The sequence below is a fragment of the Juglans microcarpa x Juglans regia genome, chromosome 7D (genome assembly GCF_004785595.1).
Source record: "Juglans microcarpa x Juglans regia isolate MS1-56 chromosome 7D, Jm3101_v1.0, whole genome shotgun sequence".
NCBI lineage: Eukaryota > Viridiplantae > Streptophyta > Magnoliopsida > Fagales > Juglandaceae > Juglans > Juglans microcarpa x Juglans regia.
The window spans coordinates 23,379,265-23,517,035 of NC_054606.1; the positions used below are offsets into that span (position 1 = coordinate 23,379,265).

At 36.0% G+C, this 137,771-nt stretch overlaps 11 protein-coding genes and 1 pseudogene across 16 annotated transcripts; 5 read left to right on the top strand and 7 right to left on the bottom strand.

Moving 5' to 3' along the window:
- Positions 1-9,200: 9,200 nt before the first annotated feature.
- On the bottom strand, positions 9,201-9,605 carry LOC121238221 (cyclin-dependent protein kinase inhibitor SMR9-like). The gene has a single exon (XM_041135052.1). It carries the CDS (start codon positions 9,603-9,605, stop codon positions 9,201-9,203), a length of 405 nt encoding a protein of 134 aa, XP_040990986.1.
- Positions 9,606-17,636: 8,031 nt separating this feature from the next.
- LOC121238840 (putative pentatricopeptide repeat-containing protein At5g59200, chloroplastic) lies at positions 17,637-21,188 on the top strand. Its single transcript, XM_041135893.1, has one exon. The coding sequence runs from the start codon at positions 17,985-17,987 to the stop codon at positions 20,562-20,564; it is 2,580 nt and encodes an 859-aa protein (XP_040991827.1). The 5' UTR covers positions 17,637-17,984; the 3' UTR covers positions 20,565-21,188.
- Positions 21,189-21,250: 62 nt separating this feature from the next.
- LOC121238841 (armadillo repeat-containing protein 8) lies at positions 21,251-34,637 on the top strand. Of its 2 annotated transcripts, none has more exons than XM_041135895.1 (9): positions 21,251-21,383; positions 27,199-27,915; positions 28,841-28,936; positions 29,019-29,102; positions 31,623-31,857; positions 31,973-32,133; positions 33,202-33,480; positions 33,580-33,762; positions 34,103-34,637. In XM_041135895.1, exons 2-8 carry the CDS (start codon positions 27,229-27,231, stop codon positions 33,634-33,636), a joined length of 1,599 nt encoding a protein of 532 aa, XP_040991829.1. In that variant the 5' UTR covers positions 21,251-21,383; positions 27,199-27,228; the 3' UTR covers positions 33,637-33,762; positions 34,103-34,637. The 2 variants fall into 2 exon arrangements, with proteins under 2 accessions (XP_040991829.1, XP_040991828.1); XM_041135894.1 differs by lacking the exon at positions 21,251-21,383 and adding an exon at positions 22,184-22,698.
- A 1,067-nt stretch (positions 34,638-35,704) lies between these two features.
- On the bottom strand, positions 35,705-39,553 carry LOC121239841 (chaperonin-like RbcX protein 2, chloroplastic). 2 transcript variants are annotated; one of them, XM_041137181.1, is made up of 6 exons: positions 39,320-39,552; positions 38,844-39,214; positions 37,120-37,211; positions 36,520-36,577; positions 36,120-36,185; positions 35,705-35,984 (listed from the first exon to the last, which is right to left on the bottom strand). In XM_041137181.1, the coding sequence occupies exons 2-6, from the start codon at positions 39,180-39,182 to the stop codon at positions 35,862-35,864; spliced, it is 678 nt and encodes a 225-aa protein (XP_040993115.1). In that variant the 5' UTR covers positions 39,183-39,214; positions 39,320-39,552; the 3' UTR covers positions 35,705-35,861. The 2 variants fall into 2 exon arrangements, with proteins under 2 accessions (XP_040993115.1, XP_040993116.1); XM_041137182.1 differs by having other exon boundaries at positions 38,844-39,553.
- Positions 39,554-40,149: 596 nt separating this feature from the next.
- On the bottom strand, positions 40,150-46,993 carry LOC121239346 (protein DETOXIFICATION 42). 2 transcript variants are annotated; one of them, XM_041136582.1, is made up of 14 exons: positions 46,750-46,993; positions 46,086-46,255; positions 45,660-45,781; positions 44,482-44,691; positions 44,152-44,342; positions 43,864-43,999; positions 43,650-43,746; positions 43,454-43,554; positions 42,565-42,728; positions 41,875-41,946; positions 41,435-41,551; positions 41,249-41,344; positions 40,750-40,871; positions 40,150-40,564 (listed from the first exon to the last, which is right to left on the bottom strand). In XM_041136582.1, the coding sequence occupies exons 2-14, from the start codon at positions 46,160-46,162 to the stop codon at positions 40,522-40,524; spliced, it is 1,548 nt and encodes a 515-aa protein (XP_040992516.1). In that variant the 5' UTR covers positions 46,163-46,255; positions 46,750-46,993; the 3' UTR covers positions 40,150-40,521. The 2 variants fall into 2 exon arrangements, with proteins under 2 accessions (XP_040992516.1, XP_040992517.1); XM_041136583.1 differs by lacking the exon at positions 46,750-46,993 and adding an exon at positions 46,563-46,736 and having other exon boundaries at positions 46,086-46,258.
- A 5,229-nt stretch (positions 46,994-52,222) lies between these two features.
- On the bottom strand, positions 52,223-56,047 carry LOC121239345 (dicarboxylate transporter 1, chloroplastic). Its single transcript, XM_041136581.1, has 3 exons — positions 54,858-56,047; positions 53,585-53,806; positions 52,223-52,886 (listed from the first exon to the last, which is right to left on the bottom strand). The coding sequence occupies exons 1-3, from the start codon at positions 55,962-55,964 to the stop codon at positions 52,524-52,526; spliced, it is 1,692 nt and encodes a 563-aa protein (XP_040992515.1). The 5' UTR covers positions 55,965-56,047; the 3' UTR covers positions 52,223-52,523.
- Positions 56,048-58,728: 2,681 nt separating this feature from the next.
- LOC121239348 (transcription factor MYB46-like) lies at positions 58,729-61,531 on the bottom strand. Its single transcript, XM_041136584.1, has 2 exons — positions 61,055-61,531; positions 58,729-59,968 (listed from the first exon to the last, which is right to left on the bottom strand). Exons 1-2 carry the CDS (start codon positions 61,336-61,338, stop codon positions 59,269-59,271), a joined length of 984 nt encoding a protein of 327 aa, XP_040992518.1. The 5' UTR covers positions 61,339-61,531; the 3' UTR covers positions 58,729-59,268.
- Positions 61,532-68,310: 6,779 nt separating this feature from the next.
- LOC121238222 lies at positions 68,311-77,621 on the bottom strand (annotated as a pseudogene).
- A 1,338-nt stretch (positions 77,622-78,959) lies between these two features.
- On the top strand, positions 78,960-82,886 carry LOC121239344 (nucleolar GTP-binding protein 1-like). Its single transcript, XM_041136580.1, has 3 exons — positions 78,960-79,091; positions 80,056-82,110; positions 82,556-82,886. Exon 2 carries the CDS (start codon positions 80,076-80,078, stop codon positions 82,098-82,100), a length of 2,025 nt encoding a protein of 674 aa, XP_040992514.1. The 5' UTR covers positions 78,960-79,091; positions 80,056-80,075; the 3' UTR covers positions 82,101-82,110; positions 82,556-82,886.
- A 6,826-nt stretch (positions 82,887-89,712) lies between these two features.
- Positions 89,713-92,894, bottom strand: LOC121239558 (pentatricopeptide repeat-containing protein At1g08070, chloroplastic-like). The gene is made up of 3 exons (XM_041136823.1): positions 92,169-92,894; positions 91,870-91,929; positions 89,713-91,722 (listed from the first exon to the last, which is right to left on the bottom strand). The coding sequence occupies exon 3, from the start codon at positions 91,519-91,521 to the stop codon at positions 89,935-89,937; it is 1,587 nt and encodes a 528-aa protein (XP_040992757.1). The 5' UTR covers positions 91,522-91,722; positions 91,870-91,929; positions 92,169-92,894; the 3' UTR covers positions 89,713-89,934.
- A 7,492-nt stretch (positions 92,895-100,386) lies between these two features.
- LOC121239329 (GTPase Der) lies at positions 100,387-114,452 on the top strand. Of its 3 annotated transcripts, none has more exons than XM_041136553.1 (12): positions 100,387-100,868; positions 100,970-101,037; positions 101,340-101,423; positions 102,826-103,119; positions 103,965-104,104; positions 105,957-106,044; positions 106,400-106,579; positions 107,140-107,301; positions 109,174-109,367; positions 111,588-111,738; positions 112,280-112,445; positions 114,027-114,452. In XM_041136553.1, the coding sequence occupies exons 1-12, from the start codon at positions 100,478-100,480 to the stop codon at positions 114,092-114,094; spliced, it is 1,986 nt and encodes a 661-aa protein (XP_040992487.1). In that variant the 5' UTR covers positions 100,387-100,477; the 3' UTR covers positions 114,095-114,452. The 3 variants fall into 3 exon arrangements, with proteins under 3 accessions (XP_040992487.1, XP_040992488.1, XP_040992489.1); XM_041136555.1 differs by having other exon boundaries at positions 100,788-100,868; positions 101,340-101,391; XM_041136554.1 differs by lacking the exon at positions 101,340-101,423.
- A 4,143-nt stretch (positions 114,453-118,595) lies between these two features.
- LOC121239983 (aldehyde dehydrogenase family 3 member F1-like) lies at positions 118,596-122,551 on the top strand. The gene is made up of 10 exons (XM_041137404.1): positions 118,596-119,020; positions 119,285-119,353; positions 119,731-119,827; positions 119,918-120,124; positions 120,228-120,352; positions 120,735-120,839; positions 120,941-121,113; positions 121,330-121,420; positions 121,815-121,964; positions 122,109-122,551. Exons 1-10 carry the CDS (start codon positions 118,823-118,825, stop codon positions 122,349-122,351), a joined length of 1,458 nt encoding a protein of 485 aa, XP_040993338.1. The 5' UTR covers positions 118,596-118,822; the 3' UTR covers positions 122,352-122,551.
- The last annotated feature ends 15,220 nt before the right edge of the window (positions 122,552-137,771 follow it).

Consider the following 137,771-nt stretch of genomic DNA (forward strand, 5'->3'; position numbering starts at 1 on the left):
TAGATTGCTAGGATATATAACTTCATTTGTATTGCTAAAGTTTAGTAAAAGAAGGGACAATACTGCTTTAGTACTCTAATGGCTTTATCTGATTGATCCGTTAAATTTATTTTACAATAAAAAGAACTTTACAATCTTACGAATCATATCAAATTATGTCAGCTTGTGAGATTGTTTTGTGTAATCACTTTTTGGTTAGAGTATTTCCCTTTTACAAATGATCTTTGTCTACTTTTGGTCATTCATTCTTTGAGTTAGAAGAGAAACTCCATTTCATCAAATAAGAAAAGTTTCTTCGCCTACAAAAAATAATATTCCTGTTAACAATATATTCTAAGCTATATATAATTGCTATTCAATTGAATTCAAAGTTATACTAGTTTTTGCCATGTGGCTTTGAAATTAATTTCAACACCTATATAACCAGAAACCAAAAAAGCTAGCTCTGATCCGATTATGGGACCGGACCAATTATTTGATACAATTTTTAGACTTATTTTTATTTCTTACACTGTATTAACTACTTTGGAGTGATTTTTGAGGAACCTCACCAGTCTTTTTATTTATTAATGGAAAAAAATTAATAGAATTCAAGTTGGGTATGTAATATATTGAAGCACGGTAACACAGAGAGAGTAAGAAGATATTTGACAGAAGCTCTAAATGAAGAAATATTGAATTAAATCCTCATTTCAGTATTACTGATTTCCCGTATACAATTTAGAGAATATCTACACATATTTATAGCACAATGGCTCTACAATAGATACAAAATAATTGGTTCACATAGCATTCTGTTATGATCTTTTGTTCTCCATGAGTCTTGCTACAACTGAAGCATTTGTGTGAGTGAGTGCAGCCACCACTGATTCTTTGTGCTCGAGAGTACTAGAGGCAGGTCCCTTGTGTATTGTCTTAACATCCCCCATGATTTAAGTGACACTGGAGTGAGAGTGAGGCTTGAGCATAACTATGAAAAACGAGCTGAGGACAAAGGCTTAGTAAAAATGTCAACAAGTTGATCTTTACTAGAAATAAAAGAGACTTGTAGTGTTTTGGCAGCCACTCTATCTCTTACAAAATGATAATCAACTTTGATGTGTTTAGTACGAGTATGTAATACATGATTAATCGAGAGATAGGTGGCGCCTAAGTTATCACACCATAATGTTGGAGGTTCAATAAGAAAATTACCAAGCTCTTGTAACAAGTGTTGTAACCATAAAATTTCACAAGTGGCATTTGCCACAGCATTATACTCAGCTTCAGTAGATGACCGAGCTATAGTGGGTTGTTTTTTTTTTTTTAGCCCCAAGAAAATAAGATGAGAGCTAAAGTAAATGTAGTGACCTCCAGCAGACTTACGATCATCTGGGCATCCTGTCTAGTCGACATCAGAAATTGTAGACAGTTTAATAGGAGAAGAAGCATAGAAATGAAAGCCAAAATGTTTGGTGTGATTAAGATATCGAAGGATGCATTTTATGATTTGCCAGTAGGGCTGCCGTGGGTAATGCATGTATTGACAGACTTTGTTTACTGCAATTGAAATGTCAGGCCTAGTAAAAGCTAAATATTAGAGACTTCCAACAATACTCCTATAGAGATGAGAGTCCTAAAAAATAGGACTCATCATGAGCATTCAGTTTGACAGAAGCTGATAAAGGGGTTGAAACTGATATAAACTCATGCATATTTGTTTGAATAAGCAGGCCAGACACATATTTAGACTGGGAAAGATAGAGACCAGATGAGTTTTGAAAAACTTCCATGCATAGAAAATAACTAATAGTCCGAGATCTTTAACAGGGAAGTATGGTTTCAAGGCAGTAATAAATTCATATATCAAGGCAGATGTAGATCCAGTAACAATAATGTCAGATTGAATCGAACTTACAGAAATGGTTGGGAAGGTTTGGATTCACAAACCCCAGAGGCTGCTGCATGTACACATCTTCTTTAAGGTCCTCATGCAGAAATGCATTCTAGATGTCCAACTGATGCAGCGGCTAGTTACGAGTGACTGCAAGAGAAAGGATGAGTCGTATAGTTACTGGTTTGACAACCGGACTAAAAGTCTCAGAATAATCGAGGTCGGGCTGTTGATGGAAGTCCTTGGCAACAAGGCACGCCTTGGGGCGCTCAAGACTACCATCAGCCTGGTGCTTTGACTTCAAGACCTATTTAGCACCCAGAAGATTGAAAGAAGTGGAGAAGGGAACTAAGTCCCATGTATGGTTTTGTAAAAAGGCAGCAAATTCGGTGGCCATAGCAACCCTCCGTTGGGAAAAACGAGACGCCTCAGTGAATAAGGAAGGTTCTTCTGGAACATTTTGTGAGTAGAAAGTGAGAGAGGACGATGGTTTGGAAGGGGGCTAAGGAATTGTTCCATCAATTCGAATAAGGGGACAAAGGGATTGAGATTTGGTCCGAGTGAGCATCGGGTGAGAGGAAAAATTATGGTATTCGGTTGAAGAGGTGGGTTGTGATGAGAGAGTTGGTGATGAGTGAGGACGCAAGTGATGACCATCGAGTGAGATAGACTGTAAGTTTATGTGGGTTGATGGCGGCAAAGTGAAAGTAGCGATATTAGGGTTGATGTTTTGAGATGATGAAGGCCGGCGTGGGCTGGTAGGTGTATCGGGCTGAGGTGTGCGTTGACTGGGGTTGTGGGCCAAGTTTTCTATAGGAATTGGAGAGGTCGTTGGGCGTGGAACTGAAGGGGTAAAGCATGGACTAAGAGGCCTAGTAGTTGGACTACAGCATGTGTTGATTGGGGCCTAAGGAGAAGTGGACCATGCGGGAAAAATAGGAATTGGAAGAAGTAGGATGTTTGTTTGCAGAAGAGAGGACTGGGCCGTGTTTGGACTGGGCTGTGTAGAGAACGGAAAAACAGTTTCATCAAAAGTGACATGATGAGATATATATGTTCGGCCTGTAGGTAGAACATATAGTCCGGAATGGTGTGAAACAACATTTCAAAAGGTGATTTATTATTAAGAATGGGAGTTGGCATTCGATTAATTAAGAAAACAGAGGTTTGACAGGCTTTAGACCAATATTTAAAGGGGACTGAGGCATGAGCAATGAGAGACAAGCTAATCTCTACTATGTGATGCGCTCAATAGTGCCATTTTGAGTGTGCGAGTATGGACAGGTGAGGCAATGTGAAATACCACAAGATTGTAGTATTTTGTGAAGGGGCGAGATTCCCCTCTCCTCCCCCCCCCCCCTCGGCGCCCAGTCGAATTGAACGGATAAAATATTTGTAAAGAACGTGTTTTTAACACAACGCACAAACTCGACAAATATTTTAGAGACGTCAGATTTAGATTGAAGCGAAAACAACTAAATGTATTTAGAAAATTTGTCTACAATGGGAAAGTAAAAGAGACAAGCATTAGGGGAAAGCATTGGAGTGGGACCCCAAACATCAAGAAAAAGAAGCTGAAATGGTTTGTCTGATGTAGATGGAGATGGTGGATGAGGTAGAGCATGACCTTTAGCTTGAGAGCAAGCTGAACTTACTTGAGTAGTGGACTTATTTGTTACTAGTAGTTGAAACTGATGTAGAGTAAGTGAAGTAATATGAGGGGAGGGATGATTGAGGCGAGCATGCCATATTTGTGTGGAAGTGCGTTGGCCAATAAAGGCTTGAAGAGTGGAAGTGTTTGCTTGCAGTGGAAGGACATAGAGACCATCTCTAACGGGACCTAAAGAAGCATCTCATTGGTTTGTAAATCATTCACAAAGAAACAAGAGGAGTTAAATTCAAAGAAAACAGCATTATCCAAGCAAAATTGACGAACAAACAAGAGATTTTTTGTAATGGAGGCAACGTGCAAAAGTTTATGAAGAATATAATTGCCAGGAACAGTGTTGAGTTGACCCGAGCTAGTGTTTTGAATAGGAAGTGTCGAGCCATCGTCGATGCTAACGTGGTCAAGGCCAATATAAGACATAGAGTCTAAATTTAAATTTGCAAAATCAGAGGTAAAATGATTAGTCGCAGCAGTGTCGGAAACCAATAATTTGAAAGGGACCCACTAGAGGAAGAGAAGTAAAATTAGCTGCAAAGAAGGATGGAGGTGGAGACTGGTAGGTTTGATTGAAACGATTGTAACACTAGAGGGCCGTGTGACCCATCTTCTGACAGACCTGACAAGTGGGCCTAAAGTCTAAATGAGAGGAGACAAAGTTACTGGATTGGGCCATGTTTGGCCCACGCCCAGATCCTTTACCGCTTCTCCCCCATGAAAAGGAGCTCTACCTCTGTTAAGTTGACTAGCGGCCATGGGAGAATAGAATGATAGACTAGTGGCATTAACGAAGATGTATGACGCCGAGAGAAGAGATTGGTATTGATGGGCTAAGCAGGATTCGTGATTTAACAGGTAGCTGTAAGTCTAGGGAGCTTAGAGAGATTCGGGATGAGTGGTAATAGAAGAAATCACCAACTCATAATCCGAGCCCAAACCCGTAAGTAAATACACATCAAACTGGGATTGAGAAAGAGGATGTCCTATTGCCGACAAGGAGGCAGACAATGATTTGTCCTTATGGTAATACGCATTGATTGATTCAGCTCCTTTCTTTAACATAGCAAGCTGAAATTGGGTTTGGAGAATATGAGCCGTAGATTGAGCGGCATATAAGCAGTGCAACGTCGTCCAAATATCATGAGATGTGTTGCACTCAAGCACTTATGCAAGAACAGTCTCTGATAAGGATGAGTTAAGTGCAGACATAATCAACTAGTTATGTAGAACCCATTGTTTATGAGCTAGGTTCACAGTACCATTGATTTTAGATGGAGGAGATGGTAAGGAGCCATCAACATAGGGGTAGAGTTGATTTCCTTTAAGAAATTGAAGAATCTGAGCCTTCTAGAGAAGGTAATTGTCCATGGAGAGTTTGATAGTAATCAAATGATTAGCAGTGGTGATAATGGAGGAAGTAAAATGGGAAGGGGGAGGAATTACGAACGCTATGGAGGAGTCTAGAGATAAGAAGACACAGGCTAGAAAAAAAAAAGAATCAAAAAAAGAAAAGGGTAGGCGTTGGCCTTAGTAGCTCTTTGAAACCATATTGAAGCACGGTAACACAGAGAGAGGGAGAAGATATTTGACAGAAGTTCTGAATAAAGAAATATTAAATTAAATCCTCATTTCAGTATTACTGATTTTCCGTATACAATTTAGATAATATCTACACATATTTATAGCTCAGTGGCTCTACAATAGATACAAAATAATTGGTCTACATCAACATTCTATTATGCTCTTTTATAATATAACTAAGATTAATATTAATTTGCAAGTTTGGAGAAGATTAAAATAAATAAATAAATAAGAGAGAAAGAAACAAAGAAAAATGACAAAAGGAAGAATATCTTTTTTTATTGTGAATCTTTTAACGTACTAGTACCCTTCAAATTAGCAAAGCCAAGCCTGGGATTCTTTATCTTTAGGTGAAGTCTTTTAGGGCTAGTTTAGTTATATAAAATTAAACTATTTTATCTTATATAATTATTATAATTTTTTTAAATTTTTACATAAAATATAATAAAAAAATCCTAAAACAAAAATTTATATTAAAAAATTATATTATAACAATATTTTATTCAATTTTCAATAAAACATCTCATCTCATTTCATCTGAACTGCATAACCAAACGAGACATAATAAGAAATAACAGGAAAGAAGGGAAAAAAATAATAATAAAGAGACAATAATAGGAAATGAAAATGCAAATGTACGCTCCATTTTTTTGAAAGATTATTTATCTCAGTAAATTAATTTCTCATGTGGAATTTTAGTTCCACACAAGATTAATCACTAATAAAAGGGTAGCATGGTTTACTTTATAATAATATAATACATTTCAAATGATTTCATTCGTTTATCATTTGAATAAATAATAATTTAAATTTGAAAAAATAAAAAATATATTAAAAACAACATTCTACCGTATTTTTTTCTCCTTTTTACAATGAGTATCTAAAATAATATGAAATGTAAGGGAATAAATAAAAAAAAATTAAATTAAACAAAAAAAAAAATTAACCACATATATGTTTGTACAGAAAATGAAATGAAATAACCATGGAAAAAGACAAATTAGTCATGTTGCTGTAAGTAGTTTGACCCAAAAGCAAAAGAAGATGATATAGTAGTAGGCTTTGTGAAGGAAATGGAGGCAACCTCGGATTCTAGAAAAGTTATGAATGCTGATATTAATAAATTCACTTTAAGAAAAGTGGGTATTTGATGGATTAGATGTTACATCATTGGAATTGAAAAAGAAGCTCTTTAATTACTTTAGGAGAGACATCAATCCATATGCAATTTCCTATAGCAGTATTACTTAATTATTAATTCGACAGACATCATTCATTTTATCTCCCGCATTCCAATGTTCCCCTCCCATTATTGTCTCTCTCTCCCTCTATCTATCATATGTCCATACATACATACATGTAAACACACGAACATACATGTTATATGATGTATATATATGTTCTTCATGAGCTTCCAGCTCTTGATTTGAGAGGGATGCCATACATTTTAACATTTTTCTTGATAATATATATATATATATATATATAGTTTTAGAGTGCACAAATCGATCATATATATTATTTTAAAAAAAAGTGAGGTCTATTATGAAAAAATAGTTTTCTTATATGAATTTTAAATTTATCTATTTTTTTTTAAAAAGAATACGCAGAACTTATAAATCTATACGAAAGATATATGCTCATGAAATGCCAATGAATGAAATCCTAGCTAGTTTAAAGAAGCTAGCGAATGATATATGCAGACATATATATTATGATCATGCCTAAGAATTGAGGGGACCAGTACAATTAATAATATTGTGGAAAAGAATTATGTGATTAATTATAAGGGAAAGTGAACCCATCATGATCTAATATAATCAGAAGATCATGATCAGATGATCGATCAATATCATGTAATGAATGCAAATCGTGTTCACAATATTCTTAATTTCTGAAAATTAAACATTCCCAAAAAAGTTCCTGCATCCAGCTGATGAGATTGATATTCAAAGATGCAAGCAAGCCATTTGCTTTTAGCCACTAACATTCACCACTTTTAATTAGTCAATTCAGAATATGTTAATTAAGTACACTACAGTGATCATATGTTCCCACTAATGATGTCTCGCATGAATTAGTGCACTAGCTAATAGTACACTAGTTTGGCTAAAAATAAACAAAAGGTTGTTTTTTGCCTAAAAAAATGAGATGAAAACTATATTAATTAATTAAGAAGGAACAAAGCCTTATGTTGTTGTTAATTCTTAATTATATCAATTATATTAGAAAATAACTAACAATGATTCATTTCAATTCTAACTATATAATTGATCACATGATCGCATAAATTTTCACTTTCAAGAACGTACAAAAATAAATTTATAAATTGATATGAATTGAAGTAGATTTGAAATGGTATATTAAATAGTGAGTAATGTAATCTATATATAATCGTGGAGTGTGCAAGCACCACACAATCATTTTAAAAAAAATACGTTTACTATTAAAAAATTAATTTTTTTCATGTAGATCCTGTATATCTTTATTTTCTTCAAATAAATTACGCGGTATTTATACATTCTATGACTGTAAATATCATTTTATAAATTTATTTTTTATAATTCTTTTAGATCAAATCTTTCTTGAATAGAAAAAGAAAATCTAAGCGTCCACCCCAATAATAATGCACGAGTGCCCAAATCAAATTGAGTTCACCAGATTGGAAGGAAGTACATGGTACCAAAGTCAGTAAAAACTAAAAAAAAATGATGAGAAATTTCTCGAGATTCTCAAAGGTGAAAACAAGGATCATAACCCGCACGAGAGTTTGTTCATTGGATGCTCTTATAGATGCTGGGCTCAGCTCAGAGACCCAGGCACAGCAGATCTGACAGCATAATACAATCTGCATTTTTCAAAAAGAAAAGAAAAGAAAAATAAACACACAGTACCCTGCATGCCCTGCTACGATTAATCCCCCTCCCACACTTTTGCATGTGTACTACTCACTCCAAAAGCAAAAGTTGATCATATTCTATCTAAATCCGTCCTGCATGCAGATGTGTCTTTGATATTTGCACTCGAAACTTTGTCTGGTGGCCAAAATCCCAAGAAAATTTTATCTGAATTTAGCATTCCAATTTCCATCGCCATGGGGAAACAGAATATATACGGGGCACCGCGCTTATGCAGACCTTTTCTGGAAGTGATCTTTTTATGGGCAAGAGAACATTGTTTCACATCGTAATGCATGGGGAGGGACATGATTAGCTGTTTAGGGGGCCCTCTGTTTGAAATTTTAAGCCACTAATCGAGTGTAATTAATTCTCTTAAATAAACATTAATGGTCCTGCTGTATGATTACTGATTAGTGGGATTTTATTTATAGGCTGCTCGCTCGATTTTTCTAGACAAGCAGTGATTTAATATGATATCAAAGCAGATGTTATTATTTCGAACATGAACTCTATATTTTTATTTTGGAGAGTGTTAAATATAGAGATTGGGAGTCTTGGATCCTTATGAAAAATGTAAATTTACAATTATTTGTTGAGGAAGGATTATAGAGCAGGACATAATCATTTAGCCTAGCTACCAATTAGTGCAAAGAAGAAAGAATAATGATAGTACGTAAAAGAAGGGTTTACACATAAAAAGAAGGTCTATGCCTTAATTAAACTATATATTCCAGGTTGACTCATGATCAACAAACAAAAGCAGGTATTATTGCAAGCAAAACATGTCACTCACAAACCTCAGATCCACCCATTACATTGCAGTACTCACCAAACTCTCGACCATGTCAGAAAACATATAAAGAGGAATAAATAAACAAAAGGGAAAGTAGGTATAAAATGGCTAAATTTAGTTGGACTAAACCAGCTAAATTTAGTGATTAGTGTACCCTACAATTTGAAACCCAACTAAAACAGTATCAAAGTGGGGGGAAAGCTAACAAATGCTTCCTAAGATGATCATCACCCAAATCAAAATCCCAAGTTCTCACACTATACTTCAACGATCAGATGGAAAAAGCCACGATCGAATTAAAAACTAATATGATAGATGATCCAGATCAAGACCATTTCTTTAAATTAGTGAAATGATCTTTTTTTATATTCTATAAACACACATCGATCAAACCGAAATATCTTGGAGTGCAAAGAAAAAGAAGAGCTCTAAGTCTGGAGGAGCAAAGAATGGAATCGGGGATCTTTGCAAGGAGCAATTCGAAACTACAGCTCTTTGCTTCCTGGGTGCTGGTGGGCATGTTGACATCTCTGGTATTCTGAATCTCTGAGCTTTTGGAGTAGAGCAGCCGCTTGAGGGGACTTCATGATGAACGCCCTGATCAAAATGATCTATGTCGCCGATCTTTGAAAAATCATTGCAGCTTGTGGTCGAAGAGTTCGAAGGCAAACTTCTCGATGCTTCTTCTTGATTGCTCTTGGAGTACTGTACAAGCTGCCGCTTCTTGAAATGCTTTCTTCTTGTCTTTCTTGTTGGCCTTGTTCTTGTTCTTCCAGTTGGAGATGGAGCCATTTGAAACAGATAAAGGGTGATAAAAGCTTAATTCTCTCTCTACCGGATTTGGTAGTACTTGAAGAGCAGTGAAGTAGAACAAATCACAGTCACAGCATGTACTGAATCTGGCAGGAGTGATTAAGGCGCTACTGGAACCTTTTACCAAAGGTTAGATCAGAAGGAAGGTCTCCAAAACACAAACTAACACCAGAAAAAACCCTATTGGCCAGAGTACTTCAAAGCTACTAAATTTGACTGGAAAGTGATAGAAAAAGCTTAGTAACCAATTACAATCCTTTAGAAACTAACACTTTTTTTCTCGGCCTCAAACTACTCCAGGAAAAGAACCCACTAAATAGATAGAGTTACTGCACTTTTGAATTGCCAAAGCGCAGAAGGATCAGGTTTTCTAGTCTAGGAGGCCAGGAGAAGATGAACCCAGAAAAACTTTTATGAGCAATAGCATAACCTAAGAGCATCAGAAGAACTCTACATAAATTAACCTTGATAAAATCATGATCATGACTAGCAGCAATCTTTCCAGAAACCTAAAAAATTAAAGGGAAAAGAGCAACTTACCTCTAGCCTAAAGATTAACCTAAGAAGCAATGAACCTCTTCGATCAGTACAAGGCCTGGGAAACCCTAATTAAACCCTACAAAACTTGAGAACTAGTTATGTCTTATATTTATGAGGGATAATCTGGGCAGGTCTGCCCGCTGCCCTAAGCAATGCCCAGAGCACTGAGAGAGGGAGAGAGGCTAGTTCAAATTTCTATGGATCCTAGGGATTAGGAAGAATAATAATATTATTATAAGTGATTAGGAATAATAATATATTATTGTGGCCAGGGGCGCCTTGCCCGCTGCCCGTGCAAGAATTAGCAGTAATCAAGGTATTTTCCCAACTTTTTTAGCATAAATTCACGTACACTTTTGTGCTAGAACTTATGTATCGCTTAGGGATTGAAAATCCGGTCAGTCTGCCCGGCCTGCTGCCCTCAACAGAGAGAGAGAGATATTTTCTATTTTCTTTTCTTTTTAGGTTTTTTTCACTGCAAGCATATGTAGTACTATATTTGTATCAATAACTCACTCAGAGTGAAATGATTATAAGTGTAACTTTAGTTTATAATTTTAATCAAATAATAATGATTTTGTGACACTAAAATGATTATTTTCTTTTTTTTTTTTTTGGTTGTGGGGGAGGGGGTTAAAATTAGTACTTCACAGATCTTGTATTTTCTTTTCTTTTTTTCTTTTTCTTTTTTGTTGGGACGGAGTCAAGCCGAAAACCTCCATTTTAAAGATTTGAGTGTTATGCCATCAGGCCACACACACATATATATATATATATATATGTATGTTATGCTAAGGAAGTGGAACTACAATTTAATAAGTTATGCTACTTATAAGTTAATTTACAATACTTTTATAGTGTGCAGTTTCTGCATATTCAATTTGAAAAAAAGTTAAGAGTCACCATTAAAAAAATAAGGTACTGTACATTTATTATAAAATCACACTAGTTATAAAAAAAAATTATATATTTTCCGTTTGCTGATGTCATAAGTTTTTTCATTAATACAATGTTTGAATATAATAATAAGTAAGCCTGTGAGTAAAAAAATTTCTAACACAATGGGATCTACCATCACTAACAAACAAAATAAAGCAAAGTTTTAGAAGAAGATCAGAAAATGAATTAAACATTCTTGTGCATTATAGGATTGCATAGGTTAGGAATATTAGTAATTAGGGCAGGTCTGCTGCTGCCCGAGGAAGTGGTTGCCTATATATATATATATAATAATTTTACATACAACTGTAAAATGTGTAAATGCCGTAGAATCACTTTGAAAAAAAGTGAGATCTACTATTAAAAATTTAATTTTTTTCATGTGAATCCCATATTTTATTTATTTTTTTCAAAACGATTACGCAGTGGTTACACAATTTACAGTTACAAATATTTTTTTCATATATCTCCTATATCTTAAAAGCGTCTATCCTCATATGAACAGTATGATAAACAGTAATGAATAGTATTTTCTTTAGACACTTTTTATTCTGCATATACCCCTATGTAACTGACTATTATTACAATTGTGCCCTTTTAGGTCTTCAATTTTACAAAAAAGTATATAAATAGCTTACTATAATTACAAGAATTTCCATTAAAAATCATTTGCCATGTAGTATCTTCCAAGAGTAATTCTACATACAACTGTGAAGTGTGTAAACGTCGCGTAATCTCTTTGAAAAAGAGTGGGGTCTACTATTAAAAAATTAAATTTTTTATGTGGGTCCTATGTTTTATTCAATTTTTTCAAAAAGATTACGCGACGGTTGCACAATTCACAATTGTAAATATATTTTCTCATCTCCTAAAGGTTTTAAACTCTTTTAGTGTATTGACAAAAAATGACCCTGACAGGTTGGCGTGTGTGCAGTATGACATAGTCACATAAGCTCATACGTATATATATACTAGGCAGACACAATTGCTTTTGGAAAATATTAGTCTTCCTGCTGCCTCCCTTTGGATTTTTTTATTTGATAATTAAAGAAATATTTTTTAATGATGTTGTCTATTTTAAAAAAAAAATTTTGAAAAATGTTAAAAAAATGCATGTGAAAAAAAGCAAAAAAAAAAAAATGAAATACACTAGCAAGAGCTCTCAACAAAGTAGCGGTGGCTGTAGAGCCACTTTTTTTTTTTTTTTGAAAATTGCAGCTAGTGAATAGTATGTCATGTTAGGAATAATGCTAGCTATGTTATCATGTATATATTTATGGAGAATAGTCCAAATTAAATTAGAAAAAGCTAGCTAGCTAGCATGTAATTATGTATATCATGTGGTGACGATCAAATCATGCAACTAGCTAGCTAGCATACACGTACTTGGTGAGTGAAACCAAATTATTTATTTAATATTGCATTATTACTTGATCTCTATTTTATATACATTTCTATCATTTTTACCCTGCCCTGTAGATCGCCATTTGCAGCGTCGATTGGTTTATTAATCTGACCTATACTACACGACTCACTAATCTTATTTCTATCTGGCTCTTTTATTGAACAAACAAATTTAGATTTGTTAACTTTTAGTTACTACATACCGTACGACATTATACGCATGCTACCATGCATATATTGAACAATTATATTTGATTGTAACTTTAACATGCATTATTATTATTATTATTATGTTGCTTATAAACTTGATAATATTTATGTAAAAAATTGTGTTTATAAACTTAGTGATTTTAAATATGCAACTCTCATGAACTTGTTAATTGAATGATGATTTTGTATGTTGGCCCATTTATATAAATAATGATGTTTTTAATTAAGTGTTGTTTATAATCTACTTTTAAAGAACTTTGATTTAATTAATGGATTGTTATTATTCTATACTTTTGCAAAGAGATTTTTTTTTTGTATAGATTTTTTTTCCCTCCAACCGGACACTACGTACGAGCTAGCCTCCTTACTAGTATGTATGTATATATATATATATATATATATATGGTTAAGATTCTCATTTATTTATCAAGGATTTCATTTACTCAATAATTAATTATTATTAATATTGTTAATTGTTTGTGTCAGTCAGCCCTTTAATTTCCTGCCAAGAAAATAAAAAAGTTATCCCTATTTCTTAGCTTCGCCTGGTCAGACGTTTTTCTTTCATTTATGCATGCATGGTTTGGCGTGATGATCCCTTTGTTTTTCCACTCTGTCAACCTTTTGTTCCAAAATTGCAGACACTCTTCATGGGATTCCCAAAGGGTTCACTATTTTTGCACGTGGCTGATCTTTCATCGACCACAAGTTGACAAAATGTCACACCATGCATGTTGAAGTGTTTTGTGACTGTGTGATCAGCTTCGCTTGGATAAACATGGGTCAATGCTGTAGCTTCATCACCAAGTTCTTTTTTTTTTTTTTTTTTGTTCTTTTTAATTTGGTTCTTTTCATGTGATTTTTATTTCAAATCATGATCAGACAACAGTATCAGCTCAATAGACCTAAATTTAGATTATTTTTACTTTATTAATAATTTTTTTTAATGGGACTTAACTAGTGATATCGTTTTTGTTATCTAATTAGATAGCTCAATTCTAGATTAGAGGGATAGATCAGACAACATGTGAATGATCCTACAATATTTAATGCTGTATCTATAGAACTATCCAGAAATATTTAATATTGTATCTATCTCTCTTTAATTAAACCAATTATCAGGTTGGTCAAAAATTAAATTAGAGAGAAATATTTCAATTATAAATTTCAGTACCACCTTACTCATAATATATATCATGTGTATATACATAGACATAGAGGTATCCTCCATCGAGTTTTGCTATGTATAAATAAGTTTACATATCAATTTGCATATTAATATTGTTGCTTTTATATTCTAAATTTAAATTAGTACTATTTTCAATAAAATATACTTTATAACCAATCATATTGAATGGATGCGCGTATTAGTGCGTATAATCGCTTACAATTAGATTTTTCCTTCTCCAAAATGGCCTTTCTAGCTAGTCCTTTTGACACCTTCATGTTTTGCTTGTCTCATTGGTTACTTTATATGCCACACATTTATTTATGAAAAATTCTACTCATTCTACTCATCATTCTCATATCACACAAATTTTTCTTTTATTTTTTTCTCTTACCAAATGTATGGTATATGAATGATGAATAGAAGAACTCAATTAGTTTAGGAATAATAAAACAAAAAAATAAAAAAAATAGAAATTATAAATTTGATGTGTAGTGTATGGGGATGATGAGTAGCAAAACTCTTTATTTATTTATGTGTCTAGATCTACAAGACTATGACTTTTAGGACATGTTTAGAGAATGAGATGAGATGATAATTTTTTGAATAGTAGTAAGATGGTTTGTGAATAATAGTAAGATAGTTTGAGTTAAGTATTTTTTGAGTTTTAAGAAATGAGAGATAAAAAGTTGAATAAAAAATATTATAAAGTTAAAATATTGTAATAATATTATTTTTATTTTGAGATTTTAAAAAGTTGAATTATTTTTTATTTTTTATCTAAAAGTTTGAAAAAATTGTAATGATTAATTTAAAAATATTTATATTTAAGTGATGATTGAGTAAGAAATGAGACGGAATGGGAAGAGATGACAAATACATGCCCTTAAATGATGTACTCAGCAGCCCCTGTATATATGTTTGAATGACAAACTAATTACTAACTAGTCTGAGCAGGCTGAAATTGGCACTGAAAGGCTAGCACAAAGTTGACCTTTTAAAATAATGAGAAGCTGCTGCCAAGTACAGCTAGCTGATTTCAACAAAATGATTTTTGAATTGAGGAATATAATAAGTACAACAAAACAGATCTGCTAAACAGCTGAGTCATTTTAAATGAGGAATATTCATGTAAATCCAGCTATCCATAAAGGTCCCTATTCCTTTGAAGGGAAAAATCAACTTGGAGAGGATATATACCCAAAGAAAAAGAATACTTCCCAATTGAACTTGCCACTGGTATAGACAAAAAGAATATAAGCTATCATGTCCAAACAATGGAACTCACCCATCAGTTTCCATGCATTCAAATGGAAGACTGCAAAGTCAGACAATAGGGAAAGGTGGAGATGAGTTGACATAGGTAAAAGGAGTTGCATTGTAAATAAAACTTGAGGTCTAAGAGTATTAGTATTGGTTTCATCAAATTCATTTTTAAAATTTGATGAAAAGTACATGTTTTTCATAAATTCAAAACTTCTTTATCCATAACCACACATTGGATTAGCCATTAGATTCATCAAAATAATAATATAATATTATTTTTTAATAATAATATTTTTAATTTTTTTTCATATTTTACAATTACACTAACCATATATACATTAATATGACCAGAAAATAAAACCACCATACAGTAGTGTTAGTAAAAAAGGTACTCAAAAGAAAAGATGAAAGAATTATATTACACAAATTATATGAAATATAAGAAATATATTTTATAATAAAATAATAGGAATAGAGAATGAATAGTATGTCTTCAAATATAGAGATGAAGATGAAGGTAATGTAGCTCAAAGCTTGAGTTTTGATAGTATACTGAATCCAATGCCAGCATTTTTATCCTCAAATCACCAAATTTTGATAAAAACTCTCTTTTGATGAGACCGATGCTGGTGCTCTAAGCAACCATATGCTCAGGTGAATGGTGCCTCAGAACGATGCTTTTTTGTAAGTATATATCATTCTAAACCTTCACGGCCTAAGTTGATCTAGTAGTGAGGTTCAGTGCCTAGCTTGCTTATTTCTACTGTATTAATGTACTCGCCCTTTATGTTTTCACATTCTCCTGATATTGTCATCTCCCTCAATCATGAAATGCATCTTCAACATCTTATTGTTTTCAACAAGCTAACTAGGTTGAGAGGGGAGGAGTATAAACAAGAACAAAGCCTGCTTTAAAGTTTAACTCCCTGAAAATGCAGTCCATGCATCTATGATTATTGTGCACCCGAAACATAAGTTACGTACAGTACTGCACTAATATTTAGTAGGGGAAGAGTTGGTATTTATATACCTGAATTGGAAGTTAGGTCTGTCGTACGTAGATCTGTTGGCCAACAATATCAAGGAGGAAACAGAAGAGGTTATAGACTTCAGATTTAATTGGAAGAACATGAACATGATCATGGTAAAGAGTTTCTCAGGTTACTGGACCATACTATTGTTATAAATCAAAGAAAGATGGGAGTTATAATAACCAAAACCTGCCCAGAAATCATGACTTTCAGGGTGAAACAACAAAATATTTGAAAAATTATACTAAATCAAATCCATACCAATGAAATAACCTATCACAGTACACGACATTGCAATGCTCCACCGCATATTCTCATGTAGTTTTTTTTTTAGATGCCAAGAATATACAGATAACAATTCAATACTCCTGAACCATGGCGCCCCCTTTCTCTGATATTCTCTGAGAAAAGAAGAAAAAGGTTCCATTTGAGACACCTTAATCCTTTGTAGGATTACAACCTTAGATACGTTTCCACATAGTGCACCAATGTCAATGGGAAAAATACGTTTCCACATCTGGCTCCACTGTAAGTTACCATTTGGGTAGGATAATAGATTAAGAGAAAAGATATTTACAACCGTGAATTGTGCAACTACTACGTAATCACTTTAAAAAAAGTGAATAAAATATGAGATCCGTGTAATCGCCGTGAATTACGCAGTATTTACGTATTTCACGATTGTACGTAGAATTATTCATAGATTAATATAGTCCAATGTCTAACACTCTGCCATCTAGCAGGCTCTCTGGAATATTAGTATCGGTATCTAATACCATTAGGTCCATTAAATATGTAGCCACCAGCCTCACATTCTTTTGGCTCAAAAAATTATCTGCTTCCCCCTGAATTTGACTGGATTTTGTAATCTAAGTACGCAGAGAAGAACATCATCTTCATGTTTTAATTGGAGGAGAGGACCCCGAACATGTTGTCTGGTGCCTCTGGCTCTACCACCAAGGGTTCACTTCTTTTTAGTGTCGAAATCTTTAATAAATTGATCTCAGAACATTATCTTCCCCACAAGATCAATTGTGTCGCTCAACCATTCCTCTCCATTTCCAATCTTGGAAACAGGATAAAAAAAATTTATTCAACACTCAATCAGCACTCTTCATTAAAAAAAAAAAAAAAAAAAAAGAACCCCATCAATTCTGCTGCATCTACATGTTTTGCACCTCAACTTCTCACAACACCCACGAAATATCTATCCCAAATGAATTTAGCGACTGAGTTTGTTACAAAAGCATTCAAAAGTTCACCAATGGCCCAATTCTTCAAAATTCCTAGTTTGGAACAGATACCCTGAGAAGGGGAAAAAAAAAAAGTGTGCAGCAGATACTCACAGAGCAATTTCGTTCAAGAAAATAATAGTAATAGTAATAGTAATGATCCAAACAAATAAATCAGGCCCTGTGTGTACGAGTGAGAGAGTAGAGGGGGAGGAATCTGAACTTGAAGCTGAATCTAAATGCAAGAAAATGGAAGAAAATAATAAATGACGAGGAATTTGAACAAGATAGTGTCTTAATCTGTGTGTAACATGTGTTCGATAATATGCTCCACAGAGAGAACCCACTTGGATTTTTTTCCCTTAATCGCACTCCACAATCTGTGCGTCTTGAGAGCATGAAGAAAATGGGGAATTCCTTGTGCATAGATTGAGATGGGTATCTTGTTAAGGGTGTAGGGAAGGCGACGAGATAAACGATGTCGTTTCTTAATTATATTTTTCACTTTTATTGAAGGGTCGACGTGAGATCCAAACATAACGTGTTGGACTTCCCAATTGTCACACAAATGGAACTGCCTGTAACTCTGAGCCTCCGAGAAGTCCCTCTCACACCCAAACGAAACCACCCAAAGGAATGGAATTCAATCATTAAGCACCGCACGAAGCTGAAAGATGATCTTTCCATTCTCACTACTTATACCCAAATGGCATCTCTGGGCATAGCCGCCGACAGTGACACTTTACCTCTCGTTCTTAAGGCGTGTTCAAGGTTAAATGCCGTCGAGAGTGGCAAGAGCATACACTCCAGTATTCGGGGCACCATTTTGATCCGAGATGTCCGAGTCGGGACCGCTCTGGTTGATTTCTATTGCAAATGCGGGTTGATCGAAGAAGCTCGTAAAGTATTCGACGAAATGGGTGAGAAAGATGTGGTTTCGTGGAACGCGTTGATTTCTGGGTATGTGGGGTGTCGTTATCATGAGGAGGCGATTTTGTTGTTTAGAGAGATGGAAAGGGGGGGCTTCAGACCCAACTCACGTACTGTGGTAGCATTGCTTTTGGCGTGTGAGGAGGTTTTGGAATTGAGACTAGGACAAGAGATGCATGGTTATTGTTTGAGGAATGGACTGCTTGATTTGAATCCCCATGTGGGCACTGCTTTGATTGGGTTTTATCTTAGATTTGATGCTAGAATTTCGCGTCTTGTCTTTGATTTAATGGTTGTGAGGAGCATCGTGAGTTGGAATGCAATGATTAATGGGTATGTTGATGTTGGGGATTATTTGGAAGCTTTAAAGCTTTTCTTGTCGATGCTTATGGATGGAGTTCATTTTGATTCTGTTACAACGTTGGGTTGTATCCAAGCTTGTGCGGAACTTGGATATCTCGGATTGGGTATGCAGATTCACCAAATGGCTATTAAGTTGAAATATGCGAATGATTTGTATGTTATCAATGCACTGCTTACTATGTACAGTGAAAATGGAAGTTTAGATTCAGCCTACAAATTGTTTGGTGGTACCCCTGCTCGTGATGTTGCTTTGTGGAATTCTATGATCTCTGCATATATCAACTTTGGGGATTTTGAGGAAGCCCTAAGTTTGTTTAGCAGTATGAGAACTAAAGGCATTAAAGAAGATGAAAGAACAATTGTTACTATGCTTTCTTCTTGTTCAAAGTTAGCTGATGGCTTGCGAAAGGGTAAAAGTTTGCATGCTCATGCAACCAAGAGCGGGATGAAGATGGATGTTTCTCTAGGAAATGCGTTGCTAAGTATGTATACTGAGCTAAATTGCGTGGGAGCTGTTCAGAAGGTTTTTGCCAAGTTAAGTGATTCAGATATAATCTCATGGAACACATTGATCTTGGCATTGGCGCATAACAAAATGAGGAGTGAAGCATGGAAACTCTTTGGGTTGATGCGAGAATCAGAATTCAAACCTAATCCTTACACGATTATATCTATCCTTGCTACTTGTGATGATGAAACTTGTCTGAATATTGGGCGATCAATTCATGGCTTTGTGGTTAAACATGCTATTGAGATAAACTTATCTTTGAACACTGCTCTTACAGACATGTACATGAAATCTGGTGATGAAGCATCGGCTAGGACTTTATTTGACGGCTGTCCCAAACGAGACTTGATCTCATGGAATGCAATGATCACTGGTTATATTAATGACAACCAAGCTATCAAAGCTCTATACCTCTTTAATCATATGATTTCGGAAGTGGAACCAAACTCTCTTACGATTATGAGTGTTCTCTCATCATGTACAGACCTTGCCAATCTGCCTCAAGGCAAATGCTTGCATGCTTATGTAACTAGAAGGGACTCCTATTTTGGTTTCAATCTGTCTCTTGCAAATGCTTTTATAATGATGTATGCAAGATGTGGTAGCATGCAAAGTGCTAAATATATCTTCGAAACTTTACCAAGGAGAAATAGTATTGCATGGAATGCCATGATAAATGGATATCGTATGCATGGTCGTGGATATGATGCTATTCATTCCTTCTTGCAAATGCTAGAAGATGGTTATACCCCAAATGGAGCAACATTTTTGTCTGTTATATCTGCCTGCAGCCATTCAGGTTTTATAGAGAAGGGATTGGAGCTTTTTCATTCCATGGTGCAGGATTTTAAGATAGAACCTGAGCTTGTTCACTATGGTTGCGTGGTTGATCTGCTTGGTCGTGGAGGCCGCTTAGATGAAGCTAGAGAGTTTATTGAATCAATGCCCATCAAACCAGATGCATCGGTGTGGAGAGCTTTGCTCAGTGCTTGTCGAGTTAATTCTGATATTAAGCTAGCTGAAAACATTTTTGAAAAACTTATTGAGTTAGAACCCATGAATCCAGGGAATTATATTTTGCTATCTAATATCTATGCTGCAGTAGGTCGTTGGTCGGAGGTTAGACACATAAGAACATGGCTCAGAGAGAAGGGTTTAAATAAGCCTCCGGGATTTAGTTGGATTGTTGTTAGAAGTCAGCCCCACTATTTTACTGCCAGCGACGTCTCACACCCTCAATCAGAGAAAATTTATGAAAATTTAAATTCTTTATTGTCCTTGATCAAAGAAAATGGATATGTTCCGGATCTTTGTTTGATTTCACATGGTGAAGGCGAATATGGATGAGTTGTTTCTGCATTTCAGCTGATCAACTCGGGGGGTCCTACATCTACCCCTATTATGATCTCGAGAATCAAAAGGATTTTGATTACTCCTTATTTAGCTCATGTGGCTTTTGATGCAGTTGGGAATTCGGGAATGGAGCAATGTTAGGGACAAACCCTTTTTCATTTTCAGGGTACCCTCATGCAAGGAATATCACTAGAACAGGATAAAGAATGGACAAGAATCTTTTACAGGATTTCTGGTACTTCCTGCAATGTTGTTAAAACAGAAGAAAATCTTGCTAGACTGATATTCTTATTAGCATCAGCCTGGAACCAGGGGAAAGGAGTGAGAAGCAATCCAAGAGGTTGGCTATCCGCCCGTCTAAAATGTATTGGAACAACACTGCATATATGATGGAGCATTGATGGCATCAATTTTTTTCATGCTGTCATTCAACGGAGAACTCAGTAACAAGTGTCATTAGAGCGCTTCATCTCAGAGTTGCAACAAGAGACCAACAAAGGTGCTAAAAAATAAGCAACATGCGTTAATGACATTAGTATTCTGGATTACATGAATGTCATTAGTGATCTATATATATGTATATAATTGTCATACCAGGTTGAGAAGCTTTCAGATGAATCAGAATGGTCAAACGTGTTTTGCAGACTGCTCTATTTTTTCCGAGGCCTCCATTTTCTATAACAAAAAGTTGGTGAAATACAGGATATATAGCGCAAGGACTATACAATCTCGAGGAAAAGCATGGGGTTCCTAACCTTTCTCAAACTCTCTACTTTAAAGTCTCAAATCCATGGATTCTAAGACGATCAATTGGTGAGTGTGAAAGAAATAGCTGTAAGAATAATTTCAATGAGATGATCAAGTTGTTTGTTTGTGTTTCCAAGTTACCTTTATCATCTTTCAGTGCTATATGATAAGAAATTTCTTGTTCTTCATCAAATATATTTATTTAAGTAATCTCTTAATATGAAATGCCTCTAACTATAGCCTTTGTGACTCCCATCCCAACCTTCATACTGTGTTTGTTTAGAGGGAAAAAAAGAGCGAATTTAAGAGCCTCATTAGCATATATGGACTAAAATTGACCACTAACCTGTAAAGTTGTGTATATAACTTGAGCCTTTTTGGTTCTATTGAGCTTTGTCTTGACTTTTGAGCCCTTGATGTTGTGGATTGAAAAGAAGATTAATGAAATATTCAATATTTCTATGATAAAAGCAAATCCTATCTTGTCCCATGATCCCAACCTTTCACCTCAATGTCAATCAATACCTCCAAGCTAAACAGTCAACCCTTTTTCTTGAAAGTTTGAGGGGTATAGAATAATTTTATAAATTAATGTGATTTTATCTGATATATTAGATCTATTTTATAAAAAAATTAATTTTACAATCTGACGAACGACATCAAAGCACATCAAGTTGTGAGATTACTATATAATTTGTTCATGGCTAGAGTATTTTCCTTATTTATTAAACTTATATGCACAGGATCCTATTGGGCTAAAGAATTATCTCTCACATTTTAATACATGTACACTTTTAATTTTAAAACAATTAATAGTATATGAATTATCCAAAATTTTGAAGCCCCGAGAAGTGAGTTTCAGATTTTTATTCCTCCTTGGGCTAAAAGGGGTCCAAAAGTTCAAAAATAAAAATAAAATAAAAAACTCGAAACTCCATCGCTCCGCCTTCTCGCTTCAAATCAAACCTCAAATATCTCTCTCTCTCTCTCTCTCTCTCTCTCTCTCTCTCTCTGTAGCTCCCCTCCTGGGGCTCGCACCATGCCCGCCTCTGCATCGGTTTCGGCCTCGTCGAGCCACCACCGGGCCTCGCCGGACCTGTTGGTTCGGCTGGGCTCCACGGACCCCGAAGTCAAGCTGAGAGCGCTCAGGGAGGTCAAGAACCAGATCATCGGTAATCGCACCAAGAAGCTCTCCTTTCTCAAGCTCGGTGCAGTCCCCGCCGTTGCTGCCGCCCTAGACGCCGCGCAATCCGGACTCCTTATCCAGTCAGCCGCCGCCCTCGGAAGCTTCGCATGCGGATTCGACGCTGGCGTTCGAGCCGTTCTTGATGCCGGCGCCTTCCCCAATCTAATTTCCCTCCTCTCCTATCCCGATGAGAAGGTGATTCCAATTTATTTAATAGAATTTACTCTTCGTGTTTTGTCGGAAACAGATGAAACGGAAAATGCTAGAAAACTTTGGCTTATTTCACGCGATAAACAACGATTGTACGTTGCTTAGCTCGATTGAGGTTTGATTCAGAGGAAAATATCTTGAACTTTATTGTTTATGAGACCCTTTGGTCGCTGATGAAGTGTGAGATTATACTAGCAGATTTTATACTTCCTATTCATTACAATGCTCGTCACGGAAGAAGTTGTATTATGCTTTTAGTTGACAGCGGCCTCTATTTTCTAATCCGTGTCTCACAAGAAATTGGAGGATTCTCTTTCATTCTGACATCATTGTGAATGTGGTTTTATATCTCATGAATTGGGGTAGATATGGGAATGGTAGATGGGTGCGCTTCTGCCATGGTGGTTGGTTTGTCGAGAGACGTTTAAAACTGCATTCCTTGATTTGGTTTCGATTGCCTGTTGATGTGAATGCAGTGGTAGCTGATTGCATTGGGGTTGGTGTGTGGGGGGGGGGGGGGGGGGGGGGGGAGGTAATTTCCAAGGGAACCCTGTTTTTGTAGTAGGGAGCTAATAAATGATGGGAGCTTTATGTATTTAGTGGATTTTTAGCAAGAAATGCACAAGTGGTAAAATAGAAAAAGGTTTATTTATTTTTTTGATAAGTATTAAAATTTTATTTATCGAATGCAATAAGTGAAGTCCATGTACACAGGAAATATACAAAAGATACACCTAATTACATTCTAAGATTAGGAAATGAAAACAAAAACTCATGAATAGTCCCTCCATTAAGTAAAATAGCTGAAACCCATTGAAGCAAGGTAAACATAAAAAATTGCCAGATTTCCTCTGCAGTATGCTCCCTGTTATTAAAACACCGTCATTCATTTCCATCCAAATACACCACATAATGCACAAAGGAATTATCTTCCACGCAGCTGCCACTTGAGAACAACTATGAAGCCTATTCCAACATGCAAGTAGATCCACCACTGTTTTAGGCGTTATCCAAACCAGCCCTGCTCTACTAAACACACCATCCCATAACACCTTAGCCACCTCACAATGTAAGAGTAAATGATTCACCTATTCACCATATTTCTTACACATGAAACACCACTCCATAACAATCATGCCATGCGTTCTCAAATTATCAATTGTCTGAAGCTTCCCAAGAGATGCTGTCCAAATAAAAAATGCTACCTTTGATGGCACATGAGCCCTCCAAATACTCTTCCACGGAAAAGAGAAGTGATGCTGAACAGTCAACGACTTATAGTATGATCTAACAGAAAACTTTTTACACGCTGTAAGCTTCCATGACATTCGATTCCTCTCATTTCCTCCAATATCCAGAGAATACAACAAGCTGAAAAAATCTGCAACCTCTTCAACTTCCCAATCCTGGACAGCTCTAATAAAACTAACATCCCAATGCACAACTCCATTAGATCGGATCAACAAATCTGAAACAGAAGCCTGCTGATTAACAGCCAGTCTAAAAATTGCTGGAAAAACTCTAAAAAGAGCACACTCACCACACCAATCATTGAACCAGAAACCAATTCTTTAACCATCTCCAACCTCGAACTTAACTTGTTTCACAAAAATATCCCACCCCTTTCTAATAAATTTCTAAAGGCTCGCACCATAAGTCCCCTTACTCTCCTTAGAACACCAGCCCCCCCACTCATTCCCATACTTCCAATCAATAACCTCCCTCCACATCAATTCCTCTTCCATACCTCCACAACCACTTTCCCAATGATGCCTTATTAAAACTACTCAAATTACGAACCCCCAAACCTCCATTAACAATTGGACAGCAGAGTCTATTCCAAGTCACTAGATGAAACTTATTTTCCTCTCCCTTACCAGCCCACAAAATGCTCTAAATAACTTCTCAATATGATTTTCCACACCTACCGGTAATGGGAATAATGAAAGAAAGTAAGTGAGAAGATTGGAAATGGTACTTTTGATAAGGGTAATTCTAGCCCCTTTTGATAAGTATAGCCACTTCCAACCCACCATTCTTTTCTCAATCTTCTCTACCACCACATCCCAAATATTCTTGGCCTTGAACGACACCCCCAACAGGAGACCCAGATATTTCATAGGAAGAGAAGCAACTCTACACCCAAAAGTTCCGACAAGCTGTTAATATTATGCACATCCCCCACCGGAACCATCTCCAACTTACCCAAATTCATCTTAAGACCCGAGACAGCTTCAAAACATAAGAATACAGTCCACAAAGCTTGAATCTGATCACCATCAACATCACAAAAGATAAGAGTATCATTAGCAAAGAGTAAATGGGAAATTGAAATAAAACCATTATTTGCATTTCCCACTGAAAAACCGGAAAAAAAACCCCCTCCTACTGCAGCCTCCACCATACGGCTTAAAGCCTCCATAACAATAACAAATAAAAAAGGAGATAATGGATCCCCCTATCTCAAGTCTCTTGAACTCTGAAAGAAACCACTTCCACCCATTCTCAATATTTTTAAAAGACCATGCCACAGAAAAATAACCAACACATTCCTCCACTAACTCAACTACTCTCTTATCCCACATCAACAAAACACCTCCTGAAGCCCCTGAAGAAGCTAAATAGATCCAGCCTACAAAAGAACATCCCCACAAACTACAAATGATACTTCTATCAATAAAACTCAGCTTAGTTTCTTGAAGGCAAACAATATCAATTTTCTAGCTGCGAAGAAGAGATCTAATACGAAGACGCTTATTAACATCATTGGTCCCCCTTACATTCCATGAGAGAATCTTAGGCTTCATTTGATGAAGAAAATGCCCTCCCTTTCAATCTGTTCCTCCCCACACTTCCCTCCTTATTATCATAATTAATAGAACATTGCAGACGTTTTAACTCCCTCTCCTTCTTCACAGCTGACTTCATGGCTGAAGACTGTCCAGCTTCTATAGCAACAAGTAGAGCCTTAAATTGCTCTTCATACCCTTCACAAGATATCCCCATGCAGGCCTGTAACTCCTCCACTTTTTTTAAAACCCAATCTGAAGTTAAGCTGGAAGCAGGCTGAGGGGGAAGAGTACATAAAGGAGTCGGGCTGCCCATCTCTTCCTCAGCACAATCTTCTTCAATTACAACCATCTGTAGATTAGTATCCAACGATTCATTTTCAGACGAACTACCCAACTGTAATACACCAGCCAACTCTTTAGGAAAAATCCCAGGTTCTCTATCAGCCTCTACAACCAACTCCCGTTGACTAATCCCCTCGACTGACAGGAACTGCTTCAACAGACTAGGACACGATTCCATCAGATGAATATCATTACCCGAAGGTTCCAAAAACACTATCGTATTAGGGATTACTTCATTCAACACTTCACAACCAACATTATTCTAGATCATATCATGGATCATTTTCTAAATCTTGACATTCATCATGTTCTTACTTTTGGATTTTGTTTTCTCTTGTTTTGCTTTGTTTTTTTATATCGGTCTTCTGCTTACTTTTTGTGTTCTTGTGTTGCATCACCTTGTGTGGGGAATGTTAAATGGATGATACTAGTCTTTAATGACTGTATTTCATTATTTACTTATCAGTATAAAAAAAAAAAAAAAAAAAATCATTCGTGTATGGAATGTTATATTGACGAAATTTTATGAGCTGGATTTTAGCATGTGTGTGTGGGCGTTAGATTTGAGTGCCCCAACTTCTGATGGCAAGGACATTTGCTGTGAAATTTGTAAATAGTACAGATTTCCACAACATATCTACTGGTGTGTTGTGGAAGAAGCATCCCTCCCAGGATATCATAATTGACTTGGATGCTCCAATTGCCCGCATAATATTGTGCGTGGTTGTTATTTGCTCAAAGTTGGGGGATTTTGCTCTTACGAAGTTTCATGTTTATCAATGCCTAATTTGGCCTGCAACTGTTTTGAGAACATACCTTACACACCTGCATTGGCAATTTGTCTTAGCTCTTAAGGCTTGTACGTATATTCAATGGTGTTAAAGATGAAAGTTTAAAATTTTAAATTTGCTACACTAAAACTTTTTCCCTGCTTGGTTGGTTAGAAAGGAAAGGCAATTGTTGTCTTTGTTCTTCACAAAATCTTCATATTTGTTTAGGATGATTTTTAATCTCTGTCTCTACTCTCTGTTCTATTAGTTTAATATTACATACATAGAACTCTGGTTTTACTCTTGCTATTCTTGCCTTGATTATTTACAAAGTCTGGCCTTATTTTTATGTACCGTGTTTTTTGCAGTGATTGTTTTCCTGCCTGCTTCATTTGAATGTTATTCAGATAGCTTCTCTAAATATTTGTGTGATGTCCTTTCCTTTCCTTCTTGTGTCCTTAATCTTACTTTTCACTGCTTGAACCCTCTCTTTCTAGCTTTCAAATAACTACCTGCTTGACTGAATCTTTTTCCTTTCTGCTTGCTTACTGAACAACTCGAAAACTTTGCTTTGTCTTCAGGTGGTGGATGCTGGTGCGCGTTCCCTTAGAATGATTTATCAATCAAAACTGGCTCCAAAGTATGATTTCCTTCAAGTGGAAAACATGGAATTTTTGCTTTCTCTATTGAGTAGTGAGAATGAAACTGTTACAGGACTTGGTGCAAGTATCATCATACATTCTTGTCAGACAGACATAGAACAAAACACATTATGTCATGCTGGGGTTTTGAAGAAGCTTATTAACCTGCTTGAAGGTTCCTTAAGCCAGAGAGATGCTAGTTTGGAATCTCTAGCCACAATAATGAAGGACAATCCAGAAGCAGCCTCAAAATTTGTCTCTGAAAGTGGAAGAGCTCTGATCTCTGTAATTGACTTAACTAAAGATAGGTATCCACGGACAAGGTTACTGGCAAGCATGTGCTTAATTGTAATAAGGAACACGTCTCCTTGCCATCTGCAAGATATAGGCATTGAGACCAACTTGGTTGACCTTTTACTTGAGCTTCTTGATGATCCTGGTCAAGTTGGAGAGGAAGCTTCCTTTGTTTTTTCTAGTTTAATTACACAAAAGGAGGATCTACAGAAACTAGCCTTCAAGGCCAATGCTCTTGATAAACTTCACAATCAGTTGCTAAATTATTCATCGCATCCCAGGCGTTTCCAAGGAATATTGTTGGTATTGGCCGATCTATGCTCAAACTTGGAGAGCTGCAGGTCTAAATTCCTATCCCTGAAGGTCTGTTGTTCATAAAGGATACACAAACTGGCGCATTTAATTATTGCCAATGATGTTTCTACTCTTTTTTTTTTTTTTTAATTTATACTACTTATTCTTTTACCTGAATGTTGGTGCTTCTGGATTTAGCTTTCATTTTTCTTGGCTTCAGTAGATTTGATAGATTATGCTGTCCTTTTTATTGGCTTCAGGAAAATTTACTTGATTCCAGTTGGCATGAAAACTCAAGCCAATGGTTCAATCATTCTTTAGAAGTTCTTGCTACTGCATGAGCGATGCTTGACTGCCAGAATTGGGTGATAGCCACATTAACATCCTATAATAGTTTAATGTTAATATTGGATGATTTGGGTCTTGTTAACTTGTAATTTGTTTCTTCTATTAGGCTTGTATTCATCTTTTATTTGCTCAAAGTTGCCAATGAGTACATGAGTGCACGAATTGATAAAGACTTCTAACTCTCAGCTAAACAAGTGATGTTGAAGTTTATCTGTGGATGGCCTTTCTTGTTACTTTTCAGCTGCAAGATTTTCCACTAAAGCAACATCTGAGCTACATTTCTTTACCTATGCACTGAAGTGCGAAGAATGGTTTCATAGTATCAAATCGTCTGATGAACTCCCCTCTTTATTTTGGGTGTGGACAAAAACATTTGTTAGGAATGGGAAGAGCACCGATTTTGACCAGTAACAATAACACTTCTTTATTTGAGAAGTGAGTAACTAAAATGGTTGACAATGCTTTTGGAGGAAACTAGGACTTTCATTTATTTATTCGTGTGCGTGTGTTAGCCTCTACTTGGAGCTAATGATTATGTCCTTTTCAGTTTTGTTTCCCATTGTAAAAGGGTTAAAGATTGATTAAATGGGACATTTAGCCATATTAGAGATAATGTAACTGCACTAATATGTTCTCATGTATACAGGCATCGAAGTTGGTGACCAATGCACTAACTAATGATAATGCTGATGTACGTGCTGCAGCTTGCATTTGCTTAAGAAGTGTCTCTCGGTCAATCAAGGTTTGTGCTACTGGTGATAAGTTTATGATACCTAATTTCTGATGGTCACTGTATGGACGTATGCTAATAAAATATCATTCAGAATCTGAGTGCAGGTCATTTTACGAATGAAGTGATTGTTATTCCATTAGTTCGGCTTTTACATGATCCTTGTACTTCAGTTCAGGTATGCAAGCTTATTGCACTGAGGATCATTCTTCTTCAGTTTGTAGGTTTTTCATTTTCAGCTTTAACTGAAGTTTATAACGTTGACACCTTATTATAATCTGCTTATGTACTTTAGTATGGTTGGGAGTGTGGAGAACTTGGTTATTTAAATAAATTTAATGCTTTGAAAGAGTCTCCTCATGATATAATAACCTAGCATATGACTAATAGATTGGAATGTTCGGTTGCATTTTATATCCTCATTAATGTATTTTGTATGTTCTCTTGAAGTATCCCTTTTCATCCATCTTTATTCGTCATTGTGTACATTTGCATGCTACATGATAGGGAGCTTACACATTACAACTTGCCCTGCTTGGCTGCACTTGGGAAGATCCTTTAAACAACTTGTGAAAGAGACGTGTGATGGTAATTGAGTGGTGTTGTATTTGCAAGAAGGATGGGGAATCTGTGAGTTGGGCTTACATTTTGTGAAAAAAATTATTGGATGTATCTTGTTATGCAAATGAACGAACGAGACTGATTGAGATGAATAAATGAATAGATATACATCCAGTGATTTTTTCACTGGATGTAAGCTGAATTTTTTTTTTTGACAAGTAAAATGAAAATTTTATTGATACGAATGAAGTAGGCAAAGCCCATATACACAGGAAGTATACAAAAGAACACCTAAATACAGTCTAGGAACCAGAAATTAAAAACAGAAAATCATGAACACTAGTTCCATTAAGCACAATGGCTAAAAACCAGAGTAATAAGGTGTGCACAAAAAAGTTCCAAGGCTCCCTATCTTCAAAGCACCGATCATTCATTTCCATCCAAATACACCACATAATGCACAAAGGAATCATCCTCCAAACTGCAGCCACTTGGGAACAGCCTTGGATATGCTTCCAGCAAGATATTAAATCCACCACTCTCAAAGGCATAACCCAAGCTGCACCAATTCTTCTAAAGATCTCACCCCACAACACTTTTGCCACCTCACAATGCAGTAATAAATGATCCATTGATTCCCCATTCTTCTTTCACAATGCAAATAATAAATGATCCACTGAACTTAGGAATCTATAGTTCTTCTACTCTACACTATGAGGAAACTATTGCACTATTGCAAGCTGTTTTCAGTTTAAATTGGCTTAGTTGGGTGATACTTTATATTGGGTGGTAGAATTTTTAGCTTGCTGGGAGGGGCGGGCTGGTAAGCATTGTAGTGAGACCTTGTGGACAATAATCATTTGTTTGACATGGTGCGTATGGAAGAAAACAAGTGAGTGACGCTTAAATGAAAATACAAGGACCCTCGAGGAACTCAAGATTTTCTTTTTTAATGCACTGCACCATTGAGTGTTAGCTGCTGTCTTTCTAGTCTGAGTTTACAGGATTTTCTGGCTCTTTTTTCTTTCTCAAACTTGGAGCTTTTGATGTGTATAATTTATGGTTGTTGGTAAATTATTACTTATAAAAAAAAATAGTTGGTAAATTATCTTAGTTATAAAACCTAATGAAGCCAACCAACTCCCTCTAGGTATAAGGGATGGTTCTTATTCTGTTTAAATATAATTTATTTTAAGTTTATGATGTAGTGTTTTCACATGGCTATTGAACCCATTATACATTTAGAACTTGACTTATAGCTTTATCTGCTAGTTGTGTATAATTTTGGATTTACTCAAATTTACATGACCTTTTTTCTGTTTCCTTACAATTCAAATTATTTAATTGTTGCATAAATTGGCATTATTTTATTCCATATCCAGCTTTCCTTTATTCTCAATTGGTTGCGACACCAAAGAACCGAAAGTGGTCATAAGCTCCGCATACTGGCAAAATGGAGTAAAAGTAGCTTTCATATAATGCAATCCTATGTTTGGCTGTAATCTTCAGTTTGTGAGTTGTATATACCATGTCTAACAATATGATGGAAAAGAGTGAGTTATGTATCCAAAAAAGTGAAGAAAAAGCGAGTTGCAAATGTTTCATGCATGAGAGTGTCAACTTGTTCAGTTCATAGACCTGGATGATGGATGGTTGAGTGTATCGATCTTCCCGTAGTATTTGTTGCTTCATCTTAATGGTGTAATAAATAGTTATGAAAACGATTTTGTAACAAAGCAACAAAGTTATCATGTGCAACTGTGACTTGTAAAGCCTCTTTTTGGTCATACTTGGTTGGTAGCATCTACGATGTTGGGAGTATTTTGATGATATAATTTTTTAAGCTTATTTTGTTATGAATCTGGGTGTTCGAAAGGCAGGGTAAAATTCCTCTAGTTTCTAGATGCAAAATCACAGGTTTCTTATGCTATTTGCTGGTATTCAAATAAGAAAACCTATAGAGAGGGATTACCATCTGCGAAGCAAAAATCCTTTTCAATTTTATGTCTTATCTAATATAAAGTTGGTCTCCACTTATAAAAAAGAAAATCTTATTCTCTTGAACAGATGTGACCTTATAAATTATGAATTTGCAATTGTTGCTAAGCAAATCTCTCTTTGATGCTCTACTTTTTAGGTTGCAGCTCTTGGTGCTATTGGCAACATTGTGGTTGATTTTACGACACATAAGTCTACATTCGTAAAATGTGGAGGTCTAAAACTGCTTGTGCAATTATCAAAGTCAATGGATCCGACGATGAGGTTAAAGGCTTTGTGGGCTTTGAAGAACTTGACGTTCCTTGCAGACAACACATGTAAAGAAGAAATTCTTTTGGAGCTCACCACACCGTTATTATCAAGCCTTATCTGTGGTAATGATTGGACACCCATCATAACAGTTTATTTTATTTTTTGTTCTTACTATGGTGATAATACCAATAAAAAAATTCTGGTGGTAATAGCAGCTTCATTTCATTTACAATGCAGACCCCGAGGCTTCTGTTCAAGTCCAAGCTCTGGCCCTAGTTCGCAATCTTGTGGATGGATGCATAAATTCAGTTGAGTATGCGTTTGCTGAAAATGATATTATATTAGATGCTATTGGAAGGCAGTTGCAGAGTGCTTCAAAAGCCGAAATTGGGATACAGGTTAGAACTCTTATTGTAGGAAGGCCTGAGAAGTAACGCGTTGAACTAGTAAATTTGAACTATTAAGAGGATCATGTTGATTTGATCGTGGCTTTATGACTTGTCATTGTATTAATTTAAATTGTGAATGTGATATCTAATTGCTGATGTTTATAGCATTACTTATGTGGAAATTTGTGGTAACTTGCTTTAGTTGGGGGCTTTAGTATTTCAAATTTTGTGTTTGGCTCATTGCTGTTGAAATCTTGTGAGCTAGTGGTTTAACAGATGTCTTATGGCATTGATGGTCTAGGAAGTTGAAGAAAAATTAGTTGCTTTTGCCTTGGAAGTGGCTGGAGATCTTTGGTTGATCCTGATCTGTTCTGATTTAGAATATACTGAATGAAATACCAATGTATACCTGGTCATGATGTGAAGTGTTGTCATGCCATATGTCCTTCCATAAAATGATGGTATACTGAATTTAGTGCATCTGAAATTTATTCCTTTTTTTTTTTTTTTTAACAATTTCCTTAAGTGAAAAGCCTTGCTGTAAATATTACACAAATTTGGGAAAAACGGAAAGAGAATCCCGTTTTATTGTGATTATCCTTTAGAAACATTGCTACTCTTTAACATAATGAATGTACTTGGAGATGATTTTCCGTTTTACAAAAATATTTAAATATGTAAATCCTAGATCTTTGTAAATAAAGAAATGACTTACAAGTTAATTCTTTGTTTAGTATCAAGAAACTTTACAGATCCATTATATATGATAAGTATGCTTTCTAATTTTTCCATTTAAAAATTTTAATGTGTAATGAAATGGAAAGAAGGGTTTTAGAATCCCATGAAGCAGTTATAATAGGTTCTCAACACAATTTAGCATCCATGCCTTTTCATAGCTAGCCTGTGTAATATAGTTTCAACATTGATACTCAAGGGATTTAATGGGCACGGGTAACATGCCATGCATAGAAGTTACATTTACCACTATAATAACAAGATTTATATTGCCAACTAATATTGGAGGGTTTTAGTAAGTATAATCATTATCATAGCTCCCCCCAAATCCTTTTCATGCAGGGAATGTATGTGCTCGGCAATATTGCAAGTGGGAATGAGTTTCATAAGGATGCGGTGATGCACCAACTCGTTCCCCAAGTGAATGATGGGGACTGTTCTTTTATAGTCAAGTTTTTACAAAGTAATGACAGCCAGTTACGTACAGCAGCCATATGGGCCATAATAAATCTCACTTTTCCATCAAGTCCAGGTGCATCAAGTCGGGTTATAAAATTACGCAATGCTGGCATAGTTTCTCAAATAAAGACAATGGTCAATGATCCCTCTGTAGATGTAAAGGTTGGTCACTTTATAATTCAAATCAGATGATTTTTGTTGGCTTTTTTTTTTTTTTTTTTTTAATCTGCGAAATAATATCTCATTCCTCATTTGGCACAGCTCCGTGTAAGAACTGCACTTGGGCAATTTATGGCTTTTAGTGACGGCTCAGCATGATGTCTTTTTTCATTTTTCCCCCATTCCTTGAACCCCAAGCAAAGAGAAGGAATATTGATGCAGTTTGGTTTTTCACCTTCTCTGTAAGATATATCTAGCCTTCTGTCGGTGGCCTGGAAAAAAAGGGTATGTTTCATAAGGTCAAAGTAACTTTATTTTTAGATTTGAAATAATCTACTATTGTAGCATTTGAAATGAGTATTTTGTAGCTCATTAATTTTGGAAAAAAATTATCTGTGTTACTTCCAGCTTGTGGTTACAAATTTGTTTGTTAGATTCATCTTTCTTCTCATTTTCTAGCATGTGATATTTACCAGATCACTATAATTCTGTTAGAGTGTTATCTTTTAGAATGATGGCTGGCATTAGTTGCCATTAGTAGTTAATTTGCTTTGAAGTAGCTTCAAAAGATTGAATTGGAGTCTAATGAGTAGCATTGGTGCTTCCATTTTTATGTTTTTTGCAGGTGTGACACATTGCTTTCAGTTTTTTTTCCAGTTAAAGCAGTGTGAGAGCTTACTCATTTTGTAGGTACTCCTGAGCAAATAATTTAATAGAAAATCTCATTTCTGTGATTTTTGGATCAAATTATTCATTTTGTTTTATGGTCTTGAGAAGAGTGTACGTACAATCTGACTCCTACATATTGCCAGTCATGTTGGACCATCGATCAGTCTCATTACTACTGTTATCATTTATCACATGCACGGATGTATTAGAATGTAAAAAAATATTTGCTTTTTTTTTTTTTTTTTAATGGTTCTGTGGAAGCAGTATTATGGGGGTGCGAAATATGGATGGGGTGATGGTGTTCTGCAATTGCGGCAGGGTTACTTGCACCGCAGACACGAAGACTAGACTAGTTTCGCTGAACACTCTTATGCTTGGGGGGAAGAAGAATCAGGAAGATTTTTCATTGATCAGAAAATGTACTTTGAATAAATCGTTGGTTGATATATTTAGACAAGATCCAACTGCCTTACACAAGGTCATTGGTGGCACCTATTGGGGCTTTTGTTATTCTCTTGTTGGTTGATGAGGCTTTCTAAAGCCAATGTTTATTTTTTACTTTTTCTTCTTGTATTTTGTTTCTGGTGCAAGATTATGGTTGTTAACATGAATGAAGGCGGGTTGGGTGCAGAGCTATTGTGTCTTATGTGCTCACATGAATGAATATTTACATCAGCCTTGTGATATTAAATTCAATTCACGATACACTGAATTGACCAGGGGTGTCGAACTGGACCAGATTTTTTCCGGTCCGGTCTGAAACCCAGAATCCAGATGCATCTGGGAGGGTAAGATAAATTTGGATATGTAACCGGAACCCTTTTTTTTTTTTTTTTTCATCCAAAACTAGAGGAACAAAGTTTCTGCTTCCGATCCAATTAATACAATCCAGAATGAAAATCAAATGTTTAGAGTAATACCCAGAAGAGAAAAGGTACCAAACCTTGAAGGAACAGATCTTTCATTCGAAAAAAAAAAGTGAAAACAAAAAGAATTCAAGAAAACCATCAAAATTTGCTTTTCTTAGCGTAAGAGTACCAACAATGAACATTATCTCTTCCAGAAGAAGTGGGTAAAATTGATGATCAACAATAATTTATTTTGTAAATTAATATTTTACATTGTGATGTAACAACAATATTACTCATTTTGCATTGTTATTTATTTTATTTTAAAAAAAACTTTTAAAGTGTTAAAGTTATTTTTTTAAAAATCTGGATAATTTAAACATGATATCATAATTAAAAAAAATGCTATAAAAATATTTTTTAAAGTTTAAATAGTTTTTTTTAAGTACTAATAAATCCGATTACAATTCGGATATACAAATTTATAGCTAAAAATTGAAAAAAAAATCCTGGATATCCGGAATGAATCCAGTTATTTGCCTAGATTATTTTCGGATTAATCCAAGCGGATAACCGTCCGGTTTTTAGAATCCGGATCTAGTTATGGCCGGATATCAGGTACCAGTTGAACACCCTTAGAATTAACATTTAAGTTCCAACTGCATTCGATTGAGAGAACTTTCTAAATTGTGGGCCTGGTATTTCATATATACAACCAACAGAATGCGGCATTTTATCAATTTTGTGTAAACCGATATAAATGACATTCATGAAACCTTGATAATTGATAAAAAAAAAATATACCTAGACTAGGAACAACAATGGGTAGGGAGATAAGAAAACTAAGCTATATGAAGTTGAAAGTTGTCAGCCAATCTTCTCCGTGTTCGTGTCATCCGACGGCCATATCACAGTCTCCATCAGACGTTCGCGCATCAACTCCAAGTTCTCATCGGAGATCTCTTGATATATTTCAGCATGATTACATTTCTACATCACAATCACATAAAAAAGAAGGGTTTTCACACGATTTAGCTTGTTTGTAAGTTCTATATATTTTGCAGGTTTAAAAGAAAGAGATCTGAAAAAAAAAAAAAAAAAAAAAAGACAGTTCAAATTCCACACCTTAACCCATTTACCATACAGGTGAAGCCTGGTTACCATCACTCTCTCAGCAAGCTCTTGCTTCTCCTGTCATTAGAGTACATGTTGTTATTCATGTTTTCAAGTTTGGTAAAATATATAGCATTGGTTATAACATTACAACTTGATATTTTGCACAATGTATATAACAAATCAACACCCCATTAGTTCACAGAGACAAACAAGGGAAAGAACAAAAACATAAAATAATTCAGTTATTGCATTTTTTTTTTCAAATTTCCAAGAAATGACTTCAACAACATGAAGTTGTTTTATTTAGGTACACAAAAACTGATTATTTACTCTATTAAGTATAATCTCTGAAATGAAATGTTCACTTTTCTACATACTGGTAACCGAACGATAGGAGGGGGAAAACTACCTTTCCAAGGGTCCGAATGAAACGTTTTCCTTCACCAGGCTTGTTTGATGCAACAAAACTGTCCAAATGAACAAAGAAGCAACATTTAAATAGAAGAATTGTTACCATAACCTAAATACATTTAAACACATCTGTTCAGATGTAGGTTGGGGAATTGGAGGGTTTAGATCCTTGTCACTCATTGCTGCTGCTCTTAGAAAGATCAATAAGAGTTTCTTGATACCAATTACCTAGGTAAGCTAATCTGGAAGAACAGAGTTGACTTACTAGAATAATGGTCCAGTTTGTGTCCAACAAACATCTCAAATCATGGTCCACTTTAACGCACAAGGTTTTGATACCATGTTGGAGAATCAAAACCAAAAGCTCGAGCAATTGTTTCTAGAGGCCAACTAACAACATAAACCCATTTCAAGCTCCACAAAACTAAGAGCGTTTTAGTTCCCTGCTTATGAAGTTACAATATATAACCATGGCAATTTTAATCTAATTCACAGATGAATGTGGCTCCGACTTTATGGCACTTTCACTTAATTCCAAATCTCTCTCAATTCTAGTCGATGCACCAAGTTCATTATGAAAGCAAGGGATCCCACTTACTCGTAAAACCACCTATATTGCGTCGGATTCATCTCATACAGCTGGTTAAGAACAGTCCTCACAGCCTTGTAGGTGAAATAGTTGAGAATTTGCTGCAGACAGACGTTTTGTTATACAGGTTACAGTGTAAGGAGTGGATAACAGTAATATGAATTTCAGAAGACATAAATATTTACAAGATATAATACTTAGCACAAATCAATAAACACCTGTACTCTTCAGAGCAGACAGGGATGCATCTGTATTTTTAAATTGCATGACATTCTATATCCTTAATCAGGTTATATAAAGATCGACATTGTGAGTTACTCATTGGGAATGGCATCCATTGCTAAATTAGGCATTTTGTTGATAGTTTCATGTTGTAACTATGAACACACAAATAGTTTAGACAAAGGATAACGAGATTGTTTGATCTGAAAAAATCAGAATCTAAGGTTAAAGGCACGATTCATATAGAACGTCACATTAAAGAAGCACATGTACTGTTATGTGTACAATATTTCTGCTCATTGCATTTGGATTGCTTAAAAATAAAGCAGAAGCCTCTCTTTTACAAAACAGATAAAGATGCAATTCTTAGAACTATAAATGAGCACATCTCTGTGGATACGTGAACAGTGGTCAGCTTTATGATATAGAGTTGGACAATTGAAGAACGCACAAAATACATGCAAGTGACCACTTCAGTTTCATTTACATGGGGGCCGACTTGTTTCGTGTATTAAATTCAGAGATCTCATCCCCCATTCCAAATCTCCCATTCATTAACGAGTCATTCTACTCATCATCCCTACACCAAACACCCCACTTATTTTTTTTTTTTTGTTTTATTCTTGCTAAACTAAATGATTTTTTCTACTTATCATCTATATACCACACACTTGGTAAGGAAAAAAAATAAAAAATAAAAAATCATGTGTGGTGTGTGGTGTAGGGATGATGAGTAGGATTTTTCTTCATTAATTGGGGCCTTTTCTTCCCTTTTTCATAGATGATAGATTAATTTTAACACGATGAAGTTCTGGTTATATGTTAATGCTAAAAAATCTAACGAGCCACTCAATCTCATCACAAGGGATAGATGATAGCGAGAAAAGGGAAACTTCCATTAGACATTCAACCTGATCGATAATCCATTTACAAGTTTTTATTTATTTACCATTCACCTTCACATTTTGTTGATGCAATAGCACATGATTCATCGTACAAGCATGTGTAGTCCATTGCTCAAGTTCTAACTCATGGAGCTACCAACAAGTTGCAACTTCCAAGAGTCTTCAAAATTATGAATAACATTCTAATCAATTTTTTCTTAGACATTGAAATCATAGAAAGGGAAAATTTTCCTCAGTAAGATGTCTAGAGGATTTTCTTCTTCTTCTTTTCTCAAATTTTTGATGAACAACTGGAGCAATCTAGCGTCAATGCACACACAAATGCCGGGATATTACTCTTGTATTCCCGCAGCAAGAGAGCTCTGGACTTTCACACCGTCCTACTCTATACATAAAGAGGGAAACAATAGAAAGGACCAAGACAAAAAGGACAGCGTTCTATCCTCTTTGGGAATACATGGAAGAGGGAATGCAATATTTCACCAATGAATTCTAGGGACCAATACGATAATATTTAGTTCTCAAGCATATGAACAATGACTACTACCTTAATCAACTGCACAAACTACATCGAAAATTCTAAATAAGAACATGTTATTCTCTCACCGTTTTAACATCCTCAAAACTGTCTTCGTACTGCCCGGCAACTTCGTTGACGATCACCAATCTCCGATCCTTCCGCTGCTTCCTCGAACTCCGATTAACGATACCCGAAAGAGCTTTTCTAGAGAGCCGCAACTCACGTCCGGCATCGATGAATGAGCTTCTTAGCTCCACGGACCCCGGCTTCCCAAAATGCTTCCTAGTCATTGAATTCCTATGCAAAACCAAATCGCCCCCACTCTTGAAGTTCATATTTGTCGAAGGCAGTGCATCCAAACACAAACATGGGCTGGTATGAGAGTCCACGACCGATGAACCCATAACTGATAAAGCTCCTACCATCCTCTATCTTCCTCTCTCAGTCTCGGACACACAGAAACACACGAAGTTAAGCGTAAAAATTTGACCTTTCAAACCCGGGTCACGGTTCTCCCTGAACTCAGTCTTGGACGGTTTAATTCAAGAAAAATAAGAGGGTACAGCTGAGAAAAGCAAGAAAGCGCAAGTGGGTGTCCTACAAAATAGGAGGTCGGCGATTCTAGTCAAAGATTCACAGAAGGAAGAAACTGAATCATGAGAAGGAACGTGTTTAGGAGCAGGAAAGATTTTGTGTGCAAGGAAAGTGTGGGGGAAAACGGTGGATTTGGAAGGTGGGTGAAGTTTGAACATCCTTAACCAGACAAAAATCTAAGGTCCAAAATTCTCCACCCATAAAGGCTGAGGATTCAAAATCAAACTTAGCTTCTTTGTTTTTTAAGGGGAAAAAAAAAAAAAAAAAAATTCCATGCAAAAGTGTATAGAATCTAGTCCCCCAAGCATTATTCTTCTCAAATTGGTCGGAATCTTGCCACGTGGGGAAATCATGTCGGGGGAATAGGAACGTGTCGAAATTGTTCAACGTCTTTGAACTGTTTTACCGGTGAATTTGTCAACACAATTTAATTAGTCCACCAGCGCCCACTCGCATCATGTTTTGTCTGTGACACAGTTCCAATTAATTTCTTTTCAACCTTACAGAATATAGTCCTTATGAAATGTGTTTTAGATTGAGATAAATATTCTAAGAGACTTATTTTATTGAATTTTATAGAAGTAGTGAAAACTGAATTGTTTGAAAAGGAAATTGTTTTCATTGTTTTTTTTTTTTTTTTCTATCATGAAAACTGAATCAAACTTCTTTTTGGCAACCGAGAAGAATTGTAGCACACGGTACATGCACAAGTGCGAGACATTTTCCCTATCTCCTTGGGGACTCTTGTAAGGCATATGATCATCATGTATAATAGGTAACCCTTTGAACACTGAAGACTGAAGGAATATGATCTGCCAACTTATTAGAAAGACATATTACGTCGGAAGAATATTATTACAACATTCCCTAATAATCATTATGGGTATAAATAGGGAATTACTTGCTCTTGCTCTTCTTATTCTTCTATATTTCATCTGTTTATACTCTCTTTTTCACCCAAGATTTTCCAGTTTTTCTGTACAAACAAATAAATATAAGGACAAGCTAGGTCTCTCCCAGGAACCAAGCGCGAAGCATGCAATATGCATGCCACACGAAAGCAGCTAGGAAAAAAATGCTTAGACCACCAATAGAGGCTCCCCGGGAATAAAACCAAAACCAACTTCAGAGACAGATCTGTGAATATACCACGCCATAGCTAAGATGCATTTAGCTCCGGAGAAAGTTCCAAGGGCCTGTTCCTGTCCCTATTCTGCAAATGCAGAGGTACAAGATTAATAAGGATTTTTGTTCAATAATCTGGCTGACAGCATTCTAGAAAAGGGTAAAGCTTGAATTGAAATGTGATGGCAAAACTTCCATAGCTGTAACGTAACCTTGTAACGGTTTTGCATGTAAGATGTACGTAGATCCTAACGAGGAAATGAAGAAACTTACCTCCAAAAGCCAGCAATTGTTCGAAGACTCATATAGATAGTCAGAGCAACCCAGAGACCAATGAATCCATGACTTGGGGAAAGAATAAATAGACATAAAATGCTGACAATAGCCACCATAATCTGTCGAAAGAAGAATGTCAAGTTGTTTATATATATATATAGTGTTTTTGTGTGTGTGTGTGTGTTTTTCTTTCTTCTATGTGAATGGGAAGAATATGGTAACTGACAACACATGCATCAACAATTCACCATAGCTTCTTCATTTTCCTAGTAATTGAATGAAAAATTCTTTTTTAAACCTACTTATTAACACACCTAGCATGCCAAATGTGGATGTAGAAGCAGTCCACATCAGCTAGTATTAAAAAGCTTTGGTGTTTTGACATTTTTTGTAACTATAGTGAGTCCCTCAAAAGTCATGCGTCTACGCACCGACTTGTAAGAGCAGAACACTAATTGTATTATGTCTTCGTATATAGGAAATAGACTAGACTTGCCATTGAGTAAGCTGAATATCCAAAATCAGATGCTCCAAAGTTGACGCCGTCAAAAACAAAGGCCAACGCATTTATGGGTTGAGTAGCTGCAACAAACTGATATGGAGGAACAAAACAGTGAGTTCCGTATTATATTGGATCACACTTTCCGAAAGTGGTATTAATGTTTTTTGACAGAAGAGGTACCGGAATGCCTATACTTATGAGGTGGAGGACGTTAACATCTTTTGTAAATAATCGTGCTCCAAAATGCAGTCCCACTCCAAGGAAGACAGCAAGTATCAAACCAAGAACCAGTCCTAGCTGCAGTATAAATGCATCACAGACTCTTAGGAGAACAATCATTTTACTAGAACACGTATAATCTTTCTGAGATGACACGATACCATATCTTTGAGGGTAAAAAATTAAAGAGAAATTATAGTTGCAGTCATGAGTGCGCAAGCGCCGTGCAATCACTTTGAAAAAAGTGAATATATACGGGACCCACATAAAAAAAAATAATAATAATTTTTTAATAATGGGCCCCACTCTTTTTCAAAACAACTGTACGGCACTTGCACACTCTACAACTGCATGTAGCATTACTCAAAATTAAATAAATAAGATGACATATGACTCAGCACCTGTAATACTCGAGATGCTGCTGCTTCAGCCTTATCATAGTCCTTCTTTGCAAATGCACTTGCAAGTATTGCCTGAAAGATTGAAAAGCAACTGCGTTTTGGTAGGGGCACAGTTAAAATGAAAAACATTCCAATTTAATGCAATGATTAATTGTTAATCATTGCCGAGCTAATGTAGAATAAACTAATAGTATCATAGGTGCAGTATTCAAAGAATTGTCTTTGCTTGATTTTGAAAAAAAAAAAAAAATTGCAGTTAATATCTTTATTGACAAAAACCAAAAGGTTTGTCATAAGTCATGACCACTCTCCCTGTGAGAGGGGCAGAGAGAAAGTGACTTTGTTACACATAAACTCAGGTTGACGAGATCTGGTAAAACTAAAGACAACTGCAGAAAAGTCTTAGAGCCAATGGCAAGAGATTTTTTTTAGGTTAGTCTAGAAATTTTTAAGTTATCACAGAAGTCTGCTAAATATGGAATGAACAGCTTGATTGGCACTATGGAAGAACTTTAGCATGGCACACAAGAAAAATGATTTCAGAGATGATATAAATATGCTTCATTTATCTTCTTCTGTTTAGGCCTCTCATGAGTTTTGACAAATTGGCATACCGTTCTAATTCGTTGAGAAAATAACTACAAAATTAATGTCCTAGTAGACTCGGTCAGTGAAAAAATTATTTATAACCTGTCCAGCAACAGCCAAGCCATCAGCAAGAAGTGATGTTGCCAGCCAAACCTGCAAGCAAACTTGAAACGCAGCCATGGATGTTGATCCCTGGCGTGCAGCCAATGATGCAGCCAGAGTCACACAGAATGTCACGGCAATGACCCTCATTAATAGAAGAAAACCTGGAGTTCAACCACAAAAGAACAGAACACTGATGGAGTATCAACTATAGAATATTAATCAATATTACATCAACAAATGGTATTACAAAACACCATATTTAATGTCAATATAAAAATTTTAGCATCTGAAATGGATGCAGAGCTTTTCTGAAGAGGCCAAAATAATTTGAGACGGTTACTTTTGTATCCGAACAACTTTTTCTCGAGCTTCCCAATAAGAGGCTGTTAGTGGTATCATTTTCAAAAGTTTTTACTTTTTATATGCTAGATGCTAATTGAATGCTGATTGAAAAATAGGGACTAAAAAATGGAGATGGTGGACAACAGTGTAACGGATAAGATACAAAGTAAAATTGCACCAGTCTTAAGGGCGTCAACTAACGATAACATCAATAGAAGAATGGGAAGAACCAGGAAACACTCTGATAGCATATTTGGAGATTTATTTTTCTATTTTCAATTAAATGTATAATACTTGATTTTCCCTTAAAACTCCTATAGCTATTGTTCCATCTAACAAGATGGAACACTTGGAAGTCTGTGGGGTTGCAGACTTGCAGGGATATTGCACGTTAATTGCATATGCTACAGTACCAAGGGGAGATTTGAATCCAAAGCTTTCAAGCAAGAAGTATGGCTATGGGAGTGAGGAACCTCAGAGGAGAAAGTTAAGAAATTATAGTGTAGAAATCTAAATCATTTATTGAATCAAAACTCAACCTTACCATTTTTAAGAAATCGACCAAATTGCAGATATTTGATACTTGGAGGTAAGATATCAACTTGTGCCATCAATCTCCACAAAAGTATAACTGAAATTAGGTACCTATGATGACCATGAAAATGCAAACCATTAGAAGCAATCCCCGGTCACAATACTTGTTAAATACTATATATGGACAAATATCATATAATGCTTACTGTGATATTACATGGGCAATGGCAGCCCCACTGACACCCAGATGGAAAACAAAGATAAATAATGGATCTAGTATTATGTTTGTTACATCTCCTGCCACTACAATAAGATTAAAAACAAATTTTAATGAGTCCAAGGCAGAATAATTATTGATCTTTATCCATGTTTGAAAAGATCAAATTATAGGTTGAATTATTGCAGCCGGTGAAGGTATACCAGTAGCATATAAAGGAGTTTTTGTATCCTTAAATCCACGAAATACCCCTTGCATTGCCAGTGAGAGAAGAACTGCAGGAGCACCAAGTGACCTCAATGTCAAGTACCGTTGTGCGGGGGTTAGCATAGCAGAGTCCTATATAGAAATGAAAGCAGCATGCTGTTAAAAAACAACTACATTGTAATAAATATGGGGGCTTGATATTAAAGGAAACCAAATGAGACTTGTAATAAAATTGAGCAGAACAAGTGCCAGAGCTACTTGTTACTTTAACTGAAAGCACTTACAGAACCGACTCCCATGAAGTTTAGTAGAGGTTTTGCACCAGATATGAGGAATATGGCTTGTATGAGGCCAAGTATGCCGCCAATAACCAAGGCAGATGAGGCAGATGGAATATGCCTCCTTTTATTCTCAATCTTAACTATATTGAAGCTACCACGAGTTTGTTTTGAAGTGTATGCATTCTCACATGTACCTGATAGAGAAACTTAAAAGGGATTAATATATGTTTAATATAAATATTGCATGAACCAGTAAAAGGATCCAAGATAAGGAGGAAAATATGTATGAATATAAAACATTAAAGAAAGAGAACAGAAAATAGGAAACCATACCATTTTTTGGTATCAATTCTTTATCCTCACTCTCTACTGTTGAGCCTGTTTCCAAGTAGTCACAATCCTGTGCTTCAGGGCTTGTACTTCTAATGGTATCTTCCTCTGCAACAAAAGAGGTTGTGACACTGACAAGGGGAAATATTGCAATCCTTGACACTTGATTGAATAGAGCAATAGAAACTCCTACAGCAGCGAGTTCCACTGGACCTGTATGTTTAGGCAACACCATCACTAAGTTGCTTTAATGAAAATTGTCTCCAAAACACAAGTATATTATATCTGACTTTTTTGGTTCCTTCTGTTGTGGCCTAAAATATATTCATGATTATGACAAGGAAACCTAATCATTCAGTAACACTTGCCAGTCTATTATTATCTTGTTTGTTAGCATATGTCATTTAGAAACATGAGAAAGCTATGGTGTAACAAAAAGAATGCACACCAGCAGGTAAACAAATCAGGTAAATTAAAACCAACCACCCCCCCTCCCCAACACACGCAAACAACCACCTCAATCTCAAACACACCCTCATACTATGACTAGTTACAACTCACTCCTAAATCAAACTTTTTGTTGTGAATTACCCCATAAGTCATATTGAGACATTAAATGTCAATTTCTCAAAGTAAAAAACATGCATTTTGTAAAGTTCACCTTAAACTACAGAAACGGTATCTTTGCATTTTCAACTACCAAAAAGTTACAATATGCACCTCTTGTTAAGATATGACCATCAAATTCTCTGATTCCAGGTATATTCAAGTATTTTTCATCCATCTTAATAGACATAATTGAATGAGGGTGCTAATTGGCAGATGGTGGCAGTTTGAGGGTTAACGGGCCAGTTTTGGTAGTTTATGGAGTTCATTATAAAACTTGCGTGTTAGAGGGTTGAAGGTGTATTTTCCCTATTTTACCAAGTAGCTCTGTCAACTATTATGGCATCTGCTCATGGGCCAGCCGTATAACACCATGGGCTGTCCTCAAAACTAATAAGTTTCATCAAAATGAGGCAACTGCAGAACCACAAGACCTACCAAAACCAATCTAAAAACACAGGTGTCGCTCTCATGCTGTAGTTGGAACAGAGAGAATGGAATGGTGAAGGAAGTTTTCTCATTCAAGTTCCAAGTCTCATAAGCCTAGCGCAACAGTAAAGGGAAATGGAAAATACCTATTTGGCCAATGAATGCTGTGTCAACTAAAGAAGCAACTGGGTCAGCTGTCAAAGCCAGTGCAGCTGGCAACGCAATCTGTGCTATTTCTGAACCAAGTTCATCCAGTTTAAAAATGAGTCTGGTCACAAAGATAGAGGAACTAAGCATTAGCTCTTAGATATCACAAAGATAGAAAATTTTAACCAGTATTTTCTCAAATAAGTCAACCTATTGTCCCCTAGGAAACCCAAATTACAATAAAAATACGTAAAGAACAATTTTGAGCAAAAGTATCGGTCAAAAAGTCATGATTCATAAAAATCACATATAGAAGAAAGAGTCTAAACTCTAGAGTGCTAATTTTCAAACTGGAAGGTAACTAAAGAATCAATAGCCTCCCAACAGGGAAGTGCATGGCTAAATGCATATTAAGGAAATAATACCTGGCGTTTTTAAAGAAAATGTAAAATGGGATTCTCCTCTTATCCCTGGATGGATACGAATCACCTTCTTCAGTCATTATTGAGAAGATCAGTTCGCTAAGCTGCCTTTATATCAAGAGAATAACGACGGCATACATGCAAGTCCTTTGGAGCAAGCATACTTATCAAGCCTATGTTGCCACAGTGAAGAGAATGATGATGATAATAATAAATAAATAAATAAAAATCATCAATTGAGCTGCATACTCTGTAGATTCTATCGTAAAGAAAGAAAAAATTGATATAATGCTTTCAGATTCAAAACTTTCCTCTGAAAAACCAATAAATCTATTGTTTAAATCGCCCCATCATGAGGAGGGTCCCCAGACAGTTATCCATGGAGAGAAATGGAACCAGTGATGAGATCAATGAATACCAAGAACCACAAAATCTAGTCTACTTAACGTGTTAATTACATTTTAGAAAAAGAAGTCTCACCTACCCTGGAAATGTCATCTTTGGAAAATTCATTTGTCTAGTCTTCTCACCGGACATAAAATTTAAAGACCGGAGAAAAAGAGAGATCACAAAGAACTTTCTTATGAAAGTTCCCAACCCAGAAAAGAGTATGAATATTGAAACCATATGAATAAAAAGGAATCTTTCTTTGGAAAACGTAACGTACCTCACAGACACATTTCAGCTATCAAATCACAGTGCCCATCCCATGAATACAAGGCCCACCTACTTCAAAGCACTGAAAAAGAAAGAAGCTCCTCTCACTTTCAAAAGAAAATAATCTCCACAAGGGAGAGACCAGCCACGATGAGTGAGAGAGAGAGAGAGAGAGAGAGAGAGAGAGAGAGGTTTTGTACGTACGTTGTGTTGAAGACTTCAAGTAGAAGAGGCTTCGACTATATTCCTGGCAAGAAAGAGGACCAGGTGAGGTAATGGTGGTGGGCCCTCATCCATGACTGACGGCTAAAAAGCCACTCAGACGAAATGGTGGCAGTGTGAGGTTGAATAGAAACGCCAATTTGCATCAAAAACATCAAAAGGTAACACTGCATGCTTATGATTCTCTGCCAAGTGTTGTTCTTCATGACAACCATGCACATACGCCAACACGCCTAGTCTACCAATACATTCATGATGAAAACCACCCGGGGTGGACACAACGATATGAGAAGAAAAGAGGGGTGAAACAAGTTGGATAAAATAGTTCCACCTGATCTGAAATTTATAATTTATTACAAATAAATACCAACAAGGCAAAAATTGGGTGCCTTTTGTTCTAATCGGCCGGTTAACTTGTTATTCAATCGCTAGATATATATATATATATATATATATATATATACACACATACTTCTTTTATATATAAATTAAAAGATGATTTCAATAGACAAATCTTGTATAAGATTTTGTAAAAAAAAAAAGATCACACTGTAAAAAAACATATATAAAAAAAAAAAAAAAATCTTTTGGAGTGGGATCCATATTTTACAAAAGACCTGTACTATTTAAAATTTGTACTTAATATTACAAAGCGTGAGGTCTGTAATTCTAACCCCCAACGGAGATGACGTCTCTTTACAAGAATAAATTAAAAGAAAAATTGTGAATAGAATCAGCTGCAATGGATACGTGCAGTAAAAAGATATATACAGATAATGCTATGCATTAACTGCTATTCATTTTACAGTTTACACCTATAACTTTTTAACAGAATATGAAAGTATTTTTTATAGAATATAGAAGTGTTTTTTATAAAATATGTAATGTGGAATTATGAATAATGACTGATAAAAAGAATTGTTCTTTTAATTATTCCGTATTATGTTAACGAATGAAACGAATAAAATAAATACTCGATCCATACTAATTTACTGATTCGAAATGAAGAAATCCTTATCTTAAACACTTCTAGACTAAAAAAAATAATAATAAGTTAATAATTATTCATACTTAGCATAATTAATTTTTGGTTCTCAGTTTCAATCAGTACGTACGTATATAGGAATGAGTTAGTTTAAATGCTGGCCTGGCCAACCTTCTCAACTTATAACATTATTATCCCTAGCTAGTTAAGCATATATATGCATGCACCCAACAAATTAATTATTAGAATGGTGACTGATGCTCATAAAAAAAGTAAAAACGTACAACATAAGTAGAACATGCAATTGGCAGATGAGTAATTAATAATTAGCACGTAGAATTGGAAATTTTATAAATTAATTGACGGACTAAATACGGAATTCCTTAATTAATTGAGGAGTATAATTGTAGAGTATGCAAGTATTATGCAGTTATTTTGAAAAAAAGTGAGATCTACTATTAAAAAATTATTTTTCTTTTCATATAAGTATTGTATTTATTTATTTTTTTTAAAGTAATTACGCAGTATCTACACACTCATAACTGTAACTATCATTTCTCTTAATTGAGAGGTACCATCATCTGCATGTGATGAAGTCCCTTCTCTCTCTCTGTTTTTGTTTTCTCAAATTGGTATAAGTCCCTTTTCGATCTCTTTCTACCATAAAAAGAATATATGTGCATGCATGGTCATGTTATTCATCAACATATGCAGTATATTAAGCTAGCTAGGATGATTTAATATCGATGCATGCATGCATGCCTTTAGGCTGCCATGCATTTGATCATGAAAAGATCATTTTCTCCAGTACTGAGAAGTAGTACCTGACCAATTGGAGCATAATTTGCTGGCTGATATTGCTATTCATTCGTTAGCATAATATATATCTTAATTGAATAATAATAATATTGGAGCATTGATTCCCAACTTATATGTATATATATATATATAAGAAAAGGTCTAGAGAGAGAGTAGAATATAGATATATTGGTCCTGATAAAAAGGAAATCTTTAAAGCATAAAAAAAGCTATGTTAATTATTCCAACAATAATATCTTTGTTCACATTAATCATATATTATAGCGATCGAGCATTATATACACTATAAGAAAAATGGACTTTTGTGGTCATTTAATTGCGGCGAAAAGACTATTTGTGATCAAAACAGACTCATTTTAACTGTAAATAATCATTTCGCTGGAATTAACTGACCTCAAGCAAACACCTTATTTTCTATCATTCTCACACATATATAAATATTATATACATATATATATATATATGTAAAAGATAAATTATGTTTAATTCATAGAAAGATCTCACAAAATAAAAGTTTACAAATTAATATGATTTGTTGTGGTACATAAGAATATAAAACTCTTTGCAATATAAAATAGATCATCTGACATATCATGATCACTAGGGTCACATGATTAATTTGTAAGTTAATTTACTAATTTATTTTTATAATATTTAAGCGTACGTAACAGGAACATATATGGTCTTTATATCCAAAAACATATTATTGTCTAACAATATTTAATTGATCTCGATCGTTCTCATCGTGAGAAGTTTCCAGAGGTCGAATATTCAGACTAATTTCAATCCCTTAATTTATTATAAAGTTAGTTCAAAAAAGAAAAGACCATTATCGATGAACGAACCTCATGCACGTTGCTCATACAATGTGTGGACTCTACTCTAGTGCGCGCGTGTTCCAAATAGCAAAGCAAATAATTCAAGGATTAATACTGATCAGCAATTCCACGCACCTACCTAGCTAAACCATATATACAATAATTCTCTCTATACCTAAAAAAATTCCACCTCCGAAAAGCAATATTATGTAGAGAAAGTGACATTGAACCACTACCCCAAAACCGTCCAAAAACTGTCCATTTATTTTAGTTGAAGTTGATGATCGATCCATCGATGCATGCAATTAAGTAGCTAGTTAGCATATATGGTTATCATGCTCCACGCAGGATTCCATTAATGTCCAATTAATTAGTACGGTACGTGTATTGTTGATATCTTAGTGTTTTTCTTTTTTTTTTTTTGTAAACGAGACTTACAATCTCAAAGTCATTCCTCTTATTTTTCATATTTTATATCGTTCTTCTACTTTATACGACTTTTACCTCTTTCTCCATGCGTAGCTGTCATGCACCTCCGCAGTGGAGATTGTTTGCGAGCTAGGTGCTCGTGCCGTTGGGTTCGAGATGTCAATACTTGCGATGGGTGTGACGTCCGAGTTCACGCTGATGCTTGTAACTCTGTAGTTGTTAATGTGTTTTATTTGTAATTTTTTTGTTATTTTAGTTATTATTAAAATAGAAACAACCTATTGGATTTAGTATCTATAGCAGTGTCTCGTACTCTTCCTCTCTAGGAGGACAAAGGGGGCTTTAAATTCTATTTTACAAACTTTTTCTCTATTAGGAGAGAGCGTTTTAGGAGTTAAGACAATGTATGCCACAAAGAAATTTGTGTGTGGGCACTGAGAAAGTCTCAGAACTTATGCGTAGTTTAGTTTATAGTTTAAATTTTTCAAGTATTGATAGGGGAGAAAATGAGTTTGTTTCTATCAAAAACAAAAAAGAGAGAATACGTCCATTTAATATTCTCATGACTACCGTTCTATTTGCTGGTTAGGACTTGTATACTACTTTCTCCTATATATTAATTTGCTGCAAATTACTCCAATAACCTAATTCTTTGGCTCATAAGGAATAATTATTGTAAGGCTCTGTTTGAAAACCTAAGACCAAATGCCCCGATCAAGCACTCTCTCTCTCTCACACGGTCAGTAGAATTTCAACTGAGAATATCTCCAAGCATGGAAGTTTAAAAAACATACAAACCATGCATTCTAACCCAAACAGGTTCAAAAAACATTTTTCTCAATGGTTGAAGCTGCTAGCTAGCTTATGCTGCATATATCCATCTCTGGCTGTGTTTGAAGTAGTCAAAGCTCAAGAATTCTGGCATGTCGTTATCGAATTAAGGAGATTTTTATCTACATGTGGTACAGCTTGCTGATCTTTTTACAAACTGGATTATTTCTCCTCATGTAATCAATGACAGTAATATTAGGGCATTAATTTAACCACCTAATTATTTATTATTTGTATGAAAAAACAAGGCGTAATACTCACACCTACGCAATCAATATTCACCATTTTCCAAGCTAGTTTACCAACTTATAAAATTCTTAAGCTTCAACAACGTACAACACGCATGCAGGGCTGCTGCTTTAAATTTCACCTCACATTTTCCACATTTTGATTTCAAACTTTTATTGCAGAAAAAGAAAAATATTTCAAACTTCTATTTTGTTTTCCATGCTCAATTATCATCTCTGCTACCCCAAATCGTCCATATGCCATAGCCCTTTGTAGAATATTGCACCTAAAGCTTTAAATTCGCCCCTAGGCTACCATGAGAGCAAGCTGACTTTAAGCCCAAATTGTTACTTCTTCTTTTTCTTTTTTCCTTTCTGAATTTAATGTTGTCCTGCTGGCCGCTAGCACTAGCAACAGGCTAGCTAAGGAGGCGAAATTCAACCAGTTGTCGAGCAAATTGAATAAAATATTATTTTTAATATTATTATTATTTAAAATTTTAAAAAAATTAAATTATTTATTATATTTTATATAAAAATTTAAAAAAATTGTAATGATGAGATAAAACTATTAACGTATTTAAACTAGGCCAATGTTTTGGCTTCTATTGCAAAATTTTCTAAAGTATCAACTCTTGACGGTGAAAATTTTATATAGAGTGTGACTATACATCAACTGCACTCTCTACATATTTCATATAATATATATATATATATATATATATATTTTAACTCAGCACATGGTGTGCTATAGCTATAAACTGATGTGCATATTTTCTCTTTTATATATAGTGGGCACCATGGAGCAATTTTATTTGTAGTCCCAACTCTCTCTCCCTGGAGTATCGAGATCTGATCTTAAATACTTTAACACAATTGTACGGGTTCCAGTCCTCGCCCTTTGTACCTTAAGATTTTATAACAAAATTATAATAATAAGAGAGAGAGAGAGAGAGAGAGAGAGAGCGAGCGAGCCAGAGAGTAGGAACAGATGCCTTTCAATCAGGTGGTCCTCCAAAGAAATCAGAGCCTTCTAATACAGCTACACAATGTATGGCTCAATAAATCATTCGCCTTCGCTTTCTCCAGACCACAACAAACACAAAATCCCCAAGAAAAAAAAGTAATTCTGGATGCAAAAAAATTATTCCAGGATCCAATAATGGTTGTGTTATGAATTGCAGGCAGAGATGCATGCCATGTCAAAATTTCAGGTACATGTTCTAATTTCTGAAGACACCTTGTCTGTATACTTTTTTTCCCCACCTCAGGTCTGATTGCCAAAGCACCAATCAATTCTTTCTAGATTTAAGAATGAGAAAAAAAAAAAAAAAAAAAAAAAACTAACATCCTCCCTGGAAAGCATACGTGAAAGGGAGTATCGCACCTGTGGGTGAACAAAAATCAGAAATTACTAAAATTTGGGTCGCCAACTTCTAATGAAAAGCTCCTTCTACCACAAGCCGATAGCCTTCCACCAAATCCCTCCAACTCCAAGCCAGATTACAATATTGACGACAGATATGAGGAATCCATAGCCCCACCATTTGGCAAGAGGGACATAGTTGGCACCATAGAAAACAGGAGCTGACCCAATGCCATAGTGGGTAAGGCCACCCATGAGATTCGAGAGGAAGGCGAGCACCATGGCTGCAAAGTATGGGGGAGTGCCTAAAGCACTAGCAACAGACAAAAAGGCAGTAAACATTGCACCAATGTGAGCAGCTCCACTGGCAAAGAAGTAGTGAGAGTAGAAATAGAGAAGAACCAGAATGCCAAAAGATAGCTGCCATGAAAGACCCAATGCGCCAACAAACTGTAAAAGATATAATATAGTGTTAATGAATAATACCGACAAGATGGAGCATGTGCATCAAAATCCCATAGTCAAAACTATTATCGGTAATGCAAAGGCGACATATCTTTTATCCATAGTGGAAAACTACAAGGCAAGTAAAATTATACATGATTCCCGAAGGCAAGTTCAGCTTAAGTTACCATTTAGATCTCTAGGCAGCATTTCTAAGCAGAAACTAGAATAATGTATATTCACCCATATGATAAGAGTAAATTATTTTAGATTCTATAATGGAAAAATAAATAAAAAGGCTTCATGCCGACTCTTATGGAAGTGGATGGTGGAATAAACTATCTACAGAACTTTATTTTTAGCATTCTTCTTTGGAATAGAAACTAGAACAAGAGATCAGTCTTGTTTGGTAATGTTATGTAAGACCAGGGGAAAACGTTTACCACATCTGGTGCTATAACCTAAAAAAGACCAGTCAATCAGTTTGAAGCTTCCCTACAATCACTTGTAAAGCCAAATTTTAGCTGGTAAATAGTCAATGTGGGACTTAGCACCATGACTACCTTTATATTTACCCACTCTAAGCCATTCCTTAAAAAACCCACCCAGAGAATTGCTAGCATTTTAATTTCAGCAAAATATCTTGACATTATTGAGAAAAGGGACAAACAATGAAATACCAGTAAGGAAAAAGAAAAACATACCTTGACTACAGTTTGGCTGAACCAGGAGATGAGACCATATTTGTTGAGATACCCAGCCATTGCAATGAGCGCAGCAAACCACGTGAGGGTGTCCCAAGCAACTGATTCAGCTAAGCACTCCTTCCATGTAACAACCCCAGTAATCAAGAGCACAGATAATCCAAGTATGGCTGCGGTGACAGCATCCACATTCAGCACCCCTCCAAAAACCCAGAGCCCCACCTGATATGATAGAGAACAGAAGAGAGAAGTATTAATTCAGAGAACACAGAGATAAGTTATGTAGACAAATATAGCACTACATATGTAAGGACACCAGCATGAACTTGAAGACACACCTGTCTAAACGCAATGAGGGGTATGAACTCTCAAAGTTTTTCAAACTGTAATGATAATGGAACTGAGTAATTGAACTCATAGTTGATAACTAATTTGGCAACAACCAATAGGCAAAACCATGACTGAGAAGGTTTTACCATAATTACTGCAGTGATGAGCAATCCATGACCACATTCCATCATCAATTAAAAACTAGATTTAGGTTCAAAATTCCCTTGCTGATGGAAAACCCCATTGGATTACTTCCAAGTAAGAAAGCCTATACAATGAAAGCATCACCCCACTTCAATGTCCTTCAATCTCCACCCTAAAATTCCAATGTCACTTCAATTAAAATTTTCCAAAACTTACTATAAATCTAACCCCAAGCCAATTGTGTTCCATGGAAAACATTTACTCCTCCAACTCCTTTTACTGTAACTTCCTAGGTTGGTGAGTTAAGAGGAATTAATCCTGAGCAATGTTATTGTACCCTTTTTTCAGTGCTGCCCCTACCGAGTAATTGTAATAACCTCGAGCAAATTTAATTCCTGGATAACTTTTACATGCACATCTACACGATCAGACCTATTCGCAAGTAGTTGAAGCTTAATTTTAAGGAAATAAGGCATTTTGGGTTCGCATAAAATCCTCTCATACTCTGCGAAATCGTAAACATGTTGAAAGTGGACCCTAATGTGTGGAGACATCTAATCAAAACTAATTGAACTATACCTATGCTTGCCAGGAAACAAAGATCCCAACCGCAAGAGTAGCTCATTGCATAAAATCATTATCTCTGCTAAACTAAGCACCAAAAAAATTCCAAATTTAGTACGAAATCACCATCCCCAACCCAAAAGACAGATAAATTTCTAATCAAAGAAATAAATTGAACAGAGTATCAGTAACGAAAAGTAAATTCTGAGTATAGGAAAAAGAAAAGGTTAAATACCGTAAGAAGCAGAGTCCCAGCCATGATGATCTCGTTCTTAGTCATCGGGCCCATCTTCTCCAACTTCTCCTTCGCCAATTTCGGCGCATCGGGACTACTCTTCACCGTAGGTGGGTAAATCACGTAAAGAAGCAATGGCACCACAATCAATGACACCAAACCGGGCACAATTGCCGCCTTGGCCCAATCGGTCCACCCGATCGTCTGCTTGATCGTGTTATACGTCAAGGTGGCGCTAAGCGGATTCGCCGCCATCGCCGTCAAGAACATCGCCGACGAGATCACAGAGGTCTGGAAGCACGTGAGCATCAGCCACGACCCCAACCGGTTCTCGGTCCCATCGCCAACATTGCTACCACATGCAACGCAGAGCGACTTCACAAGAGGAAGGAAGATCCCACCGGCTCTAGCCGACACCGATGGGATCGCCGGGGCCAACAGTGCTTCGCTGAACACCAAACTGTACCCCAACCCCAACGAGGAGCTTCCGAACAAGGACACGAACTGGTACGCAATTCTGTTTCCCAATCCGGTCTTTATGAACCCGCGGGCGAAGAAGAAGGCGAGCGCGATGAGCCAAGGGATCGGATCGCCGAAGGCGGAGAACGCGGCGGCGAAGGTAAGGGTTTTTGTGAGCACGGAGGCTCCGAGTCCCATCAGCGCCACGGCACCAAGGGGCAACGGCTGGGTGATGATCCCGACAATAGTGGCTAGGAAGATGGCGAGCAATTGCCAAGCGTTGCGCGAGACCCCGGAGGGAACGGGGACGAACCAGAGGACAACCCCGGTAGCAATGGAGACGAGCAACGGTGTTATCGCGGCGCCTTGCCATGGCGGTGATGGAGGAGACGCCGGGGCAGGCGTGACCGCGCCAGCACTTGCGGCAGCTCGGACGCTAAATTTAGGGCTTGCTTTGATAAAGGTAGAAGTTGGAGGGGATTTAGGGAGAGAAAGGGAAGTGGGAATATTCTGTGAAAAGTGAAAGACATTTGTGCAGTGTGGGAGGGAGATGGAGCGGAACTGGGAGGCGAAGGGAGTGGGTTTTCGGGAGCGGAGGGAAGGGAGGGAGGGCGGGGAGAAGGAGGAAGTGAGAGCGATGGACGCCATGTATGATGTGTCGGAGGATCTCGGGGTGAGTGAGGTTGAAATGAGGTTGTGCGTGTGTTTATGACTCTGTGGTGGAGGAGGAAGGTGAGTGAGGGGTTTTTAAGGAAGAACAAATGTGGACCGTCGGATGGTAATCGGAGGGTGTGGAATATACGGGGGTTTTGACTTTTTGTTTTATGGTTGTCTCGTGAATGACGTCGTGCTTTTGAGGTTGAATTGAAACGTCCGCCAGGCACTCTCTGGTTCACCGGCCGGTGTTCTCTTTTGTTTTTTATTACACGTGGCTGATTATCACTGGTACTGAATCTATTTGTTTTTCTTTTTTTTTAGCATAGGATGGAATATGATTTTTTTTTTTTTTTTTTTATAGGCCATGGAATACCATAAGTTGAAGTTTAAAATGAAAAAAAAGGTTGTAAAATGGTTTTACACAAATTATATCTAAAAAGAATTATAAAATTATAAAACTAACTCAAATTTTATTTTATTTTTTTGATAAAGGGGATGGGGGGTTTCAAATTCAAGTTTTCAATTTAGAAAATCGAGTCATATGTTATCAGGCCATCAAATTCTTGATTACTCAAATTTTGTTTTTAAGAAAATGTTAAGTTCTCAAAATTATTATAACTTTTAATTGCAAGACCTTTGTAATAAGGCAGAGTACCACAGCATTCAAATCATTTAATAATTACATAAGGAAAATGTTAAATATATTTATTAAAAACATACAAAAAATTTATTTCTATATATGTCAATTATTGATATATTGAAAAATATAAAATTTAAAATTTAAAATAAAATTAAAAAAATAAATCTTGTAACTAAAAATATAAATAAATTATATGTATACGTAATACTATTCATTATAGAGGGATAGCTGGTAGGTGATATAAATGTAAAAATAAAAGAAATTTATGTTTTGAATATAATCATGATCTGAATTGTAATTAAAAATAAAATTATCTAAATAATAATAAATATTAAATAACAAATTGACGCATGCATCTCTTTTCGTTACCAGAGTTCTGACAGTAATTCTGAAGAAATAGACCGGTGGAGGGGAGTGGGGGGCAGTTGGGACATCTGAGTCTGCGGCCAGAGTTAGTTTAGAGATGGGCGGAATGACGATAGTGCCATTGGGAAGAGTCGGCGAGGCTGAGTCAAGTGTGTCTGGCACCACAGAATTAGGCTGGTGGCAGTGCAAGATAGCTTTTTTCTTTTTGATTTTTAGGATGATGGAGAGGCAATGAGGCTGCATGAAGGCTGTCACCACTCAATTTTGTCGTTTTACTCTGAACGACAAGTAAGAAAAGACAAGTCTGACAATGGATTCTACTCACTCACTCACTTACATGATAGCAGTCAGCTCAGCACAGCAGCTTCAGCCTCCAATTTCCCTTTTCTCAATCATTCTACCCAGGGGTAGTGATTGGTCACTACTCTATTACCATTCATTTATGTAATATTTAAATATATTTAATTATTTTTTTATTACTATTTTAAATATTTTTTAACATTCTTAACCATTAAAAAAAATTAAAAAAATATATAATTTTATTAATACTCATTTCTTTAATCATTAAATAAAATAAAAAAAATAAATAGATAGTAATAAAATAATAATCCTATCATTATTCATCTACCCATACTTCCTCTCTCTCTTTTTATTTGATTAATTTTTGTAGACCTATTATTTAATGCCACATTAAGATGATAGGATGATAATAGAAGTTGAAATAATAAATAAATTTTTTTATTTTTGTAAGGTCTCTAATATGCTCTTAAAAGATGTAGTGCGTCACTTTAAAAACAGATGGAGACACGAGTAGCTTTCAAAGAAAAATGCTACAATGTATAAAAATAAGTTGATAAATTCAAATGATTTTATTATACGTCATATATTTATTGTGAAGTAAAACTTACGTATGATATAAAATTATGTCAGTCTATGAACTTACTTTTGTGAGACCTCTAGATAGTACGTTAAATTATTTATCACTTGATCTATATATAATACTAATACAAGGATTATACTCATACTCTGTCAATGTCGAAGGACAAATCCATGCTGCATGCATCTAGATGATGAAAAGAAAACAACGACCTTCCAACTTTCTGAAATTAATTTAATTAATTAATAACTAATTCTCCCCGTATGTCAGTTATGGTCTCTGTTAAAAATCTAAAGGGAAATGATTTTAGAACACCACTTTCTTCATCTGTCAATCAAGTGAAAATTAATGGGCACCTTATCTTCTTCCATATAACTATATTTTCCAAGAGATTGCTTTATATTCACTTGATCTTGAAATATTGTATGGTTAACGTGGTTAACTACTTAATTTCTCTTTGCATTGATTGTTCTTCAAATATATATAATAATGGAAAATCATGATCATGTTTTGCCATCTTTAGGCTATATTTACTGATCATAGCACTGAAATTAGGAGAAAAAAGTCGGTTGCCCCGTAAAACTAGCCATATATTTAAGCTAACTAACTAATAAAATATATATATATATATTTTTTTTTGGAATTACAATGAAAGCAAGCTGACTAAATACTCGTTAATGGAGACTTAACTAGTACAGTTCCAAGTGGACGTCTCAACTAATTAAATCATGATTATAACCCATTTGAAGAAAAACGATCCTCTAGCTAGGTAGCTTGGAATAATATTGTATGGTAGGTATAATATCTCTGTGTGTGTGTGTGAGAGAGAGAGAGAGAGAGAGAGAGAGAGAGAGAGAGAGAGAGCCTGCATATATTCATCATCAATGTCTATATAATCTGCCACTAATAACAACTTTCACCCCAATATTATATGTTCTGTACATCTCATGATACATATACACACAAACACCAGCTAATTATCTTGTCTCTACTTCTGTGTATATTCCAATGCAAGAAGATTATTACAGATCATAGTCGGATGGTCAGAAAATGACCAAATTTACTGTCCTAATAGCACATGCAATGTATACATACTTACAAGAATCATCTATATATGGTCACCACTATATATATACTCCTGTAATCGCTTGACCTTTATTTATTCATACCCTCGATCCCATACAGTACAGTGGAAAAGAAACTCAGCTAGCTATAAGGCAACCCAAAAGCCACATATATATAGGGTAGTTTGTTATGAAAAAGGATCTTTTTTACTTCTTATGAAACCTAGCTATGACAATGATGATCATTCGGTATAGAGCTAGTTCTATGAAAAGGGAAAAGAGTTTCACATAAAGAAACATCCTAAAAGATTAAAAAGAGAAAAAAGGAATGTTGGAAGTGTCAAACGATTACTGAATTTGGAAATCAACTAAAGAAAAGGAGGGAACATCTTTCATCAACTCCTCCAAGTCCCATTCCCCCATTCTAAGCTCTTGATCTACTTCCCAACAGTTTCCATTAACCCGAGCTAAGTTTTCTGCTCTAGCATTAATGTTGTTATTGTAATTGCTGATGTTGTTCGTGTTATACAGGCCGGTGTTGTTATTCATTGACCACTTATTTGTATTTTCAGCTTTAGCTTTCTGATCTTCTACGTTTACACTCTCTAAAGGAGGAACAAACAACTCCCCTAACCCAATATCAAGACCCCCAAAGGCCCCATTTTCCCCATCAAAACTATCTCCAGTACCTACACCAATTTGAGTCATGTATTGTGGTGTGTTAAGGTATCCAGTACATGCACTGGACATGTTCAGGCCATGCTGAAGCATATGCAATGGATCAACCATGTGGTTTAGGCCGGCCATATTTTGCATGGAAGATGATGCCGATGATGAATCCATGTACATGATTGGCATGATGCCTTGTTCTTGCATGGAAATCATGAGTCCAGATCCCATACCATCTTTAGGCGATGATGAATCGCTTGTGCTTGTTGATGAGGTTGTGGCTGACAAAGTCTTTAGCCTCTTCTTCACTGATGAGTTCCAAAAGTTCTTTATTTCGTTGTCAGTTCTCCCTGGCAAGCGTGCTGCAATTTGAGACCACCTGATTCATAACAGAAACGTCATATATGGAATTTACAAGGAAGGGTCAGTTTCACAAAACTAATGTTTTATTTGAATGCATGATTTGCATGCCAAAAAAAGTCAAGAGTGTCTTAAACTCAAAGGGCAGATGCAGACACCAAGGTATTATACCCATTTCCTATTTTTGCCAACTTTAGACTTGTTTTCAACGAAAGCTTAAATGAATCATTAAACAAAAATAGGTCAATATATAGAGTGTCTTCAACTCAAAGAGCAGTTGTAGACATCAGAAGAGACCCCTGTCCTTCTCAACTTTAATCCTCCAAAAGAAGTACTCAATTATCCAAACTATCATGCACCGGCCCTTAATTTAATGCATGCAATATCCGTACAATCCTACCTACACACACACACATGAGGCTCATGTTTATAAGTTTGATCTGTATGTAAGTACGAACTGAGAGAGTATATATGCTCACACGTGCTAGCTGCATGAATATATATATATATATATTAAACTTGAAACGGATCGAGAACGTTCAAATTACATATATATGTACGTATTTTTCATATTGTAGATCAGGCTAAAGATCAACACCAGGGTCATGATATTTGGATGATGATATTCAAAAGTAGGTTGATTATGCGCTGTTTTTGTCAGTTTGCGTTTCCTAATTTCCAAGGCTAAGATCAACTTTTCGTGCAGAATCTTTAAAGATTTAAAAAGTTTTCAAAATAAGTATGATTGAGATATAGGTGGCATGCATCATGCAATATTTGTTAGTGTCATACACTAATACACATGATTACCATGATTATATAACCATATACATTTCTTTTAATTTACTAGATATAATATATATTTATATATATATATGGCATATATACATGAAGAGAAATATGCATAGTGCCATAACCGCTCTATTATAAGCTTCTATAATTAATCTTTTACACCTAGCTGGTGCATAGAAAAGGTTAGAAAACTGAAAATGAATAGAAAAAAGGCCAGCTGATCTTGTCAACATAATATATATTATTATTATATAGAAGTAAGCACGCAGAAAAGAAAAATGATCTTTGAAAGAAAAAAAGAAAAAAGAAGAACCTGTTGCCAAGAAGGGAGTGCAAATGGATCATGAGAGCTTCTTCTTGGGGTGAGAATGCGCCTCTCTTAAGGTCAGGCCTCAAGTAATTAATCCAGCGAAGGCGACAGCTCTTTCCACACCTCTGCAAGCCTGCATTTTTAGCCACATCACTCCAACAACCTTGGCCATTCTTCAGCATGTAGTTCATGAGCTTGTCATCCTCTTCTGGTGACCATAAGCCCTTTCTAAGCTTGTTGTTGGAATGGCTGTCTTTCCCAGCTGAGAAGGGCTCTGGCTTCCTCATTTTGAGAGGCTGATGATCTAATGGCCTGGCCTGCAGCTAGAATACAATTAATATTCCCTTTGGGTATAGGTAATTTTTCTCCCAACAGGTTAGATGTTGTCAGTGAAGACTTTATAGAGAAAATGAGAGCTAGCTAGAGAAAAATATCAGAGAGAGAGCCGAGGGAGAGGAGGCTTCATGAAGTGGGAAAAATGATCATGATGACACTGATGGTTGTGGGGTTTGCTTAGAATATAGGGAAGAGAGAGATAGGTTGGTTGATGGGTCTGAGTAGAAACGGTTTGGAGGGGGACCTGTAAGAGAGAGAGAGAGAGGGAGGGAGGTGGTCGTCTTGTCTTTGACTCCATGACTCCATAGCCCCTTGTCTTTTTCCATTACGTAATCATCACTCACAGGGTAGTCATCAAGAGAATATGCGAAAGTTTGTTTTATAACCAAGCCATGGTTTTTGCTTCTACTTCACATAATCTCTCTCTCTCTCTCTCTCTCACACACACACACACACAACACGTGTCTCTAAAAAAAGAAAATAAAATACTATGAAAAATAAAATGATTATAAATGTACGTGGCGCATGATCAACGGGCCCAAATCATACCGAATGGCCAAAGATGCCAAAAGCTCTGATGTCTATGGGAAAACCAAAGAAGGAAAAGTAGAATCACTCGGCCAGTAATTAAACAGAACGTGTAAAAGACGTTAAAAGGTTTTTCCCATAAGAGGAGACAAAAGAAAGAGTTTTGACCTTTCTCATACATGCACCCATGATCTAAAATTTATAAATATTAACACATGATGATACTCAAAATTAGGCAATATATATACCTTATTATATCCAATTCTTATATTTTATATATTATCATTTAAAATTACATGATCTGTTGTATTGTGCATTTAAGTGATCGTCATTTTAGCAGTGATACGTGAATTAAATCACTTAAAATTTGTCACATACATATATCACTAAATATATATAATTGGTCCGGATGACAAAATTTAAGATTAAGAGTAGCGTTATTCTAGATTATCTGTAACATTAGAGTACTAGTATGTAATTATTTATATCGTTGGAGTACTCTGGATCGATCTATACATGTTCGTATATGTGTGGTATATGAATGATGAGTAGAAGAATTCAATTTTTTTAAGAATAATAAAAACAAAAAAAATAAAAGAAATTATGATGTGTAGGGCTTATGAATAACAAAGCTCGTAGTACTTTTACATCATCCCTAATTTCTTGCATACACACAGTAATATTAAGCAATTTCTTTTGTGAAATTAAAATCCAAATAAACTTAAAGAGTACGTACTAATTACGAACTATATACTAATCCGAGATCTCTTCATTATGGGAATCATGAAAGCTAGCTAGCAGTAAATTACCAAAAGGCAGGACACGTATATAATTAAATCCTTCTGGAATGCAACTAGTAATCAACTAATTAATGACTATGAGGGATAGAACCAAACAGACTCCTGTTTGTGGTGGTTAGAGCTTTGATAAGACAGCATGAAATTAAAGTTTTTACTGGCGGATCCAAGAAGAATATAAGAAATCACTCCATCAATTGGACTATAATTAATTCATGGGAATCGTCTAAACTAGACAAACGTACATCCACACGACCGCCTTCAACTAATTATCAATCACATATATAGAATCCAATCCTCCTTCTTCTTCCTTTTCTTTTCTCTTGATCATGAAACCCTCTGGCTCCTTTTCCATCAAATTTGAGTTGTTTATTATTGAGAAATGATTCCACATTATGTATAGACAAGGTCTTGGACATGTTTATAAAGAATAAGCAATTTAGAACTGATTTTATAAGATGAATTAGACCCATAAATTTCTTTATTTTATTAGAAGTTGCCATAAGACGAATGGAGGTCCATACTACTTATCCAGTGACAAGGATAAAAAAAAAATACTGACATGCACGTGATGGAGGGTGTTGAGGAATAATCTCATATTGCCTATAGACAAGGTGATCATGAGTATGTTTATAAGAAATAAGCAATCATCTCTTATAGAACTGGTTTTATGAAATTAATTAGTTAGACTCATAAATTTCTTCATTTATCTCATCTCAAGCCATTGGAGGCTAAATCTTGAACATTTGGTGTACCTTCTTATAACCACATGATGCACGAGTAGTATATATGATCAATGCAAGCGTCAGTTCAGTTCAACAACAAAGTAAACTTTAATCCAAACTTCTATATATATAAGATCGAGCTAGCGCATTTAATTACAGCAAATCAATCCTAGACGTGCATGCCTGATCAAAAATCACCTGCTCAATGCATGTTGACACTTATAAATTGGGAGCTTAATTCATGACAATTTGTTTGTAGTAGTACTCATGATTTCTCAATTATTAATGTTTGTTTGTTTGCTTCGAATTAGCCATTTTTTGGGTGTATATATGTTGGAATACCTCTTCTATATATATATATATATAATATATATATATATATATATCTTTTTGGCTTGTTTTTAATTAATTAATTTCATGCTAATATCTTGTACACATCATGTGAGTACTATGATATATATTTTGTAATATCCAGCTCATTTTCATCCTACATATAATTATTATATATATGATCATTGTTCTCTCGTGACATTTTCTTCATGAGTTACTATATATCTTGATGCCAAAAAGTTGAAAGCAAGTCCAAAAGGTTGCAGGCGGCAGGCAGTACAAACAAATTAGTAAATGATCAAGTGGCAATATATCATGTGGTATTAATGTAAGATCACGAGTCACCGGGATTGGATCAAACACGTAGTACTATAAGATCTGATCCAGTAATTATGGAATCTGCACGAATGTGGCAATGTGGGATTTGTTAATTTGATGAAGTCGGAGAAGAAATCTTGACACATTTTATACTTAATTGTGCAGTCATATCAGCATTATTAATTAAAATTAATATTCCAAATTATATTGTCAGTAACACGTCATTACTTTGTCTTTCAAACGATCTCATGATTAATCACATGACTAAATGCAAATGATCATCAACAACAACATTAACAAATTAAATTAATAAAATATAGAATTAATATCGTCAATCATCATTAATTAATGTGGTAGCTAGCCCCGATCCAACATACTAATTCCTTAAAGTTTCTTCAAGATGCTTCATTTTTATTCAAAAAGCAAAAAAAAAAAAAAAAAAAAAAAAAAAAACTCAAGAGACCATAAAAAATACCCATAAAATCTGTAAACTGTAAGGAAAGAGTACGTAAGAAGTACATTAGAGGTACTGAAAAGGCAGCTAACACTTTTTTCCATGCTCTCTCTTTACTCTTAATTTGCCAATTAGACAAAGCTAGCTTTTGGCTCTGCATGCATGCCCATGTTTTTTATTAGCCTGGTGATGACCTAAATCATGTATATATACCTTTAGAATGAAAGGAGTAGTACTGGACCAACCAAGAAAGAAGATTGGCCATGATCCCTTGCGTACTTCAAAACCTAGTAAAGGAACAAAGCAATCTTATCAAAGTCATCAAAATAGCTAGGGTATCTCATAATGCATGCAGGAGGGGCCATACGAGAAATATTCCTTTAGGATACTTGTCATTTGATTAAAAAAAGAGCACTGAAATGAACAAAGGGATTTTTTTAGTAGGGTAGAGATCGAGAAGAAAATCATGAAAATGAAATCTGTATTTGTCCCCTTCTTATATACTCTTTTTTTTTTTTTTTTTTTTTTTTGCAGTGCTTGATCAGAGGATGATCAGTACCTTTCAATATGAAAAGAACAGGAGAGCTTAATTAAGAAGGGATTGATCATATCTTTCTACAACTTCAACGTACAACATGAGCTTTAATTGAAACAGAAACTTGAAAAGAAAGGGGCTTATTTATTGTCTAAATTCAGCTCCTGTTTTTCTTTCTGAAAGTCTTTAGTACTGATCAGTACTGTAATGGGTCCCTAAGAAGAAACATTCCCTAGCAATAAAATATATATGTAATTTATTAACAAAACCTAGAGGCCTAGCTAGGCCTAATTAATCTATTAACAAAACCAGCCCATTTCAGTGTACAGAAAATTAAGGGTTAAATATTAAAAATAGTCAAATGTAATTTCTGATCTTTGGGGCTGATGGATGATCTCCATAATCTAAATTTAAACTTTTTAATCCATGAACTTTCAAGTCCAAAGGGGTCATCATGCTAAACTATGAATGGAGAATGTTGTGTAAGTTTCACTAAGATAGAATTCTCTCAAGATCAAATCATGGTAAACCAGGCTCATTTTTTTATGATGGACAAATGATTGCATTAACTAACTAAAAAAGCATACAAGGAGACAATCACCCTAAAAGGCTAAAACAGCAAATACAATGCAAGAAACAAAAAATAAATTGGAAAATGGCACCAATAGATAACGCAGTCCCATTGTTGGTCGCCATAGTGATAGTTGTTAAAGCCATCTAATCATCGTAGTAGTTTGAGTAATCCTCAGCAAGAGGTTTCCGTCGGAAGAAATTGAGCAATAAGTTTGAATACTAAAAATAGGAGTAAATCGGTCCGATCCGATTTTGGAAAAGTCACATATCAAAATTTTGGTTCATCATTTTTGTCGGATTGGACTGTTAGCTATCAGTCGGATTCAGTCCATGAACATATTTTTTCCTTTTTTTAATAGAAAAATTAATACAAAAAATTAATTAAATTGGTAAAATTAAAATTAAGGGATATCTTTAACATTTTATATATGGTTAATGAATATTAAATAATTGCATTGTATATATAGTCAATGATGATCCTTTGGATGAAAATCACATAATTAACTTATACAACTACCATATAAAATAATATTATATATATAATATTTAAAAATATATATATATATACACATTTGGTTGATCTCGATCTCGATCTCGGTCCAATCCCAAAAAACCACACCTTGAGACCAACCTATAGTCTTATTGGTCGGTCCGGTCCGATTAGTTTTTTCGGTCTAGACCGATAGTCTTACAGCCCTAATTGTAAAGCAAAAGTTGAGGAACTCCCATTCTTACATCCTACACCTTCTCGGTATATGGCAGTGGACAAAAGTCAATTCTCAACAAAATAAAGCGCACACAAACTTTTTCAAAAAATGGAAAGGAAGCTAAATATCTCAAAGGTCTTAGTAGATCGAGTGTTCGGGTATATACACAAAACAAATCTAAATATGGCACCTATGTGTGACTCGACTAGTGTGGAGGAGCAAGTGACTGTGAGTAGTTGAAATGGAGGAGCATGGGTGTCAACACATAGTGGCTGTTTGTTCTGTCACTGGGGTAGGCAGCCATCAAGGGTTGGTTGGAGAGGTATGGGGAAAGGAAGAGGTTAGGCAAGCATGTTGCAGGGGCGGATGGATTGCATTTTGGAATATTTGAGGGAGAGGACGTTATAGCGCCTGAGATCCATGTGTGGCTCATGAGGGTGCACATCTGATCAAGATGAGGATGGTGGTGCCAAAACAAGGATGGCAAGAGGAGTGTGAAGGGATAATGCCTAGTGGTCGGAGTGGATTGTAGGTCAGCATATCGAGACTATAAACGGCTTCCTACAAAACTAAAAATTAACTTAAAGATGCATAAAAAGAGCAAAGAAAATGGGAAAGATGATCGAAAACTTATGTTTTCAATGTAAATGGGACAAGGGAAGAAACCATGCTCCTTCCTCCACCTGATTGGAGCTTATTTCCAAAGGACAGCGATGGGGTGAGGGTAAACTAGACTTATTGATTGGGGAGATTGAGAAATTTTAATTGAACAGAGATTCAAGTAATGTATAAGCTAGATAGTATATAACTATCCTATAAAGAATGAGATTTTCCAACAATATTCTAATCCAAACACTTTCTAATTTCAACCATTAAGAGAAAAATCCTCTCGCGTGTGATGCCACTGGCCACTAGGTCATGGTGTCTTTCCATTTACTTGGTGGGGAGGGGGAAAATGAAACTGTCATAACTAGCTCATTAGGCCCAAATCCGATCAAGAAAAGTCCAGTCCAATTTTATAAAAAAGAAAAACAAATATGTAAAACGCACTGTTTTACAAGTCCTCTATTTCCCTCTTCCCTTTTTATTCCCCCAGCCACCAATCGCCCCAATAGGTGCTACCCGCACCCATGATACAGAGTTGTCCCCTTTCCGCACCCCGCTCCCCGCACACAGCAGGGTGGGATCGGACCATCCACCCCCATCCACTGCCCACCTAGTAGTAAAAAAAAAAACACAAATTCACAAAAAATACAAATCTACAAAAAATACAAATCTAAAATAAAATAATAAAATATACAACAAATTCACGATAAAAAAATCCTATACTATGAAAAAAAAATTATTTGCAAAGTAATAAACATTACAACAGTCCTCTCCGTGCGCCCCCCCCTCTCTCTCTCTCTCTCTCTCTCTCTCTCACTCTGTGTGTCCTCTATCTTCTCTGCCTCCTTCTCATCAGGTCGTGCCGTCCAACCACAAGCACCACTTTCCACCATGCTAGGAAGCAACATTGAACGCCTCTATCATCCTTCATTGTTTTCTCTTCTACCAGCGTCACACTTTTATCACACTCCAAGGCGCCGACACAACAGGCCTTGTTGCTGTTGTGTGCCTCCAGGCCGATAAGCTCCTCCTCATTCTCTCTCTCATCTCTGTTTCGTCTCTCATATTTTTTGCCTATGTTATTCTCACTCTTTGCTCCGAGCTTGCCACCAAACATCTCAACCACATGCCCTCCACTCAAATGTAACACTCTAGGCCACTGACTACAGTGACTACCAGGGGGTCGACGGCATGGTAAAAGAAGACTTAGGGTTGTTGAGGTGAAGAGGTAAGAGATAGAAGGGGGTCGGGACTTAGAAGAATTAAGGTTGGGAGCTTGAAGTACATGGACCGTTGACCGAGCTACTTCATGGGCTGCAGCATGGGCCTCTAGGCCTCAATTATTTTTAATATGGTTTGATCTCGTTAATAGTTGTTGTAAGGACCTCGGGCCACTAGCTATATGGTCTACTGAACCCTTTTGGGCAAATGAGCCTTTTATATTTGTTTGTTATGTTTCTTAGATGCACCACGGGTAACTCTTACTTGTGCCTAATTCTGTTACGGGAATCAGGGATATATTCCATGAGAAGGGACTTGTGATTTTTTATGTAAAAAAATACAATTCAGATACTCTTATTTTCTCTCAATATTCTTTCCATCTTCCTGGAGGATCCTCCCCCTAAGTGAGATTTCAGTTTCACTCCACCGGTGTGTTACATCAAAACACAATGATCCAACAGGCTTTACCGCATGGAGCCTCACTGCTCACCACTCCCAACCCGTTCTGCCATAGCCTACTCAGACCAATTCAACCCAAGGTAAATTCCATACATTGCAACACTTTGGTTTCTAGATGTTAGAATTATGTTTTTTTGGGTTACGGATTTGTTTCAGCTAAGACGGTTATTGGGTTTGGTGGTAAATGTAGGCTTGAAAATCTATATAGATTAATGCTCGGAAGGTTAGCGTTGGGAATGTAAAATTCAGTTTGGCCAAAGAGTTTATGGATTCAGAACTTTGCTTTAGAGTTTTATCGGTGTTGGGCCTTAAATTTGTGAGGGAGCGGTGGCGCTCTAGAGCAGTATTTGGTTGGATTAAAAAATTCTGGTTTAGTTTTTGAAGCTTGGACGATTTTATAGCTTTGTTTGGGAGACGGTGCATAAATGTGGAATAAGTTAGAAGGTTCAAAGAGTCCGCTAGCGGATGGAAATAGGGTTTTTGCATGGGAAACTAGGTTTCGGGTTGTTATTTAATTGACATTTGCTTGGGGTGTTGCATCCAATTTGTCGTAATGCGCAAAATGGAATTTGTGGTGTAACCCTATTAATGTCGTGGTTGAACACAGTTAGATGGGTTGACACGTTAGGCAATGTGTGTTTATGAAATATTGTAATAAAGCCTTGCTAGGTACAAGCGGTCTGGGGAGCCAAACTGCGTACCGACGCTGACATGGTTTTTTTATTGAAAAGAAAAACAAAAGAAGAAAAATTTTGAGAGAATAAAAGGTCATCTGTCTTACGAAAATCATTTCCGTCTTCAATTCGCACAGTTTCATTAAACGAATGCCTTACATGTCAGCATTGGTGCACAATTTGGTACGTGAACTCACTTGCAAGAAGAATTTTTCATTGTAATATATGTATTCATGGTTGGAATGGAACTTATTGTTCTGTTGTTGGGTTAATGCTAGTGCTTAATCAAGTGTAAATTGACGTCCTGGAAATCGGTATTGGTTTGAGTTAAGGTCTGTGTTGAGCATATTTGGACAGAGGGAGAATAAGTTTTGTGGGGTTGTTTGCTTTAGGTGTACAGATATTGAAAAGGTAATTTGGGCATACATGTCTCTGGTGGTTGGAAATGTGGGTTGGTATTTTTATGTGCCGAGATTATGAATATGAATAGTGATGTGTGTTGTAATCGGATTCAAATAAATCCAAGGAGGTTGGGCTAATCTATTGGTGGAGTCAATTATGGCGTCTACTAAGTATGATCTTACAGCATTATGGAGCTTACAACACAGAAAGATACATGACCAAAGTACCTGTTCTGTGATACAAGCCACGGCTTCAATGACAAGTGTGAGATACATGACCAAAGTACCTGTTCTGTGATACAAGCCACGGCTTCAATGACAAGTGTGACATCAGAATGACGGATTGCACAAAATGCTTGATTCACTGATAAAGTCTCTGTCATACTGCCTGACGAAACTACAGCTGCCCTTCTTCTGATTCCAGCAGTATCAATAAGCAGGAACTTCTGAAAACAAGCAAACATTTTAAAGTAAGTGAGATCTAAGTTTAGTGAAAACATTTCACTTTGGTCGATGATTCATAGATTTACAGGTCTTAGTCTCCTATTCAAGCATATTGAAGCACATAAAGAGTACTGGTCTGATAGCACAAGACATTTTTAATTCATGCAAACCAACGAACTTGAGATCATTTTACTCCATAAGCAAGCCCCATTCTTATATTTCCATATTAAACGAGAAAAAACAAATAAGAAAACCTTCAGATAACCAGCTAAGGGCATCAACGTGCAGCCCAAAATAAATTATTATAAGCATATTCTAGAAATGTCCTATTTACTTGACAGTATTTTGGTATAGCAATTCCCAACATTGGGACGCATAAATAGGATAGAATCTGAAATCTCCATTCATGGAGGTATGAAAAAATGATATGGATTATTTGGCTCATACCAATAATAAAATACACCTAGCTATACAGAAGTTAAAAAGTAATAGCAGAAACACAACTGTAGTAGCGGTCAATGACAAATCGAAATTGTAAACTAATCAAACCTGGCCATCTGGTGCAGTAAATTCAGTATCAATAGCATCACAAGTAGTACCACTGATTGGGCTAACAATTGTTCTATCCTCTCCAACCAATGCATTCAAAATGCTACTCTTACCAACATTCGGTCAGCCAACAATGGAAATTGCAGGAACATAATCTTCTACCTCAAGATTCTCTGGACCCTATATACAAGAATAAGCAGATGATATAACAAATAACAAACAATTTAAATGCACAAGAGATGTACAGGCTTATGAATTGCTTATATCTTCTTTTCTTCCTCCCTTTTTTTTGGGAAGGGGTGAGAGGGAAGGGAAGCAAGTGTGTACATTACAGTTTTTAATGGCCAGAAGGTGCAATATTTTTTTAAAAATTGCAAGCTACAGAAGACTTGTACCCATGAAATTATCAACAAGCCTACCATGAAAAGATCCCAACCATTGATCCTTTAACCAAAATCAATGGATGTTAAATAGTTGAAGATAGCCAATTTGATCAAAACTCAGTACTAATACAACATTCATAGTTCAACTTGTCAATGGACGAACCTCAATTTTTTGAAGTCCTGAACAAACGAGATCAAGAAGTTCTCCAGTTCCCGTCCCAGACAGAGTAGATATTGGAAGTGGGGAAAACCTAGTTGATCAACAAAAAAACAAGGTAATTAGAACCAGATTCATGAAGAAACAGGGAATTTAAGTCCACCACACATATGCTACAATGCTAATGATACAAACAGATTGTGTTAATAATGAAAGACATACATCATATCGAATGTATTGGTAGATAGCCAACACTGTCGACACACACACACACACACAGGGAGAGAGAGAGTAGGTACTAAACAGATCCCAGAGATAAAATGCAAGTATCAGCACTTGGAGACTTTACTTTGACATTGGAATGGAGAAACTTGAATTTTGTTACCAAAATAATGAAATTATGTCCATCTAAATTTCTAGTCACTCAACTTGTCTTGGAAAAACCTGTAAGTCTGCCAAAAAAATCCATGTAACGTTAAAAGGCGAGAAGATCATATTTATGACTACTTTTAGCAAGGAGCTGTACAACCATTTAAAATGATGATTCATCATTAGAAAGACAACATATCCAACAATAAAAAAAAGGATTACACTTAGTTGTCGTTTGGATTCGAAGATGAATTGAGATGAGTTGAGATGGGTTGTGAATAGTAGTGAGATTTGTGAGTTAAAGTTGATAAATAGTAATGAATAGTAGTGAGATGAGTTGAAATGAGTTGAGATGAGTTGCGAATACAAACCTCTCCATAAAGTGATTATTAGAATGCCCGGAGTGATTGAACTTAGGGGTGTAATTGGTCCGGTCTGGTCCGGGGTAGGGTCATGGACCAAAAATTTCAGTCCACCCTTTTTCTGGACCAGACCGATTACCATAAGGATTACCGGTCTGGTCAGTCCAATTTGTTCCATATGAGACAAGCACATTTTTTTCATCTTTTCTTTTTTGGTAGATTAATTAATACAAAAAATTAATTAAATTAGTAAAATCAAAATTAAGTGAGCTCTTAATGTGGATTATGTAGGTAACTAATTAAAAAATAATTAATTATAATTATATAATATATTTATGATGTTAATAGCTACAAACTTAGTACTTTAGTAGAGTATGTATCTACATACAATAACATATATTATCATATGATTTATCGTATGATATATTAGTTAATTGATAGAGAATATTATTTTACATTATATATGGTCAATGGTGATAGATTAGAGAAAATTACATAATTAACTTAGACAACTACAATATAAAATAATATATTATATATAAAAAAAATATTTAAATGTAAGTGATTCGGTTGGTTTCCGTCCGGTCCAGTCCAAAAAACCACACCCCAGGACCAGACCTAAAACCAAATTTTAGAGACACCATGGACCGAGACTGACCAGGGCTGAATTCGGTCCGGACTGAAAAATTTTCACCCCTAATTGAACTTATGTCATCAGTATCAATCACTGCCACTTTTCAGTGGAGGAAAGACAGCTAGGCCTAATACCGTTTCCTGTGCTTGTCTAAGGAACAAATTTTCAGAAACTGAAAAACAATCACAGGAAGAAGAAAAATGGAAAAAAACAATATTCTCTCTGCCCACCTTCTTTTTATTACAATTGTCATCATTGAGACCCCCTCCACAAAAACCAACAAAGTACAGCAGACAAAACTACATGAAAATTTGACAAAAAAAACCTGCTCAAGAGTGAAAGCTTTATGACAGACAATAGTGGTTTCTTATGCATTTTAAGATGGAAGCTTTTTACTGTCAAGAAATCAGTTCCCATTTAAAGGCATATGTGACTTTTAACCAGGGGAAAAAAATTGCAAAAAAACAGCATTACTCCATCGATCAAATATCACAAAGCTCAACCAAGTGACAGATTTTGATGTTAACCCAGAGAGTGCTATCAAATAGCACCACAAGACGGTGTCGAAACAAAAATCATTGTGTTTATTAAGAAATTAATGCAGTTCAAGTGTCAGGTGTTACAGTACAGGCTTGATGTTATCACATTTTATGCAGCACAAGAACTGATGCTACTTGGTGCTTAAGGTGTAATTTCACAATCATGCACATATGTAATAAAATAGTGCAATAACACATATAACCACAACCTTGTTACATTATATATGTGTACGAAATGAATCATCGTTTTATAAATAGACAACTCACATTATTAACTAATACGCGCCTGCCATTTGATTCTTTCTGTAAAAGAGAAACTCACTCAAAGGACCAAAATTCTGATGCTTGTATCATTCCCTTATGAGGAGATTCACACTTGTTAACTGCAAGAATGACAAACTTATTTGAGTAGTTCTTCTGCAGCCACTCAGCAATTTCCTCATCCGCTGCTGTCAGACTTGCCTGTTCAGCATTATCATCAATTCCTTGTAGTACAAAAATTAGATTAGCTTGCCCATTCAAAAGACAATAACTGGGGAATAAACAAAACTTTCCAGATGAGTAGAACGATTGTTTATTTGAAAAAAGAAAAGAGAGAAACAAACCATCGTCACTTATACGATAAAGAACAAATATACCTTCAAATTAACAGTCCCCCTATAAGTGATGGAGCATGATGGAGCTCTCAAGACATGATGGAGCATGGAGCGTGCATTGGAAACTTGGTCTATTAGGGGAATGTAGCTCTCTTTATACCCAAAATGCCCCTTGCAAACTTTTGCATCTGGCTAACATTTAAGCCCTTCCAGATTGCAACAAATTATTCACAGAAAATCTATCCTGACTATACAGCCAGTCGACCTTCATCTACGACATGTTTGTACTATTGGTTACCACCCTCAAGAATTTCAAAGTCAAACTAACTCATCACACCTTTGTAGATTGAATTTTTTTTCTTATAAGGCCTTTTGAGGGGGAAAAGAGCTCCCTGTGATATGTCAACATGTCATTCACCTTGGGACGTATTCTTCAACAAAGAGATCACTTCCTTACCAATAAAAAAACAAAGAGATCACTTCCTTGGCAACAAACCTTAATTTTTGCCTAACAGATCAAGTTCCTACACCAAAAAAAAAAACTGAGTATGTGATAGAATTAGACTCATTCACCAGTAGAGTTCAAAGTTCCAAGCATGTCAAAAATGAATATACCCTTTACAGTACTAATAAGCATAGATATTTCAGAGAAGAAGTTCATGAGTTTGAAGAAAATGACAAACAGACGACAGCTGTCCACTTTATATAAATCGCATAGTAACACAAAATACCTGTCCATCTACAAGAAATATTATGACAGATGCTTCTTCCACGGCTAAAGCAGCTTGTTTCTCAATCATTGTTGGCATCCTGGAAACAGCTGCCTCCCAGTGGAATCCCATCCATACCAATGGTTGTTGTAATAGCCAAATCTTCCATAACATCAGTCTGTGACCTTGAAATATTGATAACACCTCCGGTATCAACTACCATAAATTCATGCTCTCCCCAGAAAGACCAACCATACAATCGATTCCTAGTAACTCCAGGTTCATCCACCACGATTGCCCTGTTCCCCCATATTAATAAAAAAAGAAGAAAGTCAGCTATCACGATGGGAAAACATATATGTCTAATTTTCAATGTGAGTTCAGGGAGTATGGGGGACCAACTATACTAATCAGAGATTCGGCAATACTTCTTTCATTATAGAAATTGATGCTGTAAGGAGGTTTTCCTCGAGAAATCTCAATATATTTCTGTTTTCATAAAAAGGAAAAAACTAACAATACTAATCGGAAAGTCAGGAGCCAGAAATAATGATTGAATACCCCGACAAGATGATTATATAATGCTGATTTACCAACATTTGGCCTTCCAACAATTGTAACCCTCGGAAGAAGATGGTCGGGGATCTGCACGTCAAGTTTTCAAATTTTAGCAAGCAACTACTATTTTTCTTTTCAACTCGAAAGAGAAAGTTCCCATTGAGCATCATCAAGAAATATCAGTTTAATTCCATCACTCAACTGATCAAAAAAGAAATTCCATCACTCGAACTTGAAAGGTCTTGTGGTTCTCTTTTTAATTCGGCGGTAAACTTGATAAATATAACGGAAAATATAAGCGATATTTGCAAATAGTGGAATTTTGTGTTCTCAAGTTTTTCACGTAGACAAATATTACGATAACAGCTTGTCAAAAATATGCTACTAACACTTATAGTCTTAGTTTTACGCCTTCCCCATTTTTTTATTCCTGCGGGTTTGATCATCCGCCTCGTCCTCTGAAATCAACTCACATACACAAACACAAGCATAAATGAATACACACACACACACACACACACACACACACAATACATGCTCAAATCACACAGAACGTAAAGTCCTGACTAACCGATTCTCAATTCACGCGAAAACGAGCTAGAGTATTGAAGAAACGCATATCTCGCTTCTTCTTAGAGAGCATCGACGTCGACATCCGAAAAATCCTCGCCTTTGGATTCATCGCCTTCTTCCTCGTCCTCGCCGAATTCTTCGAGTTCCTCTTCTTCTAGCTCCTATTTTCCTTGTTCCTCTTGCTGTTGGTTGGCGTGAGGGGAGCGTGAAAGGCAATGGGGAAGAAAAGAACGTTTTTGGGAGAGAGAGGGCGAGGGGAGAGAGGGAGAGAGAGCGGAGAGTTGGAGGGAAGAGGGAGGGAGGAAGGGGAGGTTTGGGAAATGCCAATGGGGAGAGGAGGGAAAGGGTTTTAGAGAGAGTGGAAGAGCTCCAGAGCCACCATTTTTTGTCCGGGTGGCAAAGCTTTCAGCGAGTGAATGTGTTTTGACAAATGGGAAGGTTTGGCGGTTTATAGCGGAGTCGAGAGGTTTATCCAGGTACACCACTACTTGTACCTATTACTCTCGAAACCTCACTAAAAGTCTTGAATAGATCCTGGCCGTTTTATATGGGCCTGATTATAGGCCCTGGCCCGGCCCAAACCTAAAACAAAATCTTATATATATATATATATATATATATATATATATATATAATATCATTACGCCTACTTATTTCTATGGGTGATAATATGACATGATCCATTAATCCAACATAAATACGACATTAAATTAATAGTTTTGAATTTGATGTTAGTAAATTTGGGTCAAAACGGATTGATTCATTAAGATATAATTCATTAACAGATTATTAATATGTCAACCATTTTAATTCGTTAGTGAACCGTTAAATTTTTTACTCAAAATTACAATTCTGACATTTTTAACCTTAAAACCAAAATACGCTAATCCTAGTTTCCTAACTTTCTCTCAGACTCTCACTCTCTCTCACGAGTCATGACTACCTCCCTCACTTCTTCCGCCTCACACCACCCCGACTCCCACCTTTCTTGATCTCCTTCTCGCTCTAATCACATCCTCTCCCTTACGCCATTCAGGCCTGCTTTTCGCTCTTCATTTCATGCATATTCTTACTAATTTCAGAGGTTAGTTGGCATTCACTTCTCTATCTAATCCATAAAAGAAAAGTTCAAGTACGTTCTTTAGTCTTCCATTTCCGCTTTATTTATTTATTATCTCTTTATTTATTGTAGTCTATTATATGCAATACGGGCCTTCATCTTGCTTGAAATTCAAGTCAGCTCTATTGCTTGATTTGCTTATGTAATTTTCATTTGTCTCTATCTTATTTGTTTTTGAAATATCACCAAGTTCCACTTTTTTCAATATATTTTTTATTGTTCCTTAGATTTCTTTGTTTAGATTAGGTTAAGCTATTGAGTATTATTTTTTCATCAGCTTCTCATTTGTTTGGATCTCTTGAGTTTCATTATTTTTTTCCTTTTTTCTATTAGTCTGTTTGGTTCTTGAGAAAATTGAAAATTAGAAAAATAACGTACACTTTTTAAATTTCTAAATTATTTTGGTGAAGAAAATCTCTCCAAATTATTTTGTTTGTATCATACTCAGTCTCTATAGTAAGAATGAGGTGTTATTCTTGTCTGTGGCAGAAAAATTAATCAGATTTTGTCAGATAATCTACTAAAACGTTATTTGGATTCATAAATGAGATGAGATCATCTCATCTCACTTTGTACGGAGAGATACTCTCCAATTCAAACTCTTTGTTTTACTTTATAAGATTGAAAATCATCTCACTTCACTAATGATAAAGTGAAGTTCTCGCAATGATGGAGTCCACTGGGCAAGAAGCTTGCCAGCTATGGTGAGGTGAGAAAATGGTCGTGGTGGCAAAAGCATGTTGTGAACAAGGGAGGGTGGCGAGGGCCTTCCATGGTTGAGAAGCACCTCAGCCACTTCGTGGGCGAAAAGCTCATGGCCGAGGGAGGGTGGCGAGATCCTCCATCCTTGGGCAAGAAACTCGTGGTGAGATCTGGAGTCCGCTGCTGTGAGACTGGTGGGGAAGGTCCCATCGGCACTTTCTGTTGCCGAGGACCATCACGTCGACGATAGAAAATGCTGGCATGTCTAGCTGTAGCCACTGGCAGCCTCAGCATAAAATGATCGGTGGGGAAGCTGGCGGTGACTGCGTCGCCTTGGAGATCGATGGACACCTTACCTATGACAGAAAACACCGATCATCCTGGTGTTGGTCGGTCTGTTGCCTACCACCCACGGACGCCACGGGGAGGGCCTCTTTGGGTGCACAATAATATGCACCCGCTGCCCACCCTTCCCCTCACGGATGCACTCTATGTTCATGGTCACCATGGCTTGGGGTCACGACGAGCACAACCTTCATGGGTTAGTGACCATTTCCGCTGCGGTAGAAGGCACCGACAATCACCAGGCTCATGGTTGGAGGCTCACGATGTTACGTGTATTTTTTATTCCACTGTGCATGTAGTGGGTGGTGCATGTGATACGTGCACAATGCAAAAGTTAATTTATAAAACAAAATTATAATTAGTGGGAGCCACATGTATCAAATCTCTAAAAAGTTAAACCATCTCATATCACTTCTTAATCCAAACACACAAAATTTTTAAAAACCATCTCATATCATCTCAACTCATCAATTTCATTACTATTACAAACTATCTCAACTCATCTCTAAATCCAAACGAGCCATAAGTCTCTACTAATCATTATTAATCTTTAAAAAAAAAAAACAGCTATGGCGCCGATTTGGGAGCTTATTCTTGTTGTCTATTTTATAAATTAATTTATTTGGTACCATTCCGAATACTCAAAATTTAAAATCAGTAATTTGATTGGTGTGGCCCACGGTTTATTAAAGCATCACAAATTATGGGAAAATTTTTGGGGATGTCTTCAGCATAATTCTCATTCTGTTGTGCATAAACTTTGAATTTCAAATCGTTAATTGATTTTCCTAAGTTGGGGTTGAAACCTAAAATAATCTCAAGGTTTGTAGAAATTTCGAGTTTTCACTCATTTGTTAATTTTAGGTCTCATTTAGTTATACATATAAGATGAGATAAAAAAATATATAAATAGTAATGAGATAGTTTATAAATAGTAATAAAATAATTTGAATTATGATGTTTTAAGAGAATTTAGAAAAGAAAAGATAAAAAGTTAAATAAAAATATTATAAAGTTAAAATATTTTAACATAAAATTTTTTGTTTGAGATTTAAAAAAATGAATTATTTTTTATATTTTATTTGAAAGTTTGGAAAAATTGTAATAATTATATAAAAAAAATTGAAAAATTTTAAATTAAAAATATTTATATTTAAATAATATTCAGATATTAAAAGATAATAGATTGAATACTATGTGTGAAACCAAACGGTGCCTTGTTTTTAAGTTCCGGTTAACACGTCTGTTTAGTAGCGACTAGCGTGGTGAAGCATCTCTCTCTTTTACAAGGGTTTCTCGTTAAGCCTTGCTTGTCCCCGCCGTCACACCCACCAGGTACCTCTGAACTCTACCCCTAATACTCGCACCACCTCTATTTTTCGATTTCGTGGTAATAGTTTTCTTGGATATTCCTTCTTCGGTATAGGATCTTTTGTTAGTTTTTTCTCTGGTCTTCATCTTAAACTGGAGCTTTATTGATGCGATTTGATGCTGGCTTAGTTTGGCATTCGTGTTCGCTATTCCCAACTTTGATGTGCTGGAATTATGCGTATCTTGGTTTTCAAATGTAATTTATATTTTATTTCCAGCGTTATTTTAATTTGGGATTTGTATTGTGTGGTAGTTTACGTAGCTGGATCCATTACTGTCTTCCCGATGTAATCCTTATTATTTTTAAATTATTGTTGAGAATCTTTCTATCTTCCAGGTAGACATTAGGGATAGGTTAGGGTTCTGGGTTCTTTTTGGGATGGAAGAAAAAAAATTAGGTTTTACGTTTCCGTTATCTGGATGCTTTTAAAATTTAAGCGTTTGGGTTCTAGCAAGCTACCTTCAGAATCGTCAAAATACATATAACTTGTAGGTTGGAACGGTGGGGAAGGATGCCCTGGTGCTATAAAATTTTTGCAGGGTTTCCCGTTAACACTGTAAATTGAAAGCATGCTTGTTCCTTTTTTCTTTTTTTTTTTTTTTTGCATGTTCAGGCATGACTTATGAGATTGCATAACAACTTGAACATTTCATAATCTTCATGTGTCACTGGAGACAAGCTTTCAAAAAGAGCCTGCTGATGCAAGGCTCATACATCGTACATGCAGTCCAATAATATAGCTTTATTGCAGTGATAAGCTAGTGATACCCCTTTTTATATGGTTCTGTTTTAGTAAAGAATACAGTGGCTTATTTTATTGACATGGAAGAGATAACAGCTAGTTTTTCTGTATTAAAATAGAGGGTGCGGCGAAGCAGTTTTGTATTGATTTAAGTGACCTTTAATTAACTTTACAACTTGTTACAGGGTGAAATTGAACTTCCAAGATGGTGCAGTATAACTTTAAGAAGATTACTGTAGTACCAAATGGAAAGGACTTTATTGACATTATTTTGTCTCGCACCCAAAGACAAACACCTACTGTTGTCCACAAGGGTTATGCTATTTCCCGTCTTCGTCAGTTTTACATGCGCAAAGTAAAGTATACCCAACAGAACTTTCATGAGAAGCTCTCTACAATCATTGATGAGTTTCCTAGACTGGATGATATCCACCCCTTTTATGGGGACCTTCTTCATGTTCTCTACAACAAAGATCACTACAAGCTGGCCCTTGGTCAAATCAATACTGCAAGGAACCTTATTAGTAAGATTGCTAAAGACTATGTAAAATTGTTGAAGTATGGTGACTCACTGTACCGATGCAAGTGTCTGAAGGTTGCTGCTCTTGGCCGCATGTGTACTGTGATAAAGAGGATTGCTCCTAGTTTGGCATACTTGGAACAGATTAGACAACATATGGCGAGGCTACCTTCAATTGACCCGAATACTCGAACGGTCTTGATTTGTGGGTACCCCAATGTTGGCAAGAGTTCATTCATTAACATGATCACCAGGGCTGATGTCGATGTACAGCCCTATGCATTCACAACTAAGTCGCTCTTCGTTGGTCATACAGATTACAAATACCTACGGTACCAAGTCATCGATACACCAGGAATTTTGGACCGTCCCTTCGAAGATCGTAACATTATTGAGATGTGCAGCATCACAGCTCTTGCGCATCTGCGCGCTGCTGTGTTGTTCTTCTTAGATATCTCAGGGTCTTGCGGGTATAGCATTGCTCAACAGTCTGCTCTTTTCCACAGCATTAAGTCTCTATTTTTGAACAAACCTTTGATTATTGTCTGCAACAAGACGGACTTGCAACCACTGGAAGGGATATCTGAGGAAGACATGAAGTTGGTCATGGAGATGAAAGCTGAAGCTATGAAGACTCTGATTGGTCAAGGAGGTGAGGCTACTAGTGACCAGGGGGTGCTTTTGACCATGAGCACTTTGACCGAAGATGGAGTAATTGCTGTAAAAAATGCAGCTTGTGAGAGGTTATTAGATCAGAGGGTGGAATTGAAGATGAAATCCAAAAAGATAAATGACTGCTTAAATCGTTTTCATGTTGCAATTCCAAAGCCGCGGGACCAGAAGGAAAGGCCACCTTATATTCCGCAAGCAGTATTGGAAGCTAAAGCTAAGCAAGCAGTTGAGAAGGAAAAGAGGAAAACTGAAAGGGATTTGGAGGATGAGAATGGTGGTGCAGGTGTATACTCTGCTAGTTTGAAGAAGAATTATATGTTAGCCAACGATGAATGGAAAGAAGATGTAATGCCTGAAATTATTGATGGGCACAATGTATATGACTTCATTGATCCAGATATTTTACAAAGGCTAGAAGAGTTGGAACAAGAAGAAGGGCTTCGGCAGGCTTCGGAGGCTGATGATGATTTTGAGATGGATGGCAAGGAATTAACTCTAGAAGAGCAACAGGCATTGGCTGAGATCCGGAAAAAGAAAAGCCTACTCATTCAACAGCATAGGGTCAAGAAGAGCACTGCAGAGAGCCGACCGATTGTACCAAGAAAATTTGACAAGGACAGACAATTCACAACAAGGAGAATGGGAAGGCAGCTATCTGCCTTGGGGCTGGATCCAGCTTTGGCTATTAACCGAGCCCGTAGTAGGTCAAGGGGTCGGAAGAGGGAGAGGTCACCTGAAAGAGGAGCTAATGATGGTGGTGATATTATGGATATGGATGTTGACACACCTAACAAAAAGCAGCGACTTAGGTCTCTATCCCGATCTAGGTCGAAGTCACGGCCACCTGGTGAAATTGTTCCTGGAGAGGGCTTCAAAGACTCTTCTCAAAAGGTTAAGGCAGTAAAACTTGCCAAGAAATCTGCCAAGAAGAGGAACAAGGATGCTCGTCGTGGTGAGGCAGACAGAGTAATCCCTACTTTGAAACCAAAACATTTGTTCTCAGGAAAGCGCTCTATTGGAAAAACCCAAAGACGCTGATTTACTTGAGGTATATCACATGCATTGCTCTTTTGTTTTTAATTTATATTTTTTAAAATGTTTTTATTTTATTGCACCTATCAAGATTTTACTGTTGCATCTTTTATTGATCCAATCTATTTTCTTTATTTTATAATTAAAATATGCTCTATTTTCTTTGGTGTTCGTGCATGCCTGTATCTGTATGGAATGGATGAAATTGCTGTTAGTCTCCAATTATGTCTTAGGTCCGTTTTGTGTGTGTGTGTGTGTGTGAGAGAGAGAGAGAGAGAGAGAGAGAGAGAGAGAGAGATTTCCGGGTAAGTTAGTTATCTAAAAGTTGACTTGATGCTTAATTATTCCATGTTTGGGAATCTACTTTTTGGATCTTTTGCTGTTTCTGGTCTTTATTGCTTTTAGGTTCGGTTTTTCTTCACAAGGTAATTCTTCAGTGAACAATATGCATTTCCTCGCAGGGAACACAGTTTATGCTTTGTGGAGGGATCGTTCTGAATCTTGGCTTGCTGTTGAAAGAGAACTTTTGTTCTATCGATCTGCTGCTTGGCTGTAGATTGCACCATGGGAGCAGTGTTCTTTTCATTGTTAGAACGTATGCCAAGGCAATTTTGAGCTTGATTGATGTTTGAAGTCATAACTGTCTATGGCCAGTCTTCTTAATTTCTTTGTTTTTGTGGAATGATTGTTAAGGGAATTTTGAGTTTGAGAGAGGTTTTAAGTTATAATGTTGTCTGCGACTTGAATTGGGTTGATTCAATTATTGTTATATCATGCGAGTTCAATCTTCAATGAGAGAGTTGGCTTAATTGATTTTTTTTTTACTACTCTTAGATCCAATTCGCATTACGTTTTCATTTATTAGCGTTTTGGGACTTCTGAGAAACAAATCAGTGATCCCATTTAATAGGGATATTTGATGTGTCTGATACCTGCAATGCATCCCAGATTGTACAAAGATTATATTACAAGGGTAGAAACCATAGAGTAGGGGTGTAGAACCGGGGCCGGAATTTTTTCCAGTCCAGTCCGAAATTCGGAATCTGAGTGTATCTGGGTAGTTATCCACTCGGATTACACCCGGACATTAAGAGAAATCCGGATCCAGTTACATATTCAATTTTATGACCCGGTTATCCGTAACCAAGTCTCTTTTGTTGTTGTTTTTTTTTTTCTTTTTTTTTAAATCCTAAGTCATTTTGGAAGCAGAAATTTTTTCTCTATCTCTTAAGACTACTCTTGAATGATCTTCCAGACGAATTTTTTCTTTTTTCTCAGACTAGGGTTTTCCCAATATCTTAGACAAATCCTCTTCGTTTTTCTCAACTCTCTCAGCTTCTCTCTAGTCGCTTAAATGATGAATCCGAAACCCTAGTCTCAACTTCTGTTTGCCCCATCTCTCTCTCAACTTTGAAACCTATGATATGTTCCTCTCTCTCGGATGGTGAAGTCTTTTCGTTGTGTAAAATGCATGCCCATCTTTTGCTACACTCATATTAATAGATCCGAACATCATTATGCAGATCCGTACTCGATCCTTTAACTTCGAAGTTATAAATTGGCTTCGAAAATGTTTTCACCGTGAAGAAATTAGGACGAGTTTTGGGTTGCTTTATTTTTCCTGGGATTATTTTTGGATCAAGGGTGTAGGTGGTGGACATCATGAATTGACTTGTGTGGATTAGGCCGCAATTGGGTTTTACCGTTCTTACCAAAATATATATACTGTTTAAACAGTAATTTATATATACATATATAATATATATAGCTGAGTCATTAATCGTGCTTTTGAAGAATGAATGGTGGTGGGTTATTATATTAATAGTTGATGCCATTTTCTTAATTTCGATGGATTTGGTTGTATTCAAGAAGCAGATTCAATGACTATGGTATATTGTAGGAATAAACAGAATTACTCACAACGTGTTTGACAAAAGGTTGAGGAGAAAAACTAACTCACTCAAGTTAAAAAGACACGGGACCAAATGAAGAATCTACATTTTTTGTTCTTTGCAATTTCTTGAGTTGAAAAGAATTTGTTGTTGAATCAATTGCACTTACAAATTTAGTGCAAAACTGTAGTTTAATATTTTCTTGTTTAGTAGTCACACAACCATGCTTCTAATTTCTGAATGTGCCAGGATTCAAAATTCAAATGCCTGTTCTATACTGTTCAACTTTTCAAAATGGTTTAAATGTCATGAATGTTCTATAATCCAATACCAGAATTAGGATGGAAGATATGCTGACTGACTTTCATGGCTGAACAAAGTTGCAATAGATAAAAGCAGAGAGTGCCTTTACCAAATACCAACCATGTGTACATGAGTAGTATTATTTTAATTTTCACTCCTGTTGCAAGCATATCTAGGCCCTTTCTTTATAGCACCACTTATTCTATATAATATCTTCCAGGTCTTGTCTGCATAATGGATCTGCTTTTTATAGGTAGTTAAAGCTTGGCCAAAAACATTAGCTAAAAAACTATATATAATCTTAAGGATAATGATACAGTCCCCCGTTGGGGGCTCCCGTTGGGGTGTAGTATTATTTTACATGTATTTTTTTTAAAGTTATTTTTTATATAGATTTTTTAATATTTTTAAATATTTTTAAAAAAATAAAATAAATTTAGAATATCATTAAAAATACACTTTCTTAATAAGAAAGTAAAAAAAAAATCATTAAAAAATACTTCTTTAATCACGAAGTAAAATATTATGATTTTTTTTTATTTTCTTAAAATATTTAAAATTGTTAAAAAAATTTATATAAAAAGAAAATTTTAAAAAACACATAAAATTATACTACTAAACCCCAGCGGGAGATAAAACATTTTCCTAATCTTAATGACTTGTGATATTATCTAATTAAATGCATTCTCCGGTAATAATGCTTTTTGTTTACGTATTGCTTTTTGTGATCATGGTAATTAATTGTCAGAAAATCTGTTTCTGGCACTCATGCTAGAAATATTGCATGGATTTTAAATTTTTTTGGCTGTCACTAGTCGATTATGTTAATTAAAGATGTAATTGGTCCGGTTTTAAAAAAAAATTAGGATTGAACCGGTATGTACCGATTTTATATTTTTTAAAACTGATTAAGCACCGATTACCCTCTTAAACCAGTACCTCTAATTTTACTGATTTTCCGGTTTTAATAAAATGAAAATTAATCATAAAAAAATCTATTGATATAAATAAATAAATAATTGCTTTAAAAAAATCTGTTTTAAATCTACTTTATAAAAAAAATTCTACCATGTAAAAAAATTCTGCTATAAAAATTCTGCTAAAAATTGAAACAAGAAATCTACTGTAAAAAAAGATCTGCTATAAGCCTATAAATATAACTACTACAAAAACTGAAAACAAAAAATCTGCAATAAAAAGAATACTATATAATATTATTATATATAATTATAATTTATATTATTATATATATTATATATAAAAAATTATATATAATATTTAAAAAAATAATTTAAATATATATTATAGTGAACCGGTTCGGTCCTAAAAATCATGGAACCAGAACCGAACTGGTTCCAACTGGTTTTGGCATTTTAGAAACCAGTTTCGGACTGGACCGGTTCCACCAGTTCGGGCTAGTCTAAACCGGTTTTCCAGTTAAAATTTACACCTCTAATGTTAGCTATTGATTTGATTTTTATTATATTTCTTTTTTTACTTATGTTTAAAACAAATGGAATGTAGTTTTAATGGTAGTGTTGGTGATTTTAGTTTAGCTCATATTTCATTAGGCATGGAAGAAAACACTAGTTCTTTAGTGCCTTCCTCCATGAATACCCCAGACTCCAGTCTCGCACCATCTCTCCCTCCAAAATAAAAAAGAGCAAAGAAGGCTACCAACTAATCTATTGTATAAGATCATTTTACAAGAGTTAAACTTGTTGATCCCATTGAACCTAAAACTTGATGCAATTATTACTTGAAACTTTATGAATGCCATTATAAAAATGGCACTTTATCAATGTCACACTACCTAAGATTTGTTTGTCTGGACTCTCCCATTAGAGAGAAAAAAAAAATCTTGGGAATGATAAATCACTATTACACTTTGGAGTTAGGATGGATAATAAATGATCTAGTCCTCAAGTATTAGGAGAATATGATTCTAAAAAATTAAAGGTGGATTACCAATTTTTTTATCCATTGTGAATTATCATTCAAGATTATAGAGTATTCGACATTTTTTGAACTCTAAGATACTTTAGAGCCTAGACACACCTTGTCATCTCGAACTACCTTTCAAAAAGAGTGTATTGATTTATATAATGGGGAGAAGCAAAAGTTGAAAGACTTTGTTGAGCAATCAAAGAGTTTGTTTGACCACCGATATATGGATATCAATGCAAAACAAGAATTATATGTGTATTATGTGTCATTATATTGATCAAAGTTGGGCATTAAACAAGAAAATAACAATGTTTTTCCAAATTTCTAATCATAGGGGTGAGACTATTGCTTGGATGTTAGAGTCTTGCATGATGAATTAGGAGATTAATCACTTTTGTACGATCACTGTAGATAATGCCTCCTCTAATGATGTTGTTATTGATCATGTGAGGAGAAACATAAGAGATAAGGAGTTCATAATTTTAGGGGGCGAGTTTATACATGTGCAATGTGCTGCATATATTTTAAACCTTATTATATATGATGGTTTAAAAATTATACATGATGCAGTAAATAATATTAGAGAGGCAATAAGATTTGTGAGGTCTTCACCGGCAAGACTTGATATGTTTAAAACATGTGTAAAGGATCTGAACATTGAGTGTTGGAAAATGGTTGTCTAGATGTTCCTACTCGATATAACTCAACATACCTAACATTGAGTGTGGGAAAATGGTGTGTCTAGATGTTCCTACTAGATAGAACTCAACATACCTAATGCTTAGTTTTGTTGAAAAAAAAAACTTTTGTCCTAATGGGAGTGAGGGATTCACAGTTTTTGGCATCTCCATATGAGGATTGGCAAATGGTTCGGATTTTTATTAAGTTTCTAAAAGTTTTTTATGATGCCACTTGAAATTCTTCAGCTCATTATATGTGACATCAAATATGTTATTTCAACAAATTTGTACAATTGCGTACACTTTAAACAAAATGTGAGTGTGAGGATGGTGTGTTGATGAGCATGTCGTTTAATATGAAACTTAAGTTTGATAAATATTGGGAGAATATGGATAGAATGAACATGATTGTTTATGTAGTTTTGGTTCTTGACCCTCGATATAAGATTACAACCTTGTCATATTGGTTAAAAATGTGCAAAGTGGATGAATGCGGAGATAGAATTGAGGCCAATGTGAGATTGCTCATGAATTGTTTGATTGAGCCATACCACAAGTTTCATGGGCTAGGTAGTGAAAGATCAAGTATGGCCTATCAAAGTTCCTCAAGTATTATTGGTGAAGACTTAGACTGTGAAGATTTTGATAGAGCTCTAGAGCAATATCTTGAGGAGCAAAATAGTTTGGTACTTAGCTCGGACATGGATAGTTATTTGTCGGATGTTATTGAACCAAAAACACCCAAGTTTGAGATTTTGACTTGGTGGAAGAGGAACTCATTTAGATATCTCATCATTGCGGAGATCGCACGTGATGTATTGGTCATCCTTATTTCCACTGTCACATCTGAGTCCACATTCAGCACCGGTGGACGTGTAGTGGACCCATATCAAAGCTCAGTACCACCAGAGACTATCCAAACATTAATCTGCTCACAAAATTGGTTGGGTTGTAAACCAATTAATTCTTGGGAGATGGAGGATCGTGTAAAAAGCGTTGACATCTAAAGTAAATTATTTGTTAATTTTGAATTTTTATTACTAACTTATCAATTTAACTATCTCCACATTTTTTCTTCTTCTTAAGGTAACCCTCCTCCTTCAACTTCAGCAACTTACATATTCTACTTGAAGATATTGAAGAATCCCTTAAAGGTGTCATTTGAGAGTTTGATAAGGTGCCTTTTATTATTATTACCAGGTGGGAGAAATATATTTGTAAGCTACTGTCATGAGTGATATGGCACAAAGATCACTTTTGTTTAATATATATATATGAATATTTTCAAGTCAATGAGAACACAAAGATAACTGATTTTCATTGAAGGGCACAAACGCTGAGTGAGAAAAACTTTCAAAACAGCTTGCTGGTACAAGGAGTTTTGTCATTAGAATTTGCCAACAAACTGATTCTACTACATTAATAGAGTTATAGTTATGATTGGTTAGCTAATTCTTCTTTTTGGCTCTGTCTATCCTCTATAGTTACTCTTGGCAGGTCCTTCCTTTTTTCTTGAAAGTTCTTCCTCTAAAAGAAGATCAAATCCTCAAGTATTTGTTTCATTTCCTAACTGCGATGTAAAATTGGCCAATTAGTTATCTAAATTCTTGCTTTTTCCAAGAAGTGATGCCTTTGCGATTTTATGTCCCCTTGTTAATGTGAGCAGATCCTCTCTCTAGTTCTGGAGTTGGTTAATTTTTTTGTTCAAGTAGTATTAAATAAGAAAAATAGATGTCTACAAAATTCCTGTTAGGTTGGCATTTTTATACTTCACCAATGCTTACCTCTAGATTTTGTTTGTGATTGTAAGGTTTTGGTCCTGACATTGTACACTTAATTTGATAGATATTGCTTCAACTTGTGTTGCAGATGAAAGAAATCAAATTTTCCTCCAATTTCATATTCAAGATGTGAAGAGTAGTAGCATTATATTAGCCTAATTAGTTATGATGTATTATTATTTATTTTTTTCTTTGTAAATTAATATTTTTCATTGTGATGTAACAACAATATTATTTATTTTGTATTGTTATTTATTTTGTTTTGTTAAAAAAGCTTTTAAAAAGTGTTTAAATTATTTTTTTAAAAAATCTGGGCAATTTAAACATGATCTCATAATTTTTTATTTTTTATTTTTTATAAAAAAGTGCTATAAAAATATTTTTTAAAGTTTAAACATTTTTTTTAAAAGTATTAATAAATCCAGATTAAAACTGGTTAAAATTCGGATACCTATATTTCTAGCCAAAAAAGGAAAAAAATCCATATATCCGAATTGAATCCAGTTATCCGTCTGGATTATTTCCGGATTAATCCAGACGGATTATTGCCCGGTTTTTAGAATCCAAATTTAGAACCAATTATGGTCAGATATTCGGATCCGATTGCACACCCCTACCATAGAGTGAAACAATATAAAGCGATAATGAAAATGGCCCACCATACATATGCAAGATATGTCAGAACGATTATGTTATGGTTCATATGTTTTTTTTAATACACATATGTAAGATCGTATGCTACATTTTAGCATATCCCGAAATGGGTAGTATTTGTTTCAACTTTAGACTATGGAAGCCAGGAATTGAAGTCAATTCCTATTCCCAAAAAATGTAGACGTATTGTGCTTGTCTTTTCTCCATTTACCACCAACTAGGAACCTGGCAAGTCAAAACGCCTGCCCATTCCCATAGATTTTGAAAGTAAAAAGCAAAGCTCCCAAAGTGGTGCTCCTTTTGCTTCCTTGGCACCTCTCCAATGGAGACCTCTGCCATGTCCAAGGTCTCAGCTCTTGTACATATCAACCTTGCCACGTAATGCTTCATTAGGATGGCATTCGTAAATAAACATTATTGGTTGCTTCTGAACATCAAGTCTTGATTATACAACCTTGAATATCTGCATGCAGATATCAAGCCAACGAAGGTTATATCATTATATTATCCGGAGTCTAGCAATGTGGTACAATTGACGAGCTCAATGTGTGCATGCCATGATAATTCATGGCATAATGGCAGATTATTTTCCTGCAAATGCATAGCATGCATCCGGGTTATCCTGGTCATTGGTGGAGGGCTCGACCTCTATCCAGCTAGATCCTGCCATCTTTTTCAACCCCATGCATCTCATTGCATCACGTACCTTACTAGAATCTTCCCATCTATCAGAACTAGCATATGTGTTTGACAATAAGGCAAAAGTCCCAATACTGACACCTCTTGTATCAAGAAGGCATTGCCTGATCCGTTCAAACATCTTCTCATTCCGATGAACTCTACAGCCATTAAGCAAAGCTCCCCAAATTGGTCCCTCAGCTTCCACAGGCATCTGCCTGATGAACTCCTCTGCTTCCTCCAATAGCCCTGCACGCCCATAAATGTCTACCATGCAAGCGTAATGCTGCATTTGGGGCGTGATCCCGTAAACATTTTTCATGACTTCAAAGAACATCAGCCCTTTATCTACAAGCCCTGCATGGCTGCAGGCAGATAACAAGCCAATGAAGGTTACATCATCTGGAGGAACTCCAAGAACTAGCATGAGCGAGAAGAGCTGCAAGGCTTGCATGCCCTGGCCATTCATAGCCATGCCACTAATAATGGTACTCCATGATATGATATCCTTGCAAATAAGCTTGTTAAAAACCTGAATTGCCAGACTCACTTGCCCACATTTAACATACATGTTAATCAAAGCATTTCCCACATTACCCTCCACTGATATGTCACTTCGCGAATCAATGTAGGAGTGCACCCATTGACCCAAACTCAATGCACCAATCGAAGAACATGCTGACAATACACTGACAATCGTGGCCTCATTAGGCAGAGCTTCCCCCACTTCCACCATTTCCTGAAAAACCCTCACTGCCTCTTCACTAGATCCTCCCTGTGCATAGCCACTCACCATTGTGGTCCACGAAAACACATCTCTATTAGGCATGTTCACAAACAGGTACTTTGCGCTCGTCAAAGACCCACATCTTACATAGAAATCCAGTATCACATTACTCAAAATAACGTTGCTTTCATCCATATTCCTCAAAATATATCCATGAACGGCTTTACCAAGCTCAACTGCTCTCAGGCTAGCACAGGCAGACATAACACTAACAAGAGTAGTAGAATTGGGCCTCACATCCATGGAAGAAAACTTAAAGATGGCTTCCTCTTCAAAACCGCACTTAGAAAGCCCCGAAATGATTGAAGTCCAGGAAACAACATCAGGAGAAGATATCGAATCGAAAACCTGGCAAGTGGACACGACGTCGTTCCCGACAAGGTAGAAATGAAGCAAGGAGTTAGATATAAATATATCAGAATAGTGACCAGACTTGAGAACTCGTGCATGGATTTCAAGGCCCTTTTGGCGGGCATGCAACAAGGAACATGCCTTGAGGGCATAGGTGAAGGTGTAATGGTTGTGGGAGGATGGGCGGTGGAGCATTTGGTTGTAGAGAACAAGAGCATTTTGTGGGGTGGCTGAGTTGGTGAGAAGCCCTAACAAAGGATTTAAGAGGAAGGGTTGAGGGTTTTTGAGGAGTTGAGCATGGATCTGGTTCAGTTGTTTTGGGGTCAAGGTGGGCATGGGAGACTTTACCAGCATGGTATATATGGGAGTGGGTAAAAGAAGCCTGCCCAATACAAGTTGTTTCGGCTTAAATAAGGCGTGAGTATTTACGGGCGTTGCCTACCAAGAAAATGATGTGAAGGCCAGATAAACAAGCCTGCCCAATACAAGTTGGAAATCTCAATGTTTTTACAACGTTTTTGTGACGCCCTGTATCCTGGGGTGAATCCTTTTAGCCTGAAATCCACCAAATATAAAACTTAGATACAATAACCCTCCAAAATCAAATACTTCAAACATCCTTTCAAAGAAAGTAAACTCGACACTACTACATATTCTCTAAAATCTCACAAATCTACTTATGCCACCTAGCACTTGTCTCACCTTTCTCTTCTAATCTAGACACGTGTCATTTATTCCAATTGTCACAATTATCAAAGTTATCTGGAAAAAAAAAAAAAAAACAGTAGAGATAAATGGGTGAGTCCACCAACTCAATAAGCAATTAACCTATATAATAGTGGGTAAACATGAACTAGTTATAGAATGCAAAACAAAAGCAAAGTCTCAAAATAGTAGAGCAGTATTTCAGAAATATTTATTTACAATAATAATATAGACAAAAGACATTTGACATAAACATAACTGAAACAACATCACAAAAGAATAGATACCATGCTTACCCTTATGGTAGGGTTGTGCTATTTCCAGCGGCAAACCGGACATAAACAGAAATGAACTCTCCCCCTTTTAAACTTGGGGCACCAAGGGTGCACATATGAAAGACTCACACAAAAAAACCATTTTGTCTCCAAAGTGGGTGCACTTAGAAACAGAGATGTCGGTACCAACATAAATAACAGATGCCATAGTTTTACACCCATAGTAAGGTCAAAACAGAAGCATAAATGAAATGTCATGCTAGAGGGTTTTTGAATGCAATATCATATCATAACAGAGTACTGAGCAGGTAAATATCATATAATCGTATAAAAATTTTAGACTTCATATTCGCTTTTTATGTAGTTGAGAATAGAGTACCAAAAATACTCATGTCTACATAAGTCATGATACAAATATTTTATTTTCTTGTTCAAATACAAAGAATATTGTAGAAAATGACCGAGGTTGTTTTCAAGACAAAAATATGCAAGTTCTTCACAAAATCAATCTCAGTTAGTTTTTAGGCAAAGTCTAGCATAGGAGCACCACTTACTTGAAGTTTTAAATATCTTTGAATTGCCTCACAATAGTGCCATGCGAAAATCTATGGACACCTTTTTTTTTTTTTTTTTTGATAAGTAATAAGTAGATTTTATTCATACAAATGAATCTATGGACACCTAACATAATTAACACAAACTATGTTAATAGAATTAAATTAGCACCTCTAAAATAAGACGACACATACTAAGCCCTGATTTGAAATGAGTAGGGGTGTAACAGGTCTGGTCCGGTCCGGTTTTTCGGTTTTATACATACACACATATAAAATATGGGGTAAGCAGCTATAACCATATATATATATGTATATATGGGGTAAACACTTGAATAAAAATATTTACACATTTGGGATGCTGGGAAAAAACAGAAACATAAAGGATCTGGCATTCCTGGGAAATGAATAAATCAATGTCTTACTAATCTACGTGTAGGATAGAGGTAAGTCACACAAGTCTTGCCTATGCCTACATGATCATTCCCCAAATGATAATTCAAATACCAACCTCAACATATATAAACACCTAGTTCACATAAGCCAAGAGATGTTTTTTGTGTTTCATAAAGGTTTCAACACCAAACCTTTAATATTTTTGTTCTTGGAGAAGCAGAAAACGTGAGGCAAATCAGATGCAATTATTCTTTTTTTTTTTTTAAGTTATAAACCTCATAAAACCCTAATTAGTAATAACACAAACCCAATCACAAAACCTTAATAACACAAACACAATCACAATTCACAAAATCTTAATAACACAAACCCAATCACAAAACCCTAATAATACAAACACAATCACAAAAATCCTAAATTTCGGATTCAAAAACCCTAATAAAACCATCTACCAGATTTGAGATTTCAAAGTAATTTAAAAAACACAAAAATAAATTACCGTGAGGTGAGGCTGAGGGTCTGTGCGTGGTGAAGCCGAGTATCTGTGCATGGTAGCACTGGTAGGCTACGGCTACGTTATGTGTGACGGAGAGTGAGGTTGAGGGACGAGAAAGTGAGGTTAAGGAAGAGAGACGAGAGATGAGAAGTGAGGCAGATTGTAGAGAGATAGAGACGAGAGAGTGAGGCACTAAGGCAGCACCAGATTGGTTGAGTGGGGCAGATTGCAGAGAGACAGAGACAAAGACAGAGATGAGAGAGTAAGGCAAAGACGAGAGAGTGAGGCGACAAAGACGAGAGAGAGGTAGAGACGTTTGTGCGTTGGAGACTTAAGTGATTTTAGGGTTTATTCGAGAGGAAACACTAGAGAGGAAACGACACCGTTTGCCCAATGTGATTCTGTTTTTCTTTTTTAAATGATAATTAATTTTTTTAATCGTTTGGAAAATTGATAATTATAATTTATATATATTTGTAATACATTTAATAGACTATAGTGATTTAGTTATAGTGATTAGTATTAGTATATCTATATTAGTATTAGTTATAAACTTATATATTAGTATAGCTATATAATATATTAGACTATATAGTAGTATTAATATTATACTATTAGTATAGTTATATATTAGTATTGGTTATAAACTTATAGTGATTTAGTAGAACTATATTAGTATAAGTATAACTAATACTATATTATACTATTAGTATTAGTTATAAACTTATAGTATAGCTATATAATATATTAGACTATATAATAGTATTAATATTATATTATTAGTATAGTTATAAACTTATATATTAGTATTAGTTATAAAATTATAGTGATTTAGTAAATTAATATAACTATATTAGTATAAGTATAACTACTAAGCTTAATTATATTAGTATAACTACAAAACAAATTACAAATATTCATATTTAAATTTAACATTTTATGTCATAATTTATAAATTATAATATAAAATTATTTCATATATGATATAAAATTATATATATTATATATACGACTTTCACATATAATTATATATTATATATAAAACTTACATATAAAAAATATTTTGTATAATATTAATTTTGTATAAAATTTATATATAAAATATTAATTTATATATATATATATATTTCTCCAACCGGTCCAGGAATCGGACCCGTTCCAGTCGGTTTTCCTAATATAAGAACCGGCCCCGGACCGGACAGGTTCAAAATAAGGTTGAACCAGTCTGAACCTGTCCAGTTCGGTCCGATTTTCCGACCTAAATTTATACCCCTAGGAATGAGAGATGAGTTGAGTCTCGGTAAAGTCATCTTCAATCCAAACAACAATTACTTCATTTTCAAAAATGTTTTCACATAGGTTCACTAACGATAAACAGTTCAGATACAGGCAATCGGGGGTGGGGAACCCTCAGGAAATCGGACGACGTGGCATTATGCCACGTCAGTCGAGATATATTAAAAAACATATATATATATATATATATTGGAAGGCGTCTTCGTCTTCGTGAAACTAGAAAGATCCAAGCTGTACATATAAAACCCTTTCTACTGGAACCTGCTTTCTTTATAAAAAACTTACTTTTTTTCGTCATGTAAAAATATTACTTTTTCTTCATAAAAAATCCAAGCCAAACATATAAAACCAGAAAGAGCAAGCCACATCGCCTTTCCCACATTGATTGGGTCATCCCCCTCAACTGGAACTGCTACATGCACTTGCATCCTCTACATTCATTGTAAGTGTAGGTCGGTGCTATGGATCCCATCATCAATCTCCTTGAGTTCCTTGTCATCATTCTTTCACTACCATCCTAAAGGCTTCGAAAGGTATAAAGCAAGAGTTCAGCTTTAGAGGTTTCAAAAGCTTACAAATTTACTCTTGGTAGTGGTTGTTCTGGAGCAAACCGAGTGGGTCTTCCAACTTGCTACAGATGGTGTACAGAGCTAACCAAGTTGGTTTTCCAACATTTTGCAGATGGATCAAACCAAGTGGGTATTCCAACTTGCAAGTAGATCTTGTGATGTTGCGATGTACACAAATGCTAAACAATCGGATGTTTGCGATGTGTAGAGGAGAGAAATGTACAGAGAGAATGAGAGAAAGGAGATGGTAGAAAAAAATTAATAGAAAGAGAGGGAACGAAATGAAAAGGAAATGCAAAAAACAAAAAAGTTATCATCAAAAGGAGCATCAGTTACGTGGGGTTTCCCAGCCCGGTCGTAAATAGAGTTTCTCAACGACAAAGGGCGTGTTATGCTTTTCACTTTTCAGTCTAATTTTGCTTTTGCAGATGAAACAGAAAACCCAGCTCCAGATGAAAGTGAAAGAGAAAGGCTCCCTGCGTGATCACAGTGCCGATCTCGTTAAATAAAAATTTGATATAAAATCAAATTAAAGTTAAATAAAAATATTAATATTTTTTATTCTTAACTCAAGATTTTATAAAAATTTGATATAAATATTTTGAGTTAATAATATTTTTTATATTTTATTTTTATGTTAAAAATTTGAGTTAAAATTTTTTTTATATAATTTGATTTTATAAAAATATTGACAAGGGTTGTAATCGAGCATAATCAAGCTGGTCTTTGGCTTGCGAGCTCGGCTAAAGTTAAAATAACCAAGCTCGAGCTCGAGATTTTTTTTTTTTTTTTGTTCGAGCTCAACTCAATAAACTAAACTCTCAACTCGAGCTCAAGCTCATCCCACAAACGAGTTCAAGTCGAGTTGAGCTCGAGCTCAAGCTCGAATTGTTAATTTTTTTATTTTTTAAATAAGATTTAATAATTAATAAATTAAATAAATAAAAAAATAAAAGATCTAATATTGAATTTATACAACTAACAAGTAGAAACTCTATTGAATTATAAAATTTTTAAAAAAGTTATAAATAATTAATATTTAACTAGTTGATATTTATCCAAAATAACTATCAATCCATTATCTTTTAATATCTAAATATTATTTAAATATAAATACTTTTTAATTTTTAATTTTTTTTATCTAATATGTGTAACCAAGACCTAAAATTAACAAAGGAATGGAAACTCGAAATTTCTATATACCTTGAAATTATTTTAGGTTTCAACCCAACTTAGGAAAATTAATTAAGGATATGTAATTCAAAATTTATGCACAACAGAATAAGAATTATGCTAAACACATCCCCAAAATTTTTTGCCATAATTTGTGATACTTTAATAAACCGTGGGCCACACCAATCAAATTACTGATTTTAAATTTTGAGTATTCGGAACGGTGCCAAATAAATTAATTCATAAAATAGACAACAAAAATAAGCTCCCAAACCAGACGCCATAGCTATTTTTTGAAAAGATTAATAATAATTAGTAGAGACTTAGCGCTCGTTTAAATTTAAAGATGAGATAAGTTGAAATGATTTGTGAATAGTAATTAGATTGTTGAGCTGAGATGAGATGAGATTGTTTTTGAGAATGTTGTGGGTTTGGATTAAGAAGTGAGATGAGATGGTTTTAACTTTTTAGAGATTTGATACATGTGGTCCCACCAATTATAATTTTGTTTTATAAATTAACTTTTGCACTATGCACGTATCACATGCACCACACTGCATGCACAATGGAATCAAAAGTGCACGTAACACCGTGAGCCTCCAACCGTGAGCTCGGTGACTATCGTGGCTTTTGCCGCAATGGGAATGGTCACTGATCTACAAAAGTCATGCTCGCCGTAGCCCTGAGCCACGGTGGCCATGAACATAGAGTGCATCCATGAGGGGAAGGGAGGGCAGCGGGTGCACATTGTTGTGCACCCAAAGAGGCCCTCCCCGTGGCTTCCGTGGGCGGGCAGGGTGACAAACCAGCCAATACCAGGATGACTGGCATTTTCTGTCATCGGCAAGGTATTCGTCAACCGCCTAAGCGATGTAGTCACTGGCAACTTCCCCACCGGTTGTTTTCTAGTTGAGGTTGCCAGTGGGTACAACTAGACATGCCAGCGTTTTCAATTGCCGATGTGATGGTCCTTGGCAACAAAAAGTGCCGGTGGGACCTTCCCCACCAGTTGCACAACAGTGGACTCCGGATCTCACCACCCTCCTTCGGCCACGAGCTTTTTGTCCACGAAGTGGTCGACGCGCTTCTTTGCAATGGAAGGCCCTCACCATACTATCTTGCCACCCTCTCTCGTTCACGGCATGCTTACTTGCCACTATGACCATTTTCTCACCTCACCACAGCTGGTAAGCTTCTTGCCCAGTGGACTCCATCACCGCGAGAACTTCACTTTATCATTAGTGAAGTGAAATGATTTTCAATCTGATGAAGTAAAACAAAGCGTTTGGATTAGAGAGTGTCTCTCCATACAAAGTGTGAAACCATCTCATATCTGAATCCAAACCACGCCTTAATAGATTATTCGACAAAATCTGATTAATTTTTCCGTCATAGACAAGAATGATACCTCATTCTTACTACTAGAGACTGAATATGATACAAAAAAAAATAATTTGGAGAGACTTTCTTCCCCAAAATAATTTAGAAGTTTTTAAAGTGTACATTGTTTTTCTAATTTTCAACTTTCTCAAGAACCAAACAAATTAACAAAAAAAGGAAAAAAAAAGAATGAAACTCAAGAGATCCATAAGTAAGGAGGGAAATGAGAAGCCAATGAAAAATTAATACTCAAGAGCTTAACCTAATCCAAACAAAGAAATCTAAGGAACAATAAAAAAAATATTAAAAAAAAGTGGAACTTGGTGATATTTCGAAAACAAATAAGACAGACAGGTGAAAATTACATGAGCAAATCAAGCAATAGAGCTGACTCGAACTTCAAGCAAGCTGCAAGATGAAGGCCTGTATCGCATATAATAGACTACAATAAATAAAGAGATAAATAAATAAATAAAGCAGAAAGGGAAGACTCAAAGAACGTACTTGAGCTTTTCTTTTATGGATTGGATAGAGAAGTGAAGGCCACTTAACCTTTGGAATCAATAAGAATATGCATGAAACGACGAGCGAATAGCAGGGCAGCACAACGTGAGGGAGAGGATGCGATTTGAGAGAGAAGGAGACCAAGAGAGGTGGGAGTGGGGGTGGGGTGAGGCAGAGGAAGTGAGGGAGGCGGTCGTGACTCGTGAGAGAGAGTGAGAATCTAAAAGATAGTTATGAAACTAGGGTTAGCGTATTCTTTTAAGGTTAAAAATGTTATAATTGTAATCTTGAATAAAAAACTTAATGGGTCACTAATGGATTAAATAGGTTAATCCGTTAGTGATCTGTTAATGAATCGTATCTTAACGAATCAATTCGTTTTGACCCAAATTCACTAATATCAAACCCAAAACCATTAATTTAATGTCGTATTTGTGTTGGATTAACAGATCATGTCAATCACTTGGCGTAATGAATATACTATAAGATTTTGTTTTAACTATGGATTAGGCCAAGGCCTATAATCAGGCCCATATATAAGGGTTAGGATCAGTTCAAGACTTTTAGTAAGGTTTCGAGATAGGTACAAGTAGTGGTGTACCTGGATAAACCTCTCGACTCCACTAAACCGCCAAACCTTCCCATTTGTCAAAATACACACATTCACTTGCTGAAAACTTTGTCATCTCATCTCTGAATCCAAACCACACCTTAGTAGATTATTCGACAAATTCTGATTAATTTTTCTGCCACAGACAAGAATAATACCTCATTCTTACTACTAGAGACTGAATATGATACAAACAAAATAATTTGGAGAGATTTTCTTCACCAAAATAATTTAGAAATTTAAAAAGTGTACATTATTTTTCTAATTTTCAATTTTCTCAGGAACCAAACAGACTAATAGAAAAAAGGAAAAAAAATAATGAAACTCAAGAGATCTGCAAGTAAGGAGGGAAATGAGAAGCCGATGAAAAAATAATACTCAGGAGCTTAACCTAATCCAAACAAAAAAAATCTAAGGAACAATAAAAAAAATATTGAAAAAAAGTGGAACTTGGTGATGTTTCAAAAACAAATAAGATAGAGACAAATGAAAATTACATAAGCAAATCAAGCAATAGAGCTACTTGAATTTCAAGCAAGATGAAGGCTCGTATCACATATAATAGACTACAATAAATAGGGAGACAATAAATAAATAAAGCGGAAATGGAAGACTAAGGAACGTACCTGAGCTTTCTTTTATGGATTAGATAGAGAAGTGAAGGCCAATTAACCTCTAAAATCAGTAAGAATATGCATGAAACGAAGAGCGAAGAGCAGGCCTGAATGGCGTGAGGGAGAGAATGTGATTAGAGCAAGAAGGAGACCGAGAGAGGTGGGAGTCGGGGTGGCATGAGGCGGAAGAAGTGAGGGAGGAGGTCGTGACTCATGAGAGAGAGTGAGAGTCTGAGAGATAGTTAGGAAACTAGAGTTAGCTTATTCTGGTTTTAAGGTTAAAAGTGTCAGAATTGTAACTTTGAGTAAAAAATTTAACGAGTCACTAACGGATTAAACGGGCTGACCTATTAGTGATCTGTTAATGAATCGTATCTTAATGAATCAATCCGTCTTGACCCAAATTTACTAACATCAAATCCAAAACCATTAATTTAATATCGTATTTATGTTGGATTAACGAATCATGTCACATTATCAACCCTAGAACTGAGTAGGCGTAATGATATTATATATATACTATAAGATTTTGTTTTAGGTTTGGGCCGGGCCAGGGCCTATAATCAGGCCCATATAAAAGGGCCAGGATCTGTTCAGGACTTTTAGTAAGGTTTCGAGAGAGATAGGTACAAGTAGTGGTGTACCTGGATAAACCTCTCGACTCCGCTAAACCGCCAAACCTTCCCATTTGTCAAAACACACATTCACTCGCTGAAAGCTTTGCCACCCAGACAAAAAATGGTGGCTCTGGAGCTCTTCCACTCCTCCGCTCTCTCTAAAACCCTTTCCCTCCTCTCCCCATTGGCATTTCCCAAATCTCCCCTTCCTCCCTCCCTCTTCCCTCCAACTCTCCGCTCTCTCTCCCTCTCTCCCCTCGCCTTCTCTCTCCCAAAACGTTCTTTTCTTCCCCATTGCCTTTCCCGCTCCCCTCACGCCAACCAACAGCAAGAAGAACAAGGAAAAGAGGAGCTAGAAGAAGAGGAACTCGAAGAATTCGGCGAGGACGAGGAAGAAGGCGATGAATCCAAAGGCGAGGATTTTTCGGATGTCGACGTCGATGCTCTCGAAGAAGAAGCGAGATATGCGTTTCTTCAATACTCTAGCTCGTTGTCGAATGAATTGAGAATCGGTTAGTCAGGACTTTACGTTCTATGTGATTTGAGCATGTATTGTGCGTGTGTGTGTGTGTATTCATTTATGCTTGTGTTTGTGTATGTGAGTTGATTTCAGAGGACGAGGCGGATGATCAAACCCGCAGGAATAAAAAAGGGGGATGGCGTGAAACTAGGACTACAAGTGTTAGTAGCATCTTTTTGACAAGCTGTTATCGTAATTTTTGTCTACGTGAAAAACTTGAGAACACAAAGTTCCACTATTTGCATATATCGCTTCTATTTTCCGTGATATTTCTGAAGTTTACTGCTGAATTAAAAAGAGAACCACAAGACCTTTCAAGTTCGAGTGATGGAATTTCTTTTTTGATTTGTGGAGTGATGGAATTAAACTGATATTTCTTGATGATGCTCAATGGGAGCTTTCTATTTCGAGTAGAAAAGGACAATAGTAGTTGCTTGCTAAAATTTAAAAACTTGACGTGCAGATCCCCGACCATCTTCTTCCGAGGGTTACAATTGTTGGAAGGCCAAACGTTGGTAAATCAGCATTATATAATCGTCTTGTCGGGGTATTCAATCATTATTTCTGGCTCCTGACTTTCCGATTAGTATTGTTAGTTTTTCCTTTTTATGAAAACAGAAATATATTGAGATTTTTTTTTTTTGATAAGTAAACAAGTATTATTAATCCAAGAATGGGCAACAACTGCCAATTACAAAAGTCATTATGCCCTATCTACGTAGGCGCATTAGAAACTAAGAAATCATGAAGGTCCATGTCATTAAAGTCCACAGTAATGGCCCAAGTACAAAGAGTTCTAAAAAATAAAACTTTTAGCTCCGCCACAGATCTCACTTTGTCTTCAAACGTCCGCTCATTGCGCTCCTGCCCCAAACACCGCATAATACAAATAGGGATCATCTTCCAAACCGCTTTGATCTGTTGTACACCTTGAATGGAGGTCTAGCATGCCAATATTTCCACCACGGTTTCCGGCATAACCCACACTAGATCCATTCTTGTAAAACCTCATTCCAGAGAGTCCTAGCTGCCTCACAATGTGAAAATAGATGATTCACCAGCTCACCCCCTCTTTTACACATGCAACACCAATCTGCAATGATTATCCTCCTTTTTTTCAGATTATCTGTAGTGAGAATCTTGCCTAAGAAAGCTGTCCACACAAAGAAAGAAGCTTTGGGAGGAGCCTTGTGCCGCCAAAGCCTTCTCCAAGGAAACTGTACCTCAGGTTCTTGTGTGAGGACCTTATAAAAGGAACGAACAATGAACACCCCTCTCCGTGCAGGAATCCACCACAAACCATCTTCATGCTGGATATTCGGACGACAAGAATACAAGAGACTATAAAAATCTGCAAAACTCATTATCTCCCAATCCTGTGCCGCCTGATTGAAATTGATATTCCAATGAATACTCCCTCCCCAGATTCCCATAACCTCCGCCATTGTGGCATCTTTGGCACTTGCGATCAGGAAAAGTATAGGAAACAAATCTTGGAGAGCACTGTTGCCACACCAAGCATCCTTCCAAAATCTGATCTTGGAACCTGTACCCAACTGAAACCTAGTATGATGATGGAAGACCTCCCACCCTCTTCTTATATGCTTCCATAGCCCCACTACATAGGCGCCTCTATCTTCTGTACTACACCAACCCTCCCCTAAACCACCATATTTGTTCTCGATCACAGTTTTCCATAAGGCTTCTGGTTCCTTGATATATCGCCACAACCATTTGCCAAGTAATGTCCGATTAAACAACCTCAAATTATATATTGAGATTTCTTAAGGAAAACCTTCTTACAACATCAACTTATATAATCAAAGAAGTATTGCCGAATCTCTGATTAGTATAGTTGGTCCCTCATACTCCCTGAACTCACATTGAAAATTACACATATATGTTTTCACATTGTGATAGTTGACTTTCTTCTTTTTTTATTAATATAGGGGAACAGGGCAATCGTGGTGGATGAACCTGGAGTTACTAGGGATCGATTGTATGGTAGGTCTTTCTGGGGGGAGCATGAGTTTATGGTAGTTGATACCGGAGGTGTTATCAATATTTCAAGGTCACAGACTGATGTTATGGAAGATTTGGCTATTACAACAACCATTGGTATGGATGGGATTCCACTGGCCTCCAGGGAAGCAGCTGTTTCCAGGATGCCAACAATGATTGAGAAACAAGCTGCTTTAGCCGTGGAAGAAGCATCTGTCATAATATTTCTTGTTGATGGACAGGTATTTTGTGTTACCATGCAATTTATATAAAGTGGACAGCTGTCGTCTGTTTATCATTTTCTTCAAACTCATGAACGTCTTCTCTGAAATGTGTATGCTTATTAGTACTGGAAAGGGTATATTCATTTTTGACATGCTTGGAACTTTGAACTCTACTGGTGAATGAGTCTATCATATAATCAGTTCTTTTTGGTGTAGGAACTTGATCTGTTAGGCAAAAATTAAGGTTTGTTGCCAAGGAAGTGATCTCTTTGTTTTTTTATCAGTAAGGAAGTGATCTCTCTGTTGAAGACTACTTCCCAAGGTGAATAACATCTTGACATATCAGAGGGAGCTCTTTTCCCCCTCGAAAGGTCTTATAAGAAAAAAAATTCAATCTACAAAGGTGTGATGAGTTAGTTTGACTTTCAAATTCTTGAGGGTGGTAACCAATACTACAAGCATGTCGTAGATGAAGGTCGGCTAGCTGTATAATCAGGGTAGATTTTCTGTGGATAATTTGTTACAATCTGTAAGGGCTTAAACGTTAGCCAGATGCACAAATTTGCAAGGGGCATTTTGGGTATAAAGAGAGCTACATTCCCCTGATAGATCAAGTTTCCAATGCACGCTCCATGCTCCATCATGCCTTGAAACTAAACCATCACTTATAGGGGGACTGTTAATTTGAAGGTATATTTGTTCCTTATCGTATAAGTGATGGTTTGTTTCTCTCTTTTCTTTTTTCAAACAAACAATCGTTCTACTCATCTGGAAAGTTTTGTTTATTCCCCAGTTATTGTCTTTTGAATGGGCAAGCTAATCTAATTTTTGTACTACAAGGAATTGATGATAATGCTGAACAGGCAGGTCTGACAGCAGCGGACGAGGAAATTGCTGACTGGCTGCGGAAGAACTACTCAAATAAGTTTGTCATTCTTGCAGTTAACAAGTGTGAATCTCCACGTAAGGGAATGATGCAAGCATCAGAATTTTGGTCCTTTGGGTGAGTTTTTCTTTTACAGAGAGTATTGGAATTCTATCAAATGGCAGGCGCGTATTAGTTAATAATGTGAGTTGTCTATTTATAAAACGATGATTCATTTCGTACACATATATAATGTAACAAGGTTGTGGTTATATGTGTTATTGCACTATTTTATGACATATGTGCATGATTGTGAAATTACACCTTAAGCACCAAGTAGCATCAGTTCTTGTGCTTCATAAAATGTGATAACATCAAGCCTGTACTGTTACTCCTGACACTTGAACTGCATTGCTTTCTTAATAAACACAATGATTTTTGTTTCGATACCGTCTTGTAGTGCTATTTGATAGCACTCTCTGGGTTAACATCAAAATCTGTCAATTGGTTGAGCTTTGTGATATTTGATCGATGGAGTAATGCTGTTCTTTTGCAATTTTTTTTTCCCCTGGGTAAAAGTCACTTATGCATTTAAATGGGAACTGATTTTTTTGACAGTAAACAGCTTCCATCTTAAAATGCATAAGAAACCACAGTTATCTGTCATAAAGCTTTCACTCTTGAGCGGGTTTTTTTCAAATCTTCATTTAGTTTGTCTGCTGTACTTTGTTGGTTTTGCTGGAGGGGGTCTCAATGATGACAATTGTCAAAAGAAGAAGGTGGGCAGAGAGAAGATTGTTTTTTCCATTTTTTCTTCTTCCTGTGATTGTTTTTCAGTTTCTGAAAATCTGTTCCTTAGACAAGCACAGGAAACGGTATTAGGACTAGATGTCTTTCCTCCACTGAAAAGTGGCAGTGATTGATACTGATGACATAAGTTCAATTAGGGGTGAAAATTTTTCAGTCCAGACTGAATTCACTCCTAGTCGTCTCAGTCCACACTGTCTCTAAAATTTGGTTTTAGGTCTGGTCCCGGGGTGTGGTTTTTTGGACTGGACCGGGCGGAAACCAACCAAATCACTTACATTTAAATATTTTTTATGTATAATGTATTATTTTATATAGTAGTTGTATAAGTTAATTATGTAATTTTCTCTAATCTATCAACATTGACCATATAAAATGTAAAATAATATATGCTATCAATTAACTAATATATCATATGATAATATATGTTATTATATGTGGATACATACTCTACGAAAGTACTAAGTAAGTAACTATTAACATCATAAATATATTATATAATTATAATTAATTATTTTTTAATTAGTTAGTTACATACCACATTAAGAGCTCACTTAATTTTGATTTTACTAATTTAATTAATTTTTTGTATTAATTAATCTACCAAAAAAGAAAAGATGAAAAAAATGTTCTTATCTCATATGGACCGATTGGGACTGACCAGACTGGTAGTGCTTATGGTAATTGGTCCAGTCCGGAAAAAGGGTGGACTGAAATTTTTGGTCCATGACCCCACCCCGTACTAGACCGATTACACCCCTAAGTTCAATCACTCCGGGTATTCTAATAATCACTTTAAGTGTAGTCCTTTTGTTATTGTTGGATATGTTGTGTTTCTAATGATGAATCTTCATTTTAAATGGTTGTACAACTCCTTGCTAACAGTAGTCATAAATATGATCTTCTCGTTACATGGATTTTTTTGGCAGACTTACAGGTTTTTCCAAGACAAGTTGAGTGACTAGAAATTTAGGGGGACATAATATCATTATTTTGGTAACGAAATTCAAGTTTCTCCATTTCAATGTCAAAGTAATGTCTCCAAGTGCTGATACTTGCATCTTTCATTATTAACACAATCTGTTTGTATCATTAGCATTGTAGCATATATGTGGTGGACTTAAATTCTCTGTTTCTTCATGAATCTGGTTCTTATTACCTCCTTTTTTGGTTGATCAACTAGGTTTTCCCCACTTCCAATATCTGCTCTTTCTGGGACGGGAACCGGAGAACTTCTTGATCTTGTTTGTTCAGGACTTCAAAAAATTGAGGTTCGTCCATTGACAAGTTGAACTATGAATGTTGTATTAGTACTGAGTTTTGATCAAATTGGCTATCTTCAACTGTTTAACATCTATTGATTATGGTTAAAGGATCAATGTTTGGGATCTTTTCATGGTAGGCGTGTTGATGGGTACAAGTCTTCTGTAGCTTGCAATTTTAAAAATATATTGCACCTTCTGGCCGTTAAAAACTGTAATGTACACACTTGCTTCTCTTCCCTCTCCCCCCTTCCCGAAAAAAAGGGAGGAAGAAAAGAAGATATAAGCAATTCATAAGCCTGTACATCTCGTGCATTTAAATTGTTTTTTATTTATTATATCATCTGCTTATTCTTGTATATAGGGTCCAGAAAATCTTGAGGTAGAAGATTATGTTCCTGCAATTGCCATTGTCGGCCGACCGAATGTTGGTAAGAGTAGCATTTTGAATGCATTGGTTGGAGAGGATAGAACAATTGTTAGCCCAATCAGTGGTACTACTCGTGATGCTATTGATACTGAATTTACTGCACCAGATGGCCAGGTTTGATTAGTTTACAATTTCGATTTGTCATTGACCGCTACTACAGTTGTGTTTCTGGTATTACTTTTTAACTTCTGTATAGCTAGGTGTATTTTATTATAAGTATGAGCCAAATAATCCATATCATTTTTTCATACCTCCATGAATGGAGATTTCAGATTCTATCCTATTTATGCGTCCCAATGTTGGGAATTGCTATACCTAAATACTGTAAAGTAAATAGGACATTTCTAGAATATGCTTATAATAATTTATTTTGGGTTGCACGTTGATGTGTAGCTGAGGCCCTTAGCTGGTTATCTCAAGGTTTTCTTGTTTGTTTTTTCTCGTTTAATATGGAAATATAAGAATGGGTCTTGCTTATTGAGTAATATGATCTCAAGTTTGTTGGTTTGCATGAATTAAAAATGTATTGTGCTATCAGACCAGTACTCTTTATGTGCTTCAATATGCTTGAATAGGAGACTAAGACCTGTAAATCTATGAATCATCAATCAAAGTGAAAAATGTTTTTACTAAACTTAGATCTCACTTACTTTAAAATGTTTGCTTGTTTTCAGAAGTTCCGGCTTATTGATACTGCTGGAATCAGAAGAAGGGCTGCTGTAGCTTCTTCTGGCAGTATGACAGAGACTTTATCAGTGAATCGAGCATTTCGTGCAATCCGTCGTTCTGATGTTGTCGCTCTTGTCATTGAAGCCGTGGCTTGTATCACAGAACAGGTACTTTGGCCATGTATCTTTCTGGGTCGTAAGCTCCATAATGCTGTAAGAACATACTTAGGTTTTTCTGCCATATTTTATGTCTATGGTGGATTTAACAGGCTGTAGGACAAGCCCATGGGCTGTCTGTCTTATTTTGTGCTGGGAACTGCATTTCACCTTGTTGCCGCATGTGCTAAAATAATTGTGCCTGTCACGAATTGATCAAATAAAAAATCGTGCTGGGAACCACAGGATATCCAGGATCTATTTTCCTTATGTTAGATATTGTGTGCAATAGATTTTTGCCGCTCCTGACCTGAAATGTGATGTGTGTTCATTTAATTTCGAAATTATGATGTCATTTGAAGTGTATTAGGTGAAGGTAGATCTTAATTATTCAAACATATGAAGTGTTTATATCATATTTTTGGACGACAGGAGAATTTTGCTTCCATGTGCATGAAACAAAAAAATTGAGGTATGCAATGAATTTTATGTTGCTATGGTTCAAAAGGTGATGAGCAATAGAGTAAGAACACTCCTGGAAACAATGCATCTGTAATTAAGGTTTTGGCATGTGCATCCCTTGCCAGTATTTCCCTAAAATCCATCATTTTTAATGTTAATCTATCTTGTTATATAAGCTTGTGGGCTTACTATTGTCTATAAGCTTAACACACACTAACATCCCCCATCGTGTTTTATCCTGTCCAGCAATCTTGGTCCAAGTCTAAGGCTTACTCATGCAGAATAGATGAAATTATCAGAAAAAGATGTTTCCTATGATTTGAACACAAGATTGAAGAGATAAGAAAGCTCGGGTACCATGTTTTGGAATTGAAACATGAGCTTTGTCAACTGCCAACTCCATATGATATCCCTCTCGAAACAAACTTCCAATTGAGGAGAGTCGGCCATGGAGTTACCGGCTTCTCCATATTTATCATAATAAATTTGAATTTCAGATTGCCCTTGTGAAGACATTACTATTTTGACAGAATGTAGAAAGAATGGGGATTCCATCTACGCTTCTTTTAGCACTTATGGCCATTGTTTCCAAACCTGTTCCATTGACCAAAACAGGAAGAGTATGCTAAAAATTTTGCGTTGTCAGCACCATCGGCCTGTGACTTGTCATATATGAAACCAAGAAAATTAAAAAGTTAAAAATTTCATCAATTATTTACAGAAATGTTAATCTAATCAAGTAAGGATGGCATGAAATAATTCAAAATCTGTTCTAAAGAGCTTGTATGTAATGCTTTATATGTTAAGTGTGTATACTCAATAAATTTCGCGTGTTCTGAAAGATTCAATTGCCTGGCCATCTCTGGGCATTTCTTAACAGAAACCTGATTATCATGGTTATTGGTTTTTTTTTTTTAGTTGGGTTCAGGATGGTCAGAAGATACGAGTGTTTTGAAAGTAAAGAGTTCTCTTTCAAAATACCTAGACTGTATCATAGTTCACTACACAACCAACCTTTGATGCGTAATATTGGTTATTAGGTAGGATTCGTACCCTGTCATGTATGGTTTTAAACATCAAATAGAGAAAGAAAAGCAGATATGGCAGTTGAAAATGTTGTAGACGGCCTCTTTCCCTAACCAGTGACTTTCTTACCTTGCTGTCCACTCTATTTATTTGTTTTTGCCTCCTCAAGAACTCATTGATGCTGCAGAGAGTTGTATAACTTGTATTTGTTCCTTTTTAGTTGTTTTAGATTTGTATATAAAAGAAAGTTATTTTTGAGTGCATAGACTGCCCTTCTGATTTTTTGAAGTCTAGGTTTTGCTCCTTTGCCTTCTTATCAGGTGACAGGCTTGATGTTTTCTTTTCACCAGCAATTGATTTTTAATTATATTGTATTGTATTTCCTGAATGGCTTAGGATTGCAAGATTGCCGAAAGGATAGAAAGAGAAGGGAAGGGGTGCCTGATAGTAGTTAACAAATGGGATACAATACCAAATAAAAATCAGCAGACTGCAACATACTACGAGCAAGATGTTAGAGAGAAGCTCCGTGTTCTTGATTGGGCGCCTATTGTTTATTCAACTGCAATAGCTGGTCATAGTGTTGAAAAGTATGTTCAACTGAACTATTATCTTTGGTTTCATTGTACAGTCCAGTTGCATTGTTTACCAAATTCCACCCTCAAGTGACCCCTATTCTCCGTTGGTCACTCACTCTCAGAAAATGTAACACCCCTAGGTACTGATTGTCATGTACATTTGTAGCTGAATGCCCGGTAAAGAGATTCAACATCTTGAAAAAATACCTAATTTGTTTAATCATCAAAACTAACTTAGCATAATAGAGTTTCATAATATAAAGCTAAAACACACAAATAATATAAACTAGTTCTATGTACCAAAATCACTTATTCAACTGTCTGATCGTAACTAGACCCATGTGGTACTAACACTCATTCAAGGTCCAAGTCTCTAGAAAAATAATCTACTCCTGGCACTTTTGCTCTGTATCCACACAATCATCATCTGGGACATTTAAAACATGAAGACATAGAAACAAATGAGTCGAAGACTCAGTAATAGCACATCATTCTGTAAACTTAGCTTAGCTTAACATTAGACTTAATTTCGAAAACTCTCATACATCTACATACAATGCACATAGCATATAGATCATTCATTAGTAGCATAAGCAGAATCAAACATAATCATGGCAATACATGTAACATGAATGCATGAATAACTGACCCCATGCATTTCCTATCATTCGTGCATAACTTATTCATCTTGTCTTTCACTTACTTAGTGGCCATCATAATAACGTATGCGCATCAGTCCAATTGTCGTTGACCGCATAAATCGTAGCATAACATATGGTGAACCATGTTTAGGTCCGTGGCACCACATAATTCATATGGTGAACCACACTTAGGTCTGTGGCACCGCAAAATTCATATGGTGAACCACGCTCAGGTCTATGGCACCTCAAATATCATAGCATACATATGGTGAAACACGCTTAGGTTCGTGGCACCGCATAATTCATATGGTGAAACACGCTTAGGTCCGTGTTACCGCATAAAATCATAACATAGCATATGATGAAGCACACTTAGGTCCATGTCACCAATTACATTATAACATACTTATGGTGGACCACGCTTAGGTCCTTGGCTTGCACATCCACCCATAATGTAAGGCCAATCTTAATTTACTTATCTTTCACATGAATTCTTACTTATCTTATCATGATGCATATGAACATTTTGATTTCATGACTTTCATGGCGTATGTTACTCATATGCATGACATATCATTGATCATGGAATATTAACATGAATTTTACATAATTATATCATAAACTTCATAACATGACATGAGCATTACATGGCATAGCATAACATAAGCATTCCATACATAATGTAACAGACATACCATTCAGCATAACATACGCAAGTGCATCATACACATGATCATAATTCACTGAGGGTTCATAAAGAGGGGCTAACCTTGAATTAGCCGTACATAGCATACATAGGTGAACAACTCTTTTTCATGCAGACTATAATAATTACAGCACACATAAAAGTTATGATCTACTTACCCTTAGTGCTGCTTCCTGGATCCTACTTCGTAGCTTGTTACTGAGAGAAAAGGGAGGTGCGACGGCAGGTTTGGGTGCCCGGACTGAATCGCAAAATTCACGGTGGCTTCCTCTCTGTGCGATGGCAAAGTTCAGGACAGCGAGTCTGATGGAAAGTGGCTGACTGGCGGTTTCTGTGGCTGCCGAGTGGTCTTCCGACTTTCTCAGGTGGCTGTGGTTTGCTGTGAGAGTGGGTTGGCTGGAAAAATGGAAGTCTCGGGTTGCTGTGATGAAAGAATGGTAGCTTGGTTGTGGCTTGTGGCTTGCTATGGGAAGAAATTTTGATTTCACTGAGATCAGGTTCTGGCCGTGAGGGCTTGCTGGCGTGAAGGAGGAAATTTTGTGGAGGAAAGAGAGGATTTATAAGTGAGGGTTTTTGGCACTCAAATCCTTCGGTTACCAATTAGGAAATTATTCAAACTAGGAAATCATTAGAGGGATATATGGGCTTGAAGAGAGTGGAAGAATCCCACTCGAATAAAATTACCACCTCAACATAAAAGCAGATTTTATTGAAAATACTAGAAATACTACTAATAATAATTATTATTATAAAAATAATAATTCTAAACCCTAATTTAGACCTCTGTATGTTACAGAAAAGGCATTACGTACATGAAATATGAGTGTCTTTGCATAAAAGGTCCCAGGGCCTACATTGATCGCCTTATCCTCTTGCCGAATGCAGGATCATTGTCTCTGCTAGTACAGTTGAAAAGGAGAGGTCAAGAAGACTTGGTACTTCCATACTAAATCAAGTTGTACGGGAAGCTCTAGCTTTTAAATCACCTCCAAGGACCCGAGGTGGCAAGAGAGGACGCGTTTATTACTGTACTCAGGTACCTTTTCTTTATGCTAGAACTGAGATACTGAACTAAATTTTGGCAAAAACTAGTTTCGTTCAACTCCTGCTATAAGGCTCATGCCTCATGGACCTCTGGCACTGCCCTTTCCAGCAAATTTGAAAATAATTACTAGATTACCCATACTTTAAAATCCTAGAAAACTTGATTAAAACTAAGCCAGAAAATTTTTTATGCAAATAAACATAAGAATAAGACTTTGTAACTAAAACAGCCTAACAAGGTTGCCAATTAGACCCCACATTGAAACTAGGCCAAAATTCTAAAATCTTTCTGCATTTCATCTCGTTTTATCTTGAGCACTCTGTTGTCTAATCAGAAAAAAGAGTATTTAAGAGGTGACTGGGGTTAAGGCTCACTTTCCAAAGAACTGGAAAGCAGAGTGCTACGCCGGGGTGGGGCTGATTGAGTTGTTTTATAAACCTTTTTCTTCTATACTGCCGAGAATGTAATTTAAGAAGTAATCATATCAATGAACTTGGTTATCCTTTGTATTTTACTTGATATACTTTTTCAGGCTGCCATAAGGCCACCCACATTTGTTTTCTTTGTTAATGATGCAAAACTTTTCCCTGAGACTTACCGGCGCTATATGGAGAAGAAATTGCGTTCAGACGCAGGGTTTTCTGGTACTCCAATTCGGCTTCTTTGGCGCAGCAGAAGAAAAATGGAAAAAGATGAAGGTCAGTAGCAACCTTTTTGTAATTACATGCTTGTATCTTTCATGTTTCCCCCCTCCTCATCTCACTCGGATCATATTTTTGCTGCCATGCCAACCCTTTGGGTATAACGTTGCATGCCCTCTTCATTTAAAGGTTTAAGCACGAAAACAATTGCCTATAAATTGTTTTCGTACTTAAACAATTGTGAAGAACCTTGCAAGGGATGTGAATTTAGGGATTTTTTCTTTAGCTCTTTAAGTTTATGGGTGAAGAACCTTTTGCAAGGGATGGGAATACTTGTAATGTTTTGTTTTAATTTTGTTTTTCTTTAGCTTGTATTTAGGTATAATCACTTGTATACTTCCTGTGTACTTGGCTATGCCTATTTACTTGGAATAAAATTTCTTATTACCTATAAAAAAAAAACAATTGTTTTTGTACAAAACCTATAGGCAAAAGCCTATAGGTTTTGTTACTTGTAAAAAAAAACAATTTATAGGTTTTGCATGATTATCTTTTGACTCCCTGTGTTTTTAATTCTATCGTTTTACTCCCTAGGTTTGACAATTTTGTCAATTAGGCCCCTCCATCAGATTTCCTCTAACTAATCTAACAAAATTGCTGGGCATGGGGCAGATGACGGAGGGATCTATTGATAAAATTGCAAAACTAGCAGAGAAAAACGAGAAAATTGAAAACCTAATAAGCATAAAGATGGGTGTGCAAAACCCAGAGGTTGGTTTTTGTATTTAAAGTTGGGAGCTTTTGATGATTCCATAAACAAAGAAAACCAGCGTATGATACATGTGGCAGCACCTCTTTTACACAAATCTGCCAATGCACAGACTCACAAGAGCATGATTTTGCATGTCCTTTTTATGGTATGTGTTTCTTTCAGTTGGCATGAGAATGCTGGCCTGTTATTTATGCACGTATGGTTTTGCATGCATGCCTGCTTCCATTTGTATCACGTCATGTTAGGTGATGATCCCATTCTTGATAACAGTGATGATACACATACAATCTTTTCTACAACCCCTTTTGCAACTCTTTTTTAAATAGACGGCAATTATGTAGAATTGAAATTCTCATTAAAAGAACTTCAGTATTTTTTGTAAAGTTGCACTACTACATTGCATAGTTATAAAAGAGTCGAGCTACTCTGCCTCCCAGAGTAGCTTGCTCAATGTGACTGCTAGTTCAAATGTTTGTTTTTATTTTTTTCTCATTTTTCTTTTCATATTTTTTAACATATTTAAATATTTTTAAAAAATAAAAAAAACCACACCAATACACTAAAAATCACTTTCTTAATCATTAAGTAAAAAAAAAAAAAAAATTAAAAAAATTAAATATGCAAGTGGTCAAAGTGAGGTGCCAAAGTGAGGAGGCAAACTAGCATTTTCCGTTATAAAATAGTTGTAGGAATATCATTATTCTTCTTGATACTGTAGTTTGTGCCTTTGAAATGTCTTGTAAAATGGAATCAGTTCCGTTTCCTAACGATTTTTATTATTTCCAGAAGAAAGAATTTTACTTACAATTATTAAAGTCCCACTGAAATGTATAATGAAGTTTAAACGACTATGGTTTTGTTTACAGGCAGAGCTGCAACAAGGACACAAGCAAATTTTGTTGCGCGTGACGGAAATTTGGCATTAGCTTCATGACTAAACAAGATTCTTCCCATCCCACACAACCAAGCTTTTCCTCCCCCTCTCCCTGCTGTTGAGTAAAAAAAGGTTGTTTCCAAGGAAAAATTCCAATGGTTGATTATTGAATGGTCGAGGAGAATCCGGAAAGCTGCTTGTAAATTCCCATGCGTCTCTTGCTGATTGGGAATGGGAGTTAATTATAATTCTGCTGCGAAAGCAGTAAAATAAAAGGAGTGACAGTGCTTGCTCTTCTCCTGATTAGTGATGCTGGTCATGTGAGCTTGTATGTAAATCAGATATTTAAATCTATAAGAAAGGAGTGGCTTACATTATACCAGGTACATTTGATATGAAATAGCCGATTATTCATTAATTTTGGATACACTTATATGTGAATGTTGTCAGTTGTTACTTCCTAGTTGTTTAGCGGTCTGGTGTAATTTTTAGTAGCTGGAGGTTGGCTGGGTTTTTTAATCATAGTGAAGCCCACCTTCAACTAGCTATCATACTAAATTTTTTGGAGAATGTGTTGTCTAGTTTCTTTGCTTTACCTTGTTTCAGAAGCAATCTTGGATTGGTTGATGACGAACTCTCATAACTATGTGTTTGCTGCTATGAATTGACAGGAGAGCCCATTCCTGTTCTTCAGAGGAAACCCATCTTGAGGACCCCATTGAGTTGGGAATACTACTATTAAACCATGGGATCAGGATTTACTATAATCCTTTTAACCCAAATACTTTATGAGAGTTGAGCTTGAACAGCTCTTATGCTCTTGCGTTACTTTCAAAGTAGACCCGTCCCCATCGTTTGGAGTCTGAGTTATGTTTTCTTTCTTGCACCATCTTCCTTATTGTCGGTGCACTTAATGAGGCCTCTCGCCTCGCCTTATTCATTTGAGCCCACCCTCCATTTTAGCTTTATGTGGTTTTCCAGCTTCACCCGCTCTTTATAATTGAGGGCTGTTATGGGTTCTTCTCCTATCACTATCACTGTCACTCAACTTCTATTTTTAAAGAAGTGTCCAATCCATTATAGAGAATTCTAACCTCCAATTTCACTCATCCTTAACATGTTTTCTTTGTTTAGAGAAAGAGGTTATACATCTAAAACATTAGTGTCCATAAGGCTTGGATTTGGTTATTAATATTCTCCTTTCTTCTCCCATTGTTTGAATGAAGTTTGGTGGCATTCAGCCTCCAAGTTGCTTGTATTATATAGGCTAGAGATTATTGGTATATTTAATGGATGTATCAGCAGACATGCAACCAGAAGCACGATATCCCCATGTGGGTTTGATTTATGACTTTAACTCTCTTGATTCAATAGTTGGCAGCCTGCCCTTCTTCAAATTTAATGAAGGTTGGTGTATGGGTTTGTTTTCATTTATTTGTTGAGTTTTATCGTGTATGAGAAATGCAGTCTCCATGTCTCACAGTAACAATATTGTCCTATTATTGGAAAATGTTGAATCCTGGGATGTTCCCATACTCCCATGAAACTCATTGGTAATTGGGATTAGGACGAGCTTCTGTTATTTCCTTTCCCTATTTTAAAAACTTCATTGAAATTTAAGGTATAACATCTTGATGGTCTAAGTTGGGTTATATGAGACTGGAAATGGAAATCGATAATAAAAAAAAAAAAAAAAAATTATAAATTAATTGGATTTAATATGATGCATCAAACTAGTTTATGATAATATGAAGGGTTAAGTACTTGATTAGTCCCTGGATTTTACCCTATTATCTTTTAGCTCCTTTGATTTCCAATTTTATCATTAAAATTGGAATTTTTTATCCAGCTTCCGTTAGAAATTAGAAATTCTAAATTTCTAAAAGTAATAAAATTAAAAAACAAATTACTTTAAAAAATTAATAAAAAAATAGGAATGTGATCAGAGTCCAAATCCTGAGTTCTCTAAGATTACGATTGGAAACACAACTGTTCTGACATTTTCTTAAATTATTTTACTATTATTCACTAATATTTTACTACTATTCTCATATTATTTAATTACTATTAACAAACTACTATATTACTATTTCAGTTCTTCTATATACAGTCGGTGGATACGACACGCGTGCAGTCGTCCATACCACATTAGATTTAAAATGAATTCTTCCTCTCTCATAAGCTCAGTCTTTCTCTCTCATCAGCTCCATCAGTTCGGTCTCTCTCTCTCTCCTCAGCTCTTCTCATCTCTCTCTCATCAGCTCGGTCTCTCTCTCATCAAGTGTCTCCACGTTAGCCACGTTTGCACGCTGTTTGCACCAGACGCTTGCAACCAATGTTTTGAATACTGTATTGGACGCCGTACCGGTCAAGACATTGGAACGAAATATTTCAGTATCGGTACCGTTTCAGGATAGCGTTTCGGAATAACGTTTCGGGATAGTCGATATATAAATAATTATATATATAAATATATATAAAAATTATATTCCAAAATAATAGTCTATATATAAATAAATTATATATAAATACATATATATATAAATTATAAATAGTCTAGTCTGAATTGGGAGTTAAAAAATAAGCTTGTAGTTTGAAAAAACGAAAAAAAAAAAACACACACACAGGCCGAAATATCGGCCGGTACCGGCCGAAATTCAGGCCGGTACGACTGGTACCGGCTGATACGGCCGGTATTTTGGCCGGTACGGAACAGGTATAGTACCTATATCGGCCGGACGGCCGAAACGAAAAATTTCGGCCGTATCGGCCGGTACGGTACGAAATTTAAAACACTGCTTGCAACAAGTGTTTTTCATTACTATTTATACATATTTTTAGAATCCAAACCGGCCTAACTGTCACAGAGCATGAGTTGTAAACCAGGCGTAACTGGCACGCAACCTTTGGGTTTACAATTACTTATTTTGAAAAAATCTATTTATCATCATCCTCTCAATATTTTTTTGATATGGTATTAAATAATAGGTACATAAGTAAAATATAGTAAATAATTTTTAATTATTTAATACTACATTACGAGGTGATGATAAAAAAAAATTTAAAAAAAAAAAGAGAGGAAAAGGTCATTTGGCCTTGTCGGTGGATTTAATGGATGCAGAATCACTCTAAAAAAAAAATAAATAGAAACAACATGGAAACTAGACAGCACGCATGTGATTACCAAATCCTAGCAGTGAATGGACCAAGTCCAGGTACCAGAAATGAGTCCATTGAGCTATTAGAAGAAAGAAAAGCAGCAAAAACAGAGCTATTATACTCTTTATTTCAATCCATCTTTATCTGTCCAAATAATACAAAAACAAAAAAAGGTCAGAGATTAGTTTTCAGTTGTAAAATTAGGTTTTTTTTTAATGTATTTAAATATTTTTAAAAAATAAAAAAAATATATCAATATATGTAAAATCACTTTTTTATAAAAAATAAAAAAAAATTCAATAGTATCATATAGGCTGGCATAGTAGACTTTTCCTTAATGTTTATACGTGAAATATTGTGTGGAGACATCCTACACTGTCGTGTCTCTGCACTCCAGTTGTATTATGTACAACCAAAAACAAACAAATATACCCATCTCTACACTCCCGTCATATTCTATACAATTGTCACCTTCAATACTTAAAAAAAACACCCTTCTTTTGCAGTCTACTATTCCCTTGAATTAAGGCCAAACGTCGCATCTAATACAAATTGCTTCTTATTATCAAATGAAAAATATAATCACACGTCATTTTTAACAACTATATTTTAAAATTAAGGGTATTTCTTGGATGACATGTCATCATTTGATTGATCTTGACGTGATAAGTATGTTTGGATGTTGAGTTGAGTTGAGTTGAATTGATAAAATATTATTAGAATATTATTTATTATTATTATTATTGTTTTAAAATTTGAAAAAATTGAATTGTTTATTATATTTTGTGTTGAGATTTAAAAAAATTATAATAATGAATTGAGATGAATTGTGTTTCAAAAAAAAACTAAATTACTTCCTGCAAAGGTAATTCTGACGGGAGATGGGGACAGCGCCCGTGGACTCTCTTTTAATTTCCATTGGAAAATGGTAACATATTTATGGCCATGTGGTCCATATGTAGCAATTATATATATATATATATATATATATATATATATATATAATTAAATCCTACCTGCTGCTTCTCAACTACCTCTTCACACACTATCTAACCTAGGTTATGGTTCTATAACAAGCTAATTCCTAAACTCCAGGCCAAAGCCGAAGCCAAGGCCTTTCCTTTCCTTTCCTTACAAATTTACAATCCATTGCCCCACTCACAGAGGTTTGTTGCCCGGCCCCTCATCAAAGACCAATAACCAATACATGCACATCACTTTGGTAACTCATGTTTTGTTTTTCTTTGTTTTTTGGAGCAGGAAGCCCGTACCTCAATTTTATGGATTAAAGTATATTATATATGAAAACACCAGCATTATCTAAAGTAGTTATTGTGAAAGTATGTACAAAACAAAAATGTGATCTTAGAGGTTCTAAAAATAAAAAGCCATCTAAAATAATGCAGGTTTGATTTGCAAGGTTGATACTGACACTGCATCAGCACAGAGCCCGCATCATTACTGCATGTTCGTACGGTATCATTATGCATGAAAAACAGCTTTTATGACGCCGGAGTATATACCTGGGCAGCAAAGGGAAAGGTTTAGTTGATCGTAAAGGGTAAGAAGTAGTGTGGGATACAGAGCTAAAGAAATTAAGGCGGTATACTTTTCTTGTCACCTAAAACCATGGAGGGCGTGAGAGATTTGGAAAGAGATCTAGATGATATGAGGGAGTATTACAGGCATGGAAATACTAGGGAAGCATCATGGAGGAAGTCACAGCTCAAAGGGTTGCTCACTCTCCTTGAGGCGAAAGAGGGAGATATCTTCAAGGCTCTTATGCATGATTTGGGAAAACATCATGTTGAGGCTTTCAGAGATGAGGTATATGTCTTCTTCATGAAATACACAAGTTTCCAACTTTTTAAGGTTTTATTTCCTACATTTTTAGAATTTAGAATTGTTTTGGGGAAAAAAAGAAAGTTCTAAACAAGGTTAAGAGAATAATCACAACCAAAAGGAATTGAAATGATATCTTTACGAAGGATGTAAATAGTGGTAAAGACTATTGAGTTCATTTTAGAGATACGAGATCATAGACATTTGATCTGATCTTGATTTTCTTATGTACACTGCCTTCATTTGCAGATAGGAACCCTGACAAAGTCGCTGCATTTTGCATTGGGGTCTTTGAAAAAATGGATGTCCGGCAGAAAGGTAAGCTCATCTATCAGTCTAATTTACATGACATTAAAGGAGTATGTTTCCATGGCTATGGGAAAGATGAAGGAGAACAGTAGAAGAACCAACTTGTATGTGTATTACGTGATCATCACAATGAAACCCAAAGGAATAATTTACTGGGATTTAAGAAGAAAATGTTTAGATCATACTTTTGTTTTATATGGAACCCAGAAGAATAATTTACAATGTCCCATTAACGATTCGATATTGCTTGGAGTTATTGTCTCTACTTGAAAGTCTCGAGCGGGAGAGAGATAATATATGAAACAGCTCTACAACATTTACAGATGTAACAGTGATATTCAAGAAGTAATAGTGATATTCGTTTGCTATTACAATATCGTTGACAGGCTAAACTGCCACAAATTGCTTTGCTCACAACTGCAAATATTGTTCCCGAGCCGCTTGGCCTAGTCCTTGTTTTTTCGTCTTGGAATTTTCCCTTTGGTGAGTGAATTACTTCCTAGAACAACAAAAATAATTAAACCCTCCTATCATGAGTGCTGTTATTCAGCCACATTATGATACCAAATGTAGGACTGTCGCTGGAACCACTGATTGGGGCAATAGCTGCTGGAAACACAGTGGTTCTGAAGCCCTCGGAGTTGGCTCCTGCATGCGCTTCTTTTCTAGCAAATACCATCCCTGCTTACGTGGACAATAGGGCTATCAAGGTTTTCCAAGGTGGACAAGCCATTGGTGAACAACTGCTACTGCAGAAATGGGACAAAATCTTCTTTACAGGTAAAACATAGTATGAAGTACTGATCTCTCATATTTCTTTGATTCATTTTGGTTTTTAAAACAAGAAGAATAAAACAGAACTAAATGACAAAAGTAATGCCAGGAAGTGCACGCATTGGACGGCTTGTCATGTCTGAGGCTGCTAAGCATCTGACTCCTGTTACTTTGGAGTTGGGTGGAAAATGCCCTGCTGTTGTTGATTCTCTTTCTAGTTCTTGGGACAGAAAGGTAAGTTCAAGCTTGGTTTATATAAGTTAAACCACAATTTTTCTTTTTTAAAAAAAAGGAAAAACTTTTTTCACATTGTTGGTTTCTTAGTTGAAACTCTATTGACTTCCTATTTTCATGCAAAAAATATATATACAAGTTAGTACGAAGGACATGACCTCCGCAACACTAATATGACAAGATTTGATTTGCGAATAAATTTAATTTGAAATTTCTCATGCAAATCAAATCTTACAATATCAGTAATATGGAAGGCGTTATCCACCAATCGACTTGCAAGTAGCAGGACTAATTTTCATATCCTTGTTGTGTCCAATAGTTATTGTATATGCAAATTATACATAACAATAATTTGCTGCTCTTTTGTGCTGTTAATCACAAGGCTACTGTAAAGCGAATTATTGCTGGGAAATTTGGTGCCTGTGCTGGTCAAGCATGCATAGCAATAGATTATGTTCTTGCAGAAAAGAAATCGGCACCAGCTCTGGTATGAAAGTAATAGAAAATACATCTAATGCCCATCTTGGAATTCGAGGTTTCTTAGTTTCCAATGCAGCAATATGTTGAAACGATGATATTCCTCTTCAGGTAGAGTCGATGAAAGTCAAGATCAATGAAATGTTTGGAAAAAACCCAAAAGAATCACACAGTATTGCAAGGATAATAAACAAACAACACTTCTTGAGATTGAAGAATCTTCTCGAGGACCCAAGGGTTGAAGCTTCTATTGTTTATGGGGGCTCATTGGACGAAGATAGCTTGTAAACAACATAATCTATTATCTTTTGTCCATGCTGGATGTAATTTAAGCTTTCTTCTGTTTATATATATATATATATATATATATATATATATATATATATATAGCATCCTCCCGGATAATTGATGGACTAATTTCCTTTGACAGTGTACTGATTTTCAAGTTAATGATTATATATATATAACTCTATTCTGCAATTTAACAAACTTTGATGCAGGTTCATAGAGCCAACAATATTGGTGAATCCCCCAATCGAAGCAGCTATCATGACAGAAGAAATCTTTGGTCCAATCCTTCCAATAATTACTGTAAGATACACACACGTCTCTCTTTGTTGGTTTTTGTTGCATCACAGCCTCATTACTTTGAACTCTCGTCTTCTCTCTCATTGTATCTTAAATACCTAATCTATAACAGAATCTTAAGGATCAAACACCTGCTATACATCCTTTCTTCAGCTATGCATTACATCTGAATTTATTTAGATAATAAAGACGTAGCCTTTGGGACTTTTGCCCGATGGATGTAGGCTCTCGTAGTTGAACCACTTTAAACTCTTGTCTTCTCTCTCATTATCTTTTAATTTTTTTTTCATCTTCTGTTATACAATCTTATATTAATGAGCAGGTCAAGAAGAGCTATGTAGTTATAGTAGTGAAAGATGAAGTTGCACACTAAAATATTCTTTAATCGGTTTGACAGTTGGAGAAGATTGAAGACAGTGTACAATTCCTAAATTCAAGGCCTAAAGCGCTTGCCATATACTGCTTCACCAAAAACAAATCACTAGAGAGAAAGATGATATCTGAAACATCATCTGGAAGCATGGTTTTCAATGATGCAATTGTTCAAGTATGCTATCAATAACTCAACTGCTTTTGCTACTTTTTTAGCTTACAAACAGGGAATTCAACAGCCTGAGACATCTCTATTGAGTATTGCTCATACTTTTTTTATAATCTTGTCAGCTTAAAGCCTTGTGTTGGCTATGTGCAGTATGCTGCAGATACCTTGCCATTTGGAGGAGTTGGGGGAAGTGGGATGGGAAGGTACCATGGGAAGTTCTCATTTGACACATTCAGCCATGAGAAGGCTGTCATGAGAAGAAGCTTCCTCTCTGATTTTTGGTTTAGATATCCTCCATGGAACACTAACAAGTTGCAGCTCCTTGAGAGCGCCTATAAATATGATTATCTTGGGTTGCTCCTCGTCATACTGGGCTTGAAGCGATCTAGATGAGGATCTTATATCACCTAAGCATATTTTCACTGCCAAATACATTACTATTCATCATCCTAAGATGCAGGGGAAGAAGAAGAGAAGCATAAACATGTTTGTTTGAGTAGTGGTGTAATCGATTTAATCGACCAAAGTGTGCACATCCGTTTCATTTCTGAATTGAGCTGAAAGAATGCTATGAAATCTTAGCTTTGTGGATATGTTTATCACCCTCTGTGATTAGGCAGAAGCTTTTTGTGAGGGTTGTTGTTATGTGTCTTTTTTTTTTTTTTTTGAAATAAACCATTCTTCATTCATTCATATAAACTGTTGATCAATACAATGTTTTCAAAATGTAAACTATTTAAAACAAAAACTGGAGCTTCTTCTATCCACACTTTCTTCTCTTCTGAATTTAGAGCAGCTTTTGCTAACTTGTGAGCTACTACTGTATTAGTATCTCTATGTGAATATTGGACTTTCCATCCTTGCCAACCTTTTAGCATCATCTTCATTTCTTCAATAATACTACCATTTACAGACAGATCTTCAACTGGGTCATTCACAGCGTTTATAACAACCTGTGCATCACCTTCAAATGTTACTTTGTCAAAATTAAGGTCCCTACAAAAATCCATTGCTTTTCTCAAAGCATAACATTCTGCTAGAGCTGGTTCAAAAACATTCTGTTTCTGATCATGACAAGTTGCCCTGACCTCTCCCTTTTCATTTATGATTATAACCCCAGCTCCTATCTTCCTTGCTTTAACATCCAATGCAGTATCCCAGTTAGCGTTGACCATATTCTATTCTGGTGGAAACCATATTTTCTATCCTCTTGTTGCACTTTTGTTCCCCTCATGTCTCTCTAGTAGAACCTGAGCTTGATGAAACTCATTCAAAGCATCCTTAGCTGATCTGATAACACAGCTTGGACTAGTGAACTTCTTCTCGAAAATCAAAGCATTTCTTCTGATCCATAGGCTTCTCATTATGGCAGCTATTTCCTCCATTTCAGTATTGCAGAGCTTTTGTGACTATCTCCCCCATAAACTCAGTAGATCTACTTCATATTCTCTCTTCCATTTCTACACTATCTTTAAAAACCCAACCCATACATCATTTGCAGCAGGGCAATGCCAAAGAACATGCATAACAGACTCATCCTCTTGGAGGCATATGGGGCATTTTGAATCATCACTGATTTTCCTAACAAATAAATTCTTTTTTGTAGCCAACAAATCATTACCTGCCCTCCACATAAACAATTTCAACTTTCCAGGTAGGTTCAATTTCCATATATGGTTCCATCGATCATCAAATTCTGCCTCTTTGGAGGACTCCCCTTGTGCCATTTTTAATCTTTCTTGTTCTAAATAATAAGCACTTTTCACACTGAACAAACCTTTACTATTAGGCCTCCAAAACAACTTATCCTCCCCTTCCTTTCTGCTCAAGGGAATGCAACATATATGATCTGCTTCTTCTCTTGTGAATATAGATCTAACTAAGTTCTCATTCCATCTCTTCTCACCCTCAACCATAAGCTCCTTGACTTTTGCATCTTCATTCAAAATAGTAATTGTTGACTGCACATAGAAGGAAGAAGGAGTGGGTAACCATCTATGGCCCCAAATCTTAATCTTGTTACCATCTCTCACTCTCCACCTTAATCCCTCTTTCAATAAACCCAGAGAACCCCATACACTCCTCCATATCAGTGAAGGTGAGTAGCCTAGTTTTGCCTCCAACAGAGAGGAATGTCTAAAGTATTTATCCTTGTAGATCTTAGCAGTTAGGGAAAGAGGATTCTGCAACAATCTCCAATCTTGTTTTGCCAACAAGGCCGTATTAAAGATCTTTGTCTCTAAATCCCAACCCCCCCTTTCCTTTTGACTGCTCCATGTTCTTCCAACTCTTCCATTGAATACAACTTTCTCTTTGCTGATTGCCCCACCAAAACTTAGCTAGCATACCATTTAGTTCTGCACAAAGCTTCTTTGGAAGCCTAAAGACATTCATAGTATAGGAAGGTACAGCCTGCAAAACAACTTTAATCATGATTTCTTTCCTTGCACACGAAAGAAAGGAGTTCTTCCAATTGTTTATCTTCTGCCAAATCCTCTCTTTTAAGCACCTAAAGGTGTTATACTTTGAACTACCCACCAGAGTAGGAAGCCCCAAATATTTCTCATAACTCCCTTTCACCATATCCCCACCTTCCCTCAAGACATGTCTTCTAGTCTCTGCATCAGTGTTAGAACTGAAGAACATGGCTATTTTATCCTTACTAAGAAATTGACCTGAAGCTCTTTCGTATGTGTTGAGTATCTCTTTCAATTTTCTCCATTCTTCCACATTGGCCCTACCAAATAGAACACAGTCATCTGCAAATTAGATAATTGATTCTCAGCCCCCCCTCATACAACTAAAACTCCTCTAGTAACACCTTGTTGATCAGAATTATTAAGTAGAGCACTAAGCCCTTCTGCACACATTATAAACAGGTATGAGGAAAGTGGATCCCATTGCCTTAGTCCCCTTGAAGGATAGATTTTTACACCTGGCTCTCCATTAACCAAAATGAGTAACTGACAGAAGAAACACATCTCATAATCAGTTGTATCCACTCACTGCAGAAATCCAGTTTCTCCATTATAGCCTCCAAGTAGACCCACTCAATTCTGTCATAGGCCTTTGACATGTCAAGTTTGATGGCCATGCTTCCCTTCTTACTTTTCTTTCTCACCTTCATAGTATGCAAAACATCATATGCGACCATTATATTGTCAGTAATAATCCTACCAGGTATGAAGGCACTCTGGTTCGATGAGATGATATCTGATAGAACTCCTTTCAGCCTATTTACCAGCACTTTTGAAACAATTTTGTAAATGACATTACAAAGGCTAATAGGCCTAAATTTAGTAACATATAAAGGGCTCTTTATTTTGGGGATTAGTGCTATATAAGTGAAGTTGATAGTAGAGATCAGAGAATTACCATTGAGAAAGCCTTGCAAACCTCCTCACTTATTGTGTCCCAATGGTTTTGGTAGAAACAAGCACCAAAACCATCTGGGCCAGGTGACTTCAAAGGACCTATTTGTTGGATAGCATCCTCAATTTCCAATCTACAAAAAGGCCTAACCAATCTTCCATTCATCTCACTTGTAACTCGAGATTCCACTTGCTACACACACACTGCAATGTCTTCTGCACTTGGCCTTGTCGAGGTAAACAGATTCTTAAAAAAATTATTGAATGCCCCTTCAATGTCTTCTTGGTTATCGAAAGTCTGTTTTTGCTCATCCATAACTTTTTTGATAACATTTTCCTTCTTCTCTGAGATGCACACGCATGAAAAAATTTGGTATTCCTATCCCCCATTACATACCAGTTTTTCTTGGCCCTTTGTTTCCATTTTAAGATCTTCCTTCTCAAGCAGTGCCCCCAGCTCCCTTTGAACCCTTTTAATTTCTTCAGCATTATGACTGCTCTCTGAATCTTGAAGTTGTTTTAGTAAATCAGATTTTTCTTTAATATCTTTTGTTCTTTATGATTTGATCTGTCTGCTCCACATGACTCTAGCTTAGCCTGTATCTTATGGTGCTGCATCTCCCTTTGCATTGAATGCCAAACCCCTGTAATAGCTTCCTCACAACCCTCCTCTTTGGCCCAACTAGCCTCATATCTAAAAACTCTCCTCTTCCTCCAAGCCTTTTCACCTTGCTTCTTCATTGTCAACAGGAATGGCCTATGATCTGAGCTTCTAGCTGGCAGCACTTCCACCCAATGATCATTGAACATTTGTGACCACCTTGAATTGGCCACTGCCCTATCTAACCTCTCTTTTGTAAATGTCTCATCTTCGTGCTTATTACTCCATGTAAACTTATTCCCTCTCCACCCAAGATCAAATAAATTTCCCCCTTCTAGAGCAGCTCTAAACCCTTCCAAATGTCTCTTTGATCTTGGCCTACCTCCCATGTTCTCATCATTTGAAGTAATTTCATTAAAATCCCCTAAAACGCACCATCCTCGATTGGGCCTAGGTTTTAAGGATTTTAACAAGTTCCAAGCTTCATTTCTTCTGCTAGTTTCAGGATGACCATAAAATCCAGTCATCAACCACCTTTCCTTAACACCTTCTCCTGAAATCAAGGCACTAACATGCCTTTGTGTGAAGTTTAATATCTCTACCTCAACTCTATTATTCCACCATAGAGTTAATCCACCCTTCTTCCCCATTGGTTCCACCACAAAACAACCCACACAGCTAAGTCTCTTCTTCATTCTCACACACTGCTCACTTCTCAGCTTAGTTTGCATAAGAAATATCACATCTGGGTCTTTTTCCTTTACCATAAGGCAAAGATCTTGAACTGTCCTAGGGTTCCCAAGTCCTCGACAGTTCCAACTAAGGATTTTCATTGAGAATGGTGGGGCTGTTGAACAGCCACCACCATGCTTTCTGAGGAATTGTTGTCTTTCTCATCACCATCTCTGCTGAGTTTTTTTACCTTTCAGCCTTTTTGTTTCTCTTCCATTCTACCTTCATAACTTCTTTTTTTACCATAACATTCACCAAATCTAATTACTTTTTTCCCTTTTTCTCTTGCCCTTCTCTTCCATTCACCCTTCTTGATGATCAATGCCTGTATCATTTCATTCAAGTCTCCCCTTTGCTCCTCCACCTCAGTTCTAGCCTCCTCTTCACTTCCTATCCCTTCCCTCACTGCTTCATCCCCATTTATTAATGTCTCTACTTCTTCTATTTGCTCCTTATTCAACACTTCCTCATTAGACCTGCCCTCCTCCTCTTTTTCCTTGCCACTTATTTCCTCAAACTCAGCCTCACACAAACCGTTTTCCATCTCAGAAGTTTTTTCCCCTGCTAACCCCTTCTTTCCTTTTTCTTTTTTACCTGCTTCATCTTCCTCCACATGTACATGCCAACCCTCTTCTCCTACATCACTCTTTTTTAGATTACCATAATCCCCTTCTCTTTTTGTTTTTTCTCATTTTTTCATATCTGCTCTAAGCCATACCCCATACTGTTCAACCCCATCACTTTTGCTTAAACAACCTCCTTTTCCATGAATTAAGCAACCACAAGAGAAACAAGATTTAGGCAACTTTTCGTACCTTATAGGAATCCATAGCCTCTCTCCTTTCACATTGATGGTTCTGCCTCTAGCTAGTGGTTTTTGAATATCTATAACAACCAGGGCTCTCAGGTATCTTCCCCATCCTCTTTCACATCCACCTCCTCCACCACTCCAATGGTGTTACCCAACTGTCTTCCCATATCTTCATTCATGCAAGATAGAGGCAGATTATGAAATTGAATCCAGAATTGTTCTTGCATGAATCTCAGCTTCTGTGGTGGTGTATCCTCATCAAAAGGTTTCAGCGCAAGTAGATGGTAGTCAAATGACCATGGCCTTCCTCTCCAAACTCGATATTTGTCTGCTTGATGTGCAAAGGTAATGGTAAATACATTATTATCAACTTCTAGAAACTTTGCAAGCTTACTTATTTTCCATACTCTCTTCATCATATTCTCCACCACCTCCTTGCTAATTCTTTTGTCCATGCACACTTTCCCCACCAAGCTACATTCCCCTTTGTATGAAATCTCCTCTCCAAAAGCTTCATTAAAGACTATAGCAGCTTCCTCATCTTCCAGTAGATGTAGATTATTCCATTTCTTCTCTAAATGATCCATTCTTTGATCTTTCCCCTTTGAAATTTTTTGTATTTTCCTAGCTCCTCTAGGCAACAGACACCCTTAGAAAGCTCCCTCCACCGTACTCCACTCACTCTCTGTCACTCTTTCACTCACTCACCACCACCCCGCACTCACACACACCACCTGAATTCTATTAGAATCTAGTGGGCCCCACTCCTCCACCTCAGGCTCCCATTTCGTAGGAAAGAGGAGAGACTCTGTTGTTATGTGTCTTGAATGTAGTAAGGTGAATGGATTGTAAGGCTCCAAAACAGTTTGTAAAGCAGCTTGTAAAGAGCTTACAATAAAAACAGTGAGATGTGGACTATATTTATTAAGGTATTTAGAATAAAAAGAGTTTTTACAAATAAAGTTTTTTTTATTCTTTTTGTGATCTAAATGTGAGAGATTATGATCCGTCAAATCTAGTCACTTTATTTCCAATCCTCTTGTATTTGTTTTGGATTGGCATAATAAAATGGTTGAATACGAATTTATTGACACCTTATAGTTAAAAAAGGAGAGAATTTTCAAAGGGACTTGTGCAAATCAATCATATTTTTTTTTCATCAATTTTGGAGAAAGATAAACACAATTGTAAATATTCATGTGGAGTGCACTTATTAAATAATTCTAAACCAAAATATTGCATATTGTAAAACCTACCTAATGCATCTCGAGCTATAATTGAGCTGAGCCAAGCCGGTCTTTGGCGAGCCGAGCTCGACTCGACTCAAAAAATTCGAGCTCCAGCCCAAGTTCGAGATTTTTATTTAACCTTTATTTGAACTCAACTCGGTAAGCTAAACTTCCAACTCGAGCTCGAGCTTGAGCTTGGCTCGAGTTATTTATTTATTTATTAAATAAGATTTAATAATTAATAAATTAGATAAATAAAAAATCTAATATTGAACTTGTATAACTAACAAGTAGAACCTCTATTAAATTATAAGATTTTAAAAATTTATAAATAATTAATATGTAGCTAGTTAATATTTATCCATAATAATAATACATTATATGCCTACATAAATTATTAATACATACATATAATATGATAACATATATCTATTTTATATATAATTTCCACACACTAGTATATGAAATTATTAAATCTTATCGACTAATTATTGTACAAATTATAAAATATAACTATGAAGCATATTCAATATCTAGTCATAAGTAATTAGGTTACATATTATATATTTAATTATAAAAATGCTATGCTTATATTATTAGCAAATACACACACACAGTGTATGTATATACACTACAACAAATATAGGTCTTTCTCACGATTTTATTTTCCACGATATACGATCGTGGCAAATAGTAGGTTGATGACACAAATACTGTTGTGGGAAAAAATACAAGCCTTTTGCCACGAGATCACGTCGACAAGTAAAATTTTGTGGGAAAATAATTTTTTCCCATGAAATAAACGCTTTTTGGGCGATTAAAATTCGCCGCAAATAAAATTACTAAAAATATGTTTCCTTCGTGGGTTATCAGTTTTTGTCACAAGGTTATTAGTTTTTTGCTGCGATGAAATGTCGCCACAAATAATCTTATAGAATTATTTCCACTCTCGTGGGTTATTAGTTTTTGCGATGAGATTATTATACTTTGCGGCGACCTTTTTCTGCCCCAAAAGGACTAACCTTTGGGTTATTAGTATTTTCGGCGGCGTTATCAGATTTTTTGGTGATAACAAGCCGCTGCAAATACTAATAAAATTAAATCCCTCACTCCTTTCTCCCCTCCCCCCAAAACACCCGCGCGATAACTCTCATCTCTCTCTCTCTCTCTCTCTGTGCGATTGTCCAGCCTCTCCTCCCTGTTGCGCCACCGCGAATGGCTCCCCTTGCCGTCTTGCCACAGTGGGTCTTCCCCCTCAGCGCCTCACCTACTCATTGACTCTCTCTCTCTCTCTCTCTCTCTCTCTCTCTCTCTATATATATATATATATATATATATATATCTTTCTCTCCCCCTCTCCCTCTAGGATCCCAGCAGATTTGTGCACCTCCGCCGTCTCGAGCCGTGGCTATCGCCACCCTCAGCCGCCCTACGGTTCCGCCAGTCACCAACCGTCGCTCCATCACAGCTCCTGCATCTCTCTCCCTCACATGGTGTCTCTCGCGGGTCTCCATCGCACACCCTCCACGGTTTTCTGATTACAATGGCCTTCCCTGCTGCCGTGAGCCACCATCGCTAGCTCCAGCCAAGACGCAGCACCACCATGAGCAACCCATGGACGCTGCAACACCTCCCGCACGCCTCCTTCGCTGTCCAGCCCTTAAGCATGGTAAAAATCCTACTTTTGTGTCTCAAGTGCATTATTTTAGTGTATATAGACGTGTATGGTGTGGTGTTGAGGGCCTAGGCAAATTTGTATCTATGTAAATTTACTATTTCAAATGTTTTCAACTACTTAATTGCACCTCACAGGGTTTTGAGTCTGCTCTGAAAATGGTTTTAGGCTAGTCGTGGATGAAAAGAGAGCTGAGGAGATGAAAACACTTTTAACAGAAAGCCTTAAATAATTGTGCTGGTATGGAACACCGTAACTAAATTAGCTCCATGCCTTCTTTGCCTTGGATTTATGTTATGTAAGATTTTTGAAAGGATTTGAAGTTTCATGTATACTAACTTGATTGGTTAGTATACATGAAAGGGAAGCTCAAACTTATCTATCCTAACAGAAACTGGAGTGAGGCAAGCAGAGAGGTGTAGGAAAGTGACGTACAGTGATGTTTGGAAATTTGTAAAGTTCTCTCTGCACTAAACTTTCTACTTTGTCTTCATTTCAAATTTACTAGGCAAGAATAAGAAGCATGAGGTCCTTGATAACTTGCATGCTTTACTTTACAGTTGAAGAGGTAAACTGCTACCCTAAGGATGTGTCAACTGATATTGTAATAGGTTGTGGTTTGACATGTTTTGGAAAGCTTTTCTTTTACCTTGCAAGAATTTGGATGCTCAGTCTTATGTTTTTCAATTGTTTTTTTGTCCTAGCAATCCTTTGTTGTAAATTTATATTCATGAAATGCTGGTTTCTACTTTTAGTGGCGTGTGTAATGTATAAATTCTTTTTGGGTTCTCTGCTGCTTCTCTACTCGGGGATGGGTCCCTATATCTTCCAGTGAGTGCATTATGCACAATTTTTATCCAAAGTAAAGTTTTAGTTTTGGTAGTGGATTTAATTTTCATTATTTTTTAAAGAAGATAATAACATATTTCATTACTTTTGCATATGAATTCTCTGTGCAGGGCTGCTTTGAAACACTTGAAGATAGACCGTGTCAAGAAATATGAATACCGTTTTTAAGTGTTAGTTCTTGAATTGCTTCTGTATAAATTGTTGCATTCTACATTAGCTTTATCACCACTTAGCAAAGGATACAAGACAATGGACACTCTTTTTCCACTTTTTGATATTTATTTGGATGACAAACATCATTGTAACTGGGTTATACAAAGTAAAAAGCTGTAAAAATTATTGTTGGGCTCAAGTGATAAATGAGGACCATGAGGTCCAAGAATTTGATAGATTTGAATATATTGAGTGTATTATGCATGAACAATGGATTGTGAGATGGATTTAGGTTGGGCTCAAGTGATAAATGAATTAAAATTTCTTTGGGCAACAAGCATGCTGTATGTTTCTAGTTTGTTGCTTGGGTGATTTCCTATTTTGATTGCAATGGAGTGGATGGAATGGAGTGGCTTCACTTGTATTGTTAGAGTGATGAATAATTATTGTTGCCTTTGTCTTGTGCTTTGAAGAGTATGTCAAGCCTATGAAGATTAGAGATTTGGTATGGGCACATAACCATGAATTGATTTTTATTTCTTTTTATGCCTTGGTGCTTATTTTCTTTGCCTTCTGTCGGTTCTTAGGTTAGTGAACTGCTAGATTCTTTTGGTGACAATGAGCTTTCTCCTGAATGCCTTGATGGAGCCCAGAGGTTTTTTGAAAGAAGATGGGATTTCAAATTTCAATACCGTCTTCGTAAGTATATTTTGCTTAACTCTCAGATATTTATAATTGTAAAGGAAATATAGGATTGTTATACTCATATCAAAAATAAAAAATATAGGATTGTTATATCTTATCAACCGATCGGACTGCAGAAAATATGTATGGAAAATGTGCTTACTTTGCTTTACGGCTGGCCTACATATAATGATAGATTAATGCCAACAATTTGATGACTTGCGGGTGATCTCTTGTGCCCGTGAATGCTTACATTAACAATAAAAACTATTATTATGCTAGCTAACATAATATATAAAAGTCTTATTTCTCTGTTTCTTATTGGCAATTTTTCCACTCTATGGTTAGGGTCAATGCCCAACTGGCATGAAGTCTCATTCAGTTCATGAGAATCTCAATGTGAACCATGACATAACTATCCATGTACAAATAAGAAAAAAGAGGCATTTGTGGATGAACACTTGTGGATATATTGGTTGTGACCCACAAGTTTTAACAAGAGGTTCAAAGATCAAAGTTTTATTTTCAATGTAATGTGCTTAGCTTTAACTATTAATGTAATGTGTTAGGCTTTAACTATTAGTGTGTTTTTATTTTGTTTCTTGCAGGAAAACTTTCTCATGCTCTGTCTTGCTCATACTTCAATCAAGTTTCCAAATGAGAAATCTCAATCTTGAAAACATGTTTTTAAGGATAATCTGGTGCCAAATAAGAGGTACAACTCCATTTTCTTAGGTTTTTTTAATGCTTTAGTAATTAACTGAATCACTTTTCAATGTGAAAAAGTGATAAATAGTGAATAACTATGTTGAAAGTGATAAATAGGCTATTTTTGTTGCTCATATCACTTTTGAGGCTTCTGAAACTTGAAACCGATGCCCTCATTCTTGAGACTTGCAACTCTAGTTCTTGCTTTCTCCTCACTAAATGCCACTGTGTTATTTGTATCAAGTATCAACCAAAGGTCCAAAGTATCAATGGAAAGCTTTCTTATCAGTGGGTTGAGGCCACTCACCCATCAATATTGAGATAATTGATCTACTTTAAAATTTCAAGCACGAGAGTTTTTTGTGACCCCACTTTTCATGTATCTTTTTCTATTTCTAGTTAGTCCTTCCTCCTGTATACTTGCAAGCGTGGGATGCTACCTTTGTTTTTATTAATAAAGTTTTCCATTACGTATGGTCCAAGAATTTTTTTGTGACACCTAATTGATTTATGTAGTTTATCTTACCCTTTTTGCTGTGTTTGAATTCATTACTTGAACCTTGCCATCCACACTTCACTTATAGTCTACGGAGGAGCTGAGACATTAGTTTAATTACATAAAGTTCTTAAATGCTTATGTTATCATAAGTTGCTAGAGCAGATGATTTTTGTCACTTTAATCTGCTCTATCCTATAAGATGATTTTTGTCACTTGATTTCTTTGAGCTATTAAGATAAGTACACGAGGAAAAAACTAGGAATTGTTAAACTGAAGCACCTGACTTTGAAGATTTATGCTTTTAAGATTTATTTAGTTTGAGAGTAATCAAGTGATTAACTTTTTCACCTCTTCTTTCTAAATAATTTCGCTTCAGGTTCTTGTGCTCAAGTTTGCAAGCATGTGTTGCATTGGAAATGTTCAAGTTACTAGAACCTGTTCTTTGCATTGGAGGGATTCTGCAGGTCAAGTTACCAGAACCTGTTCTTTGCATTTAGTTATGGGGAAAAAGAAACCTCTATCAATTGTTGTGTCTACTTTCCTTTTATGCCATTAGCTTTGGAGTTGGGATGAAGTGGATTACCCACCAAATCACGCCTCACTATTTGTGGAGTCATAAATTGTAACTTGTAAAGTTTTGTGGTTGTGTGGTGTGTGTATAAATTAGGTTCTTATTAGAAGTTTTTCTTGTGAATGTTAGCATATTTTTACGTGTTTTTTTTTTGAATTCATATAAGTATGAATTTGGATCTCCAAGGTTTGGATATATTTATTTTAGCTTATATTAGACTATTTGTTAGAATTATTTTTGGCTCCGAATCATTTTTTTATTTTACAATTTTTTTTTTAAATCTCTTAGTATTTGCCGCGAATGCAATTCGTGGCAAATACTTTTTTTACCAGAAATAATTATTTCCCGCGATAAGATTTCTTCATAAATAAGTATCTTTGACCAAATATTTTGTGTAAAATATATATTTCCCAATAAATTATTTTATCGAAAATACCAAAGACAACTTTTTTCACAAAGATATGTCATGGGTAAACACTTTTTGCCACAACCTCTTCTCATGGAAAATGGTGTTATTGACCACCACATCATACCAGATGAAACCTTATTTGGCACGAAAAAAAAAAGTTTTAACACCACAGTAGTTCATGGGGAAAAAGAAGGTTTTTCCCATGAACTTGTAGTTTGGTAGAAAAAGACTCTTTCTCCATCCATTATATGCCTCAAGTCTCCCACGGAACAAATTGGTGGGAGCTTTTTTTTCACGAGTCGAGTTTGATTTGAATTTAATTGAAGAGTACCGAGCAGACTATCGAATAGACTGGTTCAACCCTAAATGCATATGCCAAATGCAAATAGTTAATGAAATGTTATGATAAGAGGATTATGACAAGATCCAAAATGCATTTTAGCCACGATAGTTTGCTAAATGTAGAGTGAACTGTTCATCTATCTAATTTTTCTATTCCTTGTTCCTCTTTCCTTTTTTCATTCTTTGTTTCTTAACCAAGTATGCGAGAAAAAAAAATTGTATTATGGGAATATTCTCGTAAAATACTAATTTTGTTTTCATTTCTTTTATTTTGATTTTTTATTTAGGTAAATTTTACTTTTTTTAAGGGAAATAGAACTTTATTAATAACTCTCTATAAAAGAGCTCGAATACAATCAATAATTTCTTCAATGTCAATAATGACATCTGAAATAGTCAAAGCATTCTTCCCTAGAGCATGAGCAACATTATTGGTCCCTTTTTTAATATATCTAACAGACTAGCTTTCAAACTGAGATAAAATTTTATGCACATCAGAGATGATCATGCCTTTGTTGTCCCACCCATGGTCTATACCCTTAATAGCCTTGAAGACAATTACAGCATCCCCTTCCAGGATGATCTTCTTAAAACCCAATTTAAGACCTATAATAGATGCATGAAAAGCAGCGTATGATTCTGCTAATAATGGATCTACATAAAGAGACCTGTCATCCTCATTGTGGCAAGCACTTTTCCTTCACAATCCCTTGCAACTGCTCTTATGCCAATTATGCATTTATGCTCGTCAACAACCACATCCCAACTTATCTTTATCACATCCTTTGGGGTGCCTCCCATTGATAGCTACCTATAGGAGAGACTGCAGTTGGAATTGATGCCTTTTGGTGGAGAAATTAGAGATCCTGCAACCTTTGAGAGACCTATTTGAACAAAATGTGTGGATCTATGAATTCTTTTTGGAAAACAAATGCTTTTCTCCTCTTCCATAACCTCCATATAACCACTGCAAACTCCATCAGTTCATCTCTATCTAGAGTTTCAAATAGAAATAGCATAGTATCCTTAAAGCTTTGGTTGACCTCTCTGCACTTCTGTAATTTCTTTGAACATTGGGACCTTACATCCCTGGCAAACACACAAGTCCATAGAGCGTGCTCAATTGTCTCCTCTGATTGTTCACAAATTAGGCACATTGGGTTATCAATCACCTTCCCCTTGAATAGCTTGAGCTTTGTAAGTAGACCATCATGACAAGTTTTCCAGATTAATAGCTTTTATGCACTAGGTACTTCTAAACCCCACAACACAACCCATTTTTCCTCTTGGGAAGAACCACCAGATGACTGGCCCTTGTCCTTTTCTGCTAGCTCCACTTGCAGGTGATAGGCAGATTTGACAGCAGTGAACATTCCATTTTTTGTGCATCTCCAAATTTGTTTGTTATCACTGCCACAAGGACTTATTGACATTTTGCATATCAGCCTCTTCACTCGAGAATACTTTTTTAATCAGCTGCACATTCCATTGTTTAGTGTCATGATTTATAAGATCAGCTACCTTGGCATCTTCTGGCAGTATAGAAACCTTGCTTTGAACTTTGAAAGATGTGGGTTTAGGAACTCATTTATTAGACCAAATCTTGATGGACCCTCCATTTCCAACTTTCCACATTAATCCTTCTTCTACAAGAGATTTAGATTCCATGAAGATTCTCCATAAGTAAGATGGATTCCTGCCTAACTTTGCATGCATAAAATCCCCTCCTGAGAAATACTTTAGAGCCAGTACTTGAGCAGCAAGAAAAATAGGATTCTGCATCACTCTCTCCAATTTTGTTTGGCAAGCATAGCTAGATTATAGTGCTCCAGATCTCTAAATCCAAGGTCCCCCACTGCTTTCCTTTTACCCATCTGATTCCATGAGATTTAGTGTCTCCTCCTTTCTTTTTCTTTATGTCCCCACCAATAACCCTGCATGAGCCTATTGATCTCCAACAAAATAGACTTGGGAGTCTTAAAGACCCCCATTCAATAAGTGAGGATTGCTTGGATCACATACTTGAGCAAAATTTCCTTGTCAGATTGTGTGAGTAACATCATCTACCAATTGCTAAACCGAGATCAATATTGCTGAAAGATCCAGCTTGAGATCTGTCCACCATTGCTGGAAGGCCAATATATTTTTCATAGGATTGTGTAGCTTTGACTCCAGCAATTCTAGTGACATCCTTTGTAGCTGCCTTGGTATTTTTGCTGAAGAAGATGGATGTTTTCTCCTTCTTAAGTCTTTGGCTAGAAGCCATCTCATAGGTATCCAGCAATCTACTCCACTCCAGTGAGTTGGCTTTGCAGAAAACCAAACTATCATCTGCAAAAAAAATTGTGATTGATGTGGATATGCCCTCGAGCTAGTGGAATTCCAGTTATATAACCTGCATCTTCAGCTTGGTTAAGCAAGTTACTAAGGGTTTTAGAGCAAAGAATGAAAAGATAGGGTGAGAGAGGATCACCCTGTCTAATACCTCTAGATGATTTAAATTTCCTGTGAGGACTTCCATTGATGAGCAAAGAATATGAAGCTGTTGAAACACATCTCATGATAAGTTCAATCCATCTACTTGCAAAGTCCATTTTCTTCATTACAACTTCAATGAATGACCATTCTATTCTGTCATAAGTTTTGCTCATGCCTAGCTTGAGGGCCATAATACCATTCATTCCACTAAGTTTGCACCTCATAGTATGCATGGACTCATATGCAACAATTACATTGTCAGAAATCAGTCTGCCTGGTACAAAGACACTTTGAGTAGGAGAGATTATTGATGGTAGTATGCCTTTCAGTCTGTTTGCTAGTACTTTAGCAATTATCTTGTATTGCACATTACAGAGACTTGTGAGCCTGAATTCTGAAACTTTGGTAGGTTTGGAAACCTTGGGGATCAAAACAATATATGTGCCATTTAATTCAGCTACCCAGGAATCAGTTCTAAAAGCTGTAGACATAGCTGCACACACCCCTTTCCCTATTGTTTTCCAATGATAATGGTAGAAAGCTGCGGGAAATCCATTAGGTCCAGGTGAGCTCAGTCCATTCATCTGAAAGAAAGCCTCTTCAATCTCTTTATCACTAATATCTTGGAGCAGTCTTGAATTCCTATTAGTTGTAACAAAAGCATCCAAGGAATGCAAATAGACATCAATTCTAGTTGGTAG

What these genes read in the sequence shown, in the direction of transcription:
- LOC121238221 (XM_041135052.1), bottom strand. Translation starts at nt 9,605, where the DNA reads ATGGCTCCATCTCCAACTGGAAGAACAAGAACAAGGCCAACAAGAAAG.
- LOC121238840 (XM_041135893.1), top strand. Translation starts at nt 17,985, where the DNA reads ATGGAACTGCCTGTAACTCTGAGCCTCCGAGAAGTCCCTCTCACACCC.
- LOC121238841 (XM_041135894.1), top strand. Translation starts at nt 22,357, where the DNA reads ATGCCCGCCTCTGCATCGGTTTCGGCCTCGTCGAGCCACCACCGGGCC. An exon ending in GTGTCTCTCGGTCAATCAAG is followed by an intron (nt 28,937 to 29,018) that starts GTTTGTGCTACT and finishes AATATCATTCAG; the next exon opens with AATCTGAGTGCAGGTCATTT. An exon ending in ATCCCTCTGTAGATGTAAAG is followed by an intron (nt 33,481 to 33,579) that starts GTTGGTCACTTT and finishes CATTTGGCACAG; the next exon opens with CTCCGTGTAAGAACTGCACT.
- LOC121239841 (XM_041137182.1), bottom strand. Translation starts at nt 39,182, where the DNA reads ATGGTAGGAGCTTTATCAGTTATGGGTTCATCGGTCGTGGACTCTCAT. An exon ending in GTTTTGAGGATGTTAAAACG is followed by an intron (nt 37,212 to 38,843) that starts GTGAGAGAATAA and finishes GTCTGTCTGCAG; the next exon opens with CAAATTCTCAACTATTTCAC. An exon ending in TGTATGGTAAATGGGTTAAG is followed by an intron (nt 35,985 to 36,119) that starts GTGTGGAATTTG and finishes ATTGTGATGTAG; the next exon opens with AAATGTAATCATGCTGAAAT.
- LOC121239346 (XM_041136582.1), bottom strand. Translation starts at nt 46,162, where the DNA reads ATGACTGAAGAAGGTGATTCGTATCCATCCAGGGATAAGAGGAGAATC. An exon ending in AGAATTGATACCAAAAAATG is followed by an intron (nt 44,343 to 44,481) that starts GTATGGTTTCCT and finishes TTTCTCTATCAG; the next exon opens with GTACATGTGAGAATGCATAC. An exon ending in TCATAAGTATAGGCATTCCG is followed by an intron (nt 41,345 to 41,434) that starts GTACCTCTTCTG and finishes CCTCCATATCAG; the next exon opens with TTTGTTGCAGCTACTCAACC.
- LOC121239345 (XM_041136581.1), bottom strand. Translation starts at nt 55,964, where the DNA reads ATGGCGTCCATCGCTCTCACTTCCTCCTTCTCCCCGCCCTCCCTCCCT. An exon ending in CTGGGACTCTGCTTCTTACG is followed by an intron (nt 53,807 to 54,857) that starts GTATTTAACCTT and finishes CTATCATATCAG; the next exon opens with GTGGGGCTCTGGGTTTTTGG. An exon ending in TCAGCCAAACTGTAGTCAAG is followed by an intron (nt 52,887 to 53,584) that starts GTATGTTTTTCT and finishes TATCTTTTACAG; the next exon opens with TTTGTTGGCGCATTGGGTCT.
- LOC121239348 (XM_041136584.1), bottom strand. Translation starts at nt 61,338, where the DNA reads ATGAGGAAGCCAGAGCCCTTCTCAGCTGGGAAAGACAGCCATTCCAAC. An exon ending in CACTCCCTTCTTGGCAACAG is followed by an intron (nt 59,969 to 61,054) that starts GTTCTTCTTTTT and finishes GTTATGAATCAG; the next exon opens with GTGGTCTCAAATTGCAGCAC.
- LOC121239344 (XM_041136580.1), top strand. Translation starts at nt 80,076, where the DNA reads ATGGTGCAGTATAACTTTAAGAAGATTACTGTAGTACCAAATGGAAAG.
- LOC121239558 (XM_041136823.1), bottom strand. Translation starts at nt 91,521, where the DNA reads ATGCTGGTAAAGTCTCCCATGCCCACCTTGACCCCAAAACAACTGAAC.
- LOC121239329 (XM_041136553.1), top strand. Translation starts at nt 100,478, where the DNA reads ATGGTGGCTCTGGAGCTCTTCCACTCCTCCGCTCTCTCTAAAACCCTT. An exon ending in TCAGAATTTTGGTCCTTTGG is followed by an intron (nt 104,105 to 105,956) that starts GTGAGTTTTTCT and finishes TTGATCAACTAG; the next exon opens with GTTTTCCCCACTTCCAATAT. An exon ending in TTACTGCACCAGATGGCCAG is followed by an intron (nt 106,580 to 107,139) that starts GTTTGATTAGTT and finishes GCTTGTTTTCAG; the next exon opens with AAGTTCCGGCTTATTGATAC.
- LOC121239983 (XM_041137404.1), top strand. Translation starts at nt 118,823, where the DNA reads ATGGAGGGCGTGAGAGATTTGGAAAGAGATCTAGATGATATGAGGGAG. An exon ending in TTGAGGCTTTCAGAGATGAG is followed by an intron (nt 119,021 to 119,284) that starts GTATATGTCTTC and finishes CTTCATTTGCAG; the next exon opens with ATAGGAACCCTGACAAAGTC. An exon ending in CTAGTTCTTGGGACAGAAAG is followed by an intron (nt 120,353 to 120,734) that starts GTAAGTTCAAGC and finishes GTTAATCACAAG; the next exon opens with GCTACTGTAAAGCGAATTAT.